Source organism: Bos indicus x Bos taurus, chromosome 3 (assembly GCF_003369695.1).
Source record: "Bos indicus x Bos taurus breed Angus x Brahman F1 hybrid chromosome 3, Bos_hybrid_MaternalHap_v2.0, whole genome shotgun sequence".
In the NCBI taxonomy this organism is placed as follows: Eukaryota; Metazoa; Chordata; class Mammalia; order Artiodactyla; family Bovidae; genus Bos; species Bos indicus x Bos taurus.
This window is the reverse complement of record NC_040078.1, coordinates 3,077,799-3,196,461: the sequence shown is the minus strand read 5'-3', so window position 1 is coordinate 3,196,461 and position 118,663 is coordinate 3,077,799. Positions and strand designations below refer to the sequence as shown.

The 118,663-nt window shown below is 39.3% G+C and overlaps 1 protein-coding gene and 1 long non-coding RNA gene across 2 annotated transcripts; one reads left to right on the top strand and one right to left on the bottom strand.

The window, feature by feature from the left end:
* Positions 1–22,302: 22,302 nt before the first annotated feature.
* TMCO1 (transmembrane and coiled-coil domains 1) lies at positions 22,303–86,427 on the bottom strand. The gene is made up of 7 exons (XM_027526957.1): positions 86,132–86,427; positions 85,641–85,718; positions 75,787–75,846; positions 67,637–67,683; positions 65,965–66,032; positions 49,095–49,239; positions 22,303–29,791 (listed from the first exon to the last, which is right to left on the bottom strand). Exons 1-7 carry the CDS (start codon positions 86,199–86,201, stop codon positions 29,693–29,695), a joined length of 567 nt encoding a protein of 188 aa, XP_027382758.1. The 5' UTR covers positions 86,202–86,427; the 3' UTR covers positions 22,303–29,692.
* A 3-nt stretch (positions 86,428–86,430) lies between these two features.
* LOC113883326 lies at positions 86,431–106,978 on the top strand. The gene is made up of 3 exons (XR_003508623.1): positions 86,431–86,516; positions 87,793–87,882; positions 106,844–106,978. It is a non-coding gene; the product is annotated as an uncharacterized LOC113883326 (long non-coding RNA).
* The last annotated feature ends 11,685 nt before the right edge of the window (positions 106,979–118,663 follow it).

The window sequence follows — 118,663 nt, the reverse complement described above, 5'->3', positions numbered from 1 at the left end:
TACACATAAACTCACGCACGCCCACGCACTCACTTTCTCCCCCTCACTGTCTCCAGAAAGTGAAAGTGAAATCGCTCAGTCGTGTCCGACATGGACTGTAGCCCACCAGGCTCCTCTGTCCATGGGATTCTCCAGGCAAGAGTACTGGAGTAGGTTGCCATTTCCTTCTCCAGGGGATCTTCCCAACCCAGGGGTCGAACCCCAGGCCTCCCGCACTACGGCAGACGCTTTACCGTCTGAGCCACCAGAGAAGCTCAGTATTTATAACAAGAGTTTTCAGGTTCATCACTACATGTTATCAGCCTAGGGTCTTCTGATCATTCGGTCTAAGGAAAGGGGAGGATTAGATCCAGTGATTAGGATTACCCATTTCCACTGCACTAGACACCGTTGAACCCCTGATGAAGGAACTAAGATCAAAAGATCACACATGCCATGCCAGGGCGTGTGTGAGTGTGTGTGTGTGTGTGTGTGTATAATGAAAGAAAGTGAAAGTGTTAATTGCTCAGACCTGTCTGACTCTGCGACCCCAAGGACTGTAGTCCGCCTGGCTTCTCTGTCCATGGGATTTTTCAGGCAAGAATACTGGAGTGGGTAGCCATTCCCTCCTCCAAGGGATCTTCCCAACCCAGGGATGGAACCCAGCTCTCCTAAATTGCAGGCAGATTGTTTACCGTCTGAGCAACCAGGTAAGTATATATTTATTTATCTATTTATCAATATCTCCTAGCTGAGCATGTTATAACTTTCTTAGATTATCTGGTACACATCTCCCAAACGTCAAACTTTATACAGATAATGAGGTTTACATTTCTTTCTTCTTCCAGATCAGTGTTTAAAACAAGAGTTTTAAGTTCAAATAGGTAACACAGACTTTGAAAAGAAAGTTGTTTTTTTTTTTTTTTACTTTGGCAGGAAAGCACAACAGAGAAATCTACTCCATATGATAAACAATAGAGTTAGTCACACCATAATTAGTCACAAAGTGACTTTGTGAATTAATTTTACTTCTGAATTAATTCTCTTTACCTCTGAATTAATTAGCTTTCATGTTTGGTTGGGCTTCCGTGGTGGCACTGGTAAAGAATCTGCCTGCAATGCAGAAGACCAGAGTTCGATCCCTGGATCAGGAAGATTCCCTGGAGGCGGGCATGGCAACCCACTCCAGTATTCTTGCCTGGAGAATCCCATGGACAGATTCTCCCATGACAAAGAGCAGACTACAGTCCACGGGGTTGCACAGAGATAGACGCGACTGAAGCGACTAAGCAGCAGCAGCAGCAGTAGCATGCTTGGTTGTATTATCAAAGGCAAAGATAGCAGATGCTTATGTGGGAAAGACATTTATTTCTCTATCATAGAACATGCTAAACAGTGCAGCAATAATACAGTGGCCCTAAAGTGTTAGAAAGGGGCCCCCTCGGTTCTTCTGCTCTGACACTCTCACATGTTAATTGCTCCATGTTCTTTCAAAGACCGCTCTCCCTTATCTTCTCATAGAGGAGCTTCAGACATACGGAGACATAGCTACCATCTTGTATGTCACAAAAAGCATCCAGACAATTCTGATGCAGGTGACTCATGTGGTCCTTGGACCACACTCAAAACAACTAAGTTTGTTTCCAAATTATGACTCTTGGAACACTGATTTTGTAAGATGTTCCTTATTAAAAAAAAAAAGATTCTATTTAATATACCCTTCTTCTGGAAATTAACAATAATTATTAGCACATTTAGAGCTCAAGTAAGTGCTGCAGTAAAAAAATCTGTTCAAAACAAGTGAGGGAGATTAGAAGTACAAACTTCCAGTTATAAAATAAAAGAGTCACAGGGGTATAATATACAACACAGGGAATACAATCAATAATATTGCAATAACTTTGTATGGTAACCAGTCTTAAAGTGGTGATCATTTTATAATGTAGGGAAATATCGAATCACTCTGCTGTATACCTGAAGCTAATGTAATATTTTAAGTTGATTGTACTTCAATAAAAAATCATAATTGAAGAAACAAATTTGTTCAATGTAATAACCTATGATTTCCCAATCTTATTTGAATGCAGCACTGATTTTTCAAGTGACCACTGATAAACACTTTGGAAAATGTTTTGAAGTCAAGTTGGGAGATGAGACTTAAAGCTTAGCTAGTAAGGAGTCTTCGAGTGCAGTATGTGCTAAGTTGCTTCTGTTGTGTCCGATTCTTTGCAATCCCATGGACGATAGCACAACAGGCTCCTATGTCCATAGCGATTCTCCAGGCAAGAATACTGGAGTGGGTTGCCATTCCCTCTTCCAGGGGATCTTCCCTACTCAGGGATTGAACCCACATCTCTTGTGGCTCCTGCATTGTAGGCAGATTATTTACTTGTGAGAAGTCCCACATTTTTCTAAATTTCATGAAAATTATAAATTTTCTAATCCAAGAAGTTCAATCAAGCTCTAACAGAAGAAATACTAATAAAAGTACATCAACACACATCCTAACTAAAATTCTAGGAAACTGTGATAAGTACAAGTTCTAAAATAGGTGTTACGGAGTCCTTCTTTGAGGATTATTCAGCTTTTGCAGCCTTATTTCACAATCAGGGAGCCAAGGGTTTATTTTAACAAAACTTTTTTAGGCCAGGCTTTCCACAGTTTCTTCAGGATTCTCTCACTTCACAATTTTCAGTTCAGTCACTCAATCATGTGTGACACTTTGCAATCCCATGGACTGTAGCACGCCAGGCTTCCCTGTCCATCACCAATTCCCAGAGCTTGCTCAAAATCATGTCCATCGAGTCAGTGATGCCATCCAACCATCTCATCCTCTGTCATCCCCTTCTCCTCCTGCCTTCAATCTTTCCCAGCATCAGGGTCTTTTTCAATGAGTCTGTTTTTTGCATTAGGTGGCCAAAGTATTGGAGCTTCAGTTCAGCATCAATCCTTCCAAAGAATATTCAGGACTGATTTCCTTTAGGATTGACTGGTTCGATCTCCTTGCAGTCCAAAGGACTTTCAAGAGGCTTCTCTAGCACCACAGTCCAAAAGCATCAATTCTTCAGCACTCAGCTTTCTTTATAGTCCAACTCTTACATCCATACTTGACTACTGGCAAAACATAGCTTTGACTAGACGGATCTTTGTCAGCAAAATAATATCTCTGCTTTTTAATATGCTGTCTAGGTTGGTGACAGCTTTTCTTCCAAGGAGTAAGCATCTTTTAATTTCATGGCTGCAGTCACCATCTGCAGTAATTTTGGAACCCATATAAAGTCTTTCACTGTTTCCATTGTTGCCCCATCTATTTGCCATGAAGTGATGGGACTGGATGCCATAATCTTAGCTTTTGGAATATTGAGTCTTAAGCCAGCTGTTTCACTTTAAGAGGCTCTTTAGTTCCTCTTTGCTTTCTGCCATAAGGGTGGTGTCATCTGCATATCTGAGGTTATTGATATTTCTCCCGGCAATCTTGATTCTAGCTTGTGCTTCATCCAGCCCAGCATTTTGCATGATGTACTCTGCATATAAGTTAAATAAGCAGGGTGACAATATGCAGCCTTGACATACTCCTTTCCCAATTGGAAGCAGTCCGTTGTTCCATGTCCAGTTCTAACTATTGCTTCTTGACCTGCTACAGATTTCTCAGTAGGCAGGTAAGGTGGTCTGGTAGTTTCATCTCTTGAAGAATTATCCACAGTTTGTTGTGATCCACACAGTCAAAGGCTTTAGCATAGTCAATGAAGCAGAAGTAGATGTTTTTCTGGAATTCTCTTACTTTATCTATGATCCAGTGGATGTTGGTAATTTGATCTCTGGTTCCTCTGACTTTTCTAAATCCAGCTTGAATGTCTGAAAGTTCTTGGTTCAGGTACTGTTGAAGCCTAGCTTGGAGAATTTTCAGCATTACTTTACTAGCATGTGAGATGAATACAATTGTGTGGTAGTCTGAACATTCTTTGGCACTGACTTTCTTTGGGACTGGAATGAAAACTGACCTTTTCCAGTTCTGTGGCCACTGCTGAGTTTTCCCAATTTGCTGACATATTGAGTGCAGCACTTTTACAGCATCATCTTTTAGGATTTGAAATAGCGCAACTGGAATTTCATCACCTCCACTAGCTTTGTTTGTTGTGATGCTTCCTAAGGCCCACTTGGCTTCACTCTTCAAGATGTCTGGCTCTAGGTGAGTGATCACACCATTGTAGTTATCTGGGTCATGAAGATCTTTTTTATATAGTTCTTATGTGTATTCTTGCCACCTCCTCTTAATATCTTCTGCTTCTGTTAGGTCCATACCATTTCTGTTCTTTATTGAGCCCATCTTTGCAGGAAATATTCCATTGGTATCTGTAATTTTCTTAATCTTAAGAAAGACTTAAGGAAGAGATCTTAGTCTTTCCCATTCTATTGTTTTCCTCTATTTCTTTGCACTGATCACTGAGGAAGGCTTTCTTATCTCTTCTTGCTATTCTTTGGAACTCTGCATTCATATGGGTATATCTTTTCTTTTCTCCTTTGCCTTTCGCCTCTCTTCTTTTCTCAGCTATTTGTGAGGCCTCCTCAGACAACTATTTTGCCCTTTTGCATTTCTTTTTTGTGGGGATGGTTTTGATCATGGCCTCTTATAAAATGTCATGAACCTCCTTCCATATGTCATGTGAGTGTATGTTCCTCGGTTCTTTGTCTCATCACAACAAAGATTTGGAGTGATGGACATTGAAGCCCCCTCGGCGTGTCACAGCTCTCAGGTCTTGGATAGACTGTGTTATAGCCCTTAGACAAATCAGTGTTACAGCTCAGTGTTACAGCTCTATTTTATTTAGAAGATAGCAGGAAAATCCATCTTCGAGGTGTGAGGGCACGTCGATCCAAAGACACGAGGAGAAGAGCACCCCAGTGTGTGGGAGAGAGAGAGAGAGAGCGTTTGCTTCTCTATTTATATGTTTATCTCTCCCTGGGCCTGTCCTATGTAAATTGGGCCAGCCAGGAGTGTTGTTTGTTTTACCTGAGGTCCTCACTCCGGTCCTCGGACCTCCTTTTGTTCTATTTTTGCGGCCTTTTCCCTTCCTTGTCTTTTAGCCATCGCCATTTTGGACTCCTTTTCCCTATTCTACCTACCTAACACATAGTTAGAGTATGTAGAATATATAGAATATATATATACTTATATATAGAATATATAGGTAGAATAGGCAGGAATCCCTCAGAAGAAATGGAGTAGCCATCATGGTCAACAAAAGAGTCCGAAATGCAGTACTTGGATGCAATCTCAAAAACGACAGAATGATCTCTGTTCATTTCCAAGGCAAACCATTCAATATCACAGTAATCCAAGTCTATGCCCCAATCAGTAACGCTGAAGAAGCTGAAGTTGAATGGTTCTATGAAGACCTACAAGACCTTTTAGAACTAACACACAAAAAAGATGTCCTTTTCATTATAGGGGACTGGAATGCAAAAGTAGGATGTCAAGAAACACCTGGAGTAACAGGCAAATTTGGCCTTGGAATACAGAATGAAGCACGGCAAAGACTAATAGAGTTTTGCCAAGAAAATGCACTGGTCATAGCAAACACCCTCTTCCAACAACACAAGAGAAGAGTCTACACATGGACATCACCAGATGGTCAACACCGAAATCAGATTGATTATATTCTTTGCAGCCAAAGATGGAGAAGCTCTATACAGTCAACAAAAACAAGACCAGGAGCTGACTGTGGCTCAGATCATGAACTCCTTATTACCAAATTCAGACTTAAGTTGAAGAAAGTAGGGACAACCACTAGACCATTCAGGTATGACCTAAATCAAATCCCTTATGATTATACAGTGGAATTGAGAAATAGATTTAAGGGCCTAGATCTGATAGATAGAGTGCCTGATGAACAATGGAATGAGGTTCGTGACATTGTACAGGAGACAGGGATCAAGACCATCCCCATGGAAAAGAAATGCAAAAAAGCAAAATGGCTGTCTGAGGAGGCCTTACAAATAGCTGTGAAAAGAAGAGAAGCAAAAAGCAAAGGAGAAAAGGAAAGATATAAGCATCTGAACACAGAGTTCCAAAGAATAGCAAGAAGAGATAAGAAAGCCTTCCTCAGTGATCAATGAAAAGAAATAGAGGAAAACAACAGAATGGGAAAGACTAGAGATCTCTTCAAGAAAATTAGAGATACCAAGGGGACATTTCATGCAAAGATGAGCTCGATAAAGGACAGAAATGGTATGGACCTAACAGAAGCAGAAGATATTAAGAAGAGGTGGCAAGAATCCACAGAAGGACTGTACAAAAAAGATCTTCACGACCAAGATAATCACGATGGTGTGATCACTGACCTAGAGCCAGACATCCTGGAATGTGAAGTCAAGTGGGCCTTAAAAGCATCACTACGAACAAAGCTAGTGGAGGTGATGGAATTCCAGTTGAGCTATTTCAAGTCCTGAAAGATGATGCTGTGAAAGTGCTGTACTCAGTATGCCAGCAAATTTGGAAAAGTCAGCAGTGGCCACGGACTGGAAAAGGTCAGTTTTCATTCCATTCCCAAAGAAAGGCAATGCCAAAGAATGCTCAAACTACCGCACAATTGCACTCATCTCACATGCTAGTAAAGTAATGGTCAAAATTCTCCAAGCCAGGCTTCAGCAATACATGAACCATGAACTTCCTGATGTTCAAGCTGGTTTTAGAAAAGGCAGAGGAACCAGAGATCAAATTGCCAACATCTGTTGGATCATGGAAAAAGCAAGAGAGTTCCAGAAAAACATCTATTTCTGCTTTATTGACTATGCCAAAGCCTTTGACTGTATGAATCACAATAAACTGTGGAAAATTCTGAAAGAAATGGAAATACCAGACCACCTGACCTGCCTCTTGAGAAATCTGTATGCAGGTCAGGAAGCAACAGTTAGAAATGGACATGGAACAACAGACTGGTTCCAAATAGGAAAAGGAGTACATCAAGGCTGTATATTATCACCCTGCTTATTTAACTTCTATGCAGAGTACATCATAAGAAACACTGGACTGGAAGAAACACAAGCTAGAATCAAGATTGCCGGGAGAAATATCAATAACTGCAGATATGCAGATGACACCACCCTTATGGCAGAAAGTGAAGAGGAACTAAAAAGCCTCTTGATGAAAGTGCAAGAGGAGAGTGAAAAAGTTGGCTTAAAGCCCAACCTTCAGAAAATGAAGACCATGGCATCCGGTCCCATTACTTCATGGGAAATAGATGGGGAAACAGTGGAAACAGCGTCAGGCTTTATTTTTCTGGGCTCCAAAATCACTGCAGATGGTGACTGCAGCCATGAAATTAAAAGACGCTCACTCCTTGGAAGGAAAGTTATGACCAACCTAGATAGCATATTGAAAAGCAGAGACATTACTTTGCCAACAAAGGTCCGTCTAATCAAGGCTATCGTTTTTCCTGTGGTCATGTATGGATGTGAGAGTTGGACTGTGAAGAAGGCTGAGCACCGAAGAATTGATGCTTTTGAACTGTGGTGTTGGAGAAGACTCTTGAGAGTCCCTTGGACTGCAAGGAGATCCAACCAGTCCATTCTGAAGGAGATCAGCCCTGGGATTTCTTTGCAAGGAATGATGCTGAAGCTGAAACTCCAGTACTTTGGCCACCTTGTACAAAGAGTTGACTCATTGGAAAAGACTCAGATGCTGGGAGGAATTGGGGGCAGGAGGAGAAGGGGACAACAGAGGATGACATGGCTGGATGGCATCACTGACTCGATGGACGTGAGTCTTAGTGAACTCCGGGAGTTGGTGATGGACAGGGAGGCCTGGCGTGCTGGGATTCATGGGGTCGCGAAGAGTCGGACATGACTGAACGACTAAACTGAACTGAACACACAGTTCTTCAGGCACTCTGTCTATCAGATTTAATGCCTTGAATCTATTTCTCACTTCCATTGTATAATCATAAGGGATTTGATTTAGGTCACACCTGAATGGTCTAGTGGTTTTCCCTACTTTCTTCAATATAAGTCTAAATTTTCAATAAGGAGTTCATGATCTGAGTCATAATCATGTCACAGTCAGCTCCCGGTCTTGTTTTTGCTGACTCTATAGAGCTTCTCCATCTTTCGCTGCAAAGAAAATAATGAATCTGATTTCGGTATTGACCATCTGGTGATGTCCATGTGTACAGTCATCTCTTGTGTTGTTATTACAAAGCATTTAATCTATCTGCTTTTATTCAGTTCCATGTACCAGGGGCCATACTCAGAGTTCTTAGACAGAGTCCTTAATCCGTTTCAGCACGTTGCTTCCTTGCCCCCAAGCTTCTTTTTCTCAAGTTAATGGTAGTTGCCTTGAAACCATCTGAAAGAATTGCAAATTGAATGAGCTTTTTGTCTGACTAGATGTCTTAATGAGTGGCTTCTAAACAGCAAGTCTTGTCTCTTGCTATTTATGGTTCTGAAGCAGTTGGCTTATTAATATCTACAAGGTGCAAAATTTCTAGGTTCTTTATTCCCTTATTCTGCCTGCAAACCAGTAGATTCTGGTGTGAGCACATTTCTATTTTGTAACGCCTAGATAAAAATAGGAAGCAGCATTACAAATAATAAATGCTGGAGAGGGTGTTGAGAAAAAGGAACTTTCCTATGCTGTTGATGGGAATGTAAATTAATGCAGGCATTATGGAGAATAGCATGGCGTTTCCTTTAAAAACTAACAAAAAGAGCTACCACGTGATTCAGCAATCCTACTTCCGGACATATATATGGAGAAAATCATCATTTCAAAAGGTACATGCGCCCCAGTGTTCATTGCAGCACTATCCACAATAGCCAAGAAACAGAAGAAAGCTAAATGTTAACATGAGTCCAGAGATGGATGGATAAAGAAGATGCAGTATGTTTATAGGATGGAATACTATTCAACCATAAAAAGAATGATGAATTAATGCCATTTGTAGCAACATGGATGGATATACAGATTATCATATAATTATGATATCACTATGTGTAGAATCTAAAAAAAAACAAAAAAGAGGGAATTCCCTGGTGATCTAGTGGTTAGGATTCTGCAATTCTTCCACTGCAGGGGGCCTGATTGACTCCCTAGCTGGGGAACTAAGATCCCACAAGCTGTACACTGTAGCCAAAAAAAAGATACAAAGGAACTTATATACAAAACAGAAGTAGACCCACAGACATAACAAACTTATGGTTACCAAAGAGAAAAGGGGGGCAGGGAGATATAAATTAGGAGCTTGAATTAACAGTTAACACCCTACTATACATAGAATAGATAACCAAAAGGACCTACTGTATAGCATAAGGAACTATAGTCAATATTTTGTAATAACCATAAGTGAAAAGAATCTGAAAAAAAAATATATATAACCTAATCATTGTGCTGTACACCTGAAACTAACACAACATTGTAAATCAATTATACTCCAATTTTTTAAAAATTTAAAACCTTTGGGCAACTCATACATTCTGGATCATTCTGTCAGGCAAGTGTATGGTCCTCGGCTTTTGTCTCGTCACAACAGAGACTTGGAGTGATGGACATTAAAGCCCCCTCAGCGTGTCACAGCTCTCGGGTCTTGGACAGACCGTGTTATAGCTCTCAGGTCTCGAATGGACCATGTTATAGCTCTTAGACAAATCAATGTTATGGCTCAGTGTTACAATTCCAACCACCTTCCCTCACACTACTGGCACTGTAAGGAGTGTGTCTGCCTTTCAAGTTATCACAGCATCAGTTCTATCAAAAGCTTTGCCATGGCAGAAGAGGAACCACTGTATTCTCAGGCAGTGATGCCAGTCTCTAACTTCCTGCTATGCATCTATTAAGCCAATGCCCGTCTTTTATTTTTCTATTTTATTTGTCACACCAGCGCAGCTCATACCATTTTAGTTACCTGACCAGGGATCAAACCCTGGCCCTTGGCAGTGAAAGCAAGGAGTCCTAACCACTGGACTGCCAGGGAATTCCCTAGGTGTTTATCACTCCACTTCAAAGTACTGATTTCTCTATTGTGTGTTAGTCGCTCAGTCATGTCCAACTCTTTGCGACCCCATGGGCTGTAACCTGACAGGTTCTTTTTCCATGGGATTTTCCAGGCAAGAATACTAGAGTGGGTTGTCATTCCCTTCTCCAGGGGATCTTCCCAACCCAGGGATCCAACCTGGGTCTCCCGCATTGCAGGCAGATTCTTTACCATCTGACCCAAGGTTGGGGAAGCGTATGTTAAAGTAGTTTATGAAACAAATCCAAAATGTAATAGCTTGAACACAATAGAAATTTATTTACAACTTACCTAATAGTCCAGGGGTATTTAGGTTAGAATGTTTAAGATCTGTGAGGCTAGATGCAAGGAGGTGGGCACTTGAGTCCCTACAGTTATAGAAGGACCCAGGATGCCATTTGCAACACATGGTTTCCAAGCATGCCCTCTGTGTCGCCTGGCCAGTCATTCAGAAAAGACACAGAGCAAGGAGGTGTAATGGGTCAGGCATGGAAGTCATTCATATTACTCGTCTTCCCACTTAAGTGGGGAGAATTAAGCTGCATGGCCACACCAAACTGCAACTCGTCATTGGTTACCTAGGAGAACAAAATATGGATTTGTGAAGACAAGTATCCATTCCCATCACAGATATTCTATTAGTCAGGATTCTTCCTAGAAACTGTCAGGGCAGTATAATCTCCTTGGTTCTGTCTCGTCTCAACAAAAATTTGAAGCGACAGACATTAAAGCCCTTGGCGCATCACAGCTTTTGGATAGACTGTGTTATAGCTCTTAGACAGATCAGTGCTACAGCTCCATGTTACAGCTCAGTTTTATTTAGAAAATAGCAGGAAAATACATCCTAGAGGCATGAGGGCATGCTGACCCAAAACACGCGAAGAGAAGAGAGAGCCCCGGCCCTTTGGCCCCTCTTTTTATATGTTTTTCCTCCCCCTGGGCCTGCTCTGTGTAAATTGGGTCAGCCAGGACTGCTGTTTGTTCTACCTGAGGTCCTCACTCCGGTCCTCGGACCTTCCTTTGTTCTATTTTTGTGGGCTTTCCCTTCCTTGTCTTTTAGCCACCGCCACTCTGGACTCCTGTTTCCTATTCTAACTACCTAACAAAACAGAATCAAGGTTATAATTCTATAGATGAAGTGAGGCAGAGAGAGATTTTAAGGAACTGACTTAGGTCAGAGGATGAAGGGGCTGGCAAGACTGAAGTCCTTAGGCTGGTGGGCAGGCTGATAATTCAGGTAAGAGTTGATGTGGCATAAACTATAATGGAAAATAATATGAAATACAATGTGTATATGTATGAATAACTGAATCACTTTCCTGTACAGCAGAAATTAACACAACATTATAAATCAACTATACTTAAAAAAAAAGAGAGAGAGAGAGAATTGAAGATTGAAGTGGCAGTCTTGAAACCAAATTCCACAGGGCAGTAAGCTGGAAACTCAGGCAGGGTTTCTATGTTGTCATCTTAAGGAAAATTTCCTCTTATTTGGGAAACCTGATTCTTTGTCTTCAGCTGTTTGCATGAGGCTCCAATCGTATTATGGAGGATGATCTGCTTTACTCAAAGTCTACTAACTGTAAATGTTTATCACATCTAAAAAGTATCTGCACAGCAACATCTAGGTGTGCCTTATCCAAACAAGTGGGCGCCATAGCCTAACCAAGCTGACACATAAAACAAACCATCACAGATATCCAAGTGTCAACAGTGGTTATTTTGGAATAGGCAGCGAAGGTGAAGGAAGACATAGGGAAGGGAGGCATAGACTTTTGCTATTTTTATATCTTTATAAATATTAGATGTTTTACTATGTGAATATATTAGTTTCTTTTTTGAAAAATTATTTTTTAAGAAGTGACATAAGACATTAGACTAATAAGTCTGAAAAGAAGACAGGCTTCTTGAAAAATAGAGGGCATGGCAACGGGAAGCTAAGAGCATATCATCCCATCCCTTGGTTCTCAGATAGGAGTGTCAGGGAAACCGTAGCCTCTGTTCAAGAGAGTTGTGAATGACCATGTATTACCAAATGCATGTATGTAATCATATTTATATTTCCCTCATGAGAAAGTCTTCCCTGGTGGCTCAGACAGTAAAGCGTCTGCCTACAATGCGGGAGACCTGGGTTCGATCCCCGGGTCGGGAAGATCCCCTGGAGAAGGAAATGGCAAACCATTCCAGTTTTATTGCCTGGAAAATCCCATGGACAGAGGAGCCTGGTAGGCTACAGTCCATGGGGCTGCAAAGAGTCGGACACGACTGAGCGACTTCACTTTGACTTTCATGAGAAAGTTAGGTTTCTAGTTACCGTGGCTGGGGTATTCTGTGATAAAATTGAGGCTGCAGCGAAGTCTAAGCAAAGAGCAAGGCGTCAGAGGATTCGATGAACAGGAAAGGGGAAGCAGAAGGAAGAAGGGCTTGGCTGGAAAGAGATGGGCACTAAGAGAAGAAACAACGGTCGGGCCGCCAGTAGGTAAGGGGAAACTTTATGGGTCCACTTGCTCTCGTTCTCTCCTATTTTACCAAGCCAAGTCAAGTGACCAAGTCAAGGAAGGAACAAGTCTTTTGGGGGTATTGTTGTTATTCTTTTTTCTTGGAAACACATTGAGAGGCTTGAGGAGTGGTGGAGAGTCTAGGAGGGGGAAATAGGTCATACTTGCCATGCATTTATGAGATCTATGCCTTCATGCTCAACTACAGGGAGCCTCCCACTGGCCCTATTTGAGCACCCATTCTTGAATCTTCTCAGTGTGTGGTCCCTTCTGCTGTAGAGGGGCCAGGAGGCTCCAAGGACACAGCAACTCATTCTTCTGCAGAGCCTGCAGAACCCATTCTTACCACCAGGTGGCACACACACATAAGCCTGTGGAAAGAATAAAGTTAGACAAGTAGAAAAAGCAAACGCACACAGCAAAGAAGGAATCCAGGAATGAAGTCCACAGATTCAAATATCTATTGCATTTTCCAAATCTTGACCACCAAGTGGCATCTTCCGGAGTCCCCAGAATTGAGGCTGGATTCTGGGTCAAGATGGAAAGAAATATCTTTGTATCTGTGTTTATGCTCAGTCGCTCAGTCATGTCTGACTCTGTGACCCTATGGACTATAGTACGCCAGGCTCCTCTGTCCATGGGATTTATTAGGTAAGAATACTGGTGTGGGTTTCCATTTCCTTCTCCAGAGGGTCTTCCCAACCCAGGCATCAAACCCACGTCTCCCGCATTGCAGACAGATTCTTTACCCTTGAGCCACCTGGGAAGCCGTCCTTGCACCAGGTGGCAGCAAATAGCAAGATAGAGAATAAGAGAAGTTGATGACCCATTTAGGGCCACATTGCCCCCTCAGGCAGCCCAATTCTACCTTGAATGGCCTCCCTGAATCATTACCCACATTCTTAACTATTTGTGTCCCACACAAAGCCATTTCTCCCTTTTTCCAGGCTTAAAGATCCTGGATTTTGTTCCAGCGTCTAACTCCTTTGCCACATAACTAGGGCAAATCATGAGTAGACTAAGCCAACAAGGATTGTCTTATTCCCTTTGGCACTGATGGGCTTGGGGGTGAGAATGTGACCCAGATCCAGCCAATGAGCACTACAGAAGCCAGGAATCTAATGAGAAAAGATTTCCCAGCTCTTAAAAAAATCCCCAATATGTAAGTTGGACAGCTTAATGTAAATCAATAAAGTTAGAACACACCCTCACACCATGCACAAAAATAAACTCAAAATAGGTTAAAGACAAGCATAAGACATAACACTGTAAAACTCCTAGAAGAGAGCATACACAAAACATTCTCTGACATAAACTATACCAGTATTTTCTTAAGTCAGTCTCCCAAGGCAATAGAAATAAAAGCAATAAAATAAAATAAACAAATGGAACCTAATCAAACTTACAAGCTTTTTCAAAGCAAAAGAAACTATAAAAAAAAAAAACAGAAAGACAACCCACAGAGTGGGAGAAACTATTTGTAATGATGCAACTGACAAGGGCTTAATCTCCAAAATATACAAACAGCTCATACAATTCAACAACAAAAAAACAACTCAATCAAAAGATGAGCAGAAGACCTTAATAGACATTTCTCAAAAGAAGACATACAGATGGCCAAACAGGCACATGGGATGAGTTCAATGTTGCTAATTATTAAAGAAATGCAAATCAAAACTACAAAGAGGTATCACCTCCAGTCCGAACGGCCATCATGAAAAGTCTGCCAATAACAAATGCAGGAGAGGGTATGGAGAAAAAAGGAACCCTCCTACACTGTTCGTAGGAATATAAGTTGGTGCAGCCACTACGAAAAACAGTGTGGAAGTTCCTCAGAGAACTCAAAATAGAACTACTGTAGGAACCAGCAATCCCACTCCTGGGCATATACCTGGACAAAACTATAATTCAAAAAGATACACGCACCCTTGTGTTCATAGAAGTGCTATTCACAATATCCAAGACATGAGAACAATGTAAATATCCATGGACAGATAAATAGATAAACAAGATGTGGTACATATATGCAATGGAACATTACTAAGCCATAAAAAGAATGAAATAACGCCATTTGTGGCAACATGAGTGCAACTCGAGATGCTCATACTAAATCAAACAAGTCAGAGAGAGAGAGAGACAAACACCATATGATGAGACTGTTAGTAGCTCAGTCATGTCTGACTCTTTGCAACCCCATGGACTATAGCCTGCCAGGCTTCTCTGCCTATGGAATATTCCAGGCAACGATGTGGAGTGAGTAGCCAATCCCTTCTCCAGGGGATCTTTCAGGCTCCCAGGAATTTCTTGCATTGCAGGTGGATTCTTTACCGTTGCCCGAGCCACCAAGGAAGCCCAATCTAAAACATGACACATGTGAACCTGTCTCTAAAACAGAAAGAGACTGGCAGACATAGAGAGCAGATCTGTGGTTGCCAAGGAGACCAGGGGGATGAGGAGGGACGGACCTCGAATCCGGGGTTGGTAGATGCAGACTATTACATTTAGAATGGATAAATAACAAAGTCCTACTGTATAGCATAGGACACTATACCCAACTACTGGGATAAACCAAAATGGAAAAGAATATAAAGAATGCATATGTGTGTATAACTGAGTCACTTTTCTGTACAGCAGAAACTAGCACAACATTGTAAATCAGCTACACGTCAATTAAGAAAAAAAGGAGAGAGAGAGAAAAGGCCTGATGCAATAAGGACCTTTATTCTTTTTCCCAACAGCATGGAAAATAAGTTTGTCTAAGCAAGGAAGAGGTTTATCAGAAAGTCAAAGAAAGGGGCGAAGGGGAAGAAAGGGAAAGAGGAGAAAGAGTATCCTTTTGTTCTTAGGGGGTGGGACCCAGGGAGCAGTGAAAACAGGGATGCTCCTGGACATGGATAAGCGGCTGTGAAGCTCCCGTGCCGCTTCAGAGCTGAACCCGAGCCAGGGCTGTGCCCTCTTCCCGTCCCCTCCGCTTCTCTTTCCCATCTCTCCGCATGTGGGTAGATGGGAGCCTCAGCACTGATGTAGAAGCCGAGCAGGGCTGGCCCCACAGAGCCCCTCTTGCCTCTCCCCTATTCTGGTTGCTTCTGAGGAGCGCGGTGCGGAGCATCCCAGACGTGTGGCTCCAGGCAATCCACGGACCCACGTGCCACACTGAGCTCAGCCAGTACTTGAGTTACTTCTTCAGCCTTTAAACAAATTCATGTTCCTCTCATCTAAAAATAACAGTCCCCTTCCATCCTAGCCGTGTGTCTGTCTAGCTGCAGATCTGTATGTCTCCTTCCTTCAGAACCAGGCTGATGGGAAAACAGTACACCTGCTGTCTCTACTCCTTCATCTCACATTCACTCCCTAATCCACGGTCCTCTTCTGCCACTCTGTTGAAGCCTCTTTGAATAATGCTGTCATTTTTAATTGGAGGATAGTTGCTTATCAATGTTGTATTTGGTTTCTGGACAAGGTGTTAATAATCTCCATCCTGCAAAATTCAATGGATGTTCTTCTGAAGTTTTCATATTGACAACTGTTGTGTGTGGCATTTGACTCTATTAACCACTTACTCATTTGTTCAGTAAGTGTTCATTAAGCCTCAACCATGCAGCAGTCATTGTTCTAGGTTCTGAAGATACATTAGTGATAAAATAGTCCCAAATGCCTGTGTTCATGAAGCATATAGTCTAGTGGGAAGAGATGGGCAATAAAATAAATCAATAAGAAACTTATATGGTACATCAGAATGTGCTAAGAGAAAGTGCTATGGTGCATCAGAAGGTGTATGGAGAAATATGAAGCACAAAATACGATAGAGTGTGAAAATGATTTGAATGTAGAGTGTTTTAAGTAATGGGGCCAGAGAAGGGCTTACCGAGATGATCTGTGAGCCATGAAATAAAAGAAAGAAAGAAAGTGATAAAGAAATGCATGCAGAAAACTAGGGGGAAGACTTTTTCAGACAGAGGGGAAAGTAAGTGCAAAGGGGCTGAGGTAGAGTGTGCTCTGTGTACAGAGAACAGTCTGGAAGGCCCTCTGTTAGGATAGGAATGAATAACAGAGAGAGAATAGTAAGGGAAGCTGTCAGAGAGTAAGGAGAGGTGGTGGGGCTGGGGAGAGGGAAGAGGAGGGGAGGACACGTTTGTAGAGTCCAGTAGGATCTTTGCAAAGACTTCGGACTTAACCCTGAGTTGGGAAGTGTTATGGGTTGAATTGTGTCCCCTGGAAAAGAGAATATGACCTTATTTAAAGATAGGGTCTCTACAGAGATACCCAGTTATTAATAAAATGACGTCATTAGGGTGGGCCCTGGTCAGGAAGATCCCCTGGAGAAGGGAATGGCAACCCACTCCAGTATTCTTGCCAGGAGAATTCCATGGACAGAGGAGCCTGGTCCATGGAGTCAAAGAGTCGGACATGACTGAGTGACTAACACTTTCACTTTAATCCTATATGACTGTATCCTTTAAAAAAAAAAAAGGAGAAATTTGGACACAAAGACAAGCTAGGCACATAGAGAGGAGGCCTTGTGAAACAGGAGCTACGTTGCCACAAGCCAAGGAACTACCAGGAGTCGGGAGAAAGTCTTAGAACATGTGCTTCCCTCGTGTCTTCAGGGGAACATGGCCCTGCCGACCCTTTGATCCTGGACTTCTTGGCTCCAGAACTGGGACACAACACATTTCTGTTGTTAAGCCACTAAGTTTGTGGTACTTCATTATGGCAGCCCTAGACATCGAATACAGGGAGACAGTGGAGGGCTTTAAACAGAGGATCTGCTGACTTTGTAAAGGAAACACACATTGTTGCTGTATTAAGACCAGAAGAGTGGAATCAAACGGACCCACTGCGATGCTAATGAAACAGCCTGGGAGAGGCAATGGTAGACCATTGTTACAATCGAGGTAGAAGTGATGAGAAAAGCACGGCCAACAGAATATGCTGGTTGATTGGGTGTGAGGAGAGAGAGAACCCAGAGTGTCTTCTTGTTAAAAACTTACTAATCTTCGGATGAATCATCTTCAGATGGCCTCCTGGGTTTCCTCCTTATTATTCTGTATAGGGCATCTTTGCCTCTGTCTCTTCTGTAAATGACAATGTTCCCCTGTATTTGTTCTTCTTTCTCAATCAGTAGATTCTCCTTGTAGTTCACAGCCAAACTTGAGTTCACCTTTCACTTGTATTTCAGTAACCCGAATGCACAGCTCCATCTTTGATTTCCCTTCTATGCACCAGAGACACACATTGAGACCCTATTAGGCATTCCCAGCTAGCCTAGCTGCCCAAACTTCTTCTATCCTTTTCGTCTAAAGTTGGACTCACTTTCTCTCCAAAGCATGAGCCTCTTCCTCCTGTATTCCCTTCAGTGTAGCTGGAAAGTTCAAAGCTTTAGGCATAGTTAGATACAGAGGCCCAAATAACATTGCCAAAGCCGTTGTTTGTTTTTTTCTTTCTCTCTCTCTCTGCTCTATTTCCATAAGTTTATTGGATCCAGTCTCTGGTTCTCTACATTTATGAGGAAAGATGGTTCAAGCCATCGATCCTAAATAATAAGAGGCTGTCTCCTTTCTAGCACCACATATTCAATACCAGAGTAGTTACTGCTTGGTTTTGTTTGTCCACATGCCCCGCCTGGAGCCTATGCTCTGGGCCAGGAGGACACAGCATTCTAATTGGCTAACCCTGGTTACGCACCCACCTTTTAGGAAGAAGGAACAATGTGACTGACATATCACAGGGAGTCGGGAAGGTATGGTTCCCCAAAGAAAATTGTGAGAAGGAAGAAGGAATGTTAGGCATGAGCAACAGCAGAGATGGACCACGGTCGCACTGTCCTACTTTATCACAGTGATTATTTAGAATACTTATATTTTGTAATGGAGAGGAAAATGGCAACCCGCTCCAGTATTCCTGCCTGGAGAATCTCATGGACAGAGGAGCCCGGTGGGCTACTGTCCAAAGGGTCGCAAGAGTCGGATATGACTGAAGCAACTGAGCATGCTTCAGTGCGTGCATATTTTGTAAATAGGTATTCTTTTGACACCTACTGACCCCATTAGGATAGAACTCCATGAAAGTATAACCATGTATGTTTTTGATAACCAGTGTCCTGGCCCACAATAGGTATTTAATACACATGAGAGGAGAAGGCGATGGCAACTCACTCCAGTGTTCTTGCCTGGAGAATCCCAGGAGCGGGGGAGCCTGGAGGGCTGCCGTCTATGGGGTCGCACAGAGTCGGACACGACTGAAGTGACTTAGCAGCAGCAGAGAGGAATGGATGTCTTCCTAACTTGTTCACAGGCTTTCTCTTCTTAATCTCTCTTCACCCTGTACCAGAGTGAGCTTAAAATGGAAATCTGATCATGAAAATTCTTCTTGTAATCGATGGCTTGTGTTCAGTTGTGCTTGTTGCTCAGTCATGCCTGACTCTTTGCAACCCCGTGGCCTGCAGGCTGCCAGGCTCCTCTGTCCATGGATTTCCCAGGCAAAAATACCAGAGTGGGTTGTCATTTCTTACTCCAGGCAATCTTCCCAACCCAGGGATTGAACCCACGTCTCCTGCATTGGCAGGCAGATTTTTTTTTTTCCACCACTCAGTGGCTTAGAGCTTCCAAACTAAACCCTTAACTGGTCAGGAATTCGCTTCATGGCTTGCCAGTTCCCTGGGCATCCCCAAGGCTTCAGTCACCCAACTGCCTACTCTTTCTTGCTTCCTTCCTTACTTGTACATTATTTTTTCAGTCTCCAGTGGTTTTCCTTCCAATTGTTTACCAGCCAACTCTACTAATGACTCCGGAATTTGGTTCTTATCGCCTCTTTCAGAACCCCGACTTTAGCTGTGTTAGGCGTCCTCTATGTCCTGTAGCACATTATGTTCGTCTCCGCTTGCCGTGCTTGGTTGAGTCAATCAAATGCTACCCCACCGGTACTGTAAGCTCTTTGAAGGCAGGGCTTTTGCTTTACTACTTTTTGCTAACCTGTTCCCTCAAGCAGAATCAATGGTCTCCTCTCCATGTAGCTACCTCTATTGCAATATACACCACAGTCATTAGTGTTATTCATCCTTGCTTCTAGAGGATACTATGTATTATTAATCCCTGAACCTCCCTGGTGCTGTTGAGTTGCTCTGATGTGACTGACAAAAATCACCTTTGGGAGGTGATATCCACATTGTTAGAACCTTTAAGGATTGAGTATTACCAGAGTTATACAGATTATGACCTATCTGTAGTCATGTACTTTTTTGACAGCAGATCTAATAGTACTTTATTTTGAAGACTGCTGGGTGTTTTATTGTGTATCAATAAATCCTATCTACTGAGATAAGCAAGAAATTGGTTTATTATCATTTTTTATTGGAAGATAAGATTTTTAATTATCCTACGGATATGGGGTACAACCAAGATTAGAAGGAAATGAAATTTGTTCATCCACAAGTCTAGTGCTATTTATCAGCAAGATTTCACTAAATACAGTTACAACTTTTAGGCAAATTAACTTCAGAAATCTAGAGTTATATTACAAGTTGATGATTACAGGGGAAGAAAAACAAATTGTCAAGTGATTGCTTAGTGTCTATAGAAATAAAACAAATGACCATTTTACTTAATGATTTTTTATTAATGTTCCCTTATCATTTACCAAGTATATATCTACTCCTCATTTCATCTCTGTAACAGTTTTGTGAGCAGCAGCCCACTGAAGGAATTATCATCCTCTTTTGTTAGATAAGGTAGCTGATATGGTAGTCACAAATTGTCAGTTGTTTGAACATAAAATCCTACTCACCTCACCTTTGTAGCCACTGTTCCCAGTCTTGCAAAAAGATGGTGCTGTTTGTGTGCTTGGTGGGTGGGTGAATGAATGTATATAATTATGTCTTGACATTAATTTCAGGTTCCTCTGTTTTCTCACCTTCCAGAAAGTGTCATTCCATCATCCCAGCATATCTGAGGAACGAACTCATACTTTGGCCATAGTCTTTCCAGGAACTTGATTGTTCTTCATTTTAGAGACCCAATTACTGATTAACATAATATAGTCAGAAAGTCTTAGATGAGTCCAACAATATCTAATTTGAGCAGTGTTCTTCTCTATTGCCCCAAATTTGGCTTCAGCCAAATTTCTTAATTCAACTTCTAAAAAGATCTTGCTTTCTCTGTGTCTTGTTTTTTTTTTGGTTTTCTTGTTTGTTTTTTGTTTCCTTCTTCAAACTTCCTGGTACCACCTACTAGTAGGTGGTAAAAATCAATAGATTGAGACCCAAATTTTTTGCACATACAGTATTTTTATAGATTAAATAGAAAAACTGATGTGGACATGGAGAACAAACAGAATTTTAAAGGGATCTCTTCAGCAAGCTTTTTAAATGGCATTTTTATATTTTAAATATCACCCCTGAGTCAAGGGATATAAATGGAAATAGGGAAGCCAGTGGAATTTCCATTTTCCTGCCCAAGCTAACTTTACTGTTTATATCTGAGTATTCTTGGAGCAGTGTTACCAAAAAAGAGCAGAATTGCATTTAAAGAATGTAACCAATGTTTTTGAAAAATGAAACAGTATGAAATCATCAAAGAGCATATAGGAGGTAAACACTGTTTCATGAAACCTCAGTGTATGGGTTGCATAATGGTATTCCTCACCATGGATTGTGGTCAAAAATTTTTTCAAAATCACTGCTCTAAAGTTATCATCTTATTTTGCTTAAAAATATGAAATTTCCTCTAGAATGGAATAGTCTGTCACCAGCTCAAGCAGGTTTCAGGCTTTTCAACCTTCTTGGTATGGTCTCTATTTATGATCAATGACTTTTTTCAGCAAATGGTTGCAGCATTAATTACAAACCTAAAAATCACGTGTATAAAACAGGCCCTTGATTATGTTCACAAGGCCATGGATCCAAATATAATTTTCTGAATTTAAATATGTGTTTAGCTTCCCATCTGCAGAAAGCAACCACTCAAAATATCATCTCTGTGATAAGCCACAATGGAAAAGAATATGAAAAAGAGTGTATATATTTGTATAACTGAATCACTTTGCTATGCATCAGATAATGACACCTTGTTCATCAACTACTTCAGTAAAATACATTTAAAAAATTAAAAAAATTTAAAAGCAATTTTGAAATTAAAAAACAAAACTAACTGTATCTTAGACTTACATTTATCCTCTTCCATATTCATCTGTGACAGCTGGGCAATTTCCTAATTGATTTAATAATTTAAAAATTTCTTCTAAGATTCACAAAGTCTTATCAATATGTACCATTCAGATGGTGAAATAGGAATATGGGAAAGGTTTTTAAAAATAGAGGGAAAAGAGATAGTAATAGTCACTTAAATAATACTCCCTGGAAAGCCCAGCTTGCTTTACATGAAGACATTTTGCATACAGGGTACAAGTCCAGCAGGATTCCAGCTCAGCAGTCTTATATTGTAGATCCAGTGGAGTCAGCCTACTGGGTGCTCTGTAGGCTGAGAGTATGAAAGAGTATCCATACTCTGAAAGAGTGTGGATCCTGAAGCCTAAGGTTCTTCCTGGTTCTGCCACTTATTGTGATCTTGGAAACACCATAACATCTCATAACCTGATTTGTCACATATAAAATCCAGATAATAAAAAGATATCCTGTCTACCTTATAGGATTGCTGTGTTTGAAGATCAAATGTTTTTAATATGCCAGGCATAAAGTCAGTTGCTTTATATAATCCATCAGAAACAGTGTGAGGGAAAAACCCACGTGGCTGATGTGACTAGAACCAGTAATCTGTAGGTTGATATAAAAAGTTAATTACAGAATCATGAAAAAAAAATTCTTATGTATTTCAGAAACTTTTATTTTAACTTATAACACATATATACCTCTTTACTTTTGATACAGAGCCAAGGCCTTTTCCCTGAATGCGAGTCTATTGCTTGGAGTCTCATTATTATTATTATTTTTTGTATATACCAAACCTATAATGTATCACCTCTTGTTTGATTCATCATGATTGGCTCATTTATTTCAAAGAAACCTCTTCTTTGTTTTTCATGAATATTTTATAGCAATAAAACAGTAAAATCAAACATCCGCAACTCAAAGCTTTCAAATATTGGAAGAACTGAAACAAAATCTGTCTTTTAAAATTAATTTATTTTTCTGTTTTGTTTTTTTGGCCATGCTATGTGGCAAGCAGGATCTCAGTTCCTCAACCAGGAATTGAACCCAAGCCCCATGAAGTCAAAGTGCAGAGTCTTACTGCTGGACTGCCAGGGAAGTCCCAAAGCAGAATTTGTGATAATGAAAACTCCATGTTTTATGGTTAGGCATTCTTAAAATGTTTATAAGACCAAAATGTATTGCCTCTGGGGACTTCCGTGGTGGCCCAGTGGCTAAGACTCCATGCTCCCAGTGCAGGGGGCCCAGGTTTCGTCTCTGGTCGGGGAACTAGACAGCATATGCCACAACTAAGACCCAGTGCAGCCAAATAGATAAAATAAATATTTTAAAAAATGCATCACCTCATTTCCAGTCTTGGTACGTTTAAAGTGAGGTATGGACTAAATAAAACACTAAGAATTAATGAGTCCTGAATCTTTCTAAACTTCTATTACTTCTTTTTTAGTTCCTGCAATTTTACCCATATGTTAAGTCAAAGCAATTATTTTTGGCAATTTGCTTTTACTGATTCATTTCAAACCATTCAAATTAGTTTTCATGGACACAATTCTCTTTTTTGCTTCATATTTCATTAATTTACATAATACTCAGTCAACATATATAAAGTTAACAAGTAAAACGAGTAATGTTTTACAATTCCCTGACAAGAGCTAAAGTGCATAAGCGCAGCTGACAGCATCCAGTGTGCTGTGGGCACCAGCCAGCAGGATTTTCAGAGGGAACGAAGAGAATCTAGCTGAAGATTCAGAGAAGCGATGGTGGACATGAGAGTTTTAGTTGGAGGACTCATCTCATTTTTTAGATGAGGCCATTGAAAGTAAGAGATTTGCCCCCCTTTTTTTTTCTTAAAAAAATTTTTTTTTAATTTATTATTTAACTGAAGGTTAATGGGTGTACCTACAACAGATTCTAGTTGATGTTTGACAGAAAACAACAAAATTCTGTAAAGTAATTAACCTTCATGAAATTTGCCCATTTTTTATCAGTGACTTGTATATGAAATGTTCAAAGAGATACAGGGAAAAGAAACCTAATATGGCCACATAGAGACCAGAGAAAACCTTTAGGAGGAAGAGATGCTTAAGCGGAGTTGAGAAGAAAACATGAGAAAATCAGGCCAATAAAAGGAAGAACATTCCAGGCAGAGAAAAGAAAGGTAGTAAAAAGTTTTAAAAGAATGTGAAAAATGCAGAATTTAAGAAATAAATCTGCTTGACCAGAGCCTAGGATATAGGCAAGAAAGGAATAGGAGAGGGGTTGATCCTCGGGGTGAGACAGCCTGGAGATCCAGGACAGGATGATTTCCTATGCTAAATAGCTTGAGTTTACTTACAGGCTACTGGGAGCAAGTGGACAATTCTCCTTGGAAAAGCAAAATAATTAGGTTTATATTTTAGAAAGGTTATTTGCCTTTACAGGGCGAATGATGGAACAGAACCAGGAGAGACCTGAATAATGGAGACTAGCTGGGAGGCTGTTTCAGAGAAATTGAGGGGACAGTGATGAGGACATGGAAAAGTGAAAGCATCAGTCACTCAGGCACATCCAGCTCTCTTCCACCCCATGGACTGTAGCCCACCAGGCTCGACCCATGCAATTCTCCAGGCAAGAATACTGGAGTTGGTAGCCATACCCTTCTCCAAGGGATCTTCCCGACCCAGGGACTGAACCAAGGTCTCCCACATTGCAGGCAGATTCTTTATCGTTTGAGCCACCAGGGAAGACATGAATGAGAAACTGAAAAAAGAAACTATTTCTATAACTTGAAACCTCAGTAACCTGCAACAGTGGGATGTATTTTAAAGAATCCCCTCACCACAAAAAAACTTCAATTATTTTTCAGTAATTGTATTGTTGATTGATAGTAACATTGGTATTGATACTCTGAGACTTTTGGGTGGATATTGTGGGTTATGCTAATGACTAATTATATGGTATTCCATCATTTTTAGCAATGAAAACTGGTATTCTTAGCATGAGAATTAAAAGACATAGGTCAAAGAAAATAAGGGAAAACTCTGTGGCCCTGAATTTAAGTGAGACATAGAATATTGGCATAAACTCATGATGTATTTTATCTTAAAATACAAAACATATTACCTATCTTAGTCCACAAAAAAGGCCTAGAAACCTAGTAACCCAGTCTCTAGGAGAATCTTTAACGCTTTGCATTCTCCAAATACCATTCCCCATTAAAAAGAAACAGGCCTCCCTGAAGAAAGCATTGTCTTCCAGTCAGGCAGGAAATGTGAGGTGATACTGAAACATCCTATCCCTTAGCGAGGATGCCACCAATGAAAACTAGGGTCGTCAAACGGCCCCAGAAGCCAATTTAAAAAGTCTCTCACTAGCCAAAAATAGGACAATTTGAGCATCCATAAGAAAAATAACTTCAGTGAAGTGAAGTGAAGCAAGTATGTCTAAACCTGTGAACTGCACACACACACACACACACACACACACACACACACACACATCTTGTTCACCCCTGGAAGATTATAGTAAACAGCTCTTTATTTTAAAAACTAGATAATCACGCACTTATTCTGCTTTTCCTAAAACATTTCAGTTCAGTTCAGGAAATAGCAAAGAATGAATGAGCAAGTGACTGAATCTGAAAACTATGGTATGTTCCACAGGTAACTAACTTAATTTCTAAGAGATACCACAGGTAACTCTTAGGAGAAGTATTCAAGGACATATAGGTGGGTTTCAATTTATTTTTATCATTTTAATTAAATGTAGTGAAAATATTGTGATCTACACAGTCACAGGCTTTGGCATAGTCAATAAAGCAGAAATAGAATGTATGGATCACAATAAACTGTGGAAAATTCTGAAGGAGATGGGAATACCAGACCACCTGACCTGCCTCTTGAGAAACCTGTATGCAGGTCAGGAAGCAACAGTTAGAACTGGACATGGAACAACAGACTGGTTCCAAATAGGAAAAGGAGTATGTCAAAGCTGTATATTGTACTCTGCTTATTTAATTTATATGCAGATTACATCATAAGAAATGCCAGGCTGGATGAAGTACAAGCTGGAATCAAGATTGCCAGGAGACATATCAATAGCCTCAGATATGCAGATGACACAACCCTTATGGCAGAAAGTGAAGAATTAAAGAGCCTCTTGATGAAAGTGAAAAAGGAGAGTGAAAAAGTTGGCTTAAAGCTCAACATTCAGAAAACTAAGATCACAGCATCCGGTCCTATCACTTCATGGCTAATAGATGGGGAAACAGTGGAAACAGTGGCTGATTTTATTTTTCTGGGCTCCAAAATCACTACAGATGGTGATTGCAGCCATGAAAATAAAAGACACTTACTCCTTGGAAGGAAAGATATGACCAACCTAAACACATTAAAAAGCAGAGATATTACTTTGTCAACAAAGGTCCATCTAGTCAAGGCTATGGTTTTTCCAGTGGTCATGTATGGATGTGAGAGTTAGACTATAAAGAAAGCTGAGTGCCGAAGAATTGATGCTTTTGAACTGTGGTGTTGGCGAAGACTCTTGGGAGTCCCTTGGACTGCAAGGAGATCCAACCAGTCCATCCTAAAGGAGATCAGTCCTGGGTGTTCACTGGAAGGACTGATGTTGAAGCTGAAACTCCAATACTTTGGCCACCTGATGCGAAGAGCTGACTCATTTGAAAAGACCCTGATGCTGGGAAAGATTGCGGGCAGGAGGAGAAGGGGACGACGGAGGATGAGATGGTTGGATGGCATCACCGACTCAATGGACATGGGTTTGGGGGGACTCTGGCAGTTGGTGATGGACAGGGAGGCCTGGTGTGCTGGGGTTCATGGGGTTGCAAAGAGTTGGACACGACTGAGCGACTCAACTGAACTGAACTGAAGATATATTTTATTATTTTAATGATTCTTTCCCATATATTATTGTATAAGTATTTCCCAACACTATTAAAATTCTCTAAGCATATTTATTTAAAAATTGCAAAGCAGGAAATGAAAGAGAGATGGTGGGGAAGTAAAATGTGAGTGGACTTTAAACCAGCCAATATCAATGTCACCTTGGAATTTTTTAGAAGTGCAAATTCTCAAGCTCTATTCAGAAACTCTGCAGTGGGGCTCAGGGGACTGTGGTTTAACAAGACTTCCAGGTGATTCTAATGTATTCTAGTTTGAGAATCACTACAATAGAAGAGATTTACAACACTTATCAACCAACTACAATATGGCAATCTAATATTTGCTCCAGATTAAAAAAAAAAAAACTGTAAAAAACTTTAACATTTATCCTATCAAGGAAGTGCTAAATTTTTAAAGTGTGAAAATGGTACTGAGATACAGAGATATAAATGTAGATAGATATTTTTTAAAGCCTTGAAATATCTGAGTAAAAAATACAATGCCTAGGATTTGTTTTAGAATAAGGTAAGAAAAACAGAAGCAAGCAAGGGCAGACCTAAGATTGGCCATGAATGTCATCTCCATTAACTTGGTGATGGTCTGGATTTAGAGTCATCCAAATGGCTAGTCTTAAAAATTTTTCGGGGCAAGTAATTAAGGAAAAAAAAAAAAAAAAAAACACCCACAACAGCAAGGCTCCAGTAGCCCTTAAAATCTCCTTGAATTTACATTCCTGTGATGTAACAGCTTTGTTTCCAGTGTATACATCGTTGTTACTGCTTCCTTTTAGGAATAGGGTGAGTAGATGTTATTTCTCTTCCTTCCTTCTCCCTTTTTACTTCTCCGTCTTATTTATCCTCTTCCACTGAAATTTATAAAAACCTCAACATCCATTAGAAATCTGCCTAGAAAGCATCAGCTTCAACACCTAAGAGGGTGAGTGGTAAGATGAACTATATATTTTCATTTTACCAGGTGATGGCAGAATTTTGAGGGTGGTTTCTTATCATTTTATGTTTTATTTTAGATATTCCATCATTTGTCATCATTGTTATTATGATCATCATTTCCTTCATTGTCACCTTTTTAATTTTTATTTTGCCTGGAACAGTTAGTGATATGGAGAAAAGACCATTAGAAGTCATCACCATCCATTATCAGGCAGCTTTTTTGACAGGTGTTAGTCGCTCCGTTGTGTCCAACTCCTTTGCAACCCCATGGACCATAACCCGCCAGGCTCCTCTGTCCATGGAATTCTCCAGGCAAGAATACTCGAGGGGGTTGCTCTCTCCTTCACCAGGGGATCTTCCAAACCCAGAGATCAAAGCTGCATCCCCTGTGTCTCCTGTATTGGTAGGTGGATTCTTTAACTGTCTGAGCCACCAGGGAAGCCCCCTTTTCTGAAACAGATTTCTGCTGCATTTCATCTGCATCTAATGAGTTCCTGCGGTGCTCTCTCCCACCATGGGATGTGATGGCTTCAAGGAAACAAGAACAAAAAAAGACAAAGCACCAACTTTGGAGCTCGTATCTTCTGAGGAGATAAGGTAACGTGATGGGAAGAGGCTCACCACATACTATATGGGGAAGTTATAATGCAACACAGCATTTGAGAGCTTGGGCTAGATGGCTTTTAACTGCTTGGGTTCAAACCCTAACTCTGCCACTCACTAGCTATGTGATGCTGATCAAGTTATTTAACCTCTCTTGCCTCAATTTCTTCATCTGTTAAATGAGTGTGAGAACAGTATAACCTTGTGGTGCTGTCTTGAGATAATCCCTAAACTAGATAATCCATGAAACATTTAACTTTATCCATAGATTTTATCAATTTCTGTGTTGACCACTGTGCTTATATCCCACACCTTTCTCCTGGTATTTTTTTTTGTGTCTGAAAATACATCCTTTAATAATTCAACTATCTTGGATACCGTAGCTGTCAAAATACTGTCCACAGTTTTGCTCCCAAACTTATGGTTTAGCTGTACATAAAATTCTAGGTTGATAATTATTTTGTCCAGCTTTGAAAATATTATCCCACGGTCTTCTGGACTTTATGCAATTGAAAAGTCCGATGTTGGTTTACCAGCTGTGACTTTCTTACTGGTAGAAAACGTGCATCTGAGGACGCTACTGATCAATGTAAATATTTTAGTAACTAGAGCTATCACTCCACACAGGATTTCCAATTCCACGGATCATGGAGGAAAATCATGGTATAAGCATTCTCTCATCCTTTATAAAGCAGCACAGAGGAACTGAAGGCCACTGTGACTACAAGGAAGCTCTGCAAATTAACCACATGCAACCATAAACTTGCCTCCAGGGGGAGAGCTAAGAGTGGGATCAACTTGAATCTTCTCAAGAACCCAACAGATTGTACTGGGGTATGAAGGAAACTGCTGAGGAGCTCTACTGTTATACTCCCGTGAGTTACTACTTTCCTTTCCTTTCCTGCTTTCCAATTCCTATAACAGGGCAACTTTATATTTGAGCATATGAAGCAAGAGTGATAAAATATTACTCTCAAACACTGCCCCATGGTGAAGGGAACGGGAGAAAAAGAATAAAAACAAAAACAGCATTGCCCCTTTCTGGCCAATGTTTACCCTTACGTTCAGATTACTAAAAATACGTATCTAGAAATATAGCAAATCAAAACAGATGTCTCCTTGTAGATGAAATAAGTAAAATTCTAGCCTCTTTTATTAGATCTCAGGTCATGTATTCTGCTTAAAAAAAAAACAACACACACAACATATAGTTTCAACTAAGAGTTACATAAACTAAATTTTTCTTCCAGATCTCAAAATGCTCATGGAGAGCCAACTTCCAAGATACATGGCACACAGCACATACTTGAAAGTTGACCCCACAGATATATTCATGTAAGCAAAATACAAATTTGTTTCTCATTACATAAACATCACCTGGGCTTAATTAATCAACACACTTGTTAAAAAAAAATTAATCTGTAACCAAAAGCACTATCCCGTTTGTTAGGTACCATTCTTATTCAAATTATACCCCCCAAAAAGCCTAAAAATAACTCAAATCTAGAAGTGAGCCCAAGTGCTAAGGCTGCCTATGGCTCTTGCTGTAAAATAGTTGCTGGGTCTGATTTGAATATCTGAAAAGAATGACAGAAATATAGGGTTCTTCTTGATTTCAAGAGAACTTCCCAGAAGGAGGTGGAGGGCCAAGAAATCCACCTGCCTGCTTTGTGGCAGCTCGCGAAGGGGCAAGGCCAAGAATCTTCTGGATGTTCTGTGAAGGAAACAGAATAAAAACTGGGTTTTAATATGAGATATAGAGAAAAGTATTTAAAATACATCTCATAAAGAGAAGCCTTACAAATAAAAAGTACTGATATCACCTAAAATAAAATGATTACTACTGTGTTATTTTTCTGCCTTTGCTGAGCCTTATAGCTGAATTCAGTCATTACTGCAACACCTGAAGCTAAAACTGAAATAGTCAGTATCAACTTCTTCAAATAAGTGAAAGAATTAAGAATCTTGCAAAGAGATCTAAGTCTAGAATCCACTTATATTTTTAGCACAGCCCCTCATCTTTTTCAGTTGTCCCACTTAAATCTAATTCAATAGTTTTTTGGGTTTTTTTTTTTTTTTTTTTTTTTTAGGAACTCAACTTTATGAAACTAGAACTCATAAAAAAATTATTTTTATATTCAGATTTCATCAGTTAATATAACATTAAATTAAATCACATAAATACAGCAATGAGTAAAACTAACACAAACAGTTTGGGAATAAACACATGTGGCTCTTGAAGGACAAGGACTCAACTAGCAGGAGCAGAGAGGTGCAGGAGCTCTAAAGAGCAATCAGGAGTGGATGGTGTGATGTGGGGAGGAATTGGTTTGCTTTAAAGGTACAGGAAAGAGGTAAATGGATTTGGAGGGGTAAGTAAAGGTCAGTTAAGATTTTGTACAGCATTTGTAAGAGGGAAAAACCTTAAAGATATCTAGTTATGCTTGCTAATTTCTTCATTTAATATTTTGAGAAATCAATTAAAACCTGGAAGAGTAGAAAGGCCTGTCCAAAATTATTGATAAAGTCCCACAAGCCTAAAAGCATGGCCATAGAGAAATAAATAATAAAAACAAATCTAAAAACAAGAAGAAAAAGAACCATTAGTAGTTCAGGTAAGTTTTCCTCAGTAAAGCTGGAGAATATTTATATTACTTTCATAATAAAAGTAGCTCCTTCATGCCCCCTTTAAAAATTCACTGCACAAAGCAGTAAGAAGACCAAATAACAGAATGCCACTCCTATTTAATCAGTAAGTATTTCCTGACCACCTACAATGTATCCAGCAAAGCAAGGCATGATGGGAAGTTAAAGATAAAATCTAAAATAGTAAGGCATTACTGAATTAGCTACTGATAAACACATCTGTCTAGCTGACAAATACATTAATATAATCTAGAGAAAATGTACAAAGTATCCTTGCTCAGTTATTCTGCAGAAGGGTCAATTAAGTGAGTCCTTATCATTTTAGAGATAAAGACCAGTGTAAAAACCTCTGAGGCCCTTTAAATCACAGGTTTACTGTGATTTAAAGAAGACAAGTAAAAGGAAAATAGGAAATATTTCAAAGCACAGACTGAAAGGGTAGACTGTTGACAATCTCATTATGAATTTAAAACATAAATGACTACTGGACACAAGCCACTGTTCTAGATGGAAAACAGCCCTAACAGCAATGACCACGATGGTAACAGAAACGTTAAAACAAGGCACTTTAGTAGCCAAGACTGAAGTTCATGTATATCCAGGCAGGTTTATGCTTTGTTCTCCTTGTGGATCTCATTTCAGACTTCCTTTGTAAATACCAAATCAAGTTTATCAGTGGTACATTACTCAAGTATTTGTATTTTAATACCAACGCTCTGCATTTACTATATGCAATTTTATCTTTTAGTGAAATTCTAAAAATGAGTTTGAATTCCTATCCTCTCACAATTGAACCCACAATATTTTATTTTTAATGTTTACTTATTTATTTATTTTTGACTGTGCTGGGTCTTTGTTGCTATATGAGCATTTCTCTAGTTGCAGTGAGCCAGGGCTACTCTCTGGGCTTCCCTGGTGGCTCAGATGGTAAACAATCTGACTGCAATGCAGGAGACCTGTGTTTGATCCCTGGGTCGGGAAGATCCCCTGGAGAAGGAAACGGCAACTCATGCCAGTATTCTTGCCTGAAGAATTCCATGGACAGAGGAGCCTGGTAGGCTACAATTCATGGAGTCGCAAAGAGCTGGACACCACTGAGTGTCTAACACTCTCACTTTCAGGGCTGCCCTCTAGCTGTGGCGCACAGGCTTCTCACCGCGCTTGCAGTGGCTTCTCCCGTTGCGGAGCACAGGCTGCGGGGCACGTGGGCTTCAGTAGTCCCGGCTCCTGGCCGCTACAGAACAGGCTCAGTAGTTGTGGGTGCATGGGCTTAGCTGCCCCACAGCATGTGGGATGTTCCCTGGATCACACATCGAACCCATGTCTCCTACATCGGCAGGCAAGTTTTTTACCACTGAGCCACCAGGGAAGCCCCTCTCTACCTTAAAAAGAAAAAAGGTTTATTTTATGGACTAGTTTTTCTTAGATAAAAAGGTTCCCTGCTTCTCTGTCTATGAAGTCTTTTCCTCTAAAACACGGCTCGAGGCCATGGTTCTCTCCACAGTAGTAACAACATTCCATGTTTCTATAAATTCTAAGTTTGCGAATAGTTTTAAGGACTAGACATCAGTCCTTAGTTATCCTTGGTTTTGAGATGAGAAAGCTGGGGCAGATGGAGGTTATAACTCAGACACAGTTTTCCTCTATTAAACCACAACTCTCTAAAGGATATTTATCTTAGAAGTGAAAAATCTTATAGCAGGCCTGACCTGTTAAAAACTTACAATTATGAAGACTATATAAGACTATAAAAGAAAAAATACATTACATTGTTAAGTGAATAAGTGCATATAAATCAAAACCCATAGAATGTACAACATCAAGAGTGAACACTAATATAAATTATGGACTTTTGAATGATGATGTGTCAATGTAGGTTTACTGACTGTAAAGAAATGTACCACTCTTTCGTAAGGTGTTGACAGTAGAGGGGGCTACGTGCAACTGGGGGACAAGGAATCATAGGAAATCTCTGTACAGTCCATTCAATTTGGCTGTGAACCTAAAACTGCTCTAAAAAAGAGTCTATGAAAATGCATATAAAGACTTAAGAATATATGAAAAAATAATAATTGTATTAAAAATAGTTATAAATCACTTTCTCATTCCTTGTCTTCAAGTTTTTACAATATTGCTGAACAGGATAATTTAAAATGAGAAATATCTCCATAGGTGCTATCTCAAAGTGGTAGGCATTGTTCTAAGCAATCCACATGTACATTCTCATTTAATCCTCACAGCAACTCAGTGACACATATTATCCTTATATGCAGATAAACAAAGGAGATCCAACTGTCAGGCGGTAACTCAATAAATGCTCACTGAGCTTCACACTGTATAGCAGGTTCATTTATATATATTTTCTCCTTTATATCTTTCAAGAACTTCATTAAACTCGACCGGACTGCTTTCCTATAGTCTCTCAATTCTCCTCCAATTTTTCAGGCCTTCTTACAAGATACAGTTTAGAAATATGCATTATGCTAAAAGATAAGAGTTTCAATATATTAAGAAGATGATACAGAAGACTGCTTAACAGAAATACAAAATATAAGATGTGGTCATGCTTTGGAAGTTATTTTTTGGAAAAATTATTTTGAATTTCTGTCTAGTCCTGTGTAATCGGGTAACAACTGAAGAGTGTGTGTCAGAAGGGAAAAACAAAGGAAAACCATTTTCCCGTAATCATGCCTTCTTTTGGCAGGAAACTCAGAAAAATACCACTACAGGATTTGCGTTCCTTCCTCTCTGCAAAGGATAAGGACTGGTGATCAAGAAAAGGAAGTTGTTGGTTGCTAACTGGATATTTTGGGAAGACACAGGTCACTGGCAATAAACACATTCTGCTAAATTTTATTTCTTAGTCATTTAGCTAAAATAACTCAAGCCATAGCCACCCTCACTTTGCTCTTTGTCAGTTTCTCTGGCATCCGCAACCAACCTTCCGTTCCAATTGATTACAATTTCTCATCAAGTTCCCATAACATAATCTTTACTTTTTGCATAATGCTGCCTGTAAATCCAAACACCCTGAATGGCCCCATTCAACAGTCCCAGGATTTTCACAGGTTTTCACATTCAATAGTCCCAGGCTATTCAGGAGGATGACAAAAAGATTAAATGTTTAATGACAGTATAACACTTACGTAGCTGAAAGAGTACTGGGTAACAGTCAGAAGACTTGATTTCCAATACTGGCAAATTATGCAAAACAAACAAACAAACAAAAAAATAAAACCCAATACGCAATATCTTTTTATTGTACCAAATCTCCATTTTCCTTATGTTTAAAAGAAGAGGGCTTACTAGATCAATTATTTTTAGACTCTTTAGTCACAGAACCCTTTCTTTAAACAAAATCTCATGTAAAAAGTCAACAAAGAAAATTGATAAAATAGTTTTGGGAACCTGAAGCCCCTTGTTGGGCCCATCAAATTTTCCCACCAAGCACCTTGAAAGAAGCCACAGTCCTGTGTGGCTGTGGCACTCTAACATTCTTGAACACAGTTATGTTGTAATAGATTATATTGCTGACTTCAACACATATCTTGCAAGGTGAAAATCAAAATTCTAAAAGGATAAGTATATCAAATCTGCACCAGAATAACATCATTTCCTTCGTAAAGTTGAATGAATGAATATTTTTCTCTCCTTAGGTTGTCCAAAGGCCTCTTTTGTAAATAGGATCTCTTTTGGGAAGATTAGGGGATCAAGTGACAATTTCAATCAGTCAAGGAGAATGTTCTGAATTTTAGTTTTGTGTAAGAAGATAGATGTTCTATCCTTTTAAAATCTCATAACAGATAGTAGAACCCAGCTGGCACTATGTGGGGTATCGAAAACTCAGTATGAAATTGTAGTCTTACTAGTTTGAAGTACCAAAGGACAGAGTTTTGGGCAACCGTGAATGTGAAAGTGTTAGTCACTTTGTCGTGTCCAACTCTTTGTGACCCCGTGGACTGTAGCCCACCAGGCTCCTCTGTCCATGAAATTCTCCAGGCAAGGATACTGGAGAGGGTTGCCATTTCCTTCTAAACCATAGCAACTGAAAAAAATTGCTGGAAAATAGAGTTAACAGGGCCCTGTAAAATTCTGCATCTAAACTCTACCCAGGTGGCGCTAGTGGTAAAGATCCTGCCTGCCAGTGCAGGAGATACACGATGCAGGTTTGATCCCTGGGTCAGGAAGATCCCCTGGAGAAGAAACGGCAACCTACTCCGGTATTCCTGCCTGGAAAACCCCATGGATGGAGGAGCCTGGTGGGCTAGTCCATGGGGTTGCAAAGAGTCAGATAAAACTGAAACAACTTAGCATGCAAACTCCGCCCAATTCTCTGGTTAACTCTTAAGCTATTCATGGGAGAGACTGCCTTCAACCAAATAAGACTAAAATAACTTGAGATTTCCTAGATGTCTACCACAAAGAAAACAGACCTTGGAGTTTGAAGCTTTGAACCTTGGAGCCAACTTAACTGTCCACTTAAACAAACAAACAAACAGACAAAAACACCCCTCTCTGTTAAGAATAACAGAATCTAGACTCTCTATGCCCACTCCAGTGTTCTTGCCTGGAGAATCCCAGGGATGGGGGAGCCTGGTGGGCTGCCGTCTCTGGGGTCGCACAGAGTCGGACACGACTGAAGCGACTTAGCAGCAGCAGCAACAGACTCTATAGCTTATCATCTACAATGCACATGATACAATCTAAAATTGAGACATACCAAGAGACAGGAAAACATGACCCAGACAAAAGAAAACAGGCAACAGAGTTCAACCTTGAGATGATCCAAACTTTGGAATTGTAAGCAAGGTTTTAAAGAAGCTAATTAACCATGACAGGGGACATAAAAGAAATATATTCATTCACAATAAATGAACAAATAGTAAACTTCAGCAAGGAAGGAAAAAGACTAAAAAATAACCGAATGGAAATCCAGGAGCTAAAAAATACTATGACAAGCTTAGGGTTAACTCAGATTAGGGATAAAAGAGGAGTGTTGAAACTCCTTTTTTAGATTAGAGATATAAGAGAGGAGTCTGTGAACTTGAAGACAGATTACAAGAAATTATCCTATCTAAACAACAGACAGAAAAAGACTAAATAATTGAATAGACTCAGTTTTCTATTGGACAATACTAAACAGACTATAAGTAAATGGAATTAAGAGATAAAGAATGGGGCAGAAAAAAATAAGTGAAGAAATAATCGCTGAAATTCTCCCAAATTAAAAAAAAAATCCATAAGCTATAGAGGGATAATTAAAAAAAAAAAAATACCCTTGGGGGGGCGGGGTTCCCTGCTGGTCTAGTAGTTAGGATTTGGTGCTTTCACCATGGAGGCCCAGGTTCAAGCCCTGGTTGGGGAACTAAGATCCTGTTAAGCTGCCCAGTACAGCAAAAAAACAAAAAGTTACATTACAGTACCCTTAGGTACATAATAGTCAAATTGCTAAAAACCAAGCTTAAAGAAAAATATCTGAAAGCAGCCAGAGAAAAGTTATTATTATCTACAGGGATACAAAGACATAAAGGTCTTCTCATCAGAAATACCTGAAGCTGTTTCACCAGTGGCCACGGGGGCCACACTGTCCTGATTTCAGAAGCGACGGCCCTGCGCTTCCCTCTGGGTGAGAGCTCCCGGGCCCCCCAGCCAGGCCCTGCCCAGGAGATGCTGCCCGAGTGTGCTTGTCCCAGCCCCGGCCTGGTCACCACCACAAGCGATGGCGCACTGCTCCCGACCGCTCACTTGCTGCGGCCCCACTGCCGCTCCAGGGAGATGTCCCACCCCACCAGGAGCCAGGCCCAGGCTCTCCTGTCTGTCCCCGCCTCATCCACAAACGTGTTCTTTCTTGTGATCAGGTATAGGTTTCAGAATATAAGATCCGACTGTATATAACTGTAATAAATACGGGTTGCCACTATTAAAAGAAAATAAACCTGAAGCTGAAAGGATTAAAACAAACAAAAGCAGTCAATCCAGAATTCTATATCCTATGAAAATATCCTTCAAAAGTAAAGATAAACAAATATTTGGGGATAAATGAAGAGTAAGAGAATCTGTTGGCAGCAGACTTAAACTACAAAAAACACATGCAGGGAGTTCCCTGATGGTCCAGTGGTTAGGATCTGGCACTTTCGCTGCTTGGGCCTGGGTTCAACCCCTGGCCAGGAAACTTAGAGCCCATAAGTCACATAACAGGGCCAATAAATAAAGGAAAAAGAAACACATAGAAAGAAGGAAAAAAACACAGGGAAAAGTCACTTACCACTGTGCTGTGAAGTACAGACATTAAGCAGTGACATTCACCAACAATTCTGGACTCGGTGATCTCTATGTTTATTATATACTTTCAAGCCTTCATGTTTTTATGCAAACTATGCTAAGAAAATTCTGATAAAATTGGAAAACTCCTACTCACCCTTCAAGATACAATTTAAATGCCCCTCCTGTATAAAATCTTAGTTTCACAGAACTAATTCCTATAGTGATTTCACTTCCATAGCACACTTTCCCCCTCCCAAACCATTTTATATATGTATACATACACAAAAGTTATCAATCACATTCTGCTATTATTTATGGATCTGTCTTCCCACATAGACTGTGAGTTTCACAAGGGTAGAGATAATCACTCCTTGCTCTTGCATCTCAGCATCAAAGAATTCCTGGCATAGTGAAGAACTTGAATTATTCTTCAACAAGGACAGGAATATTCTAAATGAAGCCTTAAACTCACTGAAACAATTCAAAGGGATCAGATTAAGATGATGCCTGAATAATCTGTTCTCACTTAGTACTTACCTATCACTTTTCAAACAAAATGCATTCTCTAACTGATTTAAAGTTAAATACTACAAATGAAAATACTTTGCTTAAAGATGAGCTATACTGGAATTAATGAATTAAGTTCTAATCCTTAAATAAAGTGACATAAATTAATGATGAGATGCAGGAGATGGCAGGCATCTACCATTTTGATGACTTTAAGATAAACTGACATGACATAATTAGAACCTGTCCTTACAGACATACAAGCCATATCAAAATTCTTTGCCCTACGGAAGCCAAAAGTGTGATAAAAAATTAAACTTATTTTTATCCCTGTCCTAAGCACATATACCTGTTGAAGGAGACAATGACAAATTCTCACTGACATTTCTTCAGATCATAGCCATATATCCATATGGTTATACATTAAGATGTGGGTGACAAAGGAAAAAAAATATAAGAAACTCTTTCTTGTACTTTTCCTCATAAACATTAATTCTTTTTGCTTTTGAAGTAAAGAGAATTCTGTCATGGCTTTAACTATCATATACATTTATAAGAAGAGACCCGTTTTCCCTTAGCTGTTTACCAGGTAAATTTGCTGGGATTTTCACTAAGATTTAGAATACTTTCTATAGAGGAGATCATTTACTCAATCCATTACTGACTCATAATAAGAAAAGAAAAAAAAAGCAAGTTTTTTATTTTAGGAATTAAGAAAATTTCCTTTTATTCTTAAAATCCGTCACTACACTGGACTAACTTAACACCTCTGATAAAAGCTGGCAGACCTACCATTTCCGCTGCTACAAATTCACACAAAGGAAACAGTGATGTGAAGGTCAAGGCAGCTAATCACTAATCACCGCACATTAAGGAAGTAAACAAAAGGAGAAAGATAAAACAAGGAAAGGTAATTAGATTTATTTTCAGTTAATATGACATATCACCACCATGTTTTAATCTATGAAAAGAACCAGTCCTATCTTGGGCTGGGAAACAAACACTAATTTAAAAACATCCCAAGGGCAGGGGCAGGCGCTAACTTGTTTAAAAAAAAAAACAAAACACAAAAACCTACCACTTTAAGAATAACAGCTAACTTTCTATATCATTGGCATCTGATTATCATGATGTGGTGAGGTTGCACACTAAACCCTAAACCTGATTTCATCTTCGTGAAAATTGAGACTCAGAGCGGTTATATGACTCCCAAGGACATTAGGCTAGTAAGTGGCAATAAGAATCAAACCTTGGTGTTTTACCTTCAAATATTGTATTTCCTTAGGCTTAAAGAATCCACCTGCAATGCGGGAGACCTGGGTTTGATACCTGGGTTGGGAAGATCCCCTGGAGAAGGGAAAGGCTACCCACTTCAGGCCAGAATACTTCCCGACCCAGGAATCAAACCTGGGAAACACGGAAAAATTACCGAAGCAGACAGATATCCTTATTCAACTTAATATTATACCTCTATAATAATAAGGGGGCCTATTATGATAAGTAAGTGTTAGTAGCTCAGTCATGTCTGACTCTTTGTGACCCCCATGGACTATAGCCCACCAGCTTCTCTGTCCATGGAACTCTCCAGGCAGGAATACTGAAGCACATTGCTATTTAGTCCTCCAGGGACCTTCCTGACCCAAGAACTGAACCCAGGTCTTCTGCATTGCAGGCAGCTTCTTTACAATCTGAGCCAACATTGTAAAGGGAAGCCCTGATGTTATTATAATTGTGTAACAATGCTATATAAGTTAGCAGTTGTTGTTTTTGTTTGTTGGTTGCAGCTGATCTTGAGGTGATGCTCTCTTTTAACCAGTTAGTACACTCCTACCCTTGGGGTATTGTCATGAAGGGACTAGAGCTAGTCTATTCAATCACACTATCACTCAAGTAAAGGAAGTGGATTCTGGTTAACACTGTAGAGATGTTATTAACTGATATACGTAAACGCCATAATCTTTCATAAGATTATGGTCTCAAACTGGTGGTAAACTGAGACTTCAGATTAACAGTGCTGGGTGAAAATGGGGACCAGTTATGGAAAACAGTGTGCTGATGTCTCAGAAAAATTAAACACAGAGTTGCAGTGTGACGGCAGTTCTACCTGTGGAGTATAAAGGAAAAAGAAGCGGAAACAAGAACTCGGACGTTATATACCTGTGTCCACAGTAGCATTTCTCACAACAGCCAAAAGGCAGAAGCAGGCCTTTGGCAAATGAATAGATAAAAAAACGGTATACACATACATTGGAAAGTTTGTTCACTCTTAAAAAGGAAGTAAATTCTCACATATGCTACAATATGGATGAACCCTGAAAACATTCCAGTTACAAAAGGACTTAAGTATGATTCTACATTTATGAGGGCACATTCACAAACATGAACAGTCAAAAATCACAGAGATAGACATTAGAATGGTGGTTGCCAGGGACTGAGGGGAGAGGATAATGGAGATTTAGTGTTTAATGGGCACAGATTTTCAGTTTGGGAAGATGAAAAAATTCTAGAAATGGATAGTGGTGATGGTTGTACAACAACACGCAATGTACTTAATGTCAAAGAAATGAACAATTTAAATGGTTAAAGCAGTGTATTTTAAGTGATATTTATTTTACCACAATAAATGAAAAAGATTAAAAGTACTGGAATTACTGAGTACAGGAAATCAGAAAGTAGTTTCTGGGCATAAGAGAGCACTGCACTTTCCTTGGGAAAACTGCTACCAGGGGCAGTCACACTGACAAATTTAAACCTTGAGACTCTCCAAGTATGACATGTATGTTCTGACCCACTCCTTCATACTCTTTTACTCTAGGATCTCAGATAACATTGTTTAACCCATCCTATGGCACCCAAATCCAAAAGACCTGATTATCTACACTAGGTGTGAAGAAAGGAGGAGCATCCCTAGTCAAACACAGATGTTCAAATTTCAAAGAGAAAATATTAATTAATAATTTGACAGGGATTCACCCTATTCAAATACACATCAAATTCAAGAATTATCATTCACCTCACTGCATCTTCCGACCCTCTAGCTTCTTGGTCTTTGAAAAAAACGGGGAGGCAAACTTTGATCTCAAATGAATCCATATTTTCACGTTTTTCCTCATAAAAATCACACAAAAGTTGGCAAAGAACAAAAGAGAAAAGAAAAGAATAAATGAGGTATGCCAGTATTAACTCCAAATGGACTGAGCCATGACTATATAAGAAACTAACAGATAGTGGTAGAAAACAAAGATGAATTTCTGTATAACTTTAATAAAAGACTAATAAGAAAAAAAAAAAAAAAAAAACTCCAGCAAATAAAATTTTGCATGGCAAAAACCATACTAAGTAAAACTGAAACACAAACAACAGTTTGCAAAAATTATTAGTAACTTAGAGCACTCAGGGCTAAACTCCCTAAGAGCTAAAAACTAAGAAAATGACCCAATAGTGAAATAGGCAAAAAGCATACACAGTGTCCCACCTACCAAAGAAAGAAAAAAATACATGAGTAGCTCTTAGACAAATAGAGATGCCCAATCCAAATGCAAATTAAAACTACAATGAGATAGCAATTTTTACCTAATACACAGTAAAAACGCCAAAGTTTGACAATTTCTACTGGAGGTTGGGGGCAATTATGAATTTTCACACATAGCGATAGGGAGTAAAAAGTGGTATAACCTCAATTTGCCAAGTTTATAAGTTTATATTTGGGTATAGTATCTACTGTTTTGTTTCACACATGCCTTTTAGGTGCATCCTATGTACTCTATATAGATTCTTTAAGGTATATACAGGAAATTAAAAAATCTCTACCTTAAAAGAATTGGGGAGGAAAGGATAACATAAATGAAAATTACAAGTAGACAAAAACAAATTAAAAAATCTTGTAGTGTAAGGCAGAGTATGACCAACCACTATAGAAATTTGAATCATTCTGTGTTAGTTTCCTCATCACTTAATCAATTTAACAACCTCAACACAAAAACAATTCATTATGTTCTCTCAAAACTACTTTATGCTACAGTATATATCTGAAATTAAGTGGCCTATTTCTTTGCCTAAGAATGGTCTCATTGAGGGAATTGTATTCTATACTCTGAAAGCCTCATATTTTATGATGGCTTGTTTCACAGGCATCTACAAAGTCAAATCTTATATAACCTAAGATCCTAAAGAGCAAATAAAACAACAAAAGAAAATATGGAAAGAGCAAGTGAATAAGGATTTTAATTAAAAGAAAGAAGCATATATTCCACTGAAAAACTTCAAATACTGAACTATTTCAGACTGGATATAAGTTCATAATCCTCCTGTTACATACTAAGAAGTGGGGAAAGGAATATAGAAACTTTTGGCAGCTAATAAGATAAAAATTATAAAAGTAGGTCATTTTAGGGATTTTTAAAAGATTTTTAATATCTCAGAATACCTATACCATAGCTCTATATGCTGCCGCTGCTGCTGCTAAGTCGCTTCAGTCGTGTCCGACTCTGTGCAACCCCATAGACGGCAGCCCACCAGGCTCCTCTGTTCCTGGGATTCTCCAGGCAAGAACACTGGAGTGGGTTGCCATTTCCTTCTCCAATGCATGAAAGTGAAAAGTGAAAGTGAAGTCGCTCAGTCGTGTCCGACTCTTAGCGACCTCATGGACTGCAGCCTACCAGGCTCCTCCGTCCATGGGATTTTCCAGGCAAGAGTACTGGAGTGGGGTGCCATTACCTTCTCCGATAGCTCTATATACTTTTCTCTTATTAATATCAGTGCAGAGAACTGGACAAACAGAAATTAAAAGTATGAACATACATCCTCCTTGGCTGAAAAGAAATATTGAGTTTTTTTTTTTTTGGCTGCCCATTCTCGCCTCCCACTCTTTTTGGAGTATTCAGTAAGCAATTACTTCATTAAGCTCTATCAGTCTAGTATCTGTAGATACTCTAACTTTATAGCACATATTACAAACTCTTGGTTCTCGGAGTAGCGTGGTTGGCTGCTATATCGCCTGTTTTTAGAAATAAAGTTCCACTGGAATACAGCAACACTCATTCACTTACTTATTTTCTAGGGCTGTTTTCATAACACAATGGAAGAGTTTGCAAAAGTCTGCCTGAACGCTGTTGCCTGTTTTTGTAAATAAGGTTTTGTTGGAACATAGCCCCACTCGTTCCTTTACATATTGTCTAGGGCTGTATTCATATTATAATGGCAGAGTTGAGTTGCTGTGATAAAAATTGTACGGTCTGAAAAGTAAATACAAAAATATTCATCACCTAGACCCATACAAAGTAGTGAGTAAATACAAAGTTTGCTGACTTCCATGGTAAATGACCTCATGAAATTAACTGCTATACATATACCTCACCAGAATTTCTGAAATAACTGAAAGCAGTTTAAAGACTAGCTTGAGCTGAACTTTCTCAACAATCATTCTTAACATTTATTTCACTTAAGAAAATGCTACAGTTTTCAGATGGTGATTTCTAGGTAATGAAGTCCAGCTAGCAGTACAAATGCGAACAGGCAAAATGGTTTTCTGAGAAGGCCTTACAAATAACTGGGAAAAGAAGAGCAGTGAAAGGCAAAGGAGAAAAGGAAAGACATACCATATGAATGCTAAGTTCCAAAGAATAGCAAGGCGAGATAAGAAAGCCTTCCTAAGTGAATAATATGAAGAAACAGAGGAAAATATCAGAATGGGAAAAACTAGAGATCTCTTCAAGAAAATTAGAGATACCAAGGGAACATTTCATGCAAAGATGGGCACAATAAAGAAAAGAAATGGTATGGACCTAACAGAAGCAGAAGATATTAAGAATACAAGAATACACAGAACTATACGAAAAAGATTTTCATGACCCAGATAACCACGATGGTATGATCACTGACATAGAGTCAGACATCCTGGAGTACAAAGTCAAGTGGTCCTTAGGAAGGAAGCATCACTATGAACAAAGCTAGTGAAGGTGATGGAATTCCAGTTGAGCTATTTTAAAACTTCAAAGATGATGCTGTTAACGTGCTGCACTCAATATGCCAGCAAACTTGGAAAACTCAGCAGTGGCCACAGGACTGGAAAAGGTGTTTTCACTCCAATCCCAAAGAAAGGCAATGCCAAAGAATGCTCAAACTACTGCACAACTGCACTCATTTCACCTGTTAGCAAAGTAATGCTCAAAATTCTCCAAGCTAGGCTTCAACAGTACATGAACTGAGAAATTCTGTATGTTCAAGCTGGATTTAGAAAAGGCAGAGGAAGCAGAGATCAAATTGCCAACATCTGTTGGATCATAGAGAAAGCAATAGAATTCCAGAAAAATATCTACTTCTGCTTCACTGACTATGCTAAACCTTTGACTGTGTGGATCACAACAAACTGTGGAAAATTCTTAAAGACACAGGAATACCAGACCACCTTACCTGCCTCTTGAGAAACCTGTAAGCAGTCAAGAAGCAACAGTTATAATTGGACATGGAGCAACGGACTGGTTCAAAATTGGGAAAGAAGTATGTCAAGGCTGTATACTGTCACCCTGCTTGTTTAACTTATATGCAGAGAACATCATGCAAAATGCCAGGCTAGATGAAGTACAAGCTGGAATTAAGATTGCCAGGAGAAACATCAATACCCTCAGATATGCAGATGATACCACCCTCATAACAGAAAGCAAAGAGGAACGAAAGAGCCTGTTGATGAAGGTTAAAGAGGAGACTGAAAAAGCTGGCTTAAAACTCAACATTCAAAAAACTAAGATCATGGCATCCAGTCCCATCACCTCATGGCAAAATAGATGGGCAAACAATGGAAACGGTGATGACTTTATTTTCTTGGGCTCCAAAATCACTGCGGCTGATGACTGCAGCCTGAAATTAAAAGACACTTGCTCCTCGGAAGAAAAGCTATGACAAACCTAAGCGAAGTGAAAGGTTCTCAGTCCTGTTCGACTTTGTTTGTGACCCCATGGACTACACAGTCCATGGGATTCTCCAGGCCAGAATACTGGAGTGGGTAGACATTTCCTTCTCCTAGGGATCTTCCCAACCCAGGGATCTAACTCAGGTCTCCCTCACTGCAGGCAGATTCTTAACCAACTGAGCTACAAAGAAGCCCAAGAATATTGGAGTGGGTATCCTATCCCTTCTCCAGTGGATCTTTCTGATCCAGGAATTGAACCAGGGTCTCCCGCATTGTAGGTGCATTCTTTACCAGCTGAGGTACCAGGGAAGTCTAGACAGCATGTTAAAAAGTGGAGACGTTACATTACTGACAAAGGTCTGTATAGTCAAAGCTATGATTTTTCCAGTAGTCATATATGGATGTGAGAGTTGGACCACAAAGAAGGCTGAATGCTGAAGAACTGACGCTTTTGAATTGTGATGCTGGAGAAGACTCCTGAGAGTCCCTTGGACTGCAAGATCAAGCCAGTCAATCCTAAAGGAAATCAGTCCTAAATATTCACTGGAGGGACTGATGCTGAAGCTGAAGTTCCCATATGTTGGCCACCTGATGAGAAGAGTCAAGTCATTAGAAAAGACCCTGATGTTGGGAAAGGTTGAAGGCAGGAGGAGAAAGGATGATCAAGGATGGTTGGACGGCATCACCGACTCGACAGACATGAATTTGGGTAAGCTCTGGGAAATGGTGAAGGACAGGGAAGCCTGGCACGCTGCCGTCCATGGGGTTGCAAAGAGTCAGACACGACTGAGTGACTGAACAACAACAACTACTGTGAGTTTCCTGGTGGCCTAGTGGTTAAGATTCTGTATTTCACTGATGTGGCCTGAGTTTAATCCCTGGCCAGGGAACTGAGATCCCAGAAACCTCGAGAGATGGCCAAAAAAAAAAAAACAAAACCTGGCCTTCCTTGGTGGCTTAGTGGTAAAGAATTCGCCTGCCAATGCAGGAGACACAAGTTGGATCCCTGGTCTGGGAAGATCCCATAGGTGGCAGAACAAAACTCAAACTGAGTGCCACAACTATTGGGCCTATGCTCTAGAGCCCAGGAACTGCAACCATTGAACCCACGTGCCACAACTACTGAAGCCTGCATGCCCTAAAGCCTGTGCTCTGCAAAAAGAGAGGCCACTGCAGTTAAGAAGCCTGCACAATGCGATGAAGAGTAGCCCCTGCTCGCTGCAATTACATAGAGGCCCACACGGCAACAAAACCCTAGCACAGTCCAGGTTTGATGTAGGATACAGGATGGTTGGGGCTGGTGCACTGGGATGACCCAGAGGGATGGTACGGGGAGGGAGGTGGGAGGAGGGTTCAGGATGGGGAACACGTGTACACCCGTGGCAGATTCATGTTCAGTTCAGTCGCTCAGTCGTGTCCGACTCTTTGCGACCACATGAATCACAGCACACCAGGTCGCCCTGTCCATCACCAACTCCTGGAGTTCACTCAGACTCACGTCCATAGAGTTGGTGATGCCATCCAGCCATCTCATTCTCAGTCATCCCCTTTTCCTCCTGCCCCCAATCCCTCCCAGCATCAAAGTCTTTTCCAATGAGTCAACTCTTCGCATGAGGTTGCCAAAGTACTGGAGTTTCAGCTTTAGCGTCATTCCTTCCAAAGAACACCCAGGGCTGATCTCCTTTAGAATGGACTGGTTGGATCTCCTTGCAGTCCAAGGGACTCTCAAGAGTCTTCTCCAACACCACAGTTCAAAAGCATCAATTCTTCGGTGCTCAGCTTTCTTCACAGTCCAAATTTCACATCCATACATGACCATTGGAAAAACCATAGCCTTGACTAAATGGATCTTTGTTGGCAAAGTAATGTCTCTGCTTTTCAATATGCTATCTAGGTTCGTCACAACTTTTCTTTCAAAGAGTAAGCGTCTTTTAATTTCATGGCTGCAGTCACCATCTGCAGTGATTTTGGAGCCCCCCAAAAATAAAGTCTGACACTGTTTCCACTGTTTCCCCATCTATTTCCCATGAAGTGATGGGACCAGATGCCATGACCTTCGTTTTCTGAATGTTGAGCTTTAAGCCAACTTTTTCACTCTCCACTTTCACTTTAATCAAGAGGCTTTTGAGTTCCTCTTCACTTTCTGCCATAAGGGTGGTGTCATCTGCATATCTGAGGTTATTGATATTTCTCCCAGCAATCTTGATTCCCGCTTGTGCTTCTTCCAGCCCAGCGTTTCTCATGATGTACTCTGCATAGAAGTTAAATAAGCAGGGTGACAATATACAGCCTTGACGTACTCCTTTCCCTATTTGGAACCAGTCTGTTGTTCCACGTCCAGTTCTAACTGTTGCTTCCTGACCTGCATACAGATTTCTCAAGAGGCAAGTCAGATGGTCTGATATTCCCATCTCTTTCAGAATTTTCCACAGTTTATTGTGATCCACACAGTCAAAGGCTTTGGCATAGTCAATAAAGCAGAAATAAATGATTTTCTGGAACTCTCTTGCTTTTTCAATGATCCAGCGGATGTTGGCAATTTGATCTCGGCTTCCTTTGCCTTTTCTAAAACCAGCTTGAACATCTGGAAGTTCACGGTTCATGTATTGCTGAAGCCTGGCTTGGAGAATTTTGAGCATTACTTTACTAGTGTGTGAGATGAGTGCAATTGTGCGGTAGTTTGAGCATTCTTTGGCATTGCCTTTCTTTGGGATTAGAATGAAAACTGACCTTTTACAGTCCTGTGGCCACAGCTGAGTTTTCCAAATTTGCTGGCATATTGAGTGCAGCACTTTCACAGCATCATCTTTCAGGATTTGAAATAGCTCAACTGGAATTCCATCACCTCCACTAGCTTTGTTCGTAGTGATGCTTCGTAAGGCCCACTTGACTTCACATTAATATTTTGTCTCTAGTTATAATTTTAATATCTCATTCTTAATCACATTTAAGAGCAGTATTCTAGTTTATCAATGACCTCTATTAAACCAACAAAAAGAATCATGTTGTCACTGTCTTGGGTTTTACCTTGGATAAGCCAAAATGCTAAAGCATTTCAAAAGATGTAGTACACACCTCAGTTACACAAGATGCTGGGAAAGACTGTGGGCAGGAAGAGAAGGGAGCGACACAGGATGAGGTGGTTGGATGGCATTACCGACTCAATGGACATGCGTTTGAGCAACTCTGGGAGATAGTGAAGGACAGAGGAGCCCACTGTGCTTGCAGTCTATGGGGTCACAAAGCGTCAGACATGACAGAGTGACTGAACACCACCACAAGAATACAGCTTCCTGCTGGACACACTCACTTAACTGCCCCACAGACAACTCGAACAGCATCTTCCTACCAACCTACTTCTTTTTCTTCTTTTCGCATCCTCCATTTGGTCACCAAAGCCATAATGCTGAAGTCACCTTAGTTTCTTCTTTCTCACATTGAATCAATCATTAAGTTCTGCTAGCTTACCTCTATTTCTCAACTTTGTCCCCTCTTCAATCATTTCAGCACTGTAATAATTTAGAACAAAGTGATTTTTTACTAGACTACTCTAATAGTTTTCTGTTATTTCTGCATGTGGTCATGTCCCCCTCACATCTATCCTTCAGAAGCAGTAAGTATCAGAAAATGATTCCAAGAAGCCTGAATACTTGGTTGCATTTAACATGCAAAAGAAGAAGGTGGGAAACATCCAAATAGAAGAAAGAGTATTCACAAAAAGCAAGTCTGGGTGAGTGGAGAATGAAACCTGCCAGATACGTCAGAATGGCTGGAGTGCTGGATGAGGTGAGAGATGAGGTAGGGAGAGCATTAAGTGCTAAGATCATGAAGATCTTTGTGAACTTCTAATTAGAATTCCATTTCCTACTGATTCACACGTCAGACCAATCAAAAACCTGCTGCTGCAGACAATATTCAGAGGAAGAAGAAAAACAACTCTGGATCATTTATGCAACAAACATTGAAATAATCATGTTCATACTTGCATGTGCCAACCTCCCCAATATAATGCCTACTGAATGACAGTATGTTCAAATACTGAATAATGCCCTGAAATATGAAGAGTTCTAGAGCAAGAGACTTTAACCTCTCTTATTTTTTAAAGTCCCATCTCAAAAACCACTTTATTGTTTCAACCTTGCTGCCTGAATCGTCTGCCACTAACTGAATGCTAAGTCTCTCTTCCAGGCTCTCACAATACTATCTGACTTAGTTCTCACTCTTTTTCACTATGAATATCCGATCATCGTGTTGCCTGAATGTAAACTCTACAATGCAGACTTTACCTCAACTGTGACTAACTTAAAGTCACCAAATTATTGTTTACTTGTGTTCCTGAAGAGCCAAAAGGCACTGGTGAATAATAAAGAAGTAATGATAGTGGGAAGGCAAAGTCCACTCTTTACTTTTCTACCCTTAGATAGCCGCAATAAAGAAGAAACTTGAGAGCGCTCTTCAAAATGAGATGGAAACCACGTTTGACTTTATGACCACTTTCCATCCCTAAGGATCGGGGATCTAAACTATATACATTTAAAACAGTTTCAGATGATATGCTGGAATTCTGAAACAAGCAACTGAAAGATCTCAGTAGCAACAGGTAGACACCTCCAGTATTACAGAAATAGGCATTAATTTAGGGTGTGAGAGCAAGAAAGGATGTACATATGAAACAGATGATGTGGGCACTCACCTGTCGAATTGACATGGTACAGAGAATATACAGGAAGATGAAGGAACAGTCTGTGGTGTCATCCCCGAGCAGATTTCGGTGAGACAGTCCCTGGATGTAGGACAGGGGGGTGAAAGGCAGCTTTGCCACCACTCTGCCATCAAATCTAAAGAGGAAAGAACAGAGGACTGTTATTTTCAGAAGGCTGACAAACTTATTTCCGGAGAGAATCTGGGACAGAAACAGAACTTTAAGTCTCTTGATCTCTAAAAAACCAAGAAATGGTAATATTCTAAAAATATATCTGTAGTATAAGGATATAAGGAGATTTTTTTCCCATTAATCTTTTTCTAAACTAGAGATTCTTAGTTTTTTCAATATCAGGATATTTAACATGCTGAAAAAGTATTGAGGACTCCAAAAAGGTTTTATTTAGAGGTTTCATCTATTATCAATATTACTATTTAATAAATTAAAACTGAGAAATTTTAAAATATTTGTCAAATCATTTAAAAGACAGTAATACTCAGTATATGTTAACACAAGTATTTTTATGGAAAATAACATTATTTTCCATACAAAAAAAGAATTCACCAAGAAGAAAGGCTTCTTCCTTCCTCCCCCTCAATGTCATAGCTGCTTCATTACTTGGGCTGTTACAATATTATACACCCTATGAAGCCTTTGGAAAATTCCACCATACATTCATGAGAGAATGAAAGTGAAGAAGGCAAGGAGAAAAATCTTAGAATTATTACAATAACTTTTACCTCAAGGACCTCCTAAAAGTCTGAAACTGCCAGCATTCCCCAAACCATACTTTTGAGAAGCACTGTTCTAAACCATGAGATCAATAAGATTTTAAGAATCCTCTTTTCTAAGAGTCAAAGATTCCCAGTATACACCTTAAACATGAAATTCATGGAATATACACAGTGGTGAATGAAAAATAGTATACATAATATTCTGAGATAACTTTTTTGTTTTAATAAAACTTTATTTTTTTTAATTTAAATTTATTTATTTTAATTGGAGGTTAATTACTTTACAATATTGTATTGGTTTTGCCATACATCAACATGACTCCTCCACAGGTGTACATATGCTCCCCATCCTGAACCCCCCTCCCACCTCCCTCCCCATACCATCCATCTGGATCATCCCAGTGCACCAGCCCCAAGGATCCTGTATCCTGCATCGAACCTGGACTGGCGATTCACTTCTTATATGATATTATACCTGTTTCAATGCCATTCTCCCAAATCATCCCACCCTCTCCCTCGCCCACAGAGTCCGAAAGACTGTTCTATAACTTTTAACATATGTCTAATATTTGAAATTAATTCCTTTTATTTTTTCTAAAACAGAAAAGAAAGATGTTTTGAAAAGAGGAAAAGCTTATAAAAAAGCTAGAAGAAGTACATATCACTGTTTATTTTGAGGTGCTGGGGATATGAGCTTTTTTTATACTTTTCAGTAAGTTGTATAATCAGACAAAGAGAATTATAAAATTAATGTGATTAAGGATAGTGATACTTCACAATATTAGAAAAGTATATGACCGCCATCAGTTAAATTATCCAAATAAAGTCTCTACTTCCAGTTAAAATGTCTAGAACATTTGCTTTTAGAAAATATGTATTTATCTTATTCATCTTTGGTTGTGCTAGGTCTTCATTGCTGCATGTGAACTTCCTCTAGCTGTGGTGAGCAGAGGCTAGTCTCTGGTGTGACACACGGGCTTCTCATTGCGGTGACTGCTCTTGCTGCGGAGCACAGAGCTGGACGCAGACTTCAGTAACTGCAGCACCTGGCTCAGCAGTTGTGAAGCATGGGCTCTAGAATGCAGGTTCAGTAGTTGTGGAATATGGGTACAGTTGCTCTGCGGTATGTGGAATCTTCCCAGACCAGGGATCCAACCTGTGTCCCCTACACTGACAGGCAGGTTCTTATACACCATACCACCAGGGAAGTCCAAGAACATTCCCTTAAAAAAAAAAAAAATGCTTGGTATTTAGAATGTTTCTATAGAGGGAGGGGGAAAAGAGAGGTAGCATTACTATCATTTCCTTTGGAGAAAAAAAATTCCTAAATATCCATCCATATAAACTTGTGAGTTTTGAGGCGCCAGAGAACTAAGCCTGTGCACTACAACTACTTAGCCTGAGCACCCCAACAAAGATCCAACCAGCAGTTTTGAGGCGCCAGAGCTTTATAAATATATAATATTATATTTCTCTATATTTATAAATGTATAAATATTATAAAATATAAATATTGCGAGCTTCATACATAGCTGAACTCCACAGAAAATAGAACAGAATGAAATAGACACATTCTATAAATATATATGATTATACACTTACTACTTTGAACTGCCTTCCTAGTATATATTTACATAGGGAAAGGGCTCAACCATAAAGTGCTGTTACTTGGATATGACAAAAAATATTGAAAGATCCATAAGAAGTAATCATTCTTGTCTACTAAACTCATAAAAGCAAAACAAAAGAAATAACTTTTCCAGGAGGAGATATTCCCATTTACTCATAAGAAGTATGATATATAGTTGTTGCGATATTTCCTTGTTATATATATGCTGTTTACAGTATGCTGGTTCTACATATGACACTCTACTATTTTTCTATAGAGTTAACTGTAAGAAGCAGGGCTGAAATAAATATAGACAAAAATGTTTATCCTTCTTATTGCTAACATATGCACACCCAAATTCACCTTCTATAGTCATTTTATTTCTTGTTATTTTTAATTTGAAACTGTAACCAAAATGAAAACCTTTTACAACTAATAAATGAATTCAGTAAAGTTTCAAGACAGAAATCAACCTAAAAAAATCAGTTGCACGTCTATGTGAAGTGAAAGTTGCTCAGTCGTGTCCAACTCTTTGCGACCCCATGGACTATACAGACCATGGAATTCTCCATGCCAGAATACTGGAGTGGGTAGCCATTCCCTTCTCCAAGGGATCTTCCCAACCCAGGGATCAAACCCAGGTCTTCCGCATTGCAGGTGGATTCTTTACCAGCTGAGTCACAAGGGAAGCCCAAGGATACTAGAGTGAGTAGCCTATCACTTCTGCAGAGGATCTTCCAGATCCAAGAATCAAACTGGGGTCTCTTGCATTGCAGGTGGATTCTTTACCAACTGAGCTATCAGGGAAGCCCTACACACACACACAAAATCCCATTTACAACAGCATTATTAATGTAATTAACTTATTTAATCAAAGTTAATCAAGGAAGTGAAAGATACGCTAAAAACTGTAAGACACTGATAAACTGAAGATGACACAAATATATGGAAAGATATCCATGTTCACAGATTGGAAGATATAATATTGTTAAAATGTCCATACTGGGACTTCCCTGGTAGTCCAGTGATTAAGAATCTGCCTTTCAATGTGAGGGCTATGGGTTTGACCCCTGGTTGGGGAACTAAGAGCCCATGTGTTACAGGGGAACTAAGCCTGTGCACTACAACTACTTAGCCTGAGCACCCCAACAAAGATCCAACCAGCAGAATAAATAAATAAATAAATATTAAAAAGAAAAAACATGTCCATACTATCCAAAGTATCCCTAGATCCAATATAATCTCTTATCAAAATTCTACTTTTTACAAAAATAGAAAAATTAATACTAAAACCCATAGGGAATCACAAAAGAGCTTGAATAGGCAAAGCAGTCTTGAGAAAGCTGGAGGCATCAAACTTCGATTTCAAATGTGCAGTCACCAAACGAATATGACACTGGCATAAAGACAGACATGTGGACCACTGGAACAGAATGAAGAGCCCAGAAATAAACCCTGTCAACTAGTATTTGACAAGGGAGCAAAGAATTCTCAAGGAGAGAAGAATAGTCTCTTCAGTAGATGATGCTGGGTAAACTGGATATTCACACACAAAAGAATAACACCAGACCCCTATCAAAAACCACCCACAAAAATTAGCTCAAAATGGATTAAGAATTTAAACATGAGATATGAAACCATGAAACTTTCTAGAAGGAAACATTGGGAAAAAGCTCCTTGACACAGCTCTTGGCAAAGATTTTTTGGGTATGACAGCAAAAGCACAAGCAACAAAACTCAACAAATGTGACCACATCAAACAAAAAAGCTTCTGCTCAGCAAATGAAACAACAAAATGAAAATGCAAACTATGGAATAAGAGAAAATATCTGTAAACCATGGATCTGTTAAAGAGTTAATATCCAAATTATATAAGGATCTGTACAGTAGCAAAACTCTTCCAAATAGTCCAATTAAAATGAGGGCAGAGGATCTGAATAGGCATTTTTCTGAAAAAGACATACAAATGGCTAAGAAGTACATGAAAAGATGATCAATACGACTAACCATCAGGGAAATGCAAACTAAAGCCACGCGATTTCATCTCTCATTTGTTAGAATGACTATTACCAAAAGGACAAGAGATAACAAATGCTGGGCACTGTTTGTGGGAATGTAAATTGGTACAGCCACTATGAAAAACACCATGAATGTTCCTCAAAAAATTAAAAACAGAACTACCATATGATTCAGAAATCCCATTTACAGCTATTTAGCCAAAGAAATTGAAATAAACTACTATCTCAAAGAGATCTGTACTCCCATGTCACTGCAGTAGTATTCATAATAACCAAGATATGGAAACTACCTAAGTGCCACCAACAGATGAATGGATAAAGGAAATGTACATATATATATATATGTATATATACACACACATATATATACATACACACACATACACACACACACACACACACATCTATACATGTATATATATACTGTGTACACGTCTGACAGAGAAAGACAAATACTGTATGACATCACTTATATGTGGAATCTAAAAAAAGCTTAACTCTTAGAGAAATAGATTGGTGGTTGCCAGAGGATGGGAGGTGAGAGAAACAGTATGAGACTTTAGACCAGCCACAAAAATGAATAAAATGAATAAAAAAAAAAAAACCCTTCAAATTAAGTTTTTCAGGAGATTGGAAGCTTGCTACAGGAATAGCTAAGTGAATTGGTGTCTAGCCTAATAATGAAAAGAGTTGGGGAGAGAAAGAAAAAGTACAGAGAGAGACATGGCTTATAATAGGTTGATTATCTCTCCAAGTGTACTTACTCTCTGCAATTCCAAAGGGAAGGACCACTACTTATGAACAGAATAAGAAGGTGTATTTTGGCCCAATAAAAAGAACCATTTTCAAACCCTACATACTACTGATAAACTATATTATGTTAGAAACCATCAAGCTCCTCACTGTTGAAAATAATTAAAAAGAGGATGGAAAATTATCTGCTAGAGGTATTATTGGAGGGATTTCTGTACTGACACAGAAGTAATGTGTTAAATGACTTTAAAGATCGCTTCTCTAAGATTATAATGTTTTGACTGTATGGAAATAATCCAGAAGAGAAATTAAATAGAAATAAATAATTGATAATAATTAAATACAGTGCCTCCTATTGCTTCTCTGGCAATCTAGGAGCTCAAGTCCTTCCCATACAGTCTAAGCTGAGGCTTTTTTCTTATCAACACATTTTAAGATGAAAATGGGTATTACAGGTAATATATTCCATTCTACAATAAACAGATGATCAAGGTGAAACTAAGAGAAATTATGCTAAAGAACAGTGATTGTTCAGTACAATCAAAATATGTACTAGACCTTTAAGACTTTTTTTGATGTGGACCATTTTTAAAGTTTTTACTGAGTTTGTTACAATATTGTTTATGTTTTGGGTTTTTTTGGCTGCAAGGCATGTGGGCTCTTAGTTTCCCAACCAGGGATCGAACTCACATCCCCTGCACTGAAAAACAAAGTCTTATACTGGGGAAGTCCCAAAATATGCATTAGACTTTTAATTTCACATGAGGGCCTATAAAAATAGTTACAGCCTTTAACTTCTAGGTGCTCACAATCCTAGACATGAGAAATATATATGTACAGAATAGTAATTATATTTAATATTATTGTATTATATACTTGAAATTTGCTAAGAGAGTAAATCTTAATCAGTCTTACCACCACCACAACAAACTGATATTTATGTGAAGGATTTGTTAACTAATCTTATTTGGTAATCATTTTGCAATATATGCACCCATGTATGCATCAAACTATCACTCTATACATCTTAAACGTACATAGTATTCTATATTATATGTCAATTATATATCTCAATAAAGCTGGAAAAAGGAAGCATTATTCATAACTGCCAACTGATAAGTTACGATGGTACTTCACTATTACCCAAACTCCATAGTTTACATTAGGGCTCACTCTTGTTTCTTTCTTTTTTTAGCACTTATTTACTTATTTGGCTGTTCTGGGTCTTCACTGTGGCATGAAGAATCTTTAGTGGTGGCATGCAGGATCTAGTTCCCTGACCAGCGACTGAACCAGGGCCCCTGCACTGGGAGTGTGGTCTTAGTCACTGAATGACCAGGCAAGAACCATTCTTGGGTTTTAATAAATGTACAGCAAAATGTATCACCATTAAGTATCACACAGAATAGTTTTACACTAAAAAAAAATCCTCTGTGCTCTGCTTATTCCCTCCCTCATACCTGATTCCTGGCAACCACTGATCGTTTTACTACTATGTCCATAGTTTTGTCTTTTCTATAATGTCATGTAGTTGCAATCATATAGTATGTAGCCTTTTCAGATTGATTTATTTCACTTAATAGTATGCATTTAAGGTTCTTCATGTCTTCACATGGCCAATAGCCTATTTCTCTTTAGCAATGAATAATATTCTACTGTATGGATATTCCCACAGTTTATCCATTTATAAACTGATTGCTTCCAAGTTATGACAATTATCAATAAAGCTGTGTGAAAGTTTCTGGGTGGACGTAAGTTTTCAACTCATTTGGGTTTACTTTCACTTTTTATTCTATATTATTCTATATTGTGTGAATTTTTTAGAAGTATTTGTGTCTCACTAGCCTAAGAAAATCCTTGTTTTAGAATTTTGGAACCAAAATTCTTTGGTTCTGATGTACATTCCTGGTTAAGATCTACAGCATAAGCTTCAGAAGCTACGTGATATAAACTAGTCATTTCAAATCTTCAGGGAAAACAAATTATTTACTCCCTGCCTAGTACTGACAACAGCAAAGAGCTTGGTAAAGTTGGAAACTAAACACCAAAATAAATTACAGATGAAACAAAATTTATTTAAATATAAAAAAGAAAAAACTATATAATCGGGTATAAGAAAGGTACTATTTATACAACAGAAAAGTGACATAAAAATAAATATTTTCCATGTATCTCCAAAAGGAGAGTTTAATATGTAAAGAAGAGTCTTAATATGTAAAGACTTCTTATAAAAAGAAAATAAGGGGAAGAACATGAACTAGAAATTTAGAAATAGTAAAAGCATAATAAATAAATGAAAAGATGCTAAACATCACCAGAAATTGCAAATTAAAAAAAACATATTATTTTTCAACTATTAGATTTACAAATATTAAACAGATACATAATTTCTAGTGATGACAAATATATACAGAAAGAACCATTCACAAGCCCAGAGGACAGTAATCTGAAAATATAAATTAATAAAAACTTTTCTAGGGGAATTTCCTGGTGGTCCGGTGGTTAGGGCTCTATGCTTTCACTGCCATGGGTCCAGGTTCAATTTCTGGTTGGGGAACTGCGATTCCCCAACACCACAAAGCATAGCCAAACAAAAAGCAACATTCTGGAGAAAATTTCTATCAAAACTTTACCCAAGCAATATTTGTAGGATATACATGGGGAAAAAATAAGTATAAGCATACCGGTGTATATACTACCTGTGAAAATTCTGTGTGAAGATTTATAGAAGATTATATAGGTAAGGGTACATCCATTCAATGGAATACTTACAGGCAATAAAAATGATATGCAAAGTTCACATGTACTGTATTTTGAAAGACGACCGTAGGGGGACTTCCCTGGTGGTCTAGCAGTTAAGAATCTGCAGTGCAAGGCAGGGGATGAGTGTTCAGATCCCTGGTTGAGAGCTAAGATCCCACAGAGCAACTAAGCACATGCCCCACAACTACTGAGCCCACGTGCTCTGGAGCCTGCACACCACAACTAGAGAGTCCGCGCACCACAGTGAGAGAGTCCGTGTGACGCAGTGAGAGTCCGACATACTACAGCTGACGCCTGACATGGCCAAACAAATACACGTTTTAAAAAATTAATAAAAATTAACAATTATCACAGGTAACTATAGCAGACTACAAAACAGCCATTTTGGGTTATAAAAATTAATACATACAAATATCTAAATGTTTGTATATATACTGAAAAAATACAAGCCTTGAAAGGACATTTCACAAAGGCAGAGTGATTTTTACTTTATATTTTACACAATTATACTCTATTGGAATTCTTCCAGTAAGAACCTATTCAATAATAAGAGAAAAAATGCACTAAGAGATTCCATTTTGGAGGAAAAATATGACATTAGGAGAAAAATACATTGGAGGGACTTCTCTGATGGTCCAATGGTTAAGAATCCACTTTGAAGTGATAAATCCAAGAAGATACAACAATTATAAATATTTATGCATATAATATAGGAGCACCTCAATACAAAAGGCAAATGCTAACAACCATAAAAGGGGAAATTGAGAGTAAAACAATAATAGTTGGGGATTTTAACACCCCACTTACACCAAAGGACAGATCATCTACACAGAAAATTAATAACAAAAGCCTTAAAGTACACATTATACCAGATGGCCCTAATTGATATCTTTAGGACACTTCATCCCAAAACAGCAGAATCCACTTTTTTTCTCAACTGAACAAAGAACATTCTCCAGGACAGAGCACAGCTTGGGTCACAAATCAAGCCTTGGTAAATTTAAGAAAACTGAAATCCTATCAAGCATCTTTTCTGACCACAATGCTATGAGACTAGATATCAATTACAGGGAAAAAAACCTGTAAAAAACCCACAAATACAAGGAGGCTAAACAACACGCTTCTCAAATAACCAAGAGGTCACTGAAGACACTAAAAGAAAATTTATAAAATACCTAGAAACAAATGACAATGAAAATATGACAATCCAAAACCTAGTGAAAGTTGCTCAGTTGTGTCTGACTCTTTGATCCCATGGATAATACAGTCCACGGAATTCTCTAGGCTAGAATACTGGAGTCGGTGGCCTTTCTCTTCTCCTGAGGATTTTCCCAACCCAGGGATCGAACCCAGATCTCTCACATTGCAGGCACATTTTTTACCAGTTGAGCCACAAGGGAAGCCCAACGATACTGGAGTGGGTGGCCTATCCCTTCTCCAGTGGATCTTCCTGACCCAGGAATCAAACCAGCGTCTCCTGCATTACAAGAGGATTCTTTACCAACCTAGAGGATGCAGCAAAAGCAGTTTTAAGAGGGAAGTTTATAGTAATACAAACCTACCTCAAGAAAGGAGAAAAATATCAAATCAACAACCTGATCCTACACCTAAAGTAACTAGAAAAAGAAGGACAAAAAACCCCCAAAGATAGTAGAAGGAAAAAAATCATAAATATCAGAGCAGAAATAAATGGGAAAAAATGAAGAAAATAGCAAAGATCAATAAAACTAAAATAACTTTGAGAAAATAAACAAAATGGACAAGCCACTAGCCAGACTCATCAAGAAGAAAAGGGAGAAGACTTAAGTCAATAAAATTAGAAATGAAAAAGAAGATGTTACAACAGACAATGCAGAAATACAAAGGATCATAAGAGGCTACTAAGAGGAACTATATGCCAATAAATCAGACAACCTGGAAGAAATGGACAAGTTCTTAGAAAAGTACAACCTTCCAAAACTGAACTCAGAAGAAACAGAAATCATAAATGACCAATTACAAGCACTGAAATTGAAACCGTGATAAAAAATCTTCCAACAAACAGAAGCCCAGAGCCAAATGGCTTCACAGGTGAATTCTACCAAACATTTAGAGAAGAGCTAACATCTATCTTGCTCAAACTCTTCCGGAAAACTGCAGAGGAAGGAAAACTCCCCAATTCATTCTATGAGGCCACCATCACCCTGATACTAAAACAAGACAAAGATACCACCAAAAAAGAAAACAACAGGCAATATGAACATAGATGCAAAAATCTTCAACAAAATTCTAGCAAACAGAATCCAACAACAGATTAAAAGGATCATATACCAGGATCAAGTGGGGTTTACCCCAGGTATGCAAGGATTCTTCAATATATGCAAATCAATCAATGTGATACACCACATTAACAAACTGAAAGATAAAAACCATACGATCATCTCAACAGATGCAGAGAAAGCTTTCAACAAAATTAAACACCCATTTATGATTTAAAAAAAAAAAAATCTCTTTAGATTAGGCCTAGAAGGACTCTATCTCAAAATAATAAAGGCCATATATGACAACCATACAGCAAACATTATTCCCAATGGTGAAAATCTGAAAGCATTTCTTCTAAGATCAGGAAAAAGGGTGCCCTCTCTCATCACTATTTGTCAGCATAGTTCTGGAAGTCCTAACCATGGCAATCAGAGAAGAAAAATAAATAAAAGGAATATAGATAGGAAAAGAAGTAAAACTCTCATTGTTTGGAGCATCAGTTCAGTTCAGTTCAGTCGCTCAGTCATGTCCGACTCTTTGCAACCCCATGAACCACAGCACACCATGCCTCCCTGTCCATCACTAACTCCTGGAGTCCACCCAAACGCATGTCCATCGAGTCAGTGATGCCATCCAACCATCTCATCCTCTGTCGTCCCCTTCTCCTCCTGCCTTCAATCTTCCTCAGCATCAGGGTCTTTTCCATTGAGTCAGCTCTTCCCATCAGGTGGCCAAACTATTGGAGCTTCAGCTTCAGCATCAGTCTTTCTAACGAATGTTCAGGGTTAATTTACTTTAGGATTGAGTGGTTTGATCTCCTTGATGTCTAAGGGAGTCTCAAGAGTCTTCTCCAGCACAACAGTTCAGAAGCATCAATTCTTCCACGTTCAGCCTTCTATACAGTCCAACTCTCACATCCGTACATGACTACTGGAAAAACCATAGCTTTGACTATATGGACCTTTGTTGGCAAAGTGATGTCTCTGCCTTCTAATATGCTGTCTAGGTTTACTATAGCTTTACTTCCAAGGAGAAAACATTTTTTAATTTCATGGCTGTAGTCACCAGCCACAGTGATTTTGGAGCCCAAGAAAATAAAGTCTCTCACTGTTTCCACTTTCCCCCATCTATTTGCCATGAAGTGATAGGACCGGATGCTGTGATCTTAGTTTTATGAATGCTGAGTTTTAACCCTGCCTTTTCACTCTCTTCTTTCACCTTCATCAAGGGGCTCTTTGGTTAGTTACTCTTTGCTTTTTGCCATTTGGGTAGCATCATCTGCATATCTCAGGTTGTTGCTATTTCTTCCAGCAATCTTGATTCCAGCTTGTGAGTTATCTAGCTGGCATTTCACATGATGTACTCTGCATATAAGTTAAATAAACAGGGTGACAATATACAGCCTTGACATACTCCTTTCCCAATTTGGAACCAGTCGGTTGCTCCATGTTCAGTTCTAATTGTTGCTTCTTGTCCTGCACATAGGTTTTTCAGGAAGCAGGTAAGGTGGTCTGGTATTCCTATCTCTTTGAGAATTTTCCACAGTTTGTCATGATCCACAAAGTAAGTCTTTAACGTAGTCAATGAAGCAGAAGTAGATGTTTTTCTGGAATTCTCTTGCTTTTTCTATGATCCAATGGATGTTGGCAATTTGATCTCTGGTTCCTCTGGCTTTTCTAAATCCAGCTTGTACATGTGGAAGTTCTCAGTTTATGTACTGTTGAAGCCTTCAAAATCCTTCAAGCATTCTGATCATTACCTTGCTAGCAGGTGAAATGAGTGCAAATGTGCAGCAGTTGTAACATTCTTGGGTACTGCTCTTCTTTGGGATTGGAATGAAAACTGACCTTTTCCAATCTGTGGCCACTGCTGATATATGGAAACACAAAAGATCTTGAATAGTCAAAGAAATCTTGAGAATGAAAAATGGAGCTGGAGGAATCAACTTTCCTGACTTGAGACTTTACTACAAAGCTATAGTCATCTAGACAGTATGGTACTGGCACAAAAATGGATATACAGACCAATGGAACAAGACAGAAAGCCCAGAGACAAACCCACGCACCTCTGGGCACCTTATCTTTGACAAAAGAGGCAAGAAAATATAATGGATAAAAGACAGCCTCTTCAATAAGGGAAAAATGGACAGCTACATGTAAAAGAATGAAACTAGAACACTTCCTAACACCATACACATAAATAAAGTCAAAATGGATTAAAAACTTAAATGTAAGTCCAGAAACTATAAAATTCTTAGAGGAAAATGTAGGCAATACACTCTGACATAAATCACAGGAAGATCCCCTTTGATCCGTGTCCTAGTAATGGAAATAAAAATAAAAATAAACAAGTGGGACCTAATGAAACTTAAAAGCTTCTGCACAGTAAAGGAAACAATAAACAAGATTAAAAGACAACCCTCAAAAATAACTGCAAATAAAGCAACTGACAAAGATTAATCTCCAGAATATATAAGCAGCTCATACAGCTCAATATCAAGAAAACAAATAGCCCAATCAAAAAGTGGGCAGAAGACCTAAACAGACACTTCTCCAAAAAAGACAAACACATGGCAATAAACACATGCAAGGATGCTCGATATCAGGAACTATTTGAGATATACAAACCAAAACTACAATGTGGTATCACCTCACACCAGGCAGAATGGCCATCATCAAAAAATCTACAAAGAATAAATGTTGAAGAGGACATGGAGAAAAGGGAACCCTCCTGCACTGTTGGCAGGAATGTAAACTGATACACTCATTATGGAGAACAGTACAAGGTTCCTTAAAAAACTAAAAACAGAACTACCATATGACCGTGCAATCCCACTACCGGGCATATACCCTGAGAAAACCACAGTTCTAAAAGACACATGTACCCTAATGTTTACTGCAGCACTATTTACAATATTATTGCCAGGACATAGAAATAACCTAGATGTCTACTGATATATGAATGTATAAAGAAGATTTGGTACATATATACAATGGAATATTACTCAGCCATAAAAAAGAACGAACTTGAGTCAGTTCTAGTGAGGTGGATGAACCTAAGAGTCTGTTACACAGAGTGATAGAAGTCAGAAAGAGAAAAACTAATATCACACATTAACAGATATACATGGAATCTAGAACAATAGTATTGATTAACTTCTTTGCCGGGATGGAATGGAGACAGAGATGCAGACAATGGACTTGTGGACACAGTGCAGGAGGGAGAGAGTGAGACGAATGGAGACAAGTAACACCGACATATATACACTATCACGTGTAAAGTGGATGGCTGGTAAGAAGCTGCTGTATAACACAGGAAGCCCAGCCTGGAGCTCTATGATGACGTAGAGGGCTGGGACTGGGGGAGGGTAGGGAGGCTTAAGAGGAAGGCAATATGTGTCTAATTATGGCTGATTCTCATCATTGTCCCGCATTCTCTCAAATGCGGGAGACCAGGGTTCAATCCCTGGGTTGGGAAGATCTCCTGGAGAAGGAAATGGCAACTCACTCCAGTATTCTTGCCTGGAAAATCTCATAGACGGAGGAGCCTGGTAGGCTACAGTCCATGGGGTCGCAAAGAGTCAGATATGACTAAGCGACTTCAGTTCACTCATTGTTGTATGTTAGAAACCAATACAACATTGTAAAAATTTCAAAACAAAGAAACAAACAAAAAAAGAATCCCCTGTGAAATGCAGGGCACATGGGTTCAATCCCTGGTGGGGAGAACTAAGATCCCATATGCCAAAGGGCAACTAAGTCTGTGCATCCCAAATGCTGAGCCCATGTGTGCCACAACTAGAGAGTCCTTGTGCTGTAACAGAACATCCCACACGACACAGTGAAGATCCCATACGCTGCAACTAAGACCCAACACAGCCAAATACATAAATATTAAATATATATATATATATTTGAAGCAGATGTCCCTTCCATAGATCAGCCTTTCACACCACAATATGTTCACAAGTAACACTAAGAAAGGGAACCACGTGATTATAATATAGCATTATATTCATGTGATTCCAAAGAATATTCAGTACTGATTTCTTTTAGGATTGACTGGTTTGATCTCCTTGAAGTACAAGGGACTCATTCTCAAGTCTTCTCCAACACCACATTTCAAAAGTATCAATTCTTCTTGCACTCAGCCACCTTTATGGTTCAACTCCCACATCCATACATGACCACTGGAAAAACCATAGCTTTGACTATATAGAACTTTATTGGCAAAGTAATGTTTCTGCGTTTTAATATATTGTCGAGGTTTGTCTTTTCTTCCTAAGAGGAAGCATCTTTTAATTTCATGTCTGTATGCACTATCTGAAGTAATTTTGGAGCCCAAGAAAATAAAAGCTGTCACTGTTTCCATTGTTTCCCCATCTATTTGCCATGAAGTGATGAGACCAGATGCCATGATATTAGCTTTCTGAATGTTGACTTCTAAGTCAGCTTTTTCACTCTCCCCTTTTACCTTCATCAAGAGGCTCTTTAGTTCCTACTTTCTGTCGTAAGGGTGGTTTCATCTGCATATCTGAAGTTATTGATATTTCTCCCAGCAATCTTGATTCTAGCTTGTGAATCATCCAGCATTTTGCATGATGTACTCTGCATATAAGTTAAATAAGCAGGGTGACAATATACAGCCTTGATGTACTCCTTTCCCAATTTTGAACCAGTCCATTGTTCCATGTCTGGTTCTAACTGTTGCTTCTTGACCTGCATACAGGCTTCTCAGGAGTCAGGTAAGATGGTCTGATATTCCTATCTCTTTAAGAATTTTCCAGTTTGTTGTGATCCACACAGTTTACTAGTTAACTTACTAGTTAAGCTTCCTCAGTTCAGTTCAGTTCAGTCGCTCAGTGTCGTGTCTGACTCTTTGTGACCCCATGAACCACAGAACGCCAGGCCTCCCTGTCCATCACCAACTCCCAGAGTCCAACCAAACCCATGTCCATTGAGTCGGTGATGCCATCCAACCATCTCATCCTCTGTCGTCCCCTTCTCCTCCCACCTTCAATCTTTCCCAGCATCAGGGTCTTTGCAAGTGAGTCAGCTCTTCGCATCAGGTGGCCAAAGTACTGAAGTTTCAGCTTCAACATGAGTCCTTCTAATGAACATCCAGGACTCATCTCCTTTAGGATGGACTGGTTGGATCTCCTTGCAGTCCAAGGGACTCTCAAGAGTCTTCTCCAACACCACAGTTCAAAAGCATCAATTCTTCTGTGCTCAGCCTTCTTTATAGTCCAACTCTCACATCCACACATGACCACTGTAAAAACCATAGCCTTGACTATACAGACCTTTGTTGGTAAAGTAATGTCTCTGTTTTTTAACATGCTGTCTAGGTTGGTCATAACCTTAAGCTTGCTAGTTTACTATAAAATCTTTCAGTGTTTGGTTTGACTGGTAATCCATGGTGAAATATATCCAAGAAAGAAGAGAAAGCATAGCAGTGAAAAAGAATACTGAGATTAGAGTTATAAATTAGAAATTATGAGACTTCTATAATTATGAGATTTATATTTCTATAAGTTAGAAATTATGAGACTTCTAATTTCTATTAAGTTAGAAACTATGAGACTTTCTAACTTTCTCATAAGTTAGAAATTATGAGACTTTATAACTATGAGCAAGTTATTTAATCTTCCAAAGATCCTTTTCAAAATCACTAGTTAAGTGGAAATTTTGTATTGAAATAATTTTGGACATTTCCTTTCGTCTCTCACCTAACCAGTCCCCCTTTTCCCCCTACTATACTTCACATACACACGTCTGGTAACATCCATTAATGTATTGATTTATCGGTCTTTCCTTTCCATAAAATTTTGATACTATTGAGGGCAGGAAACACATCTTATTTGTTATATTCTGATACCTAGCACAATTCCTGGCACAAAGTAGGTACTTAACAGGTGTGAAGAGAACAGACTAGCGTTGGGGGGATGAGTACAAGGGAAGGGAGAGACAGAAATGAAGCAGGGAGTGGGGGAAGAGAAGCAAGAGTAAGAGGACAATCCTAGTACGTGTGGGATAGCCCCGGTGAGCTTTCAAAGGTAATAAATGACTGCTTGTCATCTTTGGCTATTTTCCCAGCTTCTGTCAAAATCAGTCCCATAATCATTCAGGCCTGCTATATGTTAGTTTAGAAAACAGTAACTTACCTTATCGTTAAACAAGATTACAGTTGTAAAGATTATTTTAAAAGTCAAAATATCTCTGAATGACTGACTACCTTCATTTGGAAGCAGTTTGCTAGTAAGGAACTTAAAAACCCAAGGGACATACTAAACTCTTTTTAGAGGCCTCATAATAGCTTAGTCTTCACTTTATACATAAGAAGATATCCTCAAAATCAAGAGGGTGAAAAAGTTACCATATAACTGTATTCTAACAAAATTAAATTTGCCTGAATTTTGACAACTGGATTGAGGACAAGAGAATGTCCATGTTCTTAGGTAACACATACTTTTAGTAGTTATGAATAAAGGGGTATGAAATCCACATCAAACTTCTGCAAGATTCAGAAAAATATACAAATAATATATGAATGAGCACAAATATTTATGATCTAGAGAAACAAAAAAAGAAAGCAAATGAGGAAAAATGTTAACAATTGTGAACCTGGTTAATGGATATACTAGTCCTATAACTTTTCTGTAAATATGAAATATCAAAATATTACAAAAAAGTTAATTGTCGACACAGAGCAAGTTAGATAAAGCCATAGAAAAGGATACTCACATGGAATTAAACATTCCCATTAAGGCAGTAAAACAAAAGCCAATTGCAAACATGGATTTCATTCGAACCTGTAAGGAGATCAACAAATTGTCACTTCACACTAAAGGAAAACACTACTAAAGCATATCCCCCCAAATTTTGATGTCATATCATTTTTAAAAGGTGCTCCTTGGCAAAAAACTGTCTGTTGTCTAACCCACCCTCCACCTCCAAGGCCCCTTCTCCTTGTCACCTTCTGATGAAGCGTACTGGAGTGGCCACATGACCTAATTCTGGCCAACAGGTGACAAGTCCAAGTACTAACCAGAACTTTAAAAGGGGCTAACTTGGTTAGCATCCCTTTAGGCCTTCTGCCCATACTTCTTGTCCGGAATGAAAAACGTAATTCCTGACAGTAAAGCAACATCAAACAACCAAACAACCATAAGCTAAGGAAGACTAACTGGAGTCTTTAGTGACACTACTGTGCTGCCACACCAGCCGGGACTACCAACCTCTACCTCTCAATCAAGTGAAAAAACGATTACATGTTCAAGTATATAAAGTATTTTGTTTCTTGAGGCCAGCTACTTTCTTAATTACATGTGCCATAAAAGTATAAATAAACAAAAGATCATAAAGACATGACAAACAGTTTATCAGAAAGTTTTCTCTCTTCTTTCTGCAGTTTTCAAATTTGGTCTCTTGAACGTGGAGTAACTATGACAACAGAAAAGCTATTTTCAAAAAAATATACTTCTAAACTATAAACTTTCTTAAAAAGAATTTCAAGGCACTGCTCTGGTGGTCCAGTAGTTAAAAATCCACCTTGCAATGCAGGGGATGCAAGTTCAATCCCTGGGTGGGGAATTAAGATACCCACATGCCATGGAGCAACTAAGCCTGTATGCAACTAGAGAGTCTGTGAATTGCGATGAAAGATCCCATGTGATGCAAACTAAGACCTGACAGCCAAATAAACGAATAAATAAATAAATATTAAAAAAAAAAAAAGTTTTAAGAAACAGAAGATAAAATAATATAGCAAAGGTCTCTCGGTAAGCAAACGGTAACTGTTGCACAGTTTAGGTGTCTTGTGATGAATATACAGAAATTAGGCAGAAAAATTAGTCAAGCCATATAATTCGCCTACCTATGCCTACCTATGCATATATTCGCATACCTAAAGACATGCTTGAACAAACTCTACTCTTTATAAATAATGAGTAAATTGCTAATAAAATCACTTTTCCTTACACTTTATGATATGCCTGACCTTCAGAACAAAAGGCCTCTTAAAGAATAAAGGCCATCTATGATGTTCCAACTCTTATAATAGGATTACCAGGTCACCAAAAGCCAAAGCTTCAGTAATAACATAAGGAAGAAAAAGAAAATAAATGACTTCATTTGAAAACATAAGGGAGAAGCTAAAAAAAAAAAAAAAAAACAAAAACTGCGTGAAAATGACCTCAAGATACCCTTAAAGAAGAAGCTATTCATATTACCAACATGAAGCTTCAGCCCTGTAGCACATTTTCACTTCTATTTGGTCTAGGAACACCCATTATATTATTTATAGCATGCATAACTATAAATTTCTGAAAAGGTAAGTGCAATGTACTTGATGCAAATCATGGTTTTTTGCTGAAAAACATGCGGTTTATCATGAAGTTATATTTAGGACTCTTACCATTGACAGATCTCTGTTGTTATTCTTCAGTTTCTCTTCTTGCCGCTCTGCAAGGAATTAATGAACTGGTTAATATACACAGGGCTGAGCAGGAAGCAGATGTTAAACTGTCACTGACTGGTGACTACAACAATGTTTCTGTCTCAGTTATCACTTAATAAGATAAGCTGAATACTTGGAATACCATATACTTTGTACTAACAGAAAATTCAAGTGCAGGAGAGCACTAAAATAGTTCAATTTAAATAAATAAATATCTTTAAAGTTTAATTTTTAAAATTATCTCTGGTATTAAGTGTTTCAACTCTGTACATTGAGATATAATATTATTATTACATCAATGGGAGGTATAATCATAATGACTATACTTAGATTTCAAATATTAATTACCCATCTCAAGTTTCTGTCCCACTTTTTCAGTTTAAGAGAGCATAGCATCTAAAAATTAAAAGCCAATTAAGATAAAGTTAGGTTCAGCTTGTTTCATCTTACAGTCAAATGAAGCTAAAAATAAGCATACTTTCATATTTAAGTCACTTGGAAAGCTAGGAAATTTGACATATATTTCAAGAAAATTGTTATATACACCAAATCTAAACTGCTAAAGAAGTTTCAGCTACACATTAATGCTCTTATCTACTGTATCCCATGAACATTGTTGTTGTTCAGTTGCTAAGATGTGTACCATTTTTTGCAACCCCAGAACTGCAGCACACCAGGTTTCCCTGTCCTCCACTACCACCTGGAGTTTGCTCAAATTTATGTTCATTGAGTTAGTGATGTCATCCAAGCATCTCATCTTTCTGTCGTCCCCTCCTCCTCTTGCCCTCAATCTTTCCCAACATCAGGGTCTTGTCCAATGAGTCAGCTCTTCGAATCAGGTGGCCAAACTACTGGAGATTCTGCTTAAGCATCAGTCTTTCTAATGAATGTTCGGGGCTGATATCTCTTAGGATTGACTGGTTTGATCTCCTTGCTGTCCAAGGGATTCTTAAGAGTCTTCTCTCGAGAACCACCACAATCCAAAAGCATCAAAGCTTCGACTCTCAGCCTTCTTTACGGTCCAACTCTCATATCCAAGCATGACCACTGGAAAAACCATAGCTTTGACTATAAGGACGTCTGTCGGCAAAGTGATGTCTCTGCTTTTCAATATATTTCCTAGGTTTGTCATAGTTTTCCTTCCAAGAAGCAAGTGTTTTTTTAATTTCATGGCTGCAGTCACCATCTGCAGTGATTTTGGAGCCCGAGAAAAGAAAATCTGTCACTCTTTCTATTGTTTCCCCATCAATTTGTCATAAAGTGATGGGACCAGATGCCATGATCTTAGTTTTCTGAATATTGAGTTTTAATCCTGCTTTTTCACTCCCCTCTTTCACCTTCATCAAGAGGCTCTTTAGTTCCTCTTTGTTTCCTGCCATTTGGGTAGTATCATCTGCATATCTGAAGTCGTTGATATCTCTCCCAGCAATCTTTGATTCCAGCTTGTGAGTCATCTAGCCTGGCATTTCACATGATGTACTCTGCATATAAGTTAAACAAGCAGGGTGACAGTATATGGTCTTGAGGTGCTCCTTTCCCACTTTTGAACCAGTCTGTTGTTCTATGTCCAGTTCTAACTATTGCTTCTTGTCCTGAATATAGGTTTCTCAAGAGACAGGTATGGTGGTCTGGTATTCCTGTCTCTTGAAGAATTTTCCACTGTTTGTTGTGATCCACAAAGTAAAAGTCTTTAATGTAGTCAATGAAGCAGAAGTAGATGTTTTTCTGGAATTCTCTTGCTTTTTCTATGACCTAACAGATGTTGGCAATATGATCGTTGGTTCCTCTGCCTTTTCTAAATCCAGCTTGTACATCTAGAGGTTCTCGGTTCATGTACTGCTGAAGCCTAGCTTGAAGGATTTTGAGCATTATCTGCCTAGCATGTGAAATGAGAGCAATTGCACGGTAGCTTGAACATTCTTTAGTACTGCCCTTCTTTGGGACTGGAATGAAAACGGACTTTTTCTAGTCCTGTGGCCACTGCTGAGTTTTCCATCAACATACTGGACTTTATTGCTGTGCTGATGAAGAAACTGAGGTCCAGCAAAGGAGAAGTGACTTCTCAGAGCCCATACAGGCATTTTATGGCAAAGCCAGGACTAGAACCCAAGTTTCCCAACCTCTAATCCAATGATCTCTATATATACCATGCTACTGCTTTCTTTGATCATGTATTTTTATCACCAGGATTAATTCACTCAACAAATACTTACTGATTACCTACTACATGCCAAGCACTTTTCTGGGTACTAGGGGTAAATGAATGATCAAAACACACACCAATTCATACCCTCACAAGAATATTATGAAATAAAAATATTAAAAAACCCTCTAAAATACAAAAACATACAATTGGAATATATTAAAGTGGTATGAGGGCTGGCAGGTTCAGGCAGGTAGAAAGAAAGGAAGGAAGAAAAACAGGCCTACAGGGACTGCAGACTGGACCGCAGTTTTCAAACAACACATGGGTGAGATGAATACATGACTCTTTGTCTTAAACAGTTCCTACCCAGTTTGTTCTCCATGGAGGAAAGGATACAAGCAGGAAAGAGTTGAAGGTGAAGATATATGGAAGAAAATGAACAAAACGGGATGGAGCTAAGGTGTATCTCAAGGGCTAGAGCTCCTTTTCTATTGAGCAGCTCTCTTACAATATAATAAGACATTTTAAAACTGGGGGTTTGAGGACTGGGGTAAGAGATGACTAGAAGTTAAACAGGCAAAGAACAAGTAGAAGTGGAAAAGGACTGCCACTGAGACATGAAAAGGAAGGTATAGAAAAGCTTCTGTGCTAGAAACCTGCACATCCTTGACTTCCTACTCTATCTTCAATCAAACACCCAGTTCTATTAATTATTCCTCATACTTATGAAATCTACCGCCTCCCCTCCTCCTTACTATCACTTCCTTAGTTAGGGTTTCCAACATTTTTACCTATATTACTTTCAAACCTCCTAACAGACCTCACTGTCTTCACACTTGTCTCCTCAAATTCACGTTCCACATAAACGCATATCAGATCTACCGAAAAGGCAAACTGAACAAGATCATGATACTCGCCAGCTTAAAATCCTTCCCTGGCTTTTTATCCCTATAAGATCATGTTTATTTCTTTCTCTCTTTTTTTTGGGGGGGCTGTGTCATGCAGCATGTGGGATCTTAGTTCCCTGACCAGAGATCAAACCCTTATCCCCTTCAGTGGAAGTGCAGAGTCCAGAGGAACTGGACCACCAGAGAAGTCCCAAGATGATGTTTCAATATCACTTGCAAGTCCTGTATCTGGCTCTTGTTTCCTTCTGAAGCCACATTTCTGACCACTCCCATAAATTTTTATGTTCTTACATCACCAAAGTTCCTTTATATATGATGGTTTTCTCTTGATTCAGCATCTTTGTGCACAAAGTTCCTTTGACCTTGGGTGACCAAGTGTCCCAGCTTTCCTAGATTGTTCCAGTTTTAGCTCTGAAAATCTCACATCCCAAGAAACTCCTTGGGTGAAACAAATTGGAATGATTGGCTACCCTACTTCTACCTAGACTATTTCATCCTATCCCATCAAATCCTTTCCTGGCTAGCCTATAACTCAATTTTTAAGCCTCAGCTCTTATGTCACCTCCTTTGGAAAATCTTGACTCCTTAAGCAATACTATTCTCAAGAACTTTCTATAATTATAAAAGTATCTTATATCTGTGCTATCAATATAGCTACATATAGCTACTGAGCAATGAAATATGACCAGTGTGATTGAGGTCCTAAAATTTCAACTTCATTTAATTTCAATTAATTTAAAATTTAAACGTCAAAGGTAGCTAGAGGGTGCATAATTGGACAATACAGTCTTAGACACTGGATTAGAACTCCTGATTCAGTAAAACCTAGGAGCAAGACTCAGACTCAATACTCTGTTCACCTGATGTGAAGAGCCAACTCATTGGAAAAGACCCTGATTCTGGGAAAGATTGAAGGCAGGAGAAGGGGACGACAGAGGAGTACATGGTTGGATGGTATCACGGACTCAATGGACATGAGTTTGAGCAAGCTCTGGGAGATGGTGAAGGACAGGGAGGCCTGGTGTGCTGCAGTCCATGGAGTACAAAGAGTTGGACACAACTGAGCAACTGAACAATGACAAAGACTCAGAACCCTTCATTTTAACAAGTATCTCAAGCAAAACTGATATGGGTGGCCTAGAGACCATGTACAAGCAATACTATATAGAAAGAACTGCAGGATACAAGCCAAAGTTAGGTGCACGCAAAAATTAAATCCTAGGAAGCACTGCATACCAGAAGAGGGAAAGGTACTATAAACATATAGTGAGCCCAATGTCTGGCTTATCCCAGGGCTTGCTCTGTCTGCAGGAATTGCTTTAACACAGTTCTTGCCTTCCTGTAACCAGTTAGTTCAGCTTTTCCTGAGTTCTTGATCACATATACCCTTAAATTCCTTATTACTTGAGATAGCTTACTATAGCCAAAGAGCTAAATAAAATACATCAAAAGTAGTTTATCTGCTATGAGAGGGAAACATAAAATAACCAAAATATCTGCTCCTGAAATTAAGAATGAAAAATATAGTCTTCAGACACCTCAGTTTCAAATTAATGGCTCTACCTAAGACCACAATCTAAGAGCATCACCTAAGTGATATCAATGACATTTTGATTTTCTGAAACACTGAATTTGCTGACCTTTCCCCTTTTACTAAAAACTCCCTTCTTTCAAAGCAGCAATATCACTCTTTATAGTCCCCTCATCACTATGTGTGTGTGTGTGTGACGCATACTAACTCGCTTCAGTCATGTCCAACTCTCTGCGACCCTATGGACTGTAACCCACCAGGCTCCTTTGACCACAGGATTCTCCAGACAAGAATACTGGACTGGGTAGCCATTCCCTCCTCGAGGGTATCTTCCTAACCCAGGGATCAAACTACTATAGTTTATAATCATATGATGTTAAACTCTATTTGTAGGTGCTTCCCCGCCAAAGGATGAGATGGTTGGATGGCATCACAGACTGAATGGACAAGAGTTCGAGCAAACTCCAGGAGATACTGAAGGACAGGGAAGCATGGCATGCTGCAGTCCACAGGGTCACAAAGAGTCAGACACGATTTAGTGACTGAACGATAATATCCCTGGTGATCTAGTGGTTCAGAATCTGCCAGCCAATGTGGGGGACAGGGGTTCGAGGTTCAATTCCTGGTCCAGGAAAACCCCATATGTCACAGAGCATGCACCACAACTACTGAGCCTACACTCTAGAGCCCTTCGAGCCACAATCACTGAGCCTGTGCACTGCAACCCCTGAAGTCTGTGTGCCTAGAGCCTGTGCTCTGCAGTAAGAGAAGTCACCTCAATGAGAAGCCTGCGCACCGCAATGAAGAGTAGCCCATGTTCGCCGCAACTAGAGAAAGCCCTTGAATAGCAATGAAGACCCAGCACAGACAAAAACTAAATAAACTTTCAAAAGTAATAAAGAAAGAAACTCTGTTTGTAGCCTTTACCTCTCTGCCAGCTCCAAACCATACATCCAATGGTGTACCAAATATTTCCACCCTATTGTCACACAGGCACAACAAATCCAACATGTTCAAAACTGAAATCATCCTCTCTTCTTCCTTATCCCAATCTGCTACTCTTCCAATGTTTCTTGTTCTAATCAGAAATCCAGGCTTCTTCCTAGACTCATTTTTCTCTACATACCTTACATCTAAAAGGTCATCAAGTTGTGTTACATCTACTTGCCTAAATTCTTTGAATATGTACCACCTACTCCAGTCCCAGTACCACTGTTCAGGTTCTTGCTATGCCATTTGTATGCCAAGGATACCTGAAAAATCTCATAACTTTCCTACCTCCAGAATGATCCCCTCTCTGGTTTATCCTCCAAATATTGCCAGATTTGTCTTCCTTAAAATGTAATTTCATACCTGTCTAATTTCCTTTCTACATATGTTAACCTCCTTACCTTAGTTTAATTTATAAGGACCTTTATGGACTAGGCACTACTCATTTCTCTAGGCTTGTCTGCTTGTATGTTACACATACCTTTTTTTATTTGTTATAGTACACTATTTATAGTTCCAGGTATATACCTTGCTATTTGACTGCTCTATGCTTTTGCATATGCCTATCCTGCCAAGAATATACAAGACTTAAAAATGTGGATTCTAAAAGTATGAATGTACAGGTTCAAATCCCTTCTCTACCACTGACTTAATTGCACCATACCACTGATTGACCAAGAGCAAGTTACTTAACCTCAATTTTCTCATCACTAAAAATGAAGTAACACTGTTCACTACCACATACCATTGTCAAAAGAGTTAAAAAATATGTAAAGGCTTACTTCAGGGTTTTGCAGATGGGCCAACTGACCAGTATTTTATTTATTTATATTTTTACTTAGTTAATACACACTAAAGCTTTGAGATTCAACTTAAAGCATTATCTCCAAGAAAACTTGATCCCCTAGATTGGTTTGAATATCCTTTCTCTTTACTTTTATGACACTCAGAATGTATCTCTAAAAAATATGTATTATACTGCATTGGTTTGTTTTCCCTCTTTAGATCTCTTAAAAGACAGAATTATTTTTCTACTTTGGTGCTTCAACGCCTACCAGAGTGACTGGGTATACAGAGTAGTACACTGGTATACCCACACAGAGTATATGTACAATAGCATTTTGCCATGGAACTGAATGATCAGGCCATTAAGAACACATCTAATATCCCTACACTAAGTTGAGAAGCTTTAACCAGAACAGGAAACTGGGCTTCCCTGGTGGCTCAGTGGTAAAGAATCTGTCTCCCAATGCAGGTTCGATCTCTGGGTCGGGAAGATCCCGGAGAAGGAACTGGCAACCCACTCCAGTATTCTTACCTGGGAAATCCCATGGACAGAAAAGCCTAGCAGGCTACAGTCTATGGGGTTGCAGAATCAGACTCAACTTAGTGATTAAACAACAACAATAACTAGTAAAGGACACTGGTATAGTCAAGCCTGGTAGAGTAATCTTCCAGGATTTAACAGCAATGATCCAGGTATAGAGACATAGTTTTTGATCCAAATACACAATTTCACAACAATTTTTTCCTGATTTTAGAATCAGGAAGCGTCATAAAGTACAAATACAAATTATATATAGCCATTTATAAATTGTCTTTTTGGAACAGAATTACATTCTGTAATTAAATTCAAATTACACTGAAAAGCCAAAAACAATTATTTTGCAGAGTAGGTAAAATTATTCAGCAGAAAATTTCCTACGTGTTGGTGGGTTTCCATCACCAGTCAATTCTCAGTAAGGAAGTCATGGCAACAATAAATACATGTAACTCAGACTTAACTGAAAATAATCATCTCAGATAAGAAAAACAAAACACTTTTACAAACTATGCCAAGAACCTTCAGCCAAGTTCAAAAGCCATGATTGTCAACATCATTTTACTAAATTGAAATTTCAAAGCTAAGAGCAAAAATAAGGAAGTGCTTGAACTTGTCCTACAATATGGTAGAAAGAATCAAGTAAGATAATGTACAAGGCTTCCCAGGCAGCACTAGCAGTAAAGAACCTGACTGCCAATGCAGGTTAGTATGAGACACAGATTCGATTCCTGGGTCATTCCCTGAAGGAGGGCATGGCAACCCACTCCAGTATTCTTGCTTGGAGAATCCCTTGGACAGAGGAGGCTGGCAGGCTGCAGTCCACAGGGTCGTACAGAGTTGGACATGACTGACGTGACTTAGCACACATGCATGCAAGATAACGTATGCAAGTGCTCTCGTGACTGTAAAACTATACAAACATGAGTTATCACTATTGAAAACTTTATTTAAAAAAAAAAAGCCCACATGCCCTAGAGCCTGTGCTTCACAAGAGAAACCACCACCACGAGAGGCCCACACACTGCAACTCGAGAGGAGCCCCTGCGCCTGCTTGCTGCAACTAGAAAGAAGCCTGTGCAGCAACAAAGAACCAGCACAGCCAAACATTTTTTGAAAAAAACAAAAAAAAATTTTCTTATATTTTCATTATCTAAGAATTTATTTTTCCAAGAAAACCTTAATATTGTATATACCAATAACTCATCTTACCAATTTTCTTTTTTTGTTGTCGACCAGCTGACTCTGTTATTGTTTCCTTCTTCTTTTCCACTGTAAACATAATGACATCATAAAAATTAATTATGCATTACACTCAAGAAACAAAGACTATTTTATCACAGCTGAACCACTGAAAGCAGCTTACAAGAAAATTACACATTGGCTTTGATGGTGGTTGTGATTAAGTTAACTGGCGTGCTCCCACACCTGCTGACAGTAAAAGGTAGACACAATATTCTAAGAATGTAACAGCAACATTGTAAGCACCATTAATCAAATACCCAAAAAAGACTTCATAAAGACAGTCATGATCAAAACTGAGATGCTTTTCAGGCCATTAGCTGAGACTGCCTTAGACAGTATCTAAGCACAATTTAAAATTCTGCTTCCCTGGTGGCTCAGAGGTTAAAGCGTCTGCCTGCAATGCGGGAGACCCCAGTTTGATCCCTGGGTCGGGAAGATCCCCTGGAGAAGGAAATGGCAACCCACTCCAGTATTCTTGCCTGGAGAATCCCATGGAGGAAGGAGCCCGGTAGGCTACAGTCCACGGGGTCAGAAAGAGTGGGACACGACTGAGCTACTTCACTTTCAAGCACAATTTAAAATTCTGCTTCCTCAGGTGATTAATTGTAGTTCCAGTCTCAAATTCATTATAGAAAATGGGCATTCATTCATTCAGTTATTATCTGCCAAAGTAATAGGCTCCATTCTAGGTAGATAAAAAGATAAACATGATCCTTGTCATCTAAAAAGCAATCTAGTGAGGGCACATAATCAAATAACAATTACAGTATAGAATGCACAGGGTAGGAAGATCAGGAGTCAAAACAGCTAAGATGAACATTTCCTGAGACTTTTCAATTAATATGAGGATAGAGTAAGAGTGAGTTTTGGAAGAAGAACAATGTAACATATTTAATCACCTATGGAGCTTTCCTAGTGGCTCAGATGGTAATCAATTTGCCTGCAATGCAGGAGACTGAGGTTCCATCCCTGGGTCAGGAAGATTCCCTGGAGAAGAACCACCTATGAATGGACTAGCAATATATACAGTAAAACCTTTATTTACATTATTTGCAATGGCACCCCACTCCAGTACTCTTGCCTGGAAAATCCCATGGATGGAGGAGCCTGGTAGGGTGCAGTCCATGGGGTCACTGAGGGTCGGACAGGACTGAGTGACTTCACTTTCACGCACTGGAGAAGGAAATGGCAACCCACTCCAGTGTTCTTGCCTGGAGAATCCCAGGGATGGGAGAGCCTGGTGGGCTGCCATCTATGGGGTCACACAGAGTCGGACACGACTGAAGTGACTTAGCAGCAGCAGCAGCTTCTTATATTATCTTAGTATACTTCCTTTACTAGAACATGGTACAGAATATGTATTATTTCTAAAAGTTCATTAAAGAGAATTGCAGGTAGAAATCTTTCCCTTACTATATTAAGTATGCTGCTTGAATTTTAAAAGCAAAATTGGTGTTACTCCTTTATCAGAGATGTAAAATTCAATTTAAGTCCACTATTACAAATAAAATGGTAAAATTCTGACTAAAATAAAATCTGAGTGTGTGTGTAAATATACACATTGGATGCCTAAGTGATAGGTACTATTCCAGGTAGATAAAAAGATAAAAGATGACATATATAGGGAGAGAAAGACAGAGATTTAGAATGAACTACTAGTTTGAGGTCACAAAAGGAAAGAGTCATATTCTACAAGATGTTACAGAAACAAAAAATATTTCTCCCCATCCCAGAAGGACTATAACACAACTACTACTTGGCATTTAACCATGGCTACATAAAAACCGGGGGGGGAAGGTGGGGATATCAGAAGGCTAGAAAATAGAAACATAACTCCATCACAGGGCTTTATAGAGAAGAAGATGTGGGGACCCATCACTAGGCTTTGCTGTGCCCTGGGTTGTCCCTGGGGTCTACTCCAGCTCCTCAGGGCACCAGAGGCTGGTTGGCAGGGGGAATGTCCCCGCCTCCTCCCACTCTCTGCTAGCAGTTCTGCCTCCTTTTCATAAATCCAAAGCACAGAAGGCCTAAAAGCTGTACCCTTTCTGCTCATTGACCTGGAGGAGCTCTGGAGGCAGGTGGGGCAGGACATGGAGATGGGCCTTGGGCAACACGGCAAAAAGGGCAGTATTTGATAGCTTTTCTTAGCCAAAAGTGTGCAAGACTTCCTGGGTAAGGAAACGACTGATGTGTGCCTGGACAGAAGGACAGATGACTTTCGGTCCCCTCTGAACAGGACCGTGATGCCAGTTTGCTTGGTTTTAAAGAACTCTCCCCTCCCCAGCCCGGCTCAAGGCAGTGGGAGCAGATACAGGTCATGACTCAGTTTTGGAAGCCCCTCCAGGGACTTGAGGCTGCCCCCATGGAGACACCAGCAGATGGTGGTCACTGTGGAGCACCACGCTTGTCTCAGCCTCCTGGCTCCTTGGGCTAGTGGCCTTGAGTACGTTTACAGATAATTTACAGGAACTTGTGAGAAAAGCTGACCTGCGTATTTTCAGATTTCCTTCCGCACATGCCCTGTGTTCTGTCTCCTTGCTCAACATCGAGGTCCTGAGGGCCTGGAGCTGAGCTCCAGCAGCAAGCACCAGCTCTCCTGGTCCGCCCACCCGCGGTTCAAGTGTGTTCCCTGGGTGGGGGGCCTCGGTTTGCAATTTCTCCATTGCTTGGATGTCCCTGCTGTTCTGCTGTTGCAAGCAGGGCTCTTGTGAACACACTTGTACTCTGCTTTTTCTTTTTGAGTATTTACTTGGGATCTTATCTTGAGGAACAGAGGTGATAGGTAGCTTATGGCTCTGGTGTTGTGCCCTGACCTGCTCTCCTGCCTGCCCACCATGGCTGTGTAGGTGGCCGGGGGACATGGGGAGGAACGCTGTTGCCAAACGTGTGTGAGGAGGCCAGGGACGTCCCTGGGGAGATGGAAGCTATGAAGAGGGGATGCGGAACCCCAGCCCTGAGGTCATGGGAGGGCCCCTCACCGAGCCATGGGAAGGGGTAGAAATAAAAAAAAAAAAAAAAAAAAAAAAAAAGAAAATAGAAACATAAGATGATATTATGAACATTACCTGATCTTCTGGCACAATGGATTAAGACTAGATAAATCTTTTCCAGGGATAATACAATGTTTTTTTTTAACTTCATGAAGTTACAAAGAAACTCTAAGAAATGGACATATCAGAGTTGACCAAAAAAAAAGATGTCTACTATGAAACAGATTTTTGCCTATGACCTGGTATTACTTACTGCATTCTGAATTCCAGAGTTGTCAAACAGTTTATAAATTACTCTAAAACCTTTATCATGTTTCACTGTAAACCAAAGAAATTCTTCATACTTTACAATAATTTGTACTTCGTAAATGTTCTCAAATAATTTTGTTACAAGAATCCAATTACATATAGTACTTTAATCTTTCTCATTTATTGAAGTGTTCTTTCATTAGTCTATATTATAAAAGTAAAACAATGAAAAAACACTTACTGATATTTAGAGCACAGTCATCTAGAGACCACCTCAATCAAACAACTTGGTACCTTTAAGAAAGCATCTTTCAACAAGGATGTCCACCACAGTAGCACAGGTTTCTAGATAACATCAGTATTCTCCAAATAATGCCTAAGATCAGATCTGCACAAGATGAGACTTGAATCTGTGATTCAAATCTATTTATATTTCATATTCCTCAAAAGCGCAACAAACCTTTTTTTTTTTAGATTTTAATTATTTTATTCTTTTACATTTTGAGTCTGTGCTCAAAATGTGAAACCACTTAATTACAGAAATAGAGCAGATGAAACAGCAAGGCCTCCCTTCAGTTTGGTTTATTACTATTGATTTGTTTGAAATGTGTGAAAATACACTTGCTACTGCTAAGTCGCTTCAGTCGTGTCCGACTCTGTGAGACCCCATAGACGGCGGCCCACCAGGCTCCCCCGTCCCTGGGATTCTCCAGGCAAGAACACTGGAGTGGGTTGCCATTTCCTTCTCCAATGCATGAAAGTGAAAAGTGAAAGTGAAGTCACTCAGTCGTGTCCGACTCTTAGCGACCCCATGGACTGAAGCCTACCAGGCTCCTCCGTCTATGGGATTTTCCAGGCAGAGTACTGGAGTGGGTTGCCATTGCCTTCTCCTCGGTTGTCTCCATACTTATCACTAATTCAGCCCCAAATTCTTGGCTAGCTGTCTGCATCTTTCCAATATAAAATCAGATCATTAGGAATTATAAGTTTTTCTAAAGAAGTTTCTCCTAGCATCTTTTAACAAGCTCAGCATGGTGCAAAGCTGACATTCTTAAGCATGTCAGATCTAAATCTGCCTTCACCATTGTCCAGGGGATTCCCTTTACTGGAATCCTGTGTTGGTGCTTCTATTTCCTGGAGTTCATATCTTCTTCTTTTTTTGGTTTATTCATTTGCTTTGATGTAGTGTATTTTCCAGTAGTTTGCTGAGATAAAAATGTTAAGACCTTGTGTATCTGGTAATTTCCTCAAAGGATCCTTTATGTCCAGTTCAATCCAGTCACTCATTTGTGTCCGACTCTTTGCGACCTCATAGACTGAAGCACGCCAGGCCTCCCTGTCCATCAACTCCTGGAGCTTGCTCAAACTCATGTCCATCGAGTTGCGGATGCCATTCAACCATCTCATACCCTGTCGTCCCCTTCTCCACCTGCCTTCAATCTTTCCCAGCATCAGGGTCTTTTCCAATGAGTCAGTTCTTTGAATCAGGTGGCCAAAGTATTAGAATTTCAGCTTTAGCATCAGTCCTTCCAATGAGTATTCAGGACTGATTTCCTTTGGGACTGACTGGTTTGATCTCCTTGCAGTCCAAGGGACTCTCAAGAGTCTTCTCCAACAATCACATTTCAAAAGCATCAATTCTTCAATGCTCAGCTTTTTTTATGGTCAAACTCTCACATCCATACATGACTACTGGAATATGCTTTTATTACTGCTATTTCCATGTGATTCTTTCTTATAGTTTCCATCTCCTGAAAATCCCCATCTGTTCATGCATGTTGTCTACCTTTTCTACCAGATCCTATGACATGCCAATCATAGTTTTGTACAAGTTCTATACCTGGGCTCTACAAACTTTTCTTGCCTTGATGCATACCAAATTTTGAACACAGAATGTCAGAATGGCTTATGTTTGCAATTAAGACATTTGCTCAAAGAGGGAATTTATCTTATTTCTTCCTGTTACGAATATCTAGAGAAAGGTATCTACGCCCCTTCATTGTATACTGCACTCTTCACGGTAAACTCTATATAGAGCAAGCAATCATAAGTTTCAACTGATTGTATAAATGAAAATAATACATGCTCACTGAGTTTTTGTGTTTTTTTTTTTTAAATTGAAGTGTAGTTGATTTACAATGCTGTGTGAATTTCTGATATACAGCAAAGTGATTCACTTCTTTTTCAGATTCTTTTCAATTACAGTTTACTACAAGATATTGAACAGTTTCCTATGCTATACACTAGGACCTTGTTGTTTATCTATTTTATATATACTTCTAATCCCAAACTCTTCATTTACTCCTCCCCTACCCTTCCCCTTTGGTAACTATAAATTTGTTTTCTATGTCTGTGCATGCTCACTGAGTTTTTATAAAGTAGAGGACATAAAACCATAAAAAAACACCAAGAGACTTTCGAATCACTGTCAACCTACCTTATACTTATCTTCAAAGAAAGAACATTAGTCAATCACATTAAAAAATACAACTATGGAAGCTTTGCCTGGCAACTATACTATTTTGAATTTAGGTGTCAGGTGAAGGAGACAATGTTTATAATACAGATAACTACTATAAACAAGGTAATTAATTGTGGACACTAAGAAAGCCCAAAATCTAGAGTAAATTCATGTTCATATAAGTATTTAAGGAATGAGAATATTTATCTAAACAAATTCAAAGTTAAACGTGTTTTATATTTCATAAGACTACTCCATGATACATACGACATGAAGAAATTTGTCTATGGATGCTACTACATGCTGGCTAACTAGTTTATGATCAGAGCAGAACAATTTCTCACAAAGAATATATGTGGTGTTATGTTACAGAAATAGTTTATTCTTTAATATATTCAACACACTTTTATCAAGCATTGAGAGAGCTAATCCTTAGGTAGGTTGATAAGGAATCTGGGGCCCTCAAGGAGGAAGAGGTCCAGGGTTCTCAAGGAGGAGAAAAGGACAAACATTTTTTTCTAGTTGCTTTGTCTTAGTCAATATAACAATGAGGACATGTTTCTCCTTAACAAGAACCTTCTGACTAACCTTGTTATCTTAAAATGTATATTGTGGGAGTGGGTCTGGTAAGACCTTTCTATTGTTAGCTCTAATCTTGTTAATTTAAGATGTATGTTGCGAGAGTGGGTCTGGTAAAAGTATATAAGGCCTTGATAAGACTAGTAGTGAGTGGGGGCACTCTCCATCCCCCTTCTGATGTCTATGTCAGAACCTTTCTCTGTCCCTTTTATACTTTAATAAAACTCCTACACAAAAGCTCTTGAGTGATCAAGCTGGTCCCTGGTCCTGAAGCTAAATCGTCTTCAGAGATCACAAATCCCAACATTGTTCACCGTAATCTATCAGTATCAAATCTATGTCAGGCACTGTGTGTACTAGAGATACAATGGCCTTTGCTGTCATAGAAATTATAGTTTAGTTGGGGAGAGGATATTATTCAAACAATAATAATCATACACAGATAAAATTATAATTATGAGAAATTCTTTAAGGAGAAGGAGCTGTATAAATTAGGGATCATGATAGGGGAGACTAAATAAGGCTTTGAGATCTGAAGAATGAGTAGGAGTTCATTATACAAAATGAGAAAGGAAAATTATTCCAGAGAAAAAAGCAGTGCAAAAGCCCAACTGCATAGTAGGAAAAAAGCAAAATTGGTTCAGACGAGGGCTAGAGAAAGAGTAGGGAAAAACATGATACAAATGTGGTCAGAGAGGAGACAGGGAGGCATATGACCATGCTGGACTTTGTAGGACACACCTTTGTCCTCAAAGCAATGGGAAAAAATTGAGTGTTTTAAGAAGGAAAAGTAACATAATAAGATTTGTGTTTTGAAAAATTACTCCAGGTGTTTCTGTATGGAGGAAATTTGAGCAGCAGCAGGTAGACCAATGAGGAGGCTGTCACAGTAGACTAAATTAAACTTGATGGAAGTTTAGACTGGGTGATGGTGGAAATGAAGAGATGTGGAAAGACTGAAAACAATTCAGGAGGACAATAAAGTATCAGGGCTTGAGAATGGACTGCACATACAGGGTGACAGAAAAAAGTATCTGAATCAACAAATATTTATTAGACATTGAGCATGTGCCAACTACTGTTCTAGGAATATAGGATAAATCAGTACGCAAAAACGATTAAAAATAAATAAATAAAAGCATCCTGCTCCAGTGAAGTGTCATTCTAGCAGATGACTCAAAACAAAACAGAGCAGGATAAAGGAGATAAGTAGCGGTGGTAGAGGAGGTAAGCTGACTGCAGTTTTAAATAGGGTGGCCAAGTTAAGACTCACTGAGGTGAGCTCTAAACAAAGATTTAAAGAAGATATGAAGATATGGGCTTCCCTGGAACCTCAGCTGGTAAAGAATCTGCCTGCAATGCAGAAGACTCCACTTCAATTCCTGGGTCAGGAGGATCCCCTGGAGAGGGGATAGGCTACCCACTCCAGTATTCTTGGGTTTCCCTGGTGGCTTAGCTGGTAAAGAATCCACCTGCAATGAGGGAGACGTGGGTTCGATCCCTGGGTTGGGAAGATCCCCTGGAGGAGGGCATGGCAACCCACTCTAGTATTCTTGCCTGGAGAATCCCCATGGACAGAGGAGCCTGGCAGCATACAGTCCATGGGGTTGCAAAGAGTTGGGCATGACTCAGTGACTAAGCACACATGAGGGTTAGGTAAGATTTGATAGGGAAGAACATCCTAGGTAGAGGACACAGCCATTAGAAAGGTCTTGACACAGGAATGAGGCTGACATGTAGTGAGGAACAGCAACAGGTCAGTGAGAGTGGAGCACAGTGAGTGAGAGGGAAAGAAGCTCAGAGCTGTAACTTGGGACTTCTGCAAAAACTTTGTGGTTTTTTTCCTCTGAGTCAAATGGGACACCATCATAGAGTTATAAGTAGAGGAGGGACATGAACTGATATAGTACAAGAAAGGATTATCCTGGTTGCTATCTTGGGAATAGACACAGGGAAACAGGAACATTTGTTCGAGGCTATCATAATAATTCATGCAAAGAATGATGGCAGCTTAGACTCTGGTAGTTAGCAGTGGAAATGATGTAAAGTGGATAGGCTGTGGATATATCTGAAGGCAGGCCAACAGTACTGGATGTGGCTGTGAGAGAAAAGTTACAGATAACAACAGGAGGATTATGTCCTGAACAACTGGAGGGACAGTATTACCAATGACCAAGATTGTGAAGGTTACATACATAACAGGCTTAGAAGTGAGTAACAAGAGTTCAATTTGGACAGGTTGGGTTTAAGATGATTATTAGACATTTCAGTAGAATTAACAAGTTGATAATTGGGTATCTGAATCTTGCATTAAGGATAAATGACTAAAGACATATATTTGGAGGTCCATGGCAAATAGAGCACATAAATGAGTTTATTAAAAGAGTGAGTACACACACCAGTCAGAATGGCTGCTATCAAAAAGTCTACAAACGATAAATGCTGGAGAGAGTGTGGAGAAAAGGGAACCCCCCTAACACTGTTGGTGGGAACGCAAACTAGTACAGCCACTATGGAGAACAGTGTGGAGATTCCTTAAAAAACTGGAAATAGAACTGACATCAGTTCAGTTCGACTCTTTGCGACCCCATGAACTGCAGCACGCCAGGCCTCCCTGTCCATCACCAACTCCTGGAGTCCACCCAAACCCATGTCCATTGTGTCGGTGATGGTTTGGATTTGGTTTCTAATTCTTTGTTTGCTCTGAGACATTAACATGTCATTTAACCTTTCTGAGTCTCAATCTCCTTTTTTTACAAAGGGAGAAAAATATTTATACAACAATATTTACACAAATAGTTGCTATGTGGATATTAGAAATGGCATGTTGTAAGAAAGAAGACTTCAAACTCCTATGAATACATACAGAAAAGTTATGGAATACAGAAAGTTAAGATGTGAAAGTTAATCTTTATAAGACAGAAGACTGAAAACCAGACCAAACCTATAAGGAACCATCCATATTATACCTCTAGCAGCTCCCTCAGCTGTATCCTGTGGAATTCCTGTTTTATTTCAAAAACAACTCAACTTGCTCTTAACCCTTTTCTCAAATATTCCTTCAACCATCAGATCCAACAGAAAATTGGGCTTATCCCTAAAGACACCATTTAACTTTGACACCAATCATAATGACCTAATGTTCTCCAGACACACCTTAGGAGTTAAAATTTCCATATTTTTTGCACATATGCTATCTTCTTTGCCTGGAATTCCTTCCCCATGTCATCCTCTGTCCAAATTCTAACTACCCAAGAAGGACTCCAAAGCTATCTGCATCACAAAGGCTTCAATGGCCCCTCACAACTGAACAGGATATCTTCTTTAGAACTGCCAAAACACATAACAAGTACGACTCCCGTGAGTTGCTCTGCTGTTTGTAGTACATATTTTGCACAAAAGTCTTATATTTCTAAATAGACTTCAAGTCGGATTCACCTACTCCTATAAAATTTTATAAACGTTGGTGCTCCTAAAATACGTCCTGTGAACATGCACTTCAGTAAACCTGACTTGTTTCTAAAGGATGTTGGCATACTTACATTTTTTACTCTGTTTTTCCACTTCTGCCTTCAGTCTCTTGTACTTGTCTGTCCTGTAAACCAGGACCCAAGTTATGCCTGAAACATTAAAAGCAGAATGCTAATAAAGAAATGTTTGGAACCGTAACAAAACCCTTATTAGTGGTTACTGTTAGATAAGAATGGATTTTGACTTTTTGCCTTATATTCACTAGTGCTTAACAACTGATGTTCAACCAAAACAACCATGACACGATTCGAAGTTGTCGCCACAAACACGCAAATGAAATCTACTCTGGACCGGAGAAAACTGGCAATGGATTCCACACTGGATTCTCTCACACTCCTGAAGGTAAGATTCCCTGAAGTAGAGTACATGAGACGCATCCCCACCGCCACCAAAGGAAGCAAGGCTCGTGACCTCTCTCTTGGAGGCTCGAGGGACCCGGGGCCTAGGATCCTTCCCTTCCCTCGGGGTCTGATCACACGTCAAAAAAACTAGCTGCTCTCACCCTCGGCAAGCAGAGCGGTGCACACGGAGATAAAAACGATGAGCAGCGTGTCTGCGAACATCGTGCTCATCTCGCGACGGTTCACTCTCTGCACTCCCACCCTGCACGGGGGAAGCCCTTGACAGCCAGGAGAAGCGGAGCGAAAACGATTTTCCTAGATTTCAGGACCGCGGAGTAACACACCGACTCTGACAGATAGGAAGCCTCACTTCCGCTTCCTGGGCGCAGCGCCGGAAGTGCCCATTCTGGCGTGCCCTGTTGCCGCGAGAATCCTGCGGAAACCGCGCTCCAAGTTTCTGGGGCGGATGAGCTGGCTTTCAGGCCCAACCTCGCGAGAGTTGGACCTGGTGTGCTTGAGACTACTGTAGCGGCGGGACTTTGTCTGGTAACGTCTGCTAGTGCGGTCCTGAGGTGCTCTTTCCTCTCGCCCCGAGTGTGCGGTTTTTGACTCGTCTGCTCGTCCGTGTTTCTGTCTCAGTCCCACATTTAAAGCCGAGTAGATAGTTTAGTTTCGGTTTGCCTAAAGTGGGGAAATTGGCTTCCAAACACACGTACTTAAACTCTGTTTAGGTTCCAGGTCACGGATTTGGGGCTGGAAGCGCGAACATCAATGAGCCCCGGGCCGCTAGCTTTCAGGCACTCCCATCCTAGCAAAGGAGAGAAACTTGTGCATACGATGTGATTAGAACTTTTACAGAAGTGTGATCAGAATGCTGCGGTGACCTGGTTCAGCAGGTGGTCAGAGGGAGCTAATAAAAGGAATTGAAGCAGTGGCTAAGAGGAGTCAGTGTTTTGAAGAAAGGCAAAGACGCAGTCCTTGAAAATACCTGGTGTGTAGTAGAGCAGTGAGTGGCATGTCTTAGGAGGTGGTCATTCATACACTCATGAAACTCCAATACTTTGGCCACCTGATGCGAAAAGCTGACTCATTTGAAAAGACCCTGATACTGGAAAGACTGAGGGCAGGAGGAGAAGGGGACGACGGAGGATGAGATGGTTGGATGGCATCACCGACTCAATGGACATGGGTTTGGGTGGACTCCGGGACTTGGTGATGGACAGGGAGGCCTGGCGTGCTGCGGTTCATGGGGTCGCAAAGAGTTGGACTCGACTGAGCGACTGAACTGATACGTACACTCAAATAAACACCATTACACAGGGTGGGCTTAAGAAAATGGTGGGAGGTACTACGATGAGTAAGGGAGCAGGAACTTGATCTGAAAGGAACCATTGATGCATGTAACCAATTTACCTTGGAGAATGAGCACCCAGTTTCCAGTATCTTCCCATTTTCAAGAAAATCCCCAAATCCTGAGTTATGTGAAATTTTAAATGTTCTAATCTATAAATGCTGGTAACTCTTTAAAGGGCTCCCCTGGTGGCTCAGAAAGTAAAGAATCCACCTGAAATACAGGAAAAATGGTTGAAGAAAGAAGTTGTCTTAGCAGCTTAGTTTAAGCCTTTTCAGCTTTTCCAGACTGATTATGTCTGTGTGAGTGTGTATGAAAATCGGGAATCTGGCTGAACTATCTCCCCTTAACTTGTACTTTCTATTCTTTGTTCTTTTCTCCTAAACACCAATGCACTTTATTTATAATTTCCCTGTAACAACTGTATTTGGCCTTTATTTCTTATATACGCATTTCTTGTCTCCTCTTTAGACTTAGTGGCAGACATCCTGTTTCCTTTTAACGACATTGAGCTTCTACATGTGTGAGGATCACTGGTAGACACTACAGTGATTGGAAACGGTAATTATCAAGATACTATTTCTGACCTCCTTGGAAGTTACATGTTATAATAAGATGTAAGAGAGGTGTTGATTGAAAAAAAAAAAAAAACAACAACAAAAACCACCTTACAACCTCAAAGTTGGGAGTTAACATTTTTGTTCAGAAGTCTTTCTGAGGCCTTACGCCCTGAAGGCAGCCAAGGAGCTCTGAGGGACTGATCCAAAGGGGTATGGGAGGAGCCAGGAGGAGTTTTTACAACAAAAACCAGGTTGGAAGTCAAGTGATCACGGCTAATTAAAGAAAAACCAGACATCTCAAGTTAATGAATTTAGCCATATATGGGAAGATGCAAGAGTCTGGGCTTATTGAAGTTTTTCTTTCAATATGCACCTTAAAGATCTAGGTCCAGTTGTTGTGGTTTTTTTTTTTCCTAACTCCTTCCTGAATCCCCTCAGGGTGCACCATTGCAGTGGCTGACAGCTTGGTGGTGGGCAGCCTGTTTGTCTCTTTCCTGAGCTCCCCCTGGGCTCAATAGTGGCTGATGGCTTGATGGCTGCAGCATCATGTGTTTGCTGATATGGCAAGTGACATTTTACATTCACAGAGATGTTCATAAAATGTTACAAGCACAGATGAGGGCAAGATTGGCTCTTTCTGGAGGAGCTGGAAAAGCTTCATCTCATTTGAACTGTTCAACTTGGATGGTTTTTATTCAGCTTTGTATCACCCATGGTAAATGTTGAGGTACAACAGAGCATGACCTTTGAAGTTAGACTTAGTTTTCTCTCTTGATTTCCTTTCTGTCTTTTTTTTTTCTTTTTTTGCCATCATGCCACAAGACTTGCTGATCGAACCTGGGGCCAGGCAGTTAAAGCACTGAATCCTAATCACTGAACCGCCAGGGAATTCCCCATACCTGGTTTGTAGTACTTGCTTTTCCACTTAATTGACAGCAGTCCTTGAACATATTAACATCTTTGAGCCTCAGTTTCCTTACCTGTAAAATAGTAATAGCATCAACTACATGAAACCATTATGAAGATTAAAGTATATTATAAAACATATAAAACTGTGGCACACACATTTGATCAAGTCCAACATGCTATTTTATGTACTACTAAGAAAGAAAATAACTAAGAAAACCATGATTGTAAGATGCATTTCATCCAGAGGTGTTAAAATGTAATAAAAAGCCTTTAATTTATTCCTCAGTTAATATTTACTACAAAACTGTCTACTGTTGGGATAACATTTCCTTCTCTGTGTATGCTAGTTGCTGAGTCATGTCCAGCTCTTTGCTACCCAATGGATGCATAGGAGCCTGACAGACTCCTCTGTCCATGGAATTCTCCAGGCAAGAATACTGAAGTGGTTGCCATTCCCTTCTCCAGGGTATCTTCCTGACCAGGGGATCGAACTCTTGTCTTTTATGTCTACTGCATTGGCAGGTGGATTCTTTACCACCAGTGCCACCTGGAAAGCCCTCTCTAGGGCAATGATGTGACCCTTTTGCTGAAGAACAGTGCTAGAGGCAATTCAATGACATCTTTATTGCATGCTACCAGATTCATTTATCATGTCTTTAAGCACTCAGTTGTACTGATTTTTAGGTTTCAAAGTTTTGTCCCTGAAGACCACTCCAAAAAGTCACTGTACTGCTCTTAATTTCTATGATTATTACAAGGCTTATGTCCTGGGACTTCCTCTCACTCTTCTCTAGGATAGGAGTCACTATTTCCTGAACCAACATCTTCTGCCTTAGTTTATACTTTTTTTTTTTAAGTTGTGGTACAACCTCAAGTAACTTTCTATGAAAGGTAAGTGGGAGCTAAACTTCAGTGTTCTTACATTATTAGTAGTAATAATTATATTTACTACTAGGCTCAGCATTGTAAAAGATTATGAGAGAAATTAAATCACTTCTCTTAACTGAGGTATGAAAGAATATGGTCTTTAGGTTTAAATTGTAACCCTACCTCATGCAACCTGTATTATTCTAGGAAGTGAATTTAATTTCTCTGAGCCTCTTTTTTTTTTTTTTTAATATGTGAAATGGAGGTAAAAATATCTACTTTGCAGAATTACTATGAGGTTTATATAAGGCTAGGGGCAAAGTTCTGGAGTCAGGCTACCTGTCTTCAAGTCTTAGCTTCACCACTCAAGTAGATGTGCACTTTTAGGCAAATTATTTCACTGCACTGTCCCTTGGTTTCCTTAAATGATATAATAATAATAGCACCTTAGTCCAAAGGGTTTTTTTTTTTTTTAATTATGTGAGTAAAGTATTTAAAATGGTACTTGGCTCCTAGAAAGTTCATAGTAAGTGTTAACTATTACTAATATTGGTTCTTATTAAACCACCTAGCACATAATCCTTGGACTAGCTTTTTCTCATTCTATTCATTTTCCTGGTGACCTTGCTTTCTCCAATAGCAGTTACCATCTATCCACTGGTAGCGGAAATTTTTTTCTGATTCTCAGACCTAGTATCTAACTGCCAACTAGGCATTTTCATGTGGATATTCCAAACTGAATCTATGCAGTTCTTTCACCCAAACTCCAGTTTTCTCTTCTTCCCTTATACTTACATATATACTTACACTTCCCTTATATATATATACATATATATATAATTATTAAGTCTTAAAAAGAACATTCTAATACATACTGCAACATAGATGAGCCTGGAAGACATTATGCTGAGTGAAATAAGCCAGTCACAAAAGGACAAATACTGTGTGATTCCAGTATGAGGTGCTTAGAGTTGCCAGTCCAAAGACGCAGAAAGTAGAATGGTGGATGATCAGGACTGGGAAGAGGAGAGAGAGAAGAGTTATTGTTTAATAGGCACAGAATTTCAGTTTGGGAAGATGAAAAGTTCTGAAGATGGATGTGGTGGCTGATTGTTGTATAGCAATATGAATGAATTGGACTCTTGTTGACTAAGAGGGTTACTCCATTCCTTCTAAGGGATTCTTACCCATAGTAGTATACATAATGATCATCTGAATTAAATTTACCCATTCCCATCCATTTTACTTTACTGATTCCTAAGATGTCAGTGCTCAGTCTTATCATCTGCTTGACCATTCCAATTTACCTTGATTCATGGACCTAACATTGTAGGTTCCTATGCAGTATTGTTCTTTATAGCATTGGAATTTACTTTCACCACTGGACACATCCACAACTGAATGTTGTATCCACTTGAGACACATCCACAACTCAGTGTATCTGCTTCATGGTTTTTGGCTTTTGTTTTTTTTTAGCCACTTCATTCTTTCTGGAGCTATTAGTAATTGCTCCACTGTCATATCTTTTTGCCTTTTCATACTGTCAGTGGGGTTCTCATGGCAAGAATATTGGAGTGGGTTGCCATTTCCTCCTGCAGTAGACCATGATTTGTCAGAACTCTTCACTATAACCCATTTGTCTAGGGTGGCCCTGCACGGCATGGCTAATAGCTTCATTGAGTTATGCAAGCCTCTTAAACATGTCAAAGCTGTTATCCATGAAGGGGGAACTGTACCCTAAGACACAGTTAAAAAGGTAGGCTTGATATTGTGCATATGGTACCATAAATTTTAAAAGACTTTGTTAATTGGACCATATCTAGAGGATATGGATCAGCAGAGTCTTTTGATCCTTGTGGGAGTGTAAATTGGTACCATCCCCTCCAAAAGTTTGCCATTACCCTGTGGAGATAAACATTTGCGTACCCCATGACCTACCATTTTGCTCCTGGGTATATACCCAAAAGAAACTTGAACAAGTACCAGGATATATATAAGATTATTCATATGAGCATTCTCTTTAATATCAGAATCTAAAAACAACCCCAATGCCCATATACAAATAGAGGATAGATAAATTAGGATATATACTCTAGATTTTACAGTACTACAGTTATAGTCCTTAATAATGGGCTTTCCAGTTGGCTCAGTAGGTAAAAAATCTGCAGTGCAGGAGGCGCGGGTTTGATTCCTGGGTCAGAAAGATCCTCTGGAGGAGGGCATGGCAACCCACTCCAATATTCTTGCCTGAAGAATCCCATGGACAGAGGAGGCTGATGGGCTACAGTCCATAGGGTTGCAAAGGGTCAGACACAACTGAAGCAACTGAACATGCACACAAGCATGCCTTAATTAATCCTAGCAATACGATATTGAGTGAAAAGAATGTAAGAATTACATACAGCATGAAGTAGACTTTGTATTGTTAATAACTTCTAAGTTCCCCACCCAACACTATTTAGGAATATATATGTGTGTATATATATATTCATATATATATACATGTATATATAGGTGATAATAAAAAGAAAAGCAGGAAAATGATTGTTTTTAATATATACTTTTTTTATAAGTATAGTTGACCTACAGTGTTTCAGATGCACAGCAAGGTTATACATATACACATATATTTTTGAGATTATTTTCCATTATAGGTTATTACAAGATATTGACTAGAGTTCCCTGTGCTATACTGTAAACCTTTATTGCTTGTTGCATATTTTTTAAATTAGGAATCTAGCATTCTTTTCATACTAAGTCAAATAAGTGGAATCAAAATGTCATAAATGTTTCAATTAGGCAAAATTTCATAAGTTCTCTAAAATATATATATATTATACATATTATATGTATGTGCTGCAGTCCACTGGTTCGCAAAGAGTCAGACACAACTGAGTGACTGAACTGAACTAAAAATATATATACAAAAAATATATATATACAAAATACACATATATATATATATAAATATATATCAAGCTACCATGCTTGATAAAGGCTTGAGAAAGGACATCCAAAAAAAAAGGAGATGGAGAAATTTGAAAAAAACTAATTGAAATGGGAGCACTGAATATGAAATAGAAAAAGTGAAGCAAACTAGATAAAGTAAAAGATCATCATATAGTACAGTTGTTTTTAAACATGGATGCTCATTAGAAAGATACCTGGAGCTCTGGAGAAAGTACAACAAAACCTGGGTGTTTGTATTTTTCAAAAAATTCCAAGATAACTAGGATATGCATCAGGATTTTAAAAAGTGATTACAGGTTTTTCTATTAAATAGTAGTTTTGGTGATATAGAGTTCTATTATTTTTCTGTTGACCAGTCATGCTACAATGGTATTAAGTGAGTAATAGTTACATAATCACAATAGTAAAAAATATTTATCAGTTTTCACAATCAGTAGACAAAAAATAAAAGATCATTACAATTAACCTAACAGTATAAAACAATGTATGTAATACAGTTTGGGGGTCAAGCAAGTGATGTGGTAAGTGGAATTGCATACATGCACATATAACTACTGGGGCTTCCCAGGTGGTGCTAGTGGTGAAGAACCCGCCTGCCAGTGTAAGAGACATAAGAGAAGTGGGTTCGATCCCTGAATTAGGATGATCCCCTGGAGGAGAGCATGGCAATCCACTCCAGTATTCTTGCCTGGAAAATCTCATGGACAGAGGAGCCTGGTGGGCTACAGTCTGTAGTGTTGCAAAGAGTTGAACATGACTGAAGTGACTTAGCATGCACACACATATATCTAATATACATTCTATATCTGCCCAGCCAGACTCTTTTGGTTGGTGCATTTAATCCATTTACATTTAAGGTAATTATCTGTATGTATGATCCTATTACCATTTTCTTATCTGTTTTGGGTTTATTTTCTGTAGGTCTTTCCCTTCTTTTGTGTTTCCTACCTAGAGAATTTCCTTTATCATTTGTTGTAAAGCTGGTTTTTTGGTGCTAAATTCTCTTAACTTTTGCTTGTCTGAAAAGCTTTCAAATCTGAAGGAGAGTCTTACTGGGTATAGTAGTCTTGGTTGTATATTCTTCCGTTTAATTGGTTTAAATGTATCATGCCATTCCCTTCTGGCTTAAAGAGTTTGTGTTGAGAAATCAGCTGATAGCCTGGTGGGAGTTTCCTGGTATGTTATTTGTCACTTTTCCCTTGTTGCTTTTAATATTTTATCTTTGTCTTTTTGTCAGTTTGATTACTATCTGTCTTGATGTGTTCCTCTTTAGGTATTTCCACTGTGCTTCCGCAACTTGCTCGACTATTTCCTTTCCCATGTTATGGAAATTTTCATCTATTATCTCCTCAAATATTTTCTCAAGTCCTTTCTCTCTCTCTTCACGTTCTGGGACCCCTATAATGTGAACGTTGGTGCACTTAATGTTGTCTCAGAGGTCTCTCAGGGTGTTCTTTTCTCTATATTCTGCTCTGCAGCAGTGATTTCCACCATCCTGTCCTCGAGGTCATTTATCCATTCTTCTGCCTCAGTAATTCTGTTTATTCCTTCTAGTGTATTATTCATCTCTATTTTCCTGAGATCCTGAATTTAGTTGTTTTTTAGTTGTTTAAGTTGTTTTTTTTTTAATTGTTTTTTCTGGGGTTTTATCTTGTCCCTTCATCTGGGGCATAACTTTCTGCTCTTCCATACTCTTTAACTTTCTATAATGTGATTTTTGTGGGACTGTGGTTCTTCTTGCTTCTTCTGTCTGCCCTCTGATGGAGGAAGCTAAGAGGCTTGTGTAAGCTTCCTGATGGGAGGGACTGATGGTGGGAAAAACTGGATCTTGCTCTGGTGGGCAGGGCCTTGCTCAGTTAAGCTTTAATCCAATTACCTGCTTGATGGGTGGGGTCATACTCCCTCCCTGGTAGTTGTTTGGCCTGAGGCAACCCAGCCCAGGGATCTAAGGTAGGATTAATGGCAACCTCCAAGAGGAACCTCCAACTGGGATATTCCCAGACAGGTGCTGCCAGTCCCTGCATCCCTGTGGTGGCCCCTGCTGATCCCGCCTCCACAGGAGATGGTTCAACACTAGCAGATAATTTTAGTTCAGTCTCCTGAGGGTAACTGCTCCTTTCTTCTGGGTCTTGGTGTGTGCAAGATTTTGTTTGTGCCCTTCAAGAATGGAGTCTCTGTTTTTCCCAGTCCTGTGGAAGTCCTATAGTCAAATACCGATGGCCTTGAAGGTGGGGATTCTGTGGGGATTCCCAGTCCCTTTGTTGGATCCCCAGGCTGGAAAGCCTGCTGTCGGGTTCAGAACCTTCACAACAGTGGGAGAACTTCTTTGGTATTATTGTTCTCCAGTTTGTGGGTCACCCACCTTGCAGGTATGAGATTTGATTTCATCGCAGTTGTACCCCTCCTACCATCTCACTGCGGCTTCTTCTTTGTCTTTTTACCTTTTTGGGGTGGGGGGGGCAGGGGCAGGTGGCTTCACTGATAGCTCAATTGGTAAAGAATCCCCTGCAATGCAGGAGACCCTGGTTGAATTCCTGGGTTGGAAGGAGCCCCTGGAGAAGGGAACAGCTACCCACTCCAGTATTCTGGTGTGGAGAATTCCGTGGACTGTATAGTCCATGGGGTCACAAAGAGTTGGACATGACTGAGCGACTTTCACATCACATCTTTTTTTTTGTTTGTTCCACAGTCCTTCTGTTGAATGTTCAACAGCTAATTGTGATTTTGGTGCTCTCACAGGAGGAGATAAGTGCATGTCCTTCTACTCTGCCATCTTGGAGAATGATGATTTAGATAGTGGTACCTTGAATAGGGGGGCTTCCCTGGTGGCTCAGATGGTAAAGTGTCTGCCTGCAGTGTGGGAGACCTGGGTTCGATCCCTGAGTTGGGAAGATCCCCTGGAGAAGGAAATGGCAACCCACTCCAGTACTCTTGCCTGGAAAATTCCATGGACGGAGGAGCCTGGTAGGCTACAGTCCATGGGGTCGCAAAGAGTCGGACACGACTGAGCGACTGGATGATGCAATGGAAGGTCAAAGAGGTGAATGTAAATGTAAATTCATGTTCTAGTTTTCACGTTGGTAATTTCATGGGTATTTTTTTAAGTAATTAATTTTTGGCTACACTGGATCTTCATTGCTGTGCATGGGCATTCTCATTGCCTTGAGTAGGGGCTACTGCCTAGCTGCAGTGAGTGGGCTTCTCAGTGTGGTGGCTTCTCGTGTCGTGGAGCACAGGTTCTATGGCACACAGACTTCACTAGTTGTGCTACAGAGGCTTAGTTGCCTCTCAGCAAGTGGAAATTTCCCAGACCAGGGATTAAACCCATGCCCCTGCATTGGTAGGTGGATTCCTAATCACTGGACCACCAAGAAAGTCCTGTTGTATTATTTTAAATGAAAGAATTGTTGACTAAAAAAAAAGATGTGCAACTTGAGAGTTATGAGTTAAGTTTTATTTGGGGCAAAAAGAGGACTGTAGCCCAGGAGGCAGCATCTCAGATAGCTCTGAGAGACTGTTCCAAAGTGGCAGTGGGGGAAAGTCAATATATAAGGTTTTGGTGAAAGGGGAGTTCAATACCATGAAGCCCTCAATTTACAAAAGGTTTTTTGTTAGTCTTGAGGGTCTGATGTCACCATGAAGGGAGGAGATGCAAGGACTGAGATAATAAAATCTATTCCTAAAAACATCCAACTATCTAAAGACCTGTCCCACCAGATTTCCTGGAGCACAGAGCGCCTCACTCCACCCTGAATTCCCTCAGGGGTTGTTGAAGGTCAACAGCTATAGCAGTGGGGTTCAATCTCAGTAGAGGCAGATGGCAAATGCCTTGTTGTTCAGGCATTGGTGATGCTCTTGGTAAGTGCCAATTTGTAGTTGACAGAATGAATGAAGGTTCTAGCCTTGAATGAACAATTGGTGAGAATGTGTCAGGAGCCAAGAATAATAGTAAATCTAAATCTGTGCATCTGAGCTTAAAAGTATTTTTCTTTTTTGCATTTAACTGTATATCTGCTTGATATTGTTGAAGAACAGGAGGGGGGAGTAATCTTTTAAACTACTTGCTATCAAGTAAAAATGACACTCTAGAAAAATTTCACATTTCTTATGTGGCTTCAAGTACCCTCTGATTGACTGCCACACTTTTGCCTGAGCATTTAAATATCTCAAGTGTAAAAGAGCCGTGATAGTGGAAAGACACCAAAATATCTTGAGTTTGGATGGGAATTTTGCAAAATAATCTCTGTTTTTTTTAAGAAGATTAGTCTGCCAACTTTACAAAGGATAGATTTATTTGGAGGAGAGTTGCAGTCAGTAAAACCAACTATGAGGCTATCATCATGATACAATTTTTCAAGTGAAGATGCCCTGAACTAAATTGCATAGTAATCAGCAGAAACTGACAAGAGAAGAAAAATCCAAGAGAGTTTTGAAGGATGAAATATTAATTCTTAGAATTAAATAAAATGAGGTGAACAAGAATTCTAAAGTTCTAAGAATTCTGAGGTTTATACCAGAGACATTTCTAGGTATACTGAGACCTAGGGAAGTGAAAGTCACTCAGTAGTCTTTGACTCTTTGTGACCCCATGGATTATACAGTCCATGGAACTCTCCAGGCCAGAATACTGGAGTAGGTAGCCTTTCCATTCTCCAAGGTATCTTCCCAAGTCAGGGATCAAACCCAGGTCTCCCACATTGTGGTTGGAATCTTTACCAGTTGAGCCACAAGGGAAGCCCTATATATGTACATGTGTATATATATATATATAGAGAGAGAGAGAGAGAGAGAGAGAGATTGAGAGAGAGAAAGAGAGCTCTAAAGCTTTTACAATTCTTGGGGTCTTTTAAAAGGAAAAATATAGAATTACAGTAGTATTCACTTCTTCAAAAGTGAATACTTCCTTATTTAAAAGGAACCAGTGCCAGTGAGGATCCCAAAAGCTTAAGTTTCTTTCGTTGATTTCATGGTAAATATCTCTGAATGTTTTTATTTTTATTTATTTATTTATTTTGGCTGCACTGAGTCTTTTTTGCCGCATGCAGGCTTTCTCTAGTTGAGGTGAGGGGGCACGACGCAGTTGCACTAGGGTGTGTGGGCTTCTTATCACAGTGGCTTCTCTTGATCACCAGGGCTTCCCTGGTGGCTCAGAGGTTAAAGTGTCTGCCTGGAATGTGGGAGACCCAGGTTCGATCCCTGGGTCAGGAATATCCCCTGGAGAAGGAAATGGCAACCCACTCCAGTACTCTTGCCTGGAGAATCCCATGGAGGGGGGAGCCTGGTAGGCTACAGTCCATGGGGTCACAAAGCGTCGGACACGACTTCACTTTCACTTTCTTTCTCTTCATACAGAACTTGGGGTCCGGGCACACTGCCTCAGTACTTGTGGTGCACCAGCTTACTTGCCCCATGGCATGTGGGATCTTCCCAGACCATGGCTCAATTTGGCAACTGGGTTCTTAACCACTGAACCACAAGGGAAGTCCAGTCTCAGAATTTTAACCTTTATTTTGACAAGCGTGACAGAGTGTCTGGGTAGCCTTTTAAGAGAGGAAAATACAAAAAATTCAGTTTTGACAATAAACTTCTATAATCCTAAGAATTAGAAGAGGCCTTTGAAAATGCTTGAATACCTAAACTAATCCACATTCCTTTTCTGATGTGTGACTCTGGGCCATCTTAATAGAAGACTTTAAAACATGAGGTGACTTTTCCCTTTATGAATACACATTGTCACACTCACTCAGTATCCCTATAATAGACTATTGGCCAATAATTCACTCACACTCACTACTTAGACTCATACCCACCTTAGTAATTCACTTTGCTACCAAAAAGTCATGGGTTTTATTCACGGAGAAACATAAATACCGTAAACAATGCTATTAATGTTCATAGCTTCATTTCTCTGAGTCCAGGCCATTTTTAGGATCTCATTGACCTGTGCATTTAGTATAGGGCATATTAGTAGATACACAAAAATATTTGTCAAAGAGATGAAATACATATTCTACACACAAAAGCATTCCACCAAAGCACAGGGAAATTTTAACTTTCCATTCTTGTGGTATAGGTCATTCATCCTTGCCCAGACAGAGGGAAATTGTTCTGTACGGGACAAATTAAAACTTTTTCATTCAATATGATTCTCATACATTTTTGTGTCTCAGGGTTCTCTCTTGAGTCTCATGCAAATAATTCATTCCATAATGTTTTCAACAGAGAGGCCAGTTGGCTATTTCACATAAAACTTCCTAAATGAATGTACCATAGTGATTTTACTTTTATTTAGGTCTGATCTTCAACTTTGAAAGTTCAGAAACTTCATTATATGGATTTGTATGAAGTTGATCAGATTTCCATGAAACTAGGTTGAAAGAAAGTGACTTTATCCCTGGCATTTAGATTAATGTTACATTGTAGGGACTTCCCTGGTGGTCCAGTAGCTAAGACTCCATGCTCCCAACACAGGGGGCCCAGATTCAATCCCTGGTCAGGGAACTATATCCCACATGTTGCAACTAAGAGTTCAAATGCTACAACTAAAAGATCCTGCATGCTGCAACAAGATCAAAGATCCAGTGTGCTGCAGCTGAGACCTGGCACAGCCATTAGTAAATAAATAAATATATTTTTTCAAAAATACTACATTGAATATTCTCAGTAACTGTTTTCATTAATGACAAAGTAAGAGGCAATAAAATGAAGGTTTGTTAGAATTATTTCCAGATAATTTAGTACAGGCATACCATAAGACTTATAAAAAGCTAGAGAAATAAGTAGGACTTTGAATTGCAGGTGAAACATAGTCCAAATTTTTATTCAGAAGACAGCAGATCCTTTGAAGATTTTAGAGCAAAAAAAAAAAAAAAAGTGATATGATCAAACTGGTGCCTTAGGAAAAAGAATTTGGCAACACAATTCAGAATGGAAGGCAGATTAATTTGAAGACCATGCTGACATCTAGACAAACAAAAAAGCCAGAACTAGGGTGTCAGTGAAAAGAATGATGACTACTAGAAACCAGGAAGGTTATTCATGGGACTAACTTAGCATGGCTTAGGGAATAGAGAAAGGAGAAATGGCAAAAATTATTTTGGTGTTTCTAGTGTGGCTGATGGGAAAATACATCCATAAAAATCTTGTTTTATAAACTCAGCTTGGTCTTGTATGCTCTTTGCAGTCTTTTTAATCTCATTTGCTACACCCTTATTCCATTCCCTTTGTAGAATCTTTCTCACATCTTTCATCACATTGTAGCTCATCTTATTTTTATTCAATAAGTTCACCTTTTAGTTCTCAGAAACCTAAAGTAGTTTGTGGTAGATTTCATCTCTTCCCTGTGTTTCATTTGGGATGTTTTCTAGTGCTTTAAATTCACTCATCAGTCTTCTATAATACCTAATGTACTGTCTCTTTTATACTGTGTGTTTCATTCCTATGAGTTTGATTTTTGATCTTTTTTCTATATCTTCCATGTCTCTGTTTAGCATATTCAGTCTTTCCTAGCTTCTTGCAATTCAGATATAACACTGTTTTATACGTTTTTAACTACCTCCCTAGATCCAAGTATCTCAATTGATGCCAAATAGGATAAGTTAAAGAAAAAGGCACATCAAGGCACATTACAGTTGCATTGGTGAAAAGCACTGATAAAAGAGAAAATTGAAAAGCAATAAGAGGAACAAAAATACACATTATACACAAAGAAACAAAAATAAAATGATAGCAACTTTCTCATTAGAACCTAAGCAAGTCAGATCATAGAATATTTTTAATATGCTGAAAATAACTGATTCTTCCTGTAACAAAAATATTCTTCAAAATTAAGGTAAAATAAAGATATTTTCAGACAAATCTGAGATAAATGGTCACTAACATATTTTACTACAGTAAAAGAAGTATTACTCCAGGCTGAAAGAGAATGATACAAGATTAAAAGCTGGATTTATACAAAGGAATGAAGGTGCCAGAAATAATAAACCCAGTAAATATACTGATTTTCATAAATAAAGCAGTGAGAGATTTTCTCTTCTTGGGCTCCAAAATCACTGCAGATGGTGACTGCAGCCATGAAATTAGAAGGTACTTGCTCCACTACAAAAAAGCTAGTGGATGTGATGGAATTCCAGTTGGGCTATTTAAAATCCTAAAAGATGGTGCTGTGAAAGTGCTGCACAGAATATGCCCAGCAAATTTGGAAAACTCAGCAGTGGCCACAGGACTGGAAAAGGTCAGTTTTCATTCCAATCCCAAAGAAAGGCAATGTCAAAGAATGCTCAAACTAGTGCATAATTGCACTCATCTCACGTGCTAGTAAAGTAATGCTCCAAATTCTCCAAGCCAGGCTTCAACAGTACGTGAACTGTGAACTTTCAGATGTTCAAGCTAGATTTAGAAGACACAGAAGATCAAATTGCCAACATCTGCTGGATCATCAAAAAAGCAATAGAGTTCCAGAAAAAACATCTACTTTTGCTTTATTGACTATGCCAAAGCCTTTGACTGTGTGGATCACAACAACCTGGAAAATTCTTCAAGAGATGGGAATACCAGACTACCTGAACTGCCACCCGAGAAACCTGTATACAGGTCAGGAAGCAACAGTTAGAACTGGACAAGGAACAACAGACTGGTTCCAAATAGGAAAAGGAGTATGTCAAGGCTGTATATTGTCACCCTGCTTATTTAACTTATATGCAGAGTACATCATGAGAAATGCCAGGCTGGATGAAGCACAAGCTGGAATCAAGACTGCCGGCAGAAATATCAATAACCTCAGGTATGCAGATGACACCACCCTTATGGCATCATAAGTGAAGAGGAACTAAAAAGCCTCTTGATGAAAGTGAAAGTGGAGAGTTAAAAAGTTGGCTTAAAACTCAACATTCATAAAACTAAGATCATGGCATCTGGTCCCATCATTTCATGGCAAATAGATGGGGAAACAATGGAAATAGGGACAGACTTCATTTTGGGGGCTCCAAAATCACTGCAGATGGTGATTACAGCCATGAAATTAAAAGACGCTTACTCCTTGGAAGAAAAGTTATGACCAGCCCAGGCAGCATATTAAAAAGCAGAGACATTACTTTGCCAAAAAAAGTCCATCTAGTCAAAACTATAGTTTTTCCAGTATATGGATGTGAGAGTTGGACTATAAAGAAAGCTGAGTGCTGAAGAATTGATGCTTTTGAACTGTGGTATTATAGGAGACTCTTGAGAGTCCCTTGGAGTGCAAGGAGATCCAATCCTCCATCCTAAAGGAAATCAGTTCTGAATATTCAATGAAAGGACTGATGCTGAAGCTGAAACTGTAGTACTTTGGTCACCTGATGCGAAGACCTGACTCATTTGAAAAGACCCTGATGCTGGGAAGGATTGAAAGTGGAAGGAGAAGGCAATGACAGAGGATGAGGTGGTTGGATGGCATCACCGACTCAGTGGCCATGAGTTTGAGTAAACTCTGGGAGTTGATGATGGACAGAGAAGCCTGGCATACTGAAGTCTATAGGGTCACAAAGAGTTGGACACAAATAAGCAACTGAACTGAACTGCTTCTTGGAAGGAAAGGTGTGATACACCTAGACAGTTTGTTAAAAAGCAGAGATATCGCTTTTCTGACAGAGGTCTGCATAGTGAAAGCTATGGTCTTTTCAGTAGTCATGTATAAATATGAGAGTTGGACCATAAAGAAGGCTGAACACCAAAGAATTGATGCTTTCAAACTTTAGTGCTGGAGAAGACTCTTGAGAGTCCCTTGGAAGTTAAGGAGAGCAAACCATTCAATCCTAAAGAAAATCAACCCTGAATATTCATTAAAAGGACTGATGCTGAAACTCCAATACTTTGGCCACATTATGCAAAGAGCCAACTCATTGGAAAAGACCTTGATGCTGAGAAAGACTGAAGGCAAAAGAAGAGAGTGACAGAGGATGAGATGGTTGGATAGCATCACTGACTCAGTGGACATGAACTTGGGCAAAGTCTGGGTGATAGTGAGGGACAGGAAGGCCTGGTGTGCTGTAGTCCATGGGGTCACAAACAGTGGTACGTGACTTAGCAACTGAACAACAATAGTAACCTGAAGTTAATAACTTGTATAAAAGTGAAATGTATGACAAGAATAGCAACAAAGGATGTATGGGAGAAATGTAAGTATACTCTTGTATGATTTTAACATTTTATCATATAGTATAATAGTGTTGGGGCTTCCCTCATAGTTCAGTTGGTAAAGAATCTGCCTGCAGTGCAGGAGACCCGGGTTTGATTCCTGGGTCGGGAAGATCCCCTGGAGAAGGAAATGGCAATCCACTCCAGTATTCTTGCCTGGACAATCCCATGGACAGAGGAGCCTGGTGGGCTACAGTCCATGGGGTCACAAGAGTTGGACACAACTTAGCTACTAAACCACCACCACCACAATAGTATTTGAAGATAGAGTATAAGTTAAAGATGCAGTTGTAAACTCCAGATCAACCATTAAAAAACTAATACAAAAATACAGCTAATAAGCCAGAATGGAAATTAAATAGAATTTAAAAATTGATTAAAGAAAAAGGAAAAGGCAAAAAAAAGGAGAGAATGAACACATCAGAAAAATACAAAATAGTAAAATGTTAGATTTAAACCTTACCATATGGAAAATTACACTAAATATGAATGGTCTAAACATCAAAATGGAAAGGCAGAGATTTTCATACTGGCTTAAAAAAAAAAAAACCAATGAAATATATTAACACAAATTTATATATGGAAGAATATAATATATTCTTAAATTCATGTTAAAAAATATGCAAACATTACTCTTAAGAAAGGTGAACTGTATTAATATGAGACAAAGTAAACTTTAGGGCAAGTATATTACCAGGGGTAAAGAAGACATTTCATAATAACAGAAAGATCATTTCAACATAAAGACATAACAGTCTTCAATGTATATGCACTTGCCAGAGCTTCAAAATACATGAAATAAAAGCTGACAGTCTAGAAAAGAAAAATAGATAAGTCTACAATTATAGTTTGCTACAAGTAGATAGAAAATCAATAAGACTATAAAAGACTTGAAAGCATTATTAGCAAAATAGGTTTGAGATCTAAAATCAAAAAACATGAAAACATACAAATACCAGAAGAAACCGAGATGAATTTCTTTTGAACTAGAGAAGAGAAATCTGTTCTTAACTATTAAGCCAAATCAGAAGAAATGATAGGTAAAAGACTGATACATTTAAGTACTTAAGGATTTAAAAAAATTTTTTTTTGCATGGCAAAAAGTGCTACAGACATAGCAAAAGAAATGAAAACTAAAAGACAATAATTGCAGTTGTGCCACAGACAAAGGGTTGATTTAAATAAAAAACAGAAAACGAGAGCCAAACCATGACGAAAATGGAAAAAAATCACAATACACGGTTCATAAAGACAATATCTTTTAAACAAATGAAAGGATAATCACGCTTACTCACAATAAGAGAAAGTTTAAAACAATATTGAACACCATTTCTCAAATCTCATCCATCAGAAATCGAAGAATTTGACAACACACTCTGTTAGCATGGCTGTGAATTATCAAATACTGTCATATATTGCAGATGGTAATGCAAAATTGTACAACAGCATTGAAAGGAATTTGGCATTATGTGATAAACTTATTCAAATCAACTTTTAGGGAACCATTTTGGGTAAACAATGTGAGAAGGAAAGAAAAAAATCACAATTCTTACCTAGAATATCTACTTTCATGATACTGGCCCTCTTACATATTCAGATTGTCATTTCTTCCTATTCAAGAACTGATAACACAATTTTTTCTCCCCTAGGCTTTTCTTAGAGCAATTATGTAAAGTTCTGGAACCTATCAACATCCTTCTTTCTACTATGGCATTTTTACATATAGTCTGGAAAAGGAATACCTGCCCAAGTTTGCTGCTGTGTCCCCAGAGGGTCATTTTTGAAAGATATTTTACTTTTCAAAAGACTTTTACCTTTATTGAGGTATCATTGACAAATGAAATCATAAGATATTTAAAGTGTACATTGTAGTGATTTGATATATATGCACATTTTGAATGATTCCCTTCATCTAGATAGTTAACATGTCCATCACCTCACATATTTTTTTGTGTGCATGTGTGTGTTGAGAACATTTAAATTCTACTTTCAAAGCAAATTTTGATTATGCAATACAGTATCAAGTTAAAAAGGCCCAAAATGGAGTCATTTTTCCCCAAGGCAGCAATCCAAGACTTTTAAGTATAAACAAAGAGAACAAAGATTGTGGCTCATCACCCCATTTATGAAAGGGTTAAGTTGCAACTCAATGAGGTTGCCCGCCATCTGTACACTCTTTGAAGGGGCCGGAATGGGGTGAGGGAAACAGCATAAAACATTTTCTGCTTTGGGCCTGTAGATAACTAAGATCCATATTTAAGGAAGAATTTTAATGACCCTCAGTTCTTGAAACTTCCCATACACAGAAAAGCATCAAAATTATTAACTTGAGATATCTGTTCTTTGTAATTAGCAGTCATCTTTTACCCAAAATATGTTTGTCAACGTGTATTTATTTTCCAGGCCCCCCAAATCATATATATAATGGCTCCTCCCCTATGTCTTTGGAGTAGTCCCCACAGAATTACTGAAAGGCTATCTCCTGGACAATAGTTCTCTGTAAAGTCCCTGAATAAAAGTCAACTCACAACTTTTACATTGACTGTTTTTCTTTAATTTGAAACAGGCATACCTCATTTTGTTGTACTTTATGTTATTGTGCTTTGATTTTGACAATTGGTTTGTGGAAACCTCGTGTCCCCAGTGGCTCAGATGGTGACGAATCTGCCTGCAATACAGAAGACCCAGGTTTGATCCCTGGGTAAGGAAGATTCCCTGGAAAAGGGAATGGCTACCCACTCCAGTATTCTTGCCTGAAGAATTCCGTGGACAGAAGAGCCTGGTGGGCTATAGTCCATGGGGTTGCAAAGAGTTGGACATGATTGAATGAATAACACAGATACATTTTTTTTAGACATAATGTTATTGCACGCTTAACAGACTATGTGCTTAGTCTCTCAGTTGTGTCTGACTCTTTGTGACTCCGTAGACTGTAGCCACCAGGCTCCTCTGTTCATAGGGATTCTCCAGGTAAGAATACTGGAATGGGTTGCCATGCCCTCCTCCAGGGGATCTTCCCAGCTCTGGGATCGAACCCAGGTCTCCCTCATTGCAGGCAGATTCTTTACCATCTGACCCACTAGGGAAGCCCTTAATAGACTATGGTATAGTGTAAACCTAACTTTTATGTACACTGGATAAGCAAAAGTTTCATGTGACTCACTTTATTGCAATATTTGCTTTATTGTGGTGGTCTGGAACTGAGCACACAGTATCTCTGAGGTATGTCTGTAATTGCAGTTTCAGCATTCACAGAAATGTGACCTTTAAAACAGTTGGTCTGAAATTACAGGATAAAGACTCCTGCTGTTTCCTTCCCCACCCACCCAAAAAGGTAGCCTGGACTGAAACAATGTTTTCTGTTCTTTTGCTAATACCTTCTTGCCCCACTCTCCTGCTGCCTATAACCTTCCAAGGCTGCCTGCTGCCTTGTAACCCTCCATTTCATACAACTCCTCAAAACACTCTTTTAGTTGCTAGATGGCTTCTTTTTTTTCTTCTTTTCTTGCACTGTATCCTTCAGAATAACCCCACCCCACTGGGGAGAGATGATGTTCAAGAGGCAGCCAGAGCCAGGTCAGTGCTGGTGTTCAGTCATATCTGATACTTTGAGACCCTGTGGACTGTAGGCTGCCAGATTTTCCAGGCAAGAATACTGTAATGGGTTGCCATTTCCTTCTCTAGGGCACCTTCCCAATCCAGGGATCAAGCCTGCGTCTCTCGTGACTCCTGCTTGGCAGGCAGATTCTTTACCACTGCACCACCTGGGAAGCCCATTAGGTGCTAGATGGGATCCTATCCAATTCATGAATTGCCTTATATTAAATAAAACCAATTAATTTTAAAATTTACTTGAAGTTTTTTTTTTTAAACCAGTTACCAGCTATAGTCACCATGTTTTACGTTTGATCCTCAGACTTTATTAATCTTATAGCTAAAAATTTGTATACTTTTACTAACCTGTCTCTATTTTCCCCACCCTCAGGCCCTGATAACAACTTTTCTTTACTCAGCTTCTCCGTGTTTCTCTTTTTTTTTTAAAGATTCCACATATAAGTGATACATGAGACACAGAGGGAGCAGATGGTGTTGGAAAACACAGTCACATCTAACTCTTTGTGACCATGTGGACTGTAGCCTGCAAGGCTCCTCTGTCCATGGGATTTCCCAGGCAAGAATACTGGAGTGGATAGCCATTTCCTTCTCCAGAGGATCTTCCCAACACAGAGATAAGTGAGAACAATACAGTATTTGTCTTTTTCTGTCTGATAGATTTCACTTATCACAATGTCCTCAAAGTCTACCCACATTCTCACGAATAAAATGATTTCCTTCTTTCTCACAACTGAGTAATAGTTCACTGTGTAGTCATGTATGGATGTGAGAGATAGATCATATAGAAGGCTGAGCGCCAAAGAATTGACACTTTTCAACAGTGATGTTGGAGAAGACTCTTGAGAGTCCCTTGGACTGCAAGGAGATCAAAACAGTCAGTCCTAAAGGAAATCAGTCCTGAATCTTCATTGGAAGGACTGATGCTGAAGCGTCAATATTTTGGCCACCTGATGCAAAGAATTGACTCATTGGAAAAGACCCTAATGCTGGGAAAGATTGAGGGCAGGAGGAGAAGGTGACGACAGAGGATGAGATGGTTGGGTGACATCACTGACTTGATGTACATGAGTTTGCAAGCTCCGGGAGTTGGTGATGGACAGGGAATCTTGATGTGCTGCAGTGCATAGAGTTGGACAGGACTGAGTGACTGAACTGGACTCTGTGTGTGTGTATATATATGCCACATCATTTTAAAACTTATTTATTTAGGCTGTGTTGGGTCTTCCTTGCTGCCTGAGGGCTTGCTCTGGTTGGGGCGAGTTGGTGCTACTCTGTAAGTTGCTGTGCATGGGCTTCTCCCTGCAGTGGCTTCTCTCTGTGGAGCATGGGCTTTAGGTGCACAGGCTTCTGTAGTTACAGTCCGCAGGTTCTAGAGCTTGGGCTCAATAGTTGCGGCACACAGACTTAGTTACTGTGTCTGGAATCTTCCCATACCAAGGATCGAACCCATGTCCCCTGCATTGGCAGGCAGATTCTTACCACTGGACTACCAGTAAAGTCCATGCTACATATTCTTTATCCATGCTCTATTCATTCGTCTATTTATGGACACTTAGGCTGTTTCCATATTTTGACTATTGAGAATAATGCTGCAATGACATATAAGTCAACAGGTGTATCTTTGATATCCTATTTTAATTTCATTTGGATATATATCCAGAAGTAGGATGGCTAGGTCATATGGTAGTTCTAGTTTTATTGTTTGAGCAACCTCTGTGTTATTTTCCATACTGGCTGCACAAATTTGCAGTCCCACCCACAGTGTACAAATATTCTCATTTCTCTGCATCCTCACCACCACTTGTTGGTTTGATAACCATTTTAACAAGTGCAAGGTGATATTTCATTGTGGTTTTGATTTGCATTTCCCAAAGTGAAAGTGGAGAGTGAAAAAGTTGGCTTAAAGCTCAACATTCAGAAAACGAAGGTCATGGCATCCGGTCCCATCACTTCATGGGAAATAGATGGGGAAACAGTGGAAACAGTGTCAGACTTTATTTTTCTGGGCTCCAAAATCACTGCAGATGGTGACTGCAGCCATGAAATTAAAAGACGCTTACTCCTTAGAAGGAAAGTTATGACCAACCTAGATAGCATATTGAAAAGCAGAGGCATTACTTTGCCAACAAAGGTTCGTCTAGTCAAGGCTATGGTTTTTCCTGTGGTCATGTATGGATGTGAGAGTTGGACTGTGAAGAAGGCTGAGCGCCGAAGAACTGATGCTTTTGAACTGTGGTGTTGGAGAAGACTCTTGAGAGTCCCTTGCAAGGAGATCCAACCAGTCCATTGTGAAGGAGATCAGCCCTGGTATTTCTTTGGAGGGAATGATGCTGAAGCTGAAACTCCGGTACTTTGGCCACCTCATACAAAGAGTTGACTCATTGGAAAAGACTCTGATGTTGGGAGGGATTGGGGGCAGGAGGAGAAGGGGACAACAGAGGATGAGATGGCTGGATGGCATCACTGACTCTATGGACGTGAGTTTGAGTGAACTCCGGGAGTTGGTGATGGACAGGGAGGCCTGGCGTGCTGTGATTCACGGGGTCGCAAACAGCTGGACACGACTGAGCGACTGAACTGAACTGAACTGATGATTACTGATACTGAACACCTTTTCATATACTTGTCTTTTTTGTGTCTTTAGAAAATTATCTATTCAGTTCTTCTGTATGCTTTTAATTAGACTGATAGTTTTTTGTTGAATTGTGTGTTCTTTATATATTTTGGATATTAATCCTTTATCAAATGTATGATTTGCAGATATTTTCTCACACTTCATAAGTGGGCATTGCGTACTGCTTGTTTCCTTTCCTTGGTTAGATGTAGTCTCGCTTGTTTATTTTGGCTTTTGTTACCTCTGCTTTTGGTGACAAATCCAAAAAATCATCACCAAGCCTGATGTCAGAGTGCTTACTCCCTATGCTTTTTGCTAGGAACTTTATGATTGCTGGTCTTACACTCTAGTCTTTAATCCATTTTGAATTGATTTTGGTGTATAATGGTAGATAGGGGTCCAGTTTCATTCTTGTCCAATTTCATTCATTGATTTCATTCTTGTCCAGCTTTCCCAACACCATTTATTGAAGAGACTATTTTTCCCCATTGTATATTCTTGGTTCCTTTGTTGTAAATTAATTAACCAAATATGCATGAATTTATTTCTGGGCTCTATTTTGTCCCTTTGAGCTATGTGTCTGTTTTTATAACAAAATGATAATGTTTAGGTTACTATAATTTTGTAATATAGTTTAAAATCAGAATATGTAATACAGCTTTGTTCTTTCTCAATTTTGTTTTGGCTGTTTGGGGTCTTTTGTAATTACGTATGAATTTTAGAATTGTTCATTCTATTTCTACAAAAAATGTCATTGGAATTCTGTAGGGATTGCACTGAATTTGAGATTTCTTTAAGTAGTATGAAGAACATTTTAAGAATATTACTTCTCCCAATCTGTGAGCACAGAAAAACTTTCCATTTATTTCTTTCATCAACATTTTATAGTTTTTAGTATACAGACCTTTTATTTCTTTGGTTAAATTTATTCTTGGATATTTTCTTTTGATGAAACTAAGTGGTGTTGTTTTGTTATTTTCTGTTTTGTATAGCTCATTGTCAGTGTTTTTAATACAATTAATGCTTACATATAGAGTTTGTATCCTGCAACTTTGATGAATTCATTTATTAATTCTAACAATTTTCGTTAGAGTCCTTGAGGGTTTCTATATATAATATTATGTCATCTGCAAGTAAAGACATTTTTACATATTCCTTTCCATTTTGAATGCCTTTTCTTTCTTTTTCTTGCCTAACTGCTCTGGCTGGGACTTCCAGTACTATGTTGAGTAAAAGTAACAAGAGTAAGCATCCTTTGCTTGTTTCTGATCTTAAAGTAAAAGCTTTCAGCTTTTTGCCATCAAGTATGATGGAAGTGAGAAATAGATTTAAGGGACTAGATCTGACAGAGTGCCTAATGAACTATGGTCGGAGGTTTGTGACATTGTACAGGAGACAGGGATCAAGACCATCCCCATGGAAAAGAAACACAAAAAAGCAAAATGACTGTCTGAGGAGGCCTTACAAATAGCTGTGAAAAGAAGAGAAGTGAAAAGCAAAGGACAAAAGGAAAGATATAAGCATCTGAATGCAGAGTTCCAAAGAATAGCAATAAGAGATAAGAAAGCCTTCCTCAGCGACCAATGCAAAGAAATAGAAGAAAACAACAGAATGGGAAAGCTAGAGATCTCTTCAAGAAAATTAGAGATAGCAAGGGAACATTTCATGCAAAGATGGGCTGGATAAAAGACAGAAATGGTATGGACCTAACAGAAGCAGTAGATATTAAGAAGAGGTGGCAGGAATACACAGAAGAACTGTACAAAAAAGATCTTCACAACCAAGATAATCACGATGGTGTGATCACTCACCTAGAGCCAGACATCCTGGAATGTGAAGTCAAGTGGGCTTTAGAGAGCATCACTATGAACAAAGCTAGTGGAGGTGATGGAATTCCAGTTGAGCTATTTCAAATCCTGAAAGATGATGCTGTGAAAGTGATACACTCAATATGCCAGCAAATTTGGAAAACTCAGCAGTGGCCACAGGACTGGAAAAGGTCAGTTTTCATTCCAATCGCAAAGAAAGGCAATGCCAAAGAATGCTCAAACTACCACACAATTGCACTCATCTCACATGCTAGTAAAGTAATGCTCAAAATTTTCCAAGCCAGGCTCCAGCAATATGTGAACCAGGAACTTCCAGATGTTCAAGCTGGTTTTAGAAAAGGCAGAGGAACCAGAGACCAAATTGCCAACATCTGTTGGATCATCGAAAAAGCAAGAAGTTCCAGAAAACCATCTATTTCTGCTTTATTGACTATGCCAAAGCCTTTGACTGTGTGGATCACAATAAACTGTGGAAAATTCTGAAAGAGATGGGAATACCAGACCACCTGACCTGCCTCTTGAGAAACCTATATGCAGGTCAGGAAGCAACAGTTAGAAATGGACGTGGAACAACAGACTGGTTCCAAATAGGAAAAGGAATACGTCAAGGCTGTATATTGTCACCCTGCTTATTTAACTTCTATGCAGAGTACATCATGAGAAACGCTGGGCTGGAAGAAGCACAAGTGGGAATCAAGATTGCTGGGAGAAATATCAATAACCTCAGATATGCAGATGACACCACCCTTATGGCAGAAAGTGAAGAGGAACTCAAAAGCCTCTTGATGAAAGTGAAAGTGGAGAGTGAAAAAGTTGGCTTAAAGCTCAACATTCAGAAAACCAAGATCATGGCATCCGGTCCCATCACTTCATGGGAAAAAGATGGGGAAACAGTGGAAACAGTGTCAGACTTTATTTTTTGGGGCTCCAAAATCACTGCAGATGGTGACTGCAGCCATGAAATTAAAAAACGCTTACTCCTTGGAAGGAACGTTATGACCAACCTAGATAGCATATTGAAAAGCTGAGACATCACTTTGCCAACAAAGGCCCGTCTAGTCAAGGCTATGGTTTTTCCTGTGGTCATGTATGGATGTGAAATTTGGACTGTGAAGAAAGCTGAGCACCGAAGAATTGATGCTTTTGAATTGTGGTGTTGGAGAAGACTCTTGAGAGTCCCTTGGACTGCAAGGAGATCCAACCACTCCATTCTAAAGGAGATTGGTCCTGGGTGTTTTTTGCAAGGAATGATGCTAAAGCTGAAACTCCAATACTTTGGCCACCTTGTGCGAAGAGTTGACTCATTGGAAAAGACTCTGATGCTGGGAGGGATTGGGGGCAGGAGGAGAAGGGGACGACAGAGGATGAGTTGGCTGGATGGCATCACTGATTCGATGGACGTGAGTTTGAGTGAACTCCGGGAGTTGGTGATGGACAGGGCAGCCTGGCGTGCTGCGATTCATGGGGTTGCAAAGAGTCAGACACGACTGAGCAACTTAACTGAACTGAACTGATGATGTTAGCCGGAAGTTTATCTTAGTGACCTTTACTTTGTTGAAGTACATTCCTTCCACACCGACTTTTCTCGAAGTTTTTTATCATAAACGGATGTTGAATTTTGTAAATGCTTTTTCTACATGATCGTATAATGTTTATCCTCCATTTTGTTAATGAGGTATAGCAAATTGATTGATTTGCAGATTATGAGTCATCCTTACATCCCTGGAATAAATCTCACTTCATTATGGTATATGGTCCTGTTAGTAGATTGTTAAATTTGATTTGCCAATATTTTGTTGAGGATTTTTGCATCTATGTTTATCAGGGATATTGATCTGTAATTTTCTTTTCTTGTAGCATCTTTGTCTGATTTTGGTATCAGGGTAATGTTAGCCTCATTAAATGAATTTGGAACTGTTCCCTCTTTTTCTGTTTTTTTGGAAAGGTTTGAGAAGGATTGATATTAATTCTTCTTTAAATGTTTGGTAGAATTCGTTAGTAAAGCCATCTGGTCTAATGTAGGAAATGCAGTGTTTCCTTATTGACTTTCTGTCTGGATTACCTATCCATTGTTGAAAAGGATTATTTTACTATTATTATGTTGTTATTTCTTCCAGGTCTGACAGTATTTGCTTTATATATTTAGGTGCTCCTCCTACTTTGGATGCATAAATATTTACAAATGTTACATCCTGTTTTCGATTGACCCCTTTATCACTATATAATGACCTTCCTTTTTTCTTCCTACACGTCTTTGCCTTAAAGTCTGTTTTATCTGATTGAAATAGAGCTTTGTACTTGTGCTCAGTTGCCCAGTCGTGCCCGACTCTGTGACCTCATGGATTGTAGCCTGCCGGGCTCCTCTGTCCATGAGGATTTTTCAGGCAAGAATACTGGAATGGGTTGCCATTTCCTCCTCCAGTGGAAGTATAGCTTACTCCTGCTTTCTTTTGGTTTCCATTTACAAAGAATACATTTTCCCATCTCTTCACTCTTAGTCTGTTTCCTTAGAGCTTCAGTGAATCTCTTATAGGCAGCATATAGTTGGGTCTTGTTTTTTTTATTCCATTCAGACACTCTGTGTCTTTACGAGGCAGGGGACTGCATCTTTTAGCATGCGGGATCTTAGTTCCCCAACCAGCAATGAAACATGTGGCCCCTGCAGTGGAAGCGTGGAGTCTTAACCACTGGACTGCTGGGGGAGCCCCAAGACATTCTATGTCTTTTCATTAGATAATTTAGTCTTTTATATTTAAAGTAATTATTGGTTTAGGTGTGGACTTACTGTTGGCATTTTGTTAATTGTTTTCTGGCTGTTTGTAATTTCTTTGTTCCTTTCTTCTTCTTCTTTTGCTCTCTTCCTTTTGATTTGATGATTTTCCATAGTCCTATGCTTATTGGTACCACTGTTATCTTTTGTATATCTGCTATAGGGTTTGCCTTAGGTTACCTCGAAAATCCCATGGACAGAGGAGCCTGGTGGGCCACAGTCCATGGGATCGCAAGAGTCAGACACGACTTAGCGACTAAACCACCACCACCAGCACCACCACCACCACCACCATGATACATAAAACACATATTTTACTTTTCTTTTCCATTCAAATCATTTTCTTGTGAAATGCCACTACGCTTTTGGAATTTCTTATCTTCAATTATTAACTAGTATATTTCCACAACATTCTTATTTTCATCTGTGGTTTTGCTTGTAATCTGAGCAATTCTCCACTATTACTTTCCAAAACTTCATGAAAGTCCTACATCTTTTGCAAGAAATTTGCAATTTCATTTTGAAAACAGTTTGGAGTGAATTTTCAAACAGGCTAATAGGAACAGAAAGATGTTATGTAAGGAAGGATATCTAATGACTAATTTTATAAGTGGCTGATTTACTGGTAAATATATAGCAAGGCAACTTTTGCTCAATCTCTCAACTGTGGGGACTTTTAATGAAGCCTTGACTAATAAAAACCCCCTGCAGGCATGTAATAGGATTGTGGTAAGTTTTATATGAAATAGTACCCATGAATGCTTAACACTGAGTTAGACAAGGCTGTGGTCCTAGTGTGATTAGATTGACTAGTTTTCTGTGAGTATGGTTTCAGTGTGTTTGCCCTCTGATGCCCTCTTGCAACACCTACCGTCTTACTTGACTATGCCAAAGCCTTTGGCTGTGTGGATCACAATAAACTGTGGAAAATTCTGAAAGAGATGGGAATACCAGACCACCAGATCTGCCTCTTGAGAAATTTGTATGCAGGTAATGAATGAGTAAGTGAAGGAATCATAGTGAATGAGTCATAGTGAATGAGTAAGTGAATGAGTGAATCATAGTGAATGAGTACGTGAAGGAATGAATAAATGAATGTCTCCTTTAACTTTTTCTTATTACAGTAATCTCACAGTATCAACTGAGCCTTCCTCAAAAGTAATTTCCCCTAAGCCCTGAAAATGTTTTGTTCTGTGCTTTTAATTAAAAAAAAAAATTTTTTTATGAGGCAGATACCTCTGTAGTAATATGGAATAGTCTCTAAGATACAGTGATAAATACAAAATGTAGAACAATTTGTAGCATATGTTTTTGTTTTTTTTTAATTGGAGAGAGAACACACACACATTTTTTGTCTGTGTGTTTGATATGTACATAGACAGTCTTAAGGATATGTAAGAAACCATTAAGAGTGACTGCCTTTGGATAGTAACATTAGGAACACACATAAGATTTATTTTTTATTGTATACTTTTTATTGCTTATTTTTTTACTTTGTGAATGTATAAACATGTGTATGTTGCTTGTATATATATATATGTATATATATATATAACTTGATAAATTTTTTACCATTTCTAAAACCAAAATAAATGGTAAGCAGGAGGACTGGAATCATGTGGGATTATTACTAAATTCATGTTAGAAAAATATTTAATGTGAGTTTGTTACATGTATATATAGAAGCATGTAAGGGTTTAAAAAATATTTTTTCTAGGTCTTCATCTGCCTGAAGCTTTACACATTGTACATTTCAAGTTGGCCTAAAGGGTTCAGTTCAGTTCAGTCGCTCAGTTGTGTCCGACTATTTGCGACCCCATGAACCGTAGCACACCAGGCCTCCCTGTCCATCACCAACTCCTGGAGTTCACTCAAACTCATGTGCATTGAGTTGGTGATGCCATCCAGCCATCTCATCCTCTGTCGTCCCCTTTTCCTCCTGCCTCCAATCACTGCCAGCATCAGGGTCTTTTCCAATGAATCAACTCTTCGCATGAGGTGGCCAAAGTATTGGTTTCAGCCTCAGCATCAGTCCTTCCAATGAACACCCAGGACTGGTTACAGACATATAAAAATTGGATAGGATTTAATAGTTATACTTTTTATTTTTAAAAAATATTTCCACTTATTCATCATATAATTTGGTTTTTGACAGAAACTTAGACCTCTGGCCTTTCTTTGGGATTGGAATGAAAACTGACCTTTTTCAGTCCTGTGGCCACTGCTGAGTTTTCCAAATTTGCTGGCATATTGAGTGCATCACTTTCACAGCATCATCTTTCAGGATTTGAAATAGCTCAACTGGAATGCCATCACCTCCACTAGCTTTGTTTGTAGTGATGCTTCCTAAGGCCCACTTGACTTCACATTCCAGGACGTCTGGCTCTAGGTGAGTGATCACACCATCGTGATTATCTGGGTCGTGAAGCTCTTCTTGTACAGTTCTTCTGTGTATTCTTCCCACCTCTTCTTAATATCTTCTGCTTCTGTTAGGTCCATACCATTTCTGTCCTTTATTGAGCCCATCTTTGCATGAAATATTCCCTTGGTATCTCTAATTTTCTTGAAGAGATCTCTAGTCTTTCCCATTCTGGTGTTTTCTTCTATTTCTTTGCATTGATCACTGAGGAAGATTTTTTTATCTTTCCTTGCTATTCTTTGGAACTCTGCATTCAGATGCTTATATCTTTCCTTTTGTCCTTTGCTTTTCACTTCTCTTCTTTTCACAGCTATTTGTAAGGCCTCCCCAGACAGCCATTTTGCTTTTTTGTGTTTCTTTTCCATGGGGATGGTCTTGATCCCTGTCTCCTGTACAATGTCATGAAGTTCATCAGGCACTCTATCAGATCTAGTCCCTTAAATCTATTTCTCACTTCCAATGTATAATCATAAGCAATTTGATTTAGATCATATCTGAATGGTCTAGTGGTTTTCCCCACTTTCTTCAATTTAAGTCTGAATTTGGCAATAAGGAGTTCATGATCTGAGCCACAGTCAGCTCCCAGTCTTGTTTTTGCTGACTGTATAGAGCTTCTCCATCTTTGGCTGCAAAGAATATAATCAATCTGATTTCGGTGTTGACTAAGAGTGATAAAGTTGGCTTAAAGCTCAACATTCAGAAAACCAAGATCATGGCATCTGGTCCCATCACTTCATGGCAGATAGATAGGGAAACAGTGGAAACAGTGTCAGACTTTATTTTTGTGGGCTCCAAAATCACTGCAGATGGTGACTGCAGCCATGAAATTAAAAGACGCTTACTCCTTGGAAGGAAAGTTATGACCAACCTAGATAGCATATTCAAAAGCAGAGACATTACTTTGCCAACAATGGTTCGTCTAGTCAAGGCTGTGGTTTTTCCAGTGGTCATGTATGGATGTGAGAGTTGGACTGTGAAGAAGGCTGAGCGCCGAAGAATTGATGCTTTTGAACTGTGGTGTTGAAGAAGACTCTTGAGAGTCCCTTGGACTGCAAGGACATCCAACCAGTCCATCCTAAAGGAGATCAGTCCTTGGTGTTCATTGGAAGGATTGATGCTGAAGCTGAAACTCCAGTACTTTGGCCGCCTCATGCGAAGAGTTGGCTCATTGGAAAAGACTCTGATGCTGGGAGGGATTGGGGGCAGGAGGAGAAGGGGATGACAGAGGATGAGATGGCTGGATGGCATCACCAACTCAATGCACATGAGTTTGAGTGAACTCCAGGAGTTGGTGATGGACAGGGAGGCCTGGCGTGCTGTGATTCATGGGGTCGCAAAGAGTTGGACGTGACTAAGTGACTGAACTGAACTAGACCTCTGGCCACACAAAGTTTTGTTTCTGTGGCTTTTTTTCCATCATGGATTTTACAGTATTCTTGCATATATTACCTAAAAAATATGCTTAAATATTCAAATTAAATGTTGCATATATGATTTCTTCCTAAAGCATAGTATACTTTGTCAGTGCTCTACTCATCCTTAGGTCTGATTGTTGTATTTATGCCACCAACTTCCAGCTGCCTGAGGTCTTCTGGCATCTGGAGCCTTCCTTTCCTAGTGAGGTCACTGGAGGCTAAATTAGTTTAAACTTTAAAAGCAATTTAGCAGGTTGTATCAAAGGCCCTAAAAATGTGCATACCCTTTGATCCAACTAGAGGAAATAATCAGATAGATGGGTCAAGATATGGGTCAAGAAGTACATTTAAGGGTGTTTTCATATTCTTACCTAATTTAAAAAACAGTATCTAAATGTTAAAAAAGCAGACTGTTAAATAAATTGTAACAAATTTGTGCAGTAGAATACTGTTCAGTACTTCAAATGATACAGATGTTTATCGGTTACATTGAATGCTATTAGTTCATTGGTAAATATGTGTTAGGACAATCTTTGCTTCTCACTTCAATCTCTTAATTGTAGATACTAGACTGATGAGATCTTGACTAGTAAGGACCACTTTTTAAAAAGTTCTACATACATATAATGCATAGAAAAACATCTAGAATATTGACAATAACCTGTCATTTGTTGTCTCTATTCTAGATATCCCAGGTGGTGCAGTGGTAAAGAATCTGCCTGCCAAGGCAGGAGACACCAGAAACACAGATTCAATCCCTGGGTCAGGAAGATTCCCCTGGAGAAGGATATGGCAACCCACTCCAGTATTCTTACCTGGGAAATCCCATGGACAGAGGAACCTGGTTGGCTACAGGCCATGGTGTTGCAGAGAGTCAGACACGACTGTGCATAGCACAGCACACTGCAGGTCTTGCATACGGTGGCAAATATTTAGTAGCTTATTAAATAAATAATGAAGAGAGTCAATGATGAGAATGTGTTATAAAGTAAGAGTTTTGATTATTTCAAATTTGTACAGTTGAAGTCCCTTTTAGAAAGTAAAGAAAAGAGGGGAAAAACCAGGTAGCAGGTTATACACTAAACTGTTAATGTGAGTTATATCTGACTGGGACTTTAAGGGTGATTGTTTTCTTTATACTCACTTAAGAGTTTCTAATTTGACTATAATTCTATATTACTTTTATAATGGAGAATAGTAA

Bases quoted from the DNA above. Each gene is read 5' to 3' on its own strand.
- TMCO1 (XM_027526957.1), bottom strand. From the start codon at position 86,201: ATGAGCACGATGTTCGCAGACACGCTGCTCATCGTTTTTATCTCCGTG. The intron at 67,684-75,786 runs GTAAGATGAGTT...AATTCCTTGCAG, and splicing joins ACAACAAAAAAAGAAAATTG to AGCGGCAAGAAGAGAAACTG. The intron at 66,033-67,636 runs GTAAGAGTCCTA...ATCTCCTTACAG, and splicing joins ACAACAGAGATCTGTCAATG to GTTCGAATGAAATCCATGTT.